General features: G+C 33.5%; 10 protein-coding genes, 2 long non-coding RNA genes, 1 other non-coding gene and 1 pseudogene across 39 annotated transcripts; 5 read left to right on the forward strand and 9 right to left on the reverse strand.

Moving 5' to 3' along the window:
- Positions 1-5,081: 5,081 nt before the first annotated feature.
- On the forward strand, positions 5,082-6,802 carry LOC102631221 (uclacyanin 1-like). The gene is made up of 3 exons (XM_006493344.4): positions 5,082-5,107; positions 5,406-5,625; positions 6,234-6,802. The coding sequence occupies exons 2-3, from the start codon at positions 5,439-5,441 to the stop codon at positions 6,713-6,715; spliced, it is 669 nt and encodes a 222-aa protein (XP_006493407.2). The 5' UTR covers positions 5,082-5,107; positions 5,406-5,438; the 3' UTR covers positions 6,716-6,802.
- A 7,236-nt stretch (positions 6,803-14,038) lies between these two features.
- LOC102606627 (tubulin-folding cofactor C) lies at positions 14,039-22,001 on the forward strand. Of its 21 annotated transcripts, none has more exons than XM_052437970.1 (9): positions 14,039-14,227; positions 17,122-17,389; positions 19,199-19,681; positions 19,808-19,940; positions 20,350-20,472; positions 20,549-20,606; positions 20,696-21,400; positions 21,502-21,639; positions 21,834-22,001. In XM_052437970.1, exons 5-9 carry the CDS (start codon positions 20,357-20,359, stop codon positions 21,990-21,992), a joined length of 1,176 nt encoding a protein of 391 aa, XP_052293930.1. In that variant the 5' UTR covers positions 14,039-14,227; positions 17,122-17,389; positions 19,199-19,681; positions 19,808-19,940; positions 20,350-20,356; the 3' UTR covers positions 21,993-22,001. The 21 variants fall into 21 exon arrangements, 19 of the variants coding, with proteins under 19 accessions (XP_052293930.1, XP_052293928.1, XP_052293929.1 ...); XM_052437968.1 differs by having other exon boundaries at positions 20,355-20,472; XM_052437969.1 differs by having other exon boundaries at positions 19,819-19,940; positions 20,355-20,472.
- Positions 22,000-24,839, forward strand: LOC127898572 (uncharacterized). The gene is made up of 8 exons (XM_052437982.1): positions 22,000-22,309; positions 22,431-22,624; positions 22,771-22,855; positions 23,021-23,113; positions 23,364-23,465; positions 23,565-23,702; positions 23,868-24,056; positions 24,168-24,839. The coding sequence occupies exons 1-8, from the start codon at positions 22,166-22,168 to the stop codon at positions 24,378-24,380; spliced, it is 1,158 nt and encodes a 385-aa protein (XP_052293942.1). The 5' UTR covers positions 22,000-22,165; the 3' UTR covers positions 24,381-24,839.
- Positions 24,840-24,987: 148 nt separating this feature from the next.
- LOC127900666 (protein FAR1-RELATED SEQUENCE 5-like) lies at positions 24,988-27,615 on the reverse strand. The gene has a single exon (XM_052435854.1). The coding sequence runs from the start codon at positions 27,613-27,615 to the stop codon at positions 24,988-24,990; it is 2,628 nt and encodes an 875-aa protein (XP_052291814.1).
- Positions 27,616-32,451: 4,836 nt separating this feature from the next.
- Positions 32,452-35,825, reverse strand: LOC127901266 (F-box/LRR-repeat protein At4g14103-like). The gene is made up of 4 exons (XM_052438247.1): positions 35,484-35,825; positions 33,943-34,918; positions 33,041-33,187; positions 32,452-32,957 (listed from the first exon to the last, which is right to left on the reverse strand). The coding sequence occupies exons 2-4, from the start codon at positions 34,894-34,896 to the stop codon at positions 32,661-32,663; spliced, it is 1,398 nt and encodes a 465-aa protein (XP_052294207.1). The 5' UTR covers positions 34,897-34,918; positions 35,484-35,825; the 3' UTR covers positions 32,452-32,660.
- Positions 35,826-48,173: 12,348 nt separating this feature from the next.
- LOC127901640 (small nucleolar RNA R71) lies at positions 48,174-48,277 on the forward strand. Its single transcript, XR_008053884.1, has one exon. It is a non-coding gene; the product is annotated as a small nucleolar RNA R71 (small nucleolar RNA).
- Positions 48,278-65,359: 17,082 nt separating this feature from the next.
- LOC102608353 (uncharacterized) lies at positions 65,360-67,300 on the reverse strand. The gene is made up of 2 exons (XR_003066255.2): positions 66,951-67,300; positions 65,360-65,620 (listed from the first exon to the last, which is right to left on the reverse strand). It is a non-coding gene; the product is annotated as an uncharacterized LOC102608353 (long non-coding RNA).
- Positions 67,301-69,484: 2,184 nt separating this feature from the next.
- LOC102607126 (uncharacterized) lies at positions 69,485-70,765 on the reverse strand. The gene has a single exon (XM_006493347.4). The coding sequence runs from the start codon at positions 70,472-70,474 to the stop codon at positions 69,635-69,637; it is 840 nt and encodes a 279-aa protein (XP_006493410.2). The 5' UTR covers positions 70,475-70,765; the 3' UTR covers positions 69,485-69,634.
- Positions 70,766-81,196: 10,431 nt separating this feature from the next.
- LOC102607418 (probable ADP-ribosylation factor GTPase-activating protein AGD15) lies at positions 81,197-85,762 on the reverse strand. Of its 2 annotated transcripts, XM_052436420.1 has the most exons (9): positions 85,343-85,762; positions 84,719-84,777; positions 84,560-84,598; positions 83,935-84,025; positions 83,137-83,191; positions 82,650-82,740; positions 82,361-82,565; positions 81,934-82,120; positions 81,197-81,552 (listed from the first exon to the last, which is right to left on the reverse strand). In XM_052436420.1, coding segments are annotated over exons 1-9 (786 nt in total). In that variant the 5' UTR covers positions 85,400-85,762; the 3' UTR covers positions 81,197-81,550. The 2 variants fall into 2 exon arrangements, with proteins under 2 accessions (XP_052292380.1, XP_006493411.2); XM_006493348.4 differs by lacking the exon at positions 84,560-84,598 and having other exon boundaries at positions 85,343-85,755.
- Positions 85,763-85,960: 198 nt separating this feature from the next.
- LOC127901449 (uncharacterized) lies at positions 85,961-89,282 on the reverse strand. The gene is made up of 2 exons (XR_008053597.1): positions 86,890-89,282; positions 85,961-86,454 (listed from the first exon to the last, which is right to left on the reverse strand). It is a non-coding gene; the product is annotated as an uncharacterized LOC127901449 (long non-coding RNA).
- Positions 89,283-103,741: 14,459 nt separating this feature from the next.
- Positions 103,742-105,111, reverse strand: LOC107174592 (uncharacterized; annotated as a pseudogene).
- Positions 105,112-107,840: 2,729 nt separating this feature from the next.
- On the forward strand, positions 107,841-111,464 carry LOC102608007 (F-box protein At5g49610-like). Of its 4 annotated transcripts, none has more exons than XM_052437556.1 (4): positions 107,841-108,136; positions 109,045-109,112; positions 109,636-109,749; positions 110,035-111,464. In XM_052437556.1, exons 3-4 carry the CDS (start codon positions 109,723-109,725, stop codon positions 111,178-111,180), a joined length of 1,173 nt encoding a protein of 390 aa, XP_052293516.1. In that variant the 5' UTR covers positions 107,841-108,136; positions 109,045-109,112; positions 109,636-109,722; the 3' UTR covers positions 111,181-111,464. The 4 variants fall into 4 exon arrangements, with proteins under 4 accessions (XP_052293516.1, XP_052293517.1, XP_052293518.1 ...); XM_052437557.1 differs by lacking the exon at positions 109,045-109,112 and adding an exon at positions 109,318-109,429 and having other exon boundaries at positions 107,842-108,136; XM_052437558.1 differs by lacking the exon at positions 109,045-109,112 and adding an exon at positions 109,340-109,429 and having other exon boundaries at positions 107,842-108,136.
- Positions 111,465-111,985: 521 nt separating this feature from the next.
- On the reverse strand, positions 111,986-117,237 carry LOC102608499 (E3 ubiquitin-protein ligase RING1). Of its 2 annotated transcripts, XR_003062734.2 has the most exons (3): positions 116,097-117,237; positions 113,476-113,570; positions 111,986-112,263 (listed from the first exon to the last, which is right to left on the reverse strand). XR_003062734.2 is itself a non-coding variant. In XM_006493352.4 (2 exons), exon 1 carries the CDS (start codon positions 117,157-117,159, stop codon positions 116,107-116,109), a length of 1,053 nt encoding a protein of 350 aa, XP_006493415.2. In that variant the 5' UTR covers positions 117,160-117,236; the 3' UTR covers positions 111,986-112,263; positions 116,097-116,106. The 2 variants fall into 2 exon arrangements, 1 of the variants encoding a protein (XP_006493415.2); XM_006493352.4 differs by lacking the exon at positions 113,476-113,570 and having other exon boundaries at positions 116,097-117,236.
- A 15,833-nt stretch (positions 117,238-133,070) lies between these two features.
- Positions 133,071-135,355, reverse strand: LOC102608786 (WAT1-related protein At1g43650-like). 2 transcript variants are annotated; one of them, XM_006493353.4, is made up of 6 exons: positions 135,146-135,355; positions 134,864-135,043; positions 133,903-134,158; positions 133,648-133,806; positions 133,411-133,562; positions 133,071-133,324 (listed from the first exon to the last, which is right to left on the reverse strand). In XM_006493353.4, the coding sequence occupies exons 1-6, from the start codon at positions 135,346-135,348 to the stop codon at positions 133,171-133,173; spliced, it is 1,104 nt and encodes a 367-aa protein (XP_006493416.2). In that variant the 5' UTR covers positions 135,349-135,355; the 3' UTR covers positions 133,071-133,170. The 2 variants fall into 2 exon arrangements, with proteins under 2 accessions (XP_006493416.2, XP_024949267.2); XM_025093499.2 differs by having other exon boundaries at positions 135,124-135,354.
- Positions 135,356-144,179: the final 8,824 nt, after the last annotated feature.

Here is a 144,179-nt window from a genome sequence, read left to right on the forward strand (position 1 = left end):
CTCTCTTTTTTTTTCACTCTTATATTTAAAATAAAATAAATAATATTTAATAAAATAAAATAAATAATATTATATTTATTTAAATAATATTTTTATATTATATTATAAATTACATTTATTAAAAAAATAATAATAAACATACTTATTTTAATAAATTTAATAAAATAAAATAAATAATATGATATTTATTTAAATAATATTAGTATGTTATTTTATAAATTAAATTTATTAAAATAATAATATTAAACATATTTAAATATAATATTATTATATTTAGTTAAAAATAATAATTTTCATTGATTCTAAGTTAAAATTACTTAAAAATAATATTATTATACTCATAGAGGATTAATAATATTACTATATTTTATCTTTATTTGAAAATATAATATTATTATCTTTATTTAATTAATAATAATAAATATTTTATTTTAAGAAAATATTATTTTTGTACTATATTATCAATGATAATATTTCATTTGTGTTGCTATTATTAATATTTTTTTATTTACATTATTCAAATTAAAATTAATAAAAAATTATGATTTACATAATTAAGAATATTATTAATTATTATTAATTTATAAATATAATAAAATAAATATTTTATTTTTCAAATATATTTTTTAGCAATTTTGTAATTAAAAATTATAATTCTTTAAATAAGGGTAAAATTATAATTTAAAATCATTTACTCTCAATCCTAGACAATTCCATACTTCCACTCCAATATAAGTAAACAGCCTATTCTCACTCTCATTCTACACTCCTAATCACAAGATTCTCACTCCAATCCAAAATGTAAACGATATCTTAATGTTTAAGAGTTAGTTTGGGATTGCGATACAATTGATGAAATAAGTTGTCTCTATTAAGTTAATAAAATAATAATACAGTTGATAAAATGAGTTACTTTAGTTGAGCTAATAAAATAAACTGCTTCTATTGTATTGATAAAATAAGTTGTCGAACCAAAAAATAAAAATAAATGTTTAGTAAAATATGTTGTTGTAATTGCTGTAAATTTAAAAAGTAAAGTATGTGTGTTTAGTAGATTTTATTATTAAAGTATTGTTTCGTTATATAATCATTAAAATTGACATAAGTTGCCTGTTATTTTCAAGTAAATTTAATAAATTTTGTAATTTTTTTTAACCCTCAAATGTAGATAAATTAAAAAATTAATTTAATTATACTGAGCATTATAATATGTTATATAAAATATGATAAAATTCATTGCCTAATCCATTAATCTAAATAAAAATAAAAAGTAATATGTAGTTGTGGTATATGATAGGGTTATGATTTTTACAATAAGGTTTATGAAAAAAAATGACATAATTTTTTTTTGTTAAAATGATAATGCCATAACAGGAATTTTAAAAATATGAGGTTCTAAAAAGCAACCGCCTACTTTTAAAAGATGGTAATGAAAAAAAAAATTATGAAATAAATATCTTTTAAACATTTTACCGAACAACATTATCATCAAAATTTATGAAATAAGTCGCTTTTAATATTTCAACCGCAATATCAGATAGAACCTAAGTGTTTAACATTTGTTTAGATATTTTTAATTGGATAAGTATAATATTGTTGGCTCAAATCTTAATGTTTAAATTTTCTATTTTTTACTTTTACTTTGATGAATAGTAATATTAACTCATAGGTCAACAAAATTCATGCTTGTAAATATGTTTGTTGAGATTTGAAGTCCAGTCTAGTGTTGAGTCCTACCTTAATATATTACAGTCAAAGAACAAAGCCGAAGCAAGGAAGTACCTACTAAGTTAACTAAGGAATTGTTGTCAATATAATTCCTTGAACATTAGTGGAGTTTAATGAAGGTTTCCCTTTTCTAACTAGAATTTGATATTTTTGAAGGATTTATTTCTAAAAAGATTAAAATTGTATATTACATTTCGTTTGATATATACAAACTTAAAAGATGTAAAGGTAAACTTAAACAAAAATTAAGGGCAAACGGGTGCAGATTTGCCTTGCGAACTAAGAAAACTCTATTGATCGCTAATTCTAAGTTAGAGCTTTCTCTTGCTTCTTTAAACAAAATTATTTAGTTTCTATTAATATATTTATAAAAGGTCAAAACTAGGGTTGGTAACGGATCGAAATAAAACATGTGTTCCAAATCCTATTTTGAACTTTAAATTGAAACAAAAATGTGACTCGATTTGGTTCTCGAATCCTAATTGGTATCCTAAAATATTTCGAATAACATAAGTTTTATATTGTACACTAGGGATGGCAATGAGGAGGGGAGGAGAGGGGACCAATCTCCCCGTATCCATCCCCGATATTTTGCGTATGTCCCCGTCCCCATCAGAATTACTTAAGAGAATCCGCATCCCCTCCCCGAATAATAATAGGGGATCCCCGAGGGTCCACGATCCCCGAATAACTAATACATTTTTTTTATTTTCGATTTGAGTTAATCATATGAAAATAAAAAATTCAAATAAAAGTACAGTTCGAAAAATATTTTACATTAATATCTATTACAAAAGTCACATACATTAAATTAGTAAGTAACGCAGCATGCAAGGGATACAAACTTTTTTTACAAACTATCATGAATAAATTAATAGTCTAATACAAAATTGTTACAAATAAAATCGAATTTAGATTCAAAATTAACTTTTTCTATAGTGGCATGGGCACTTTATAAATGTGGATTATTCCCTTTACAGCACAATAGTTAAGTTGGAGCAAATCAAGAGTAAATATTAGATTAAATTAGATTAGATATTAAAATTGTGATTCGCTGTAGGCAATTACAACATCTAAAAATAAATAAAAAATAGATTTAAGTTTAAAATATTTAATGAATATTAAAATTAAAACAAAATTTTTGGGCTAATAGAATCTATCCGGTCTTTTTAATGTCTTAAATAAAAATTTAGGACTTTAATTAGTTAATTAGGCCTAAAAGTTTGATAATATAAATATTTTGATATTTGTTATTTTTACCAATTTTTATAATTTTATAATTCAAAATTTATTATTTATTTACTAGTAATTTTAAAAAATTAAAATTAAAATGGGAAAATGGGTAGGGGATGGGGATTCCACCTCATCCCTGTCCCCTCCTCGAATAAGAAATTTGGTAAAAAAATTTCCTCGTCCTTTCCCTGAATAAGAAATTGGGTATGAAATTATCCTCATACCCTCTCCGAATGGGAAAAATCCCCGAGGGTACCCGTCCCTGTGGGGATTTTTGCCATCCCTATTGTACACTATAGATTCTGTCATAACTGACATGTCACACTCCTATAACCTATATGTGATATATATTACTTATAAATACGACGTGTTGTATAATTATAACCTACATATCATATATATTTTATTTATCAAACTGACATGTCATTCATTTATGAAGATTCATATTTTGAGTGTTATTTTAGATTTTGATGAGAATTTTTAAATGTCCTTAATCCCGTTCTAAATAGTTAATCAAGATAAATTTTGATCTCAATCCCTCACCTAAATAATAAATTCAAATAAAATTTTGTACTAAATCCCATTTCAAATAGATCGAGATTCCAAATCTTGATTGGAATTCGACAAATTCTGCCAACCGTTGCCAAAACTCACCATCCCTAATTAGTATTTTATTAATAATTTTGTGTCTCTAATTATTACTTAAAGATGCCTCCTCCAAATGAAATTGCTTACTCCCGTGAACGATATTTCAATTTCATATTATATTATTTAGTGTGTATTGTATTTTATTATAATTATTTATCGTTTTCAATATTTATAGATGCCCCCCGTTTTCACATCACCCCTCGGCTCTCACGCAGCAGCGACGATAGTATAGCTTACTATGTCAAAACGACATTGACTCTTCAGGAAACGACCGGACCTTCCAATAAAATTGTTTGGAGCTCAAATTTTGCCAAATTCTTTGCAGAATTGCATCGTCAAATTTCAAATATCCAACGGACATTCAAAAATGTGAATTAATATAATTTTGTCACACTAATTTATATTACTTCTTCAAAAAATAAATTCAAAAATTTACTCCCCTAATATTGGTAGAGATATGTAAAATGAGCTTATAATGCTCTAAATCATTTCATGCCTAATGAGAGGCCGCAAACTCAGTGACAATTAATATCATTTCTTGATAGCCAGCGGTTTATACAAATATATATCAGTCATTTTTTCAAGCAACTATATTATAAGATAATATACATACACAACTCAGCAATGTTTGATAAGTTTTATTGTTTTTTAGATATTTTTACTTTTTAGCTTTTGTGATTTTTGAATCTGTAATCGTGTGTAAATATGATTTTTTATATTTAATGTATCAAATCATGTACGTATTTTTCATATACATATATATATATATATATGATATATAGAAATTAGAAAATACTTTAATATGCTTTTGGAGGGTTTAAAGCTTTGCAAATTAAGATATTTATAATTTTAACTTAATTAGGATTTAGGATTTAAGATGCAAGTGTACTAATTTTACAATTATGTTTTCAGTTCTTCTCCATCTCTCTTCTATTTACAAAAATTTTAAAGTAAATGTCTCCATTAAAATCTTAAATTATATATGAGAATACAGTTGTGATTATAATTTCTTTGTTCCATAATTTAGGCATTGTCAAATAGTTAAATTTTGTTGACTTTCTGATGATGATGCTTGGACTATGAGATAAGCTACCTATTAATTTCATAATTTTTTTCTTCTTTTGTTAAGTAAAAAAAAAAAAATTTAAATACTAATTGGGATATAAAATTCACCACATCATGAAATTTTATTATTTAATTAATAAATTACAAAAAAGAATGATCTCCATGGGAGGGATCGAGCGACTGTGAGTATAGTAATATAGACCAGAGTCCGTTGAGAAACGTAAAGCGCACGCGCTGGGTAAGCGAGTCATGACTGCTGCATGCAGCCTCCACAGCAACCAACAAACAAACAAAACTAACCACCTGTGGCACTTTTCCCTCTCTCTCGCGCTCTCTCACTCACCTCTGCATAGTATATAAAGTGCAGTCACTCTGCTCCGCCTTCAACACCGTCTCATTTTGCTCGATTCTCTTCTACTTCACGCTGCTGCTGGTACTCTATCTCTCTCTCTAGAAACTTCCATTCTAATTATCACCGTCCAATCAAGCATTGATCATCATCGACATCCTTTTGTTCATGATCATCATGATTGACGATGATCATCAAATCAATTCGAGATCACTTGATCTACTGTTCTTATAATCGTTATTACTTTGTTAATTTCCAGCTCTGTTTATTTAGCATTATATATCGATACACAGAAACACAAGCACACATCTCATGCATGCTTAATGAACGCATGTACGTTGTTTTTGTGGAGGTTAATTAATTGTTACTCTTTTGGTTGCAGGGAAAATATATATATAACAAGAAGGAAAAACTAATGCAGACGACAACGATGATGCCTCGCTGGGCGGTGAAGGCGATCTTACTAACTGTGATAATCTCCATTCCGTTTTCCGGTGTTTCGGCGACTAACCACACCGTCGGTGGCTCCACCGGGTGGGATCTCTCTTCCAACATCCACGCTTGGTCTGCTACAGCCACCTTCCACGTTGGCGACACTCTCGGTATATACATTCATCTTCATGCACTTATTATGCACTGCTTTATACTTAATTACTAGTGTTTGGCTGCTAGGAATATATATATATATATATATATATAAGAAAATGACGGATTCCTTTTTTTATGATTAATTAGCTTAATTATCTCTATAATTAGCTTCAGTTACTGCTTTCATTTTGTATTTGATTGTTTGGCTGCCGGGAAAAAAAAAATATCAAAGAAAAATACGGATTCTTCTTTGTTGACGTTAAAGAACTTAATTAACTGTGTATGCAATGATCAAATTTCAGTTGACTTGTACTTAAAATTACTTAAAAAGCCCTGAGACGATGCCTCGTTCCTTCTTCTACTTGTTTGGCGGCCGCGAAATTGAAAGAAAACGAAGGAGTGATTTCTTTTCGTCCAATTTCGCAGCAGCCAAACGACAACGTTTCGAAAACTGAATTAGTGAAATAGTTGTAATTTTGAAATTGCGATCGAGGCATATTTGGTAATGAATAAACTAGTGCTTCTTTTACAGATTAGAGAGGGCATATTTGGATATGAATTAAATGGTTCTTAACGGAATTGGAGGATGTATTTTTTATTTTGTCGTGACTCGCGTGTGCAGTGTTCACATACACTCCGCTGCACGATGTTCTAGAGGTAAACCAACTGGAATATGCCACGTGCCACACGGTTAACCCAATCAGTGCCCACAATAGCGGCGACACCGTGGTGCCGTTGATTGAACCAGGTACCCGCTACTTCATCTGCGGGCGAAACGGCCACTGCGCCTCGGGCCTCAAGTTCCGCGTGGACGTCCTTCCTCAGCTCGATGCCAACGTCACCCGCCGCACCCCGAGATCACCCCATCGTTCTCCGCCTTCACCGCCACTGCGCCATCCCCCTCCTCCTCCTCCCCCGATAAACTCATCGTCGGATGGAAAAGAGCCAGACATTCCTTCTGATCCAGGCTTTGACTCTCCCGGACCTTGTGGGAACTCAGCTGTTGGCGATATGATCACCGATTGGTTCTCATATAGCTGGTGCGTCCCGCTGGCCACCACTCTGCTAGTCTCTCTTGACTTCCCAGGCTTTAGCTTTGCTTAGCGTTTGATGATGATATATGCTCATGACACCCATGGTAGTAAAACTTAATAATGTCTGCAAATAATAATTGGTGGATGTTCATTATCATGATCAATTTGTTATACGGTGATGATTTGCCTGTCGGTTTTCTGAAATGATTGTCAAATTTTGAATCTTAATTTGGTTATTTGATCGCTGTAATTGAGATTTGGGGCATTTTTTTTTTTTTTGAAAATAGCCACTTACTAATGAGAGATAATTATCGCAAGATAATAAAGCTGTAAGTTCAGCAGGAGCTTTGTTTATCTAAAAACAACAATTTGGCTTCACCAATGCTAAATTATATAACTTGTGAGTCATTAAATTACAAACTCAGGAACAAAGTTAATCACAACATTAGCAACATCCTTAGCCAACATTAGGAACATCCTTGGCTAGATCTTGAATCTCGTGAACTAGCCATCCAATCTCACTCCAGCTTGAAAGCTTGCTAGTAATTATGTTAATCACCTTTTGTGAATCCAATTCGATAATAAAAGGATAAATCCCTATTAATTTGGCCATCTTTAAACCTTCATAAATAGCAAATGCTTCAATAAATTCAACGTCATCCGGAAAGTGATGTCTTCAAGTTGCTGCAGCCATGACTCCTCCTTGAGAGTTCCTTATAGTTGCTCTTAAAACCAACCAATCCTCTATAGAGCTGGGCATCGGATCATATTTGGATAGTTTTGATTCAATTCGATCTGTACAAATTCATATCAGATTTGGATTTGCAATCAAATCTGATAGGATATGAATTGTGTGATTCGATCAGATTTGATTAGAATAAGATCGGATTCGGTTTGATCCAAATAATCCGATCGAATTCACACACAATTATTTACCATCACCTACCCGCCATCTAGAAACATTCTCTATAACTTCTCTCCCCCAGAGTAAACTCCTCCAAAAATACAAAAGGTTCGACCGCAATTACTTTTCATGAACTCCACTATCTAGCCTTGAGCACCCTAAATATTAATGATTTTGGACAATGAAGTAACCTCCAACATTGTTTACCCAGAAGTGCTTGATTAAAAGTTCCAATCTCATGAAAGCCTAACCCACAATCTTTTTTCGTCACACACATCTTCTCCAATCCATCCAGTGAATACTTCTTGCCTGCACATTAAATTCCCACCAAAATTTTGCAATGATTTTTTGAATATCATCACAAAGGATTGAAGGAAGCTTAGAAACACTCATGGCATAGGTTGGAATTGCCCGGGCCACAGCTTTGATCAAAACCTCTTTGTGCCCACTAGAAAACTTTCTCCTTCAAATAATGGAATGTCTCAACAACTCCAGCTTGTCACATTTTCAAATTAGGAACAAACCGAGAAAAGACTCTTCTTTACCTCCTTATTTGATAAACAAACATATATGTGGCTGCATTGCATCCAAGGTTAGGAACTAAGATGCTTTTGTTGAAGTAGCTTTGGGACAACTGAACGCTCTAAATCGGCAGCAAAACCAACTGAGTACATGGGCATTCGAAGATACATGCTCAGATTATGTTACAAAAACAAACACAGTGAGATAACAATTTAGACAGTAGCTAAACAACGAAAACCAACTACTGGAAACGTCAAATGAACACAGAGAGCAAAACAGAAGAGAAAGGAAATCGAAACAGAAAAATAAAATGGAACCCAAGGCCTACACAGGGCAGTATCCTTAAAATAGATTTACCACCTACTGGAGTGCTTTAGGTCTGCTGGTAACTGTTTCGCAGGATACAACGGGCACGAATTTCCGGCTAAGTACAGGTTGGAAATTCCGGCGAACCACAACAGTGAACTCGATCAGAGAAAACAGACGATGAAGAAGGAGGAAGAAAAAACAAGTGTGCTTTGTGCTGGTTTTTTTGAGTGTCTAAAAACAGAAGACGAGATGCTTTTTTATACTCATGTGAGGATGTAACAGCTGCTTTGTATTGAATTTCTGAATTCAATATGTTTTATTTAATTGTTATAACAACCAAATCAATTAAAAAAAACTTGAATTATATAACAGGTAAGAAATAATTAGAGATGGCAGAAAAACCCGCCCGGACCGGATGCATGGAAAAAGCTAGGGATGGCAATGGATTGGATTTGATCCAAGATCCACGTGATCCAAATCCGATTGGATTTGGATTGGTTTAAAATGGATTTGGATCGGATTTAGATATCAATGTGCGGATCTAAGACGGATCTGGATCTATCTTAATATCTAAATCCATATCCATATCCACTCATCTTTTAATTTTATTTTATTTTAAAAGTTTCTTAATAATTGTGGAATGATAATTATAATAAATTTTATTCATAGCATATTAGTAGTATTTACCATGCATTTAAACTCTTAAAACTTAAAGGTTAGTTTTGTAAATTTAAAGATCAGCTAGCCTCAAAGCATGTACATGTAATATTCAAATTGCAAGCCAAGTAATTTAACCTAGTAATTTATTTTATTACATTGGCCAAATAATTTTTAAGGAATATAGTTATTCATATATTTAGTCATAATAAAAATAATAAAGGATTGAATATAAATCATATTTAATTTATATGTCATTATCTAATGTTGTAGGAATGAGGGTAGGTGTATCGTGAATATTAGAATGATGAAGAAAACAATAGAATATTAAATTGATCTTACTCCTGCAATTACTTCTGAATGATATTTTATTATCTTTCTTATTTGCTGTTTTGGTGTAAAAGTATAAACTACAACATTTATTATATTTTTGAGAAAAATTATATAATTTATTTGTTATCAATACATTTTAGCCCTCAATTTTCAATCTAAAAATTATTACTGAATTTTAGAATTCATGACGGATCTAGAGCAGGTTTAGATTTTAATTTTTTTTCAGATTTGGAGCAAATATAGATATTTATTTATTTTTTGGATCTGGATATGGAGCGAAAAATATGGATTCATAACGGATCTGGAGCATATACGGATCTTGATTTTTATTATGGATTTGGATCTGGAGCAGAGTAGATCCAACCCATATCTGCCCCATTGCCATCCCTAGAAAAAGCGGATTCGGGTATTGATTTTCAATGCCCGGCTGTTTCCGGGCACGGGTCCGGTCACAGCACCAAGAACCCGGAACCCGAACCCATGCCCGCTTTTTTATTAAGTAAAAAAAAAAAGAGGAAAATATAAAAACGAAAATTGCATTTTCCTTTGCCCAATTTCCCCCAAACCCAACCGGCCAGCCAACCCTAAATCGCGAATTTGCGACAAGTCTCAGAAGTCAGAATCGGCACCTCCTCCCCTCGTCTCTCCACCAACAGCCACCACCCATCTTCACCGATGGCGATGCAGTGTTGACAGTTGACCGCGCCTCTCCCTCCACGAACCGCAAAGCACAGTCGTCAGTCCGTCACAGATCCCTTCACTGTTTGGTCAGCTTCTTAGCGGCAGCCACCGCGCGACGGCGTCCGCCACCATAGCTGGTCTCACACTCTCACTCCATGGTTTTGTCACCATATCAGCTGCAACCCCGCCATCACAGCCACGACCCACGAGGTAATTATTTTTTTGGCTGTTTTTTCAAAAAAAATGATGAAATTGCTTTCAATTTTTTTTTGCTTTCAATTGCTTTAAAAAAAATGAAGAAATTATTTTGGTGTATGATTTGCGTTTTAATTTTTGTGTGTTGTGAGAAAGGACGGTTTTTGCAAGTTGGGTTTGCAAGTGGGAAAAGGGCTTTTAATGAATCCTCATTTCAATATGTTTAATCAGTGAATTTCAAAGTTATCCAGTATCCATACGTTTCTGATTCTGTCCCATATATTATGGGAGTTTGATTTTGACCTCATTTGAATTCATCATCACTCAAATCCGGGTAGAGAAAACCCAGAAAAAAACCCGTGCTCGCATAGAAAAATTCCGGGCACGGTGCGGGTAGCCCCAAACCCAGACCCGACCCAGACTTTTGCCATCTCTAGAAATAATTGTTGAAGCTGTTACAAATCCTTTGAATTCAAAAGGTGCCAAGTTTGCATGGATGATTTTGGGCTACATTCGCGTACGCAGGACGTGCGGGTGCACACGAGTTCAACCAAATCGGTCTTGGATTTGCACCCCCCTGCGCGCGCGCGTGTGGAGAGAACCTTTATCCTTATAATTCTTACTCATGCATGGTTACGTGTTTATGTATAAACACTAATCCCTAGGCTTCTTTTTCCTATGTGGGATAAGACTCATTTTCTTTCAAATTTCCAACTTTAAAAGTGAACTTTGAGAGATAATTTCTCATTCACCCAAGTACTATTTTGAGAAAATAAGATTATACTTTTAAAGTATCAACAGAGTAGTATCCGAACCTCACAAGATTTTCCACTTTCGTTAAGTGAGACTCACTCAAAATATGCTCTCAAAATAGCATGATATGCTATTTTTTCAACATATTATTCATAAGTAGTAAATTATGGTTTCCTCTGGTGTTATGACAAAGCTAGACATTTACATTTGACTACAAACAAGATTTCAAACCTAATCAATTACCTAGACAAAAGGTTAAATGTATAATTTGAAAAGGGAGAATTTAAAATTGGCAAGATTGATGGAGCCCTAATTGCAGCACTCAATTTGATTGATCTGTCAGTGGTTGGCGTAGATTAGGATGTAGACGCAATCAGCAACAAGCAAATTCGTTATAGAGAGTGGGCGGAAGTTCACCATTTACAAAGATCCCAAAAGCATAATAACCCGCTGGGACTATTTAAACCCACCAATTTTCTCTTTATATTTTTTTTAGAATAAAAATTTTATTATCTAAATAATTTTTTAAAAATTACATCATTAATTATTTCTTTTTTTTTTTCATTTCAATTCACAAATTCTCATCAATCTCTCTTAAATATATTCTCTTAACTGCAAACAATTGATATTACAAATTAAGAGGAACAAAATTCACTATTTAAAATTGAATATCAAGAAATTTTTATCAGCCATGAAAGTTAATAAATATCAAGAAATTTATTTTTTCTAAATACAAAAATATATATATAGAAAGTATGATATGAGAGATCACTATCTATTAAGAAAGGTCAAAAAAATGAACTCAAAAGAGAGTGAAATTAAGTATATAGTTTACAGAATATGAGAGTAGAGAGAGAATATGCAATTATAAGATTAAAAAAAATTAGTAAAGGATAATTTTGAAATCTTTAAATTTCAAAATTTTAATAATGAATTTATATTTTAAAATCGGTGTAGAGGAGAATTTGATAGGATCAAATAGTCCCACCCAAACCCACCTTTCATTTCGATTTCAAGCTTCAGAAAATAAACTAGTGTTACGCTATTCGCATGCAATTTTATATTTTCTATAATTTAAATAAATCTCTAAAACTAAATCTGTTCCAGTGCTTTGATCTAACATATATATATGCCCAACAATGAATCTTGCTTTATTGTTTAATGTGTTGAATGTAACACAAGAACTAAAGAACAGGCCTGGGATTTTGGCTTCTTTTGATGGCTAATTAGCAACAAGATTGCCAGCGTCTATAATGAGACTGGGATGTTTTTGTTTTTGTTTTCTGTTGAATGTATTGATATAAATACGAAGCTTTGCTTCGTTCTAATACTGAGGACTCAATCACTGTTGCGTGTCATAGTGACATGCGGCGAAAGTTTAATCCTGAAACGTTGATCTTTTTCATTTACAATTTGGATAAGAAAATTTCAATTTAGTATTTATTTTTTAATGATGAACTTCTATTTAGGTCTTCTTCTTCTTCTTCTTTTTCTATTCTTCTTTCTTTTTTCTCTTCTTTTTTCTTCAATTATAAAAATAAACGACAGTTTACGATATGGGTATTTCATATTTGATTGATATCAATTTATTTTAAACATAAAATATTGAATATTAAAAATTTTCTAACTTTTTTTATTTTTTTTGCACAGGGGTCCTGGCACCTGCTTGTTCCTTAAAAGATCCACCCCTAATTTCAACAGATCGAGTTTCAAAAGAGGGCACGTGTTATTTGTGGGGAGTCATGATTCTAGGAGAAAATAGCTGAGAGGAATTCAACTTGATAATTCCTGACATGAAATTTCAACTAGAAAATAGCTCAGAGTAAAGCTTTTCCTTAGAAGCCTTGAACAACGACCTGTCAAACGGAGACGTTCATGAATATCTTAGGGAAGAAAAAATGAGTAACCCACAAGATGCGATGCGTGGGTGACTTCCAGGGCACCCTGTTCGTTTAGTGCCTAATACCATTTATTTTTTGCAATTTGTTTGATTGGCATATAACCCAAAGTTTCTCCGCTTGGGTTGGGAAAATGTATTATCTTCTATTTGATCAAATTGCTAGAACAGTCAGCATATCTTGGGCATCTTTGTTACCATTCCATTCCTTGACATGAATAATGTTTTCTATCTAATTTGAGGATAAAAATAAAACAGATATATGTATTCAGTCTCATCTTTTCTCCAAGCTGTCATGCTTGTAACATGCAACGAATCCAAATTCTTCACTGTTAATTCATTTGAACGATTGTGAAAACACATTAGAGAATTCCCAGTGAATTGGAGTCCTTTTCTTGTCAAATCTAAAGTGAAATCTGGTATGATTTGAATTTAGTTGGCATTTTATGGAATGAATTGGGGGACAAGATAATGAGACTTTGAAAAAAAAAAAACAAGGTAATGAAACTTTTTAAAAAGTAATAAAAAATAGAGCAGAAATCATTTATGAAATGAAATTCAACTTGGGTTTTGCCGCGAATGGTGAAATGTTGTTTGACATCTCAATGGAGAATTTTCAACAATTGACAAATATAATCCAGAAACAAATATGATTCTTCAGTGAAATCTTGAGATAAACCAAGAATATCTGTTAATAATTTTGTGCATTTTTTTAGGAATGGGATTTCAGCATTTCTAATTAATATGCAACTTTCTTATAAATTAATTACAAAAATATTAACAAATTGTGTGCTTAATTTTAACCTAATTTTTGCTCATATATTCATCATGCCCTTTACAATGTCAACAGTATAAAGTACATTAAGCCATTCTATTGTACATGACACACATGATATATTAATGGAATAATTTGAAGTTGAAAATTTAAGTTGAAATAGCCCACCCAAGTTTATGGTTAATGTATTGTAAAAAAAAAAGTTCATGCTTAATGTTAAGCTGTGGGGGGTCTTTGATAGAATCCTAATTTAAATGGATATGTTTTATATTTAAGAAAAATATGAGTACCTATCTAATATTTACCTTTATTCAACTGTTTTACCGTTGGATATATATATATATTTTTAAATTTGCAATGCCAATTAATTTATTACAAAAAAAAGAAAAGCCTTCCCACGACTGATGTTGAAATCCGAAACCTAAAATTTACGAAGTGCCCAAAATAGCTTTCACCATCACCACCGGACCGAGACAGACGGCCTCACCATCCACGCGCCGCCGCCGATTTTAATCCACCATCAGCTGCTTCCGGCGCTCTTTTGTTGTCATTTCCGGTAAGCCCTTTCTTGTTGCAACTTTTCCAGCTTTCATTTTTTTTTTTAAATTGTTGATTGTTTCTGTTTGAAATTTTCCAGCCACCGTATTCATGTTTATTGTTTATTATTTATGTAAAATGCACATAATGAAAATATCATTCAATTTTTTTTTTTCACTAATCTGATCGCACGTAAATTGAGAAGCATGAAACACTAGATAAAAATGAAGTAATGCACAAGGTAGATCCTGCTCATCAATTAGTTGTAGTGAGCAAATTCATTTCATTGCAGTCGTTGATGTCAAATATGGAAGGGGAAGAAACCCCACACCGGCAAATCCCCGACGAAACCTTACAGAAGAAACACCAGTCGATGATCCACCGACTCGCAGTTCGGCACCAAACTCGTTTAGAAACTCGCAAACCTGACTCACCTGACTCATCCTCCACCTCCGCTTTTCTCTCCCGCTTCAATGACTTTAAGAATTCCATCACCACCCAAATTGAATCTGCCGCTGATCCTTCTTGTCTCACTGATATCTCATCATCAATCTCGGACCTCGAAAAACTCGTTGCGGAGAATTCGTACTGTCTCCCCTCCTATGAAATCCGAGCCTCTCTCAAAACAATCTCTGATTTGAGACAGAATCTTGATACATTGACTGCCCATATTGTCCCCAAAAAGAAATTCTCATTTAAGAACAAACCCGTCAAAAAAGAAACCCACATTATTAACCAAGACACAGAATGTAATACTGTTTCGTTGCCAGAGTTAAAAAAGACGAGTCTCCCAGTTCGTGACTCGCCGGGTTTTAGAGACAAACAAAGCCAAGTACTAGTGAAGAACTTTAAGGGTTCAGAAATAGGTGAATTTACATTATCAGGACTTGACTCGTGTGAGGTGAAACTGGTTGGAAGTGTTAACGCATTGTTTATCAACCAATTGAAAAATTGTAAAGTTTATGTAGGACCAGTGATGGGTTCAATTTTGATTGAGGAAGTGGAGAATTGCCTGTTGGTTTTGGTATCGCATCAGATTCGGATTCATTTTGCAAAAAGGAGTGATTTTTATCTGAGGGTCAGGAGTCGGCCTATCATTGAGGATAGTAATGAAGTAAGATTTGCGCCTTATTGTTTGAAGTATAAGGGAATTGAAGCAGACTTGGAGGTTGCTGGGTTGAATGAGGAGACAGGGAACTGGGCTAATGTGGATGATTTTAAGTGGTTGAGAGCGGTTCAAAGTCCCAACTGGTCGGTTTTGCCCGAGGAGGAGAGGATTGGGACTGTTGATTTGGTGGATCTGGAATGTGGGAATGGCACAATTTAGGTAACTTAATGCTGTATTGGGATTTTTTTTTTTGGGATAATTTTTTTCATTTGTGTTAATGTTTCTTCTGAATGGAAATGGAAAGTATTGATGGATATTATTGTTATTGGTTTTTTTTTTAATAATGTTGTTATATATAAGCTTATTGGATGAAATATAATGGTTGTTTTTCCTCTGATTGGATTATGGAAATATGAGAATGAATATTTGACTTATGTTTGCACCTTACAGGTTTGGGCATTTTTTATTTTCTTTCGTCACTGCACCTGGCTCATGTTTTAACTTCACAAACTTATATAGTTTTTGCATGCGTATTCTGTTAAACTTAAAAGTTAAACTTCTTCTGGAGACTGAAGGACTTACATTAAACACAGCTGGCACAATTTGAGTGATTAGTACTGCTGATGTTGTAGCCAATTGTAATGCTTATCTAACTGAACTGCTCCTTTTTTTTTTTGGAGTTTTAGAGTTCTAGCTTCTCGCAAGAATATTGAAATTGTAGTTTTTCAATTTGAGTCCATACGGCTGCATGTATATGTAGTAAAGATTATACACTTGCAAAGTACTCTACATAAATGCTTTCTTCTCTCCCTATAAAAACAGTGTGAATGGTGAACAATTGGGTTTATTGCTGCTTGTCAGCTGAAAACTAAGGAAACAGTAACAGAAAAAGCGTCTTTTACTCATCCTTTTTTTTAAAATTTTTTTTGGCTAGAAATTTTAAAACTTAAAGAAGATAATAATCAGCTCAAATCATAGCAGTCATGACTCATCATTCCTCATGAGAATCAACCAAGTAGAATGACTATTTAGTATATTCCAAACTATCAACTGATAAAAAAAAATTGTCATAACAATTGTATCACAATTTATTTATTGAGATAAATATGATTAAGTTAGAAGAAATATTGTAAAGACCTCCAAAAATTCTGTTACAGTAGCCAGCATTGCCGACATTTTCAATGCTAAAGTATTTCTTGCATTGGGATATGTTTACCAAGACTTTTCTGGAGCTTGCAGCTTACACCATCTCTTAGCACGTCGAATTGAATTAGGTCTTCCCTTGCTCTGCATGACTTTTTATCAGTTATATTGATTTCCGAATCTTCATTTTTGGGCTATGATTTTGCATTCTTTTCTGTGTTGACAGCAATTGTTTACTGTGTGCTCTATTTTAGTTTATGAAACGTGTTTTGGTTGTAACTGTTGCCAATGCCTACTGTAAAGACAAACAGCTTCTGGATAAGAGAATTATTAGCAAGCGTTGTGTGAGCTTTATTTAGGTATATATTTTCATAACCTAAGTTATGCCTCAATAATAAATGGAAAGAAGGTAATCCCATTGATTTGCACTTATCCAATGGAGTTCATTGGCAATGTGATGGTAGAAGTCAACTTGTTGCTAGTATAAGATTCTTTGGGGAAGAAAGCAGAAGGGGACTTGAAAATAATTTGTCAATAATATCGGGTTATTAACGTTTGCTTGGCGACCTGTCAATTTAGTGATTGACCTATACAACGGAACTTTTTGTTTCTGACTTAACTAGTGGCAGTGAAGTCTGTGGTGGGGGTTGATGATGTTTCAGGAATGCTGCAGCAGCAAAGAGACAGGCATGTTGGCACCCACAGCAGTGTGATGACCTGCTTCCTATTCAATATACTGTGCAGTCATTTATCTTCCACTACAATGACCTGGGCCAAACCATTGTGTGAACAGTAGACAACTTCCAGTTTCTGCTTCCTCCGGTCACCATCGCTCGTAAAAGCCCTGTGGTCCTCCCTGAGGCACCCTAGTGGAAAACAAAGAGGCGGCTCCAACACAAATCACAGCAATTGGCCAGTTCTAGTACAAAGGTGAGTCTTCAGGATGCTGGTCATGGTATATTCCTTTGTCCTTCAAATTATTTGGTAAGTGTTGGCTGTGGTCCAAAACTTAATGAATGGTAAACAACATACCAACCGAATAGTTGGCAGTGATAAAGATTAGTAGTTTGGTATTATTGCTTCAGAGCATTTTGAGACACTGGTTGAATATGACAAATTCTATTTAGAAATGGAGATTTGATGAATCAAATTTGGCATTGGTCTGAAATCGTTGTTTTGAGTTTGCAGGGAAACGGTGAACTGAATTTAGTCTGTTGAGTGTTTTCTAGTTGTTTAGAGATTCGTCTTGTTGGCCTACTTATTTTTTGTTAGGTTATATGGTTTATACGATTTTGCAATTTTGTTTAATTTTTGCTTTCCTCTAGATTAAAAGGAATTTGCTTTTGTGAGTGTAGGGATTACAATTACAATGCTCGCCATCAATGTCGTGGTGGTGATTCCTAAACGGGATGTGTCGGTCTTATTTAATATTGAGGTGTTATAATTTAAAAAGTTATCGATCTCTTAAAAAAATTAATTATGAAATTAAGGTTAATAGTACGTAGTAAGTAAAAATTTTAAATAATAAATTTTATAAAATTAATAAACATATTATAAGTTTTTCATCATATAAGTGGTGAATCAAATTAATTTATAAACTAACTATAATTAGTGTTTATAAAATTTTGTAACTTTTCATCCTCAGCATTAAGGTAGCATTTACATTTTAGATTGGTGTGAGAATCCTAAGGACTGAGAATCCTAGGATTACGAGTGTAAAGTAGAAGCGGGAATATGTTGTTTACTTACACTAGGACGAGAGTATGGAATTGAAATTAGAATTTAATTTATGTGTTTACATTGTCTTGGATTGGAAGTAAATGGTTTCAAATTATATTTTTACTCTTATTTAAAGAATTATAATTTTTAATTACAAAATTAATAAAAATATATTTGAAAAATAAAATATTTATTTTATTATATTTGTAAATTAATAATAATTATTAATATTCTTAATTATGTAAATCACAATTTTTTATTAATTTTAATTTTAATTATGTAAATAAAAAAATATTAATAAAAGCAACACAAATGAAACATTATTATTAATAATATAATACAAAATTAATATTTTCTTAGAATAAATATTTATTATTATTAATTATTAATATTAAATTAATATAATATTATTAATATTAAATTAATATAATATTATTATTTTTAAATAAATATAATAATATTATAATTTCGATAATATATAATCATATTATTAATTCACTATGAGTATAATAATATTATTTTTAAGTAATTTGACTTAGAATCAATGTAAGTTATTATTTTTAACTAAATATAATAATATTTTATTTAAATATGTTTCATATTATTATTTTTAATAAATATAATTTATAAAATAAAATAAATATCATTTAAATAAATATAATATTATTTATTTTATTTTACTAAATATAAGGATAAAAAGGGAAGACAAGGGAGTAGATTCCCACTCCCACCTCCTCCATGAGAGTGAGAATCTCACTCCCCACTTCAAAATTAGATAGGGCAAGTGAAATGAGATTTATATTCTCCTTAAAATTTATAAGTAAACACTGAAATATGAGAAATTTACTCTCCTCACTCCTACTCCAAAAAATAAACACTACATAAATGAGATAGGCATGGGATTGAACCAACACCAATAACACAAGAAAGTTTTTTACTTTTATCATGTCATGTTTGAGTTGATTTGATGTTGAAGAGCCAAACTCATTTATCTTTTGATTTTTTGTTCTGTTTTTTCAGATCAGCTCATGTGACAAACATTTGGTAAATTGTTGGGGTCATCCTGTGGTGCCACAGTGACACGGTGCCACAGTTTTTTGTCTTTATTCTGTGAAGCCATTGGATGGTTACTCGTTCAATCCAACGGTTTAAATTAATTATTGGAGAAAGGCCGCGAGAACTGACAACCTTTGTAGCCGGTTTTGGGTGAGTGTAATACCATCTAATAGTGAGCGTGCATTTCAGGATCTTTGATCTACGACATACCGTTTCAGCGATTTCATTTGAAAATCAATCTGTAGACAAAAAGTGAACACACGAAATTGGTATTCCTGGATCGCAATTATTGGTGGAATATTAGCAAACGGTTGATGTGTACATGAATATGTCCGCGCAGTTGTAGGGAGGCGATGGTGAAATAAAAAAAAAAAATTCCCGGCATGTGCATTCGAAGGAATTTCTGATGCTGAAAGTGTGGGCATATCGAATGATCCAACGTAGTAGGTAATTCGATATAAACTTGCAATTTGTTTTAGTTGGAATATTTATAAAAGACGTTTTTAGGGTTAGTTGAATAGTTGGTGGAAGAGTTCAGTAAACGAGTGGTAATGGGGAAAATTTTCGATTAAGTATGTAAACAGGGGTCGTCAAAGAATGTGATGTTACTAGGGAGGACTGATTTGAGGAATCTCACTGCACTAATTGCCGGTTTGAAGGCACAAGAGGGACTTAAAAGTGTTCGACGATGAATTGAAATTTGTTAGTAAGTAAATATCTTTTGTAAGTATCAATTAGTTATATGGGTAATTGATGAGGACATACATTTATGGCATGTTCTTATAATGAAATTGTTAACTTTGTTTTATCTTCTGGTCACCAATAATGTATGGATGAGATGTTAGTGTTCAATTGTTAATTTGATTGTTGGAATCAATTAGCATGAATGTGTTTCTTAGAAAATCAAGAATGTTGATGGGCATTTAATGTGTGAAGCCCCTCGAAATGAGTCTATGAAAATGATTGATTAACATTGTAGACGGTGGCATGGTTGTTACAGATAAGTCTGTTTATAGACTGTGATCTTATTGTTGTGGTTTTACACATACCCTGTAATTAAATTCTGTAAAATCAGAATGGTGCAGTTCGTTAGAAGCACTCATTTATAATTTCAGTGCAGCAATGAAGGTAGGGGAGGTTCGCAAGCGAAAATGTAGGGACGTAAACAGCTTGAACGAAGATATGGAAGGCAATCGAACAATAGAACGTAATACCCATTATGGATTCATCAGCTATTTGTAAGTATGTTTACTATCCGAATAACTAAATTTTATCAATGACGAGTGGATTGGAAATGATTTGAGTTACTTTCAGTGGTGCAACTGTGCGTAAAATGAAGGCAACAGATGCAAACACCAGCATTACAAGAGAGGTGCGTTAAATGGAAATAAAATTTAGTGTACCGCAACACCTTTTTAATTGGCAATAAGGTGTATGTCTGTGTGTTTCTATTAACTGCAGGTTCGAAGGGAAATTGCGACGTCATTTAAAAATTTACCACCAAAGATGAAATGGAAGTACAAAGTCCGAGTCGAACAAGCAGTCAAAGGGGAAGCAACTAACACATATTTTACACGATGTGCACCAGACAGATTGGCAGCAGCTGTTACAAATCTATCTGATGAACAAAGAGCAGCTGTATGTGAAATGGGTATGGGGAGCGTGCTTGAGTTGAATAGTGGTAGGCTGAAAAGGAAGCTTTGTGGTTGGTTGGTAGATAGGATTGATGTATGTAGGCGCGTTGTAGTTTTGAATGGTAATGAGGTAGAGCTCAGTGCTAATAGCTTTGGTCATGTCATGGGATTAATAGATGGGGGCATGCCTTTAAGATTACAGGGTGACATCAAAGAAGTTGAATCATATGTAAAGATGTTCAGTGCATCATCTACAGGAATCAACATCAAGAAATTGGCAGAAATGTTGAGTAATTCGACGGCAGCCGATGATAGGTTCAAAGTCACATTTATGTTGTTTACTCTATATACTGTTCTATGTCCCCCTGGTGGAGTACACATAAGTTGTAATTTCTTATTTTCTTTGAAAGATGTGAACTGTATCCAGAAGAGGAATTGGGCCACATTTTGTTTTCATAAATTTCTTGAAGGCATTACTAGGTACAAGGAAGAGAAATTGGCATACATAGGCGGCTGTCTTTTGTACTTAGAGGTGATATCGCATCTTGGAATGATATAGTGTCAATATTTTCCTTCACTTTGTTCAGTTGAGTAACTGACTATAATTTGCATTGTTGTTTTTGTTTATTCCAGATGCTTTATTTTAATTCTATAGTGTATGGAAAAGTACAAAGAGACAGGTCTATGTGTCCCCTGGCCTTGTGGAACGTAGATGAGATAAAGCGGTTGATGAAATGGATAGAGAATAAAGGTGGTTATAGTAGCGATGAGGTAATCTGAAAAAGGAATTGTAAATTTGTGGGATTCTATGAAAGCAAATAATATGCTTACAATGAAAAACGTGCGATCCATGAATACTGCTTTTCAATATGTCCTTGCTTTACATTTATTGTAGTTGGATGTTACATATATATTTGGTTCAGCACTTTACTTATAACTTCGTACTTGTAAAATTGTTTTACTAGATACGAGTCTGTGCTGCATCTGTAATAAAGGCGAACTCAAGGTCAGATGGATGCAGTATGGCTGTGGAAGAAGATTTTAGAGACTCGGATGTTAGACAGATGACAACAGCCCCGGGAATGACGAAAATAAAGTCAGTTAGTAATTGGATAAGGCAGTAGTGATATCAAGTAGGCCATCAGGATATGTTGAAAATTTAAAGACGGATGGATCGTGCCGCAGTAACCATGGCAATAACGATAAGGGGAAGGACTGGAGTGATGCAACCAAAGGAGAGGGAGTTTGCACCAACTGTGAGAGTAAGCAATTGTACAAAAGTGCAGCAAGTGGCAGTATGTACCAGAATAATGAAATCAAGGAAAAAGATGTTTGTGAAGATGCACAACATATGGATTTAATTGATGTAGCAGATTTTGTCATGGAGACTCAGACGTCCCCACCATGCAGTGAAAGCTTGCATAGTAACATAAGGATTGAGGTTATCTGTAACTAATAAAAGTTAAATCTGAAATTTGCATCTTCTTTTAGTTGTTTTTGGTTAACCGAATGTAATTTATGTTTTATAATTTTGTAATTATTATGAGGAAAATATGTTGCAGGAGCCTGCTGTGGTGCAGAAGTGTTCAGAACCGAATAAAAAGACTGGGAATGTAGTCCATCCAAAGTCACCACTTAATCAGATAGGTGCTGGCAGAGCACGTTATCGGGTTGGACCATATGTGATGCAAAGACCTTTGAGTACTGATGACGAGATGTTGATTAACTTCTGCATGGATGAAAATTTGAATAAGGGGTAACGTATTACTTATGTCGTTGAATTAGTACTGGCATTCATATAAAAAGTTACTTGATTGTGTTTGAGCTTCGAATAAACGGACTTAATTGTAGGAAATCAATAATTATGGCAAAAATGTCTGCATGATAGATTTTCCGTTGCAGGGAAATAGTTTTTAAGACGAACTTCAATTGCATCAGCAGACATGATATTATGTCTCTCTCTCCTAGAAGTACAATCAATGTGAAGGTACAACCACCTTCTGTCAAGTGCTGTACTTGTATGAATAATACATACACATTTTATAATGATTGCTCTTGGAATTTAATGGGGCTTGACGTTTTTGTTATTTGTTTATATGTTGAATGAAGTGAATACCCCTTACATGCAAGTGTTAATACTCGTACTTTTCAGATTGTTTCTGCTGTCTCAGAATTGTTATCTGCGAATGCGAGTGTAAACGTGGGAAACAGTAATTTCAGCCTTTTTCTGCCAGCGTATTCTGCTGTAAGGACTTTGTGTTATATTGCAATATTAAAATTTTATCCCCTAAGGGACAGTTTAACATAAAATTTCGTGTGTTCATTCAATATGGTGCATCTGTTTACTATGCATGTAAGTTGAGATATTGTTCTTGTAATTACATTTAACTAGAGCATTACAAATATTTGTTATTCAAGTTTGGCAACCCACTATTTCCATTGCCTATAATTTTAGTTTCGGCTGTGATAGCGTTGATGTTCTATAAACTGTACAGTTGCACGATAACATCAGTGGGGACCCCACAGACCTTACTTTTGGTATTAAACAATTTATCAGTGGTGATTTATACCTGGCGAATATTGGTTCGTGTAAGCAAGTAAGCATTTTTTACTTAAGCAATCAGCAAACCTCGTTTTTAGTTAATTTTGATGTTATCTGTCAGTTTATTTCACCCTGGTATTGCAATCATCAATAGATTTTTGTCCCGGTGAACCATGGTTTTACACACTGGTACTTATTGGTTGTATTAATATACGAAATGCGGGTGGAGATATGGGATCCACTGCCCACTGCAATGAAGTCACAAATGTTCGTTGTTGAATGCAAACGAGCGGTGAGTTACCAATGTAGATGCCAATCGAGTGTACTTTGTTGCCAAAAAAAATTACTTATAAACGAACCATTGTTGTTGTAAATAATCCTCCTTTGTTTTAAAAGGAAGTGTCAAATATTACTATTGTTATTACTGCAATCTATCGATTGACGGATGTTCCTGCAGTTACAATTCATTGAGATGGCGTTGCAACATTGTGGCTCAAATTGTTTATCGGGAAGGTTAAACATGAGCGAGTTCGTAATCCAGCTTTGTACCAGGCAGGCCAGTATACGTAACGAATCTGATTGTGCACTATATGTTATGTTGATGATGGAGAGACATAAAATGTGGTCATGCCTTTCGGAGGCAGAGGTGCGTAACATTTTTAACTGTTCAATGCTATAACCCAGGCCGTTAATATTAATTATGTATCCATTCAATTTTTGCTGCCTTGTACTTAGTGTGTTTGTTCATTTCATTCAGATAAAGTTTGATTCAGATAGTGAGAGGGCACGCATTCTGATAGATCTCGTGACATACAGTTTCAACTGTTTGAAGGACAATGTTCGTTTGAAGGCTGAGAAGCATCGATCGCGTGTTGACGATGAAGCCCATTCAATTTATGAAGCGATTGAAAAGAAGCGCGTACGACAGCTTCGGTGTGCGAGCCAAATGGGGCATGGTCGCTGCCATTAGCTGCATTTGATTTGACGTTCTATTGTATAAGTGCATCCATGCTTTCCGAAAAGAAAAAATTACTGGGTTTGACAGTTGCAGTTCATCATTCCAAAAAGCACAATCAACCACTGACAATTGTGAGTGATAAACAACTTATGTTTTGTTGCTGGCATATAACAATAAAGTTTCCATCGTGGATGCCGCAGTGTCTCACTACTGAACTTAATCATTTATGAGTTTACATTGCCGTCAATTTTTAATTTGTCAAGACGGCTGTTCCTGGAGTATTATATCAGTACATGCTGTTAGCTGAAATAACATCTTCTCTGAATTCTGCATATTATATGATACTGATACTTTGGCCTGGCCAAGTTACTGAAATATTCATTTTATGTTGTAGTCCTGAGGAAGATGCTTTATGTAGTAATTGAACTCAACGAGGGATTGAATGAAGTTACGCAAGTTGTGCTTATTTAAGCTTGGCATAGGTATAAAAATTGTTTCTCAACTGCCTCTTAAATATTCTTTTTTTTTGTTGCAAAATTAACGGATACAGTGGGAGCAAAAAAATAGTTGTATTAAATCCCCAACCTCTAGATCTTTTTGGAGTAGCGCCAATATTCTTTTACAGATTCCAAATGTGGGCGTAGTTAGTTGGTGTAGAAGATGAGGTTGCAATGCAGTTGGATACACTTGCAAAGGCACTTGTGTTTAGAGTTGGGTCGGTTGATTGACTTGCTGTACTGGCTGAAAATTGCTGGAACCATGACTCTGATGTAGGAGAAAATTGTCTACCATTTTCTCCTATTTGCTGCCGCGACATAACGTTAAGGTATCGTGTGGGTTGTTGCGGCGCCTGGTTTGTGTCTGCTGCGTCTGTCGCATTTGGTCCCATTACATTACTACCACAAAAAAATTGCATGCAATGGCTTGAACAGTCATCCAGCTGCTGTCTTGTCCCTCCTCGTTTTTTGCACTTTCTAACATTGTGCCCTCGCTGACCACATCTGCTACATTTTCGTTGTTGTGGTTGTCCCATCTTCGTTTTTTTAACTAAACCTTTGGTAAGAACAACTTCCGGATCTTGTACTACTGTGTCTCTCCTCGCTAAAGGTTGCCTTGCTGGTTCTTCGGTGTGAGACATTGCCTGCAACTTCAAAGTCAACTGGTGAATATCTGTAATTGCCACATTGTATGCGGCCAAACTTGATCCAGCGAATCTTAGCAAACTTCGACATGCTGCATATATTTGGCCAATACGAGCCAACTCCGTCATGTAATGTGATTTATTACAACTTATATCGGACGAAGTGTGAGCTTTTATCTTTGCAGCTTTACTCCATCGAGAAAGAATCATCGAACTTGGAATTTCTGTCATATTCTGAGCCTTGCACACAACAAATGAATGCGAGCATGGAATTCCAATTGTCTCAAGCAACTTGCAGGTGCAGGATAAGGTTTTGCTGGTCTCATTAATCACTACTTTCACCTCTTTTCCAACCGATCCAAACCGCCTAACCCTGTACGTTGTTGACATTATATCCCGGTCACACATTTCTGCAGTTAACAACGCTTCCTTGTCGATTTCTTCTCGTACGAGGCGAAACATGGCCCTTGTGAACTTTTCAGCTGCTTGCTGCTCATACATCTTTAAATGTGTAACCAAAACAGGACGTCCATCAGAACTGTTAAAGTCATCCTTCCCCTCTGCTTCCCTTTGTCGATCCATTAGTCGGTCCATCTGTTTAACAAATTCTATCAATCGGAGCCTTCTATTCACGTAATGGTTTAGATACGCATTCATTCCTTCTGACCTTTGAGTGCTTCGCATTCCCCCAAAAAACTTTCCACGCAAATAAGCCTCAGCCCACATATGTCTATCTTCAAACATCTTAACAACCCATTCATTTGCGGCAACATTATGGTTATCCACCATCAATTTCCATTTTCGGTCAAATTCTTCTTTTGTGTAAGCGTTCATCATGCAGCGGCGGAATTCCGTTGTAAATTCAGGGTTTTGAATATTTGTTTGAGCATTTCGGACCAAATGCCAGCAACACAACCTGTGTGAAGCTTCTGGAAATGTCTTGCTTATTGCATTTCGCATTGCTTTGTCCCCGTCGGTTACAACTGTCCTCGGATGCTTGTTGTTCATTGCTGTCATCAATGTCTCTAACAACCATGTGTACGTGTGTTCTGTCTCATCTGACAACAGAGCAAACCCGAATACAATTGTTCGCCGATGGTGATTTATCCCCAAAATAACCACGAGAGGCTTCCGATATGCATTGGTCTTGTAAGTTGCATCGAATGCAATAACATCACCAAATAATGCATAATCTGCGCATGATCCGCCATCGCACCAAAACAAGTCCCCAAGTCGATTGGAACTAGTGATTGTGAAGTCATAAAAGAATGACGGATCCGAGCTTTTTCTTCCATCGAGATATGATAGGCATGTCTCAGCGTCTGATTCTTTCAACGATGCATGCCTCGTGGCAGCCAGCCTATTTTCAACATCCCTCCTATTATACCCAACCTTGTCGTAACCTCCTGATCTGTCAACCATAAACTCGTGAATTTGAGATGGCTTCACGCCCACTTTATGTAATGATAAAGCTGCTGACAAGTCGGGACCCGTCACTCCTCTGTGAGACCTAATGTGGTGCACTAGCTGAGGCGGTGTTAAGTTGTGATTGTGGACTCGTTGAAGAAAACTACACGCCCATCGGCCAGTATCTTCATTGTAAATAACTCGAAATTGTGCTCTACATCCCGTCCTTGTAACAGCCTTGGCTTCTCGCCCTCTGCATCTGTTTTCCATGTGCTTTGCAGCCCTGAATCCCTGTCGGCTGCAAACCCACGTTCTGCCAGTGATATTCCCCTTCACATTTCTGCGTTTATTGTGTTTCCGAATGCCGAAGCCAACTGTCCTTGCATATTCTTGGTAGCATATGCCAGCCTCCTCTTCACTTGCGAATTCTTTTGCTAACATTTCCGGAAGCGCACTCTCAGCCTCACTACAATCTTCAGTACACTGCTGTTGTTGAGTATCGTTCTCCAACTGACCACTTCCTCCACGGTTGTCGCCTTCGATGTTCAACTGCGGTTCAGCCACCATTCCTGCCCCTTCATTGTCTGTCTCCACTTCATTGTGAGCTGATGCATCTGAGCTGCGTTCATCGTCGGAAGTTACATTAATCTGGTACTGCATATCATCTCCGTCATACAATCCTTCGTCTGAATCAGTCATTGTGGTCATAGGTTCACCATCAGATAACGTCAAATTTCAGGTGGTTGAGATATTTTCTTCCTCTGTTAAAATATGTTTTGTCCGCAAGTTTATTCTTCTGCTTTCAGTACCTTCTACGAAACTTCTTTCAATAGGGTAGGCGGCACAAAGAAGCTTCAAGTTGGTGTCTTTTCCCGCGTGCAAGGATTTTTAAAACGCGAGGGAGCCCTTCACTTATCGCAGCCCAGCAGTTCAGCCCCGTCCCTTGGCCACTAAGACACGTGATATCATTCCCGAAGAAAATAATAAACTGGGTTATTTTTATAAACTTCCCCTGAGGTTTGAGGATGTTGCTAGTAGATGGGGAAACTTATTTTAATTTTAAAAGACCCCGTACCATAATTTATCTGGGGTTTTTATTTTTATTGACTAACTGTTCACTTTGATAAGACAATATTACCCGTAATAATAATTTATAGACTGACACAACTAAAGTACAAGGGCTGAAGCTTATGATGCGTAAATCACTGACTTTATTAACATTTTCGTCCTTTACAAGTACAAATATTCACAATTTTATAAGTAAATAAAACAATTATGTTCACCATGATCAAGTTTTTTATCTTTCCTTACAATATTAAAAAAAAAATTACATATGTGCAAATTTATCAAAATTATGCTAGTATTTTTCTAATAAATTTTCTGGTTTTTCTCAGTCAATTCGCTGTGATTTTGTGTATGACGCTTGCCGGAAAACGGTAACGAAACATTTTGAATGGGTAATGACGGGGATTGATAGTAAAAGTTTGTATTTCTTAAATTTTTTTACATTTGACAACTCACTAATTCATGTGGGGTCTGCCTACCGTGCAACAGTTACAGGGTACCACGGAATTTTGTCTTTTTCCAACAATTACACTACACTACCCTATATTTATAAGAAAACTGAATAGATACTATAAGTTATAAATTTAGGGTAGTATAGGTCCTTTTCTCTGGATAAAATTATAAAATGACTTTTGAAATTTTTTTTAACTGTTATTATTATTATTTATTAATGTCATTATTATTATTATAATATTATTATTATTAAAATTTATTATTTTAATTGTTATAATTGCTTTATCAGTTATCATTATTATTATTTATTAATTTTATTACCGTCACTATTTTTAAAATATATTAAATTTATTACTGAATTATTATTGAATTATTATTTTATTAATATTAATAAATTTATTAATCTTATTATTCTAATTATTATATTTATATTAATGTTGTCGTCGTCGTCGTCATCATCATTAAACTTTATAATTTTTTTTTGTTTTGACTATTAAATAATACCACTGTCATTATTATTATTTTGCCTTAATTAAGCATTACATATATTTTAATTATTTTTTTTTATTTTTATTAATTATAATAAAAATAAAAAAAATAAATTATACTATAATATTATTTTATTATATCATATTATATTTATGTAAAAATAATTATGCAAATAATAATTTAATATAATTAATAATAAATTTAAATAATTTTAGTTTAATTTTAGTACAAAATTAATGCAGTACAGGATAATACCAATTACCAAATGTTGTATAATTTTATTATAATTATTATAATATACTGCTAATGTAATATAATATAATATAATACATGTGCATTACATAATATAATATAATATAACATAATATAGTGTGCCAAACGGACCTTTAACTTTTTTATTGATGATGGTCTAGAGGGATGTAGAGAAAGTAAAAATAATCGTGGTAGATCTTTTACAATGGTTGATTAGCTATCATCACAAAGTTTAGGCTAATACAATAAAAATTAACCAACTACCCTATATTTGAAAGAGCATTTGGAAATCAATAAATTTACTATTCAATTATTTTTAATCAAGAATAAATAATAAATTATCATTACAACAAGATTCACAAGCTCAAATATCTTAAAAAAATGATAATTCTCAACAAATATGAAGCTCAAATGCTTTTGAAATATTCTTAAAAAAATAAACTAACTTCCTTTTATGTTATTCTTTATTTATCTTTCTATAACTTTGTTGGGCTATATATATATTGATATTTTATAGGTCAATTAACATATTGTATGTATAAATAAACTAACATGTCAACTAATGCTAAAAACAAAAATGTAATAAAAGAGTAAAGTTTTGTAATATTAAAATAATAAAATTTTACAACCTAAGACTTTTTACATGTTTCTTATTTTGAAATTTCACCTTTTTATTTTATAATTTTCTAAAGTATCAAGGTTAATAACCTATATTCTTAAAACATATTCAATTTATTTATTTTACATTAAATATATATTATTTATCAAAAAATATTATTTACATTTATCAAATTTTCATATGTTTAAAAATTGTATGTGATATTACATTATTATATTTACACCATCAATTATTTTTATGATCAAATTAAGTCAATTGATCAAACTTTAAAAAATTTAAAACAACAGAAATTATGTAAGTAAATATTTAAAAACTTTTAACTTTTATGATTTTGTAATAAACAGTAGGGACTTAAGTGTTAATAGCCAATTGAACACATCCTGGCCGTTGAACACTTTAACCGTTGATCCATTGGCTGAGTTGAAAAAAGACAAAAAAATGGGATACCGTGCAACTGTTGCACGTTAGGCGGACCCATTCATGTGTAGGTCTATTTCAAATATGTTTTTGTTTATAGAGGTTGTTGGAAAATGCTCATGATGCATGTTGAATGGGTAATGATGGGGATGGGCAGTAAAAGTTGCTTGTGTTATTTGAGCTTCCAAAATCCATTAAGGTAGCGTTTACTTTTTGAATTGGATTGGGAATCATGAGGAGTGGGAATCCTAGGATTTGGAGTGTGGAGTGGGAGTGGGAGTAGGTTGTTTACTTACACTAGAATGGGAGTATGGAATAGATATCAGAATCCAATTTATGTGTTTATTTTGTCTTGGATTGGGAGTAAATAGTTTTAAATATCTTATAAATCCTTATTTAAAGAATTATAGTTTTTAATTACAAAACTAATAAAAAAATATATTTAATGAATAATATTTATTTTATTATATTTGTAAATTTATTATAATTATTAATATTCTTAATTATGAACAATAAATTATTAATTTTAATTTTAATATAAAATGAAACCTTATTTTATTTTATTTAATATAATTATATTAAATTTATTATTATATAAAATAATAATATAATATTATTTAGTACAAAATTAATATTTTCTTAGAATAAACTATTTATTATTATTAATATTAAATAAATATAGTACTATTATTTTTAAAATAAATATCATAATATTATATTTATTAATTCTCTATTAATATAATAATATGGATCCAGCTATGGTGCCACAGTTGTATGGTACCACAGCTGGATCCAACCATTGGATCTAGCTCTGGTGACAACTGTGGGCTAGATCCAATGGTTGGATCCATCTGTGGTACCATACAACAGTGGTACCACAAATTTGTCCTAATAATATTATTTAAAAATAATTTTAACTTAGAATCAATGCAAATTATTATTTAGTTAAATATAATATTATTATTTAAATAAATATTATTTTATTTTATTTTATTAATTATAAAATATTAAATTAAATTAAATTAAATTAAAAGTGAAAGGTAAAAAGGGGAGAGGTGGGAGTGGATTCCCACTCCCACCTCCCCCAATGGGAGTCCCACTCCCACTCCCCACTCCAAAAATGAGTGGGGCCCACGGAGTGGGATTCCCAATCCGTGGCCATTTTAAGGAAGTAAACGCTGGAGTGGGAGGAATCCACACTCCTCACTCCCACTCCAGCAAGTAAACACAGCCTAAGAGTAAAGGGGAAGAAGAAATGCAAATTGTGTGTGTGTGTGCCGCTTGTGAGCCTTAAATTAATGTGCTAACCAATGGTTATATTGGGAATTTATATATATATATATATATTAAGTTTTAAATTTACTTTTTTTAAGATGTTAAAGACATATCATAACTTGATCCTGGTTAAAATATTTGTTTTAATTACTTATGAAATTAAAAATATTTGGAATTGTAAAGGGGGAAAATGTCAAAAAAATATAGGCAGTTCCCCTTACGCATCATACGTTTCAGCCCTTGTACTTTAGTTGTGTCAGTCGCTAAATTATTATCAACATGGGTAATATTGTCTTTTCAAAGTCAACAGTTAGTCAATAAATTTTTTAACTTATGGTACGGGACCGTTTACAGATAAAATAATGTGAACCCATGTACTTGCAACAACCTCCAACCTCAGGGGAGATTTTTAAAAATTACCCTTAATAAACTGTAGCATTTTAGGGTGACCCTTAAAATGTAGGGTAGTGTTGTGTAATTGTATAAAACAGAAAAAATTCAGTGGTGCCGTTAATCTGTTACACGGTAGGCGGACCCTTGTCATGTGCCCTAATATGAGGACTAACTTCAAGTGGTGCATTACTAATCCAAGGCGTGACATTAATACTTGCTTGCCACTTATTATTTGATGGCATTTGCTATAATGTGTACTTGGTAACGGATGTTTAATGCTTCATCAACATTTTCCACGTTGTAACACCACCCATTTTTTGTTTCATCTACGCTTGTGCATTCCTGAGTTGGAACTCCTTTTATTCCTTATAAAACCACAACTATTCATGGACACTCCAAAATTTTTACGTGAGTCACATACAACGTTTAACACTTAGTTACTGTTACGGTTTGAGGTTGTCAATAAGTAATATTACATTTTCGTTACAGCAGCGATTACCAAACGGGCAGGTCGCATAACTGGCTTTCTGTTTCAGCTATCATCAATCATTCAGGTGCATCAACAAAGGATATGGGTCATTACATAATATAAATCAGTCTGCCCAAGGGAACTCAAGGAAAGCAGTTGCAAATGTGTTTGATCGCAGTTACAAAAGCACATAAATATATCACAGAAAACTCATCCAATGGAAATATTACACATTAATTCCAGCTCCAATGGAAGTCCCGCAGCATATCGAAATCCAATGACATAAATCGGCCCCAATAACACCAAACACATCTAGTTGAGTGTTTCCCTAGTGACCCGAATGTTAACAGTAGGAGACTGTATTCGAAAGTTGAGAATTTTACGGCAGAGTGTTTGCAATCTGGCGCCTTGAACACTTCCGTGGCAGTGGTATCTGAACTTGTCCAACACTTTACTATGCCACAGGAAGTACTCCACCAGGCGTACGTCATCTTTTCCGTCAGTAAATGCTTTCATCTTTATTTTTGTCACGCGTTCACTCAAGCAATGGGGCACATTCTCTGTCTCCAGCCAGCCAAGTGCGTGGTCGTTTACGTCGAACCAATCTCCCTGATCAGTTAAAACAGGCAAACCCATGGTTAACATATTGAACCCAGTTCCTGATGACTGCACATGACTGTTGTCTTACTGACCTTTGTTAATATACAGGTACGCAAGTTGTAGGTGGCAGTGAGGATGGTATGCAGACCTTTCCAGCCACTTCGTCGAACCTCAACATCCAAAGAGGTGAGGTTGTCAAACCGACTCAGGGACTGCCTTTCGCATGCCCGCTTAAGTGCCTGCGGTGTAATTGGTTATTAGACAAACAACAACAATAACAACGTACTGTCACTTTCAAGTAACAAATAATTAACCAACTTGAGCCCTTTTGTTGAAATGCAAAATTTGGCCCGATTGTCCAAGGCTTGCTGACATTCCTTAACAGTTCAAGCAAAACAATAGATGTCCGTCGGATGATCAATACAAAATCCTAACAGTCATAACAGATGAAAAAATTGTATATCAATCTCTGTCTACCTATCTCTCTGCAGCGCCGCTCTGTCAAAATAATACTATGTACAAATCACATTCGGATAAATTTATGACAATAGATGTCGTCATTCATCATCCATATGTAACCTACGTTAACAATCTATAAATCATGTCACCTCACCAAGTTCAAACAGCACACAAACCTTTATATCATCTTTTTGTGGTAATTGTTTTGCTACCCTGCAAGGACTCAACCACCACCATTGTTTTTTGTTGGTGAAATTTAGGATCATGTTTCTGACATTCGCAATTTGACAGTGGAAATAATGACATTTTAAACTACTATATAATCCATTTACATGCAATTACTTACTTGCCCAGTTTAAATGTCAAACCAAACTTAAACTAAACTTTATACTAATTGCATGTGTGCGATCACGTTGTTACATTGATACAATATGTCACATTGCAAATGTTACCCCTTATATGGTAGTTTACAACCTCAAATTACCCGGTGCTGTAGATGAATAATTAGATGCTGGTATAGTATGAGAATGCGTACCAGAAGAACGCCACCGGAAAGGATCAGACAAGCTGTTGTTGCGACACCCTCGATGAGGTTGCGAGCACGTTGTGGATCAACTGTATCCGATTCCCAATGTTGAAGATCTAAAGTTGCTTGCTGGATGGATTGCATCTCATGAACCTCGTATTCCATCAACATGTTATCAACAATACGGATTAGTTGGAGATTTGGCGCCATAATGACAGCACGATGGTGGTATGACATCCCTCGCAACGAGGCGAAGAGAACCACAAACGTCAGTGTGTTAAGAGTTGTCGACTGAATGATGAAGTTCGCTGGAGGATCATCTGGTTGTATCAAAACTGTCAGACTGAGTTCCGTCAGTGAAGGGCAACTACAAAACAGCTTCTCTATGACTCGGTTTTCAGGATGGGTAATATATATTTGAAGAATCTTCAGTTGGGGAAAACACACACCATCCGGAGGATCTGCAAAGCGAAATGCAGTGTGTAGTCGAAGAACTTCAAGCGTCATCGAGCTGTAAACACAACCGGGCAACTGCATGGGTGCGTATTGGATAATATCGATTTCCATCTCCCGAACATTCCGCATTATTGCCTGAGATACCCACAAAGGAAACCGATCCCTACGTATAGCGTTGACACTCCGAAGCGAGAACGTATGTATTGATACGGGGTCCGTTCCAGCCATCACTGATTCTATGAAGTTGTTAAATTCATCCACCAGGTCAGGATTGTCGGCAGCAGCCCCCATGGGACCCCCATCGTCGAAGCAGAGGTTGCGAACTGAGGTCCATGCATGCCTCCATCTTTGCGAAAGACTTGAAGTGGCCACTGCATCTTCAAGTGGCAGAAAAGTTAGGATATTGGACAGCACAGAATCAGGCAATGCACTGATCCTGTCTTCGGGTACTTTTTTTAGCACTCTTCCCCGTCTGATCCGCGGAACCGAACCAGTTGATCTCCTCATCCTGAAGGCAACTCACCCTGGCCTGTGGGACCATTAAATACATTTAAATTCATAATAATTTGCTACAAAAATCAAACCATTTACACAGACGTTATTTAGATGTACAATGCAGGTTGTTAAAATAACAGTTGCACACACATGGTCATAGTTAACATTTATAAATAATTTAAAGGTTTAATTAAGCAGTTACAGTATGAATTGCATTCAAGCATAGATTGAGAACAAATGGAATTTTTATTGACTCGGCCTGAAAATTATATAATCTATTGAGGTCGTTGATTAATCAATTACAATCAGGTGTAGAGAGAAAAAGTAATACAGCCAAAAGTCCAGACATTGCACCAATTAGGTAATCCTTTTAGTATTATTCCCCAACTTAAAACGATATATCCTAAAACCTTATCCTTTGTAAGCATCGCGATGAATTTCCCTAACATATATCCAACACAAGCATTCAGTCTTTAGGTTCAGACTGATTAACAAAGATCCACCATTGCTAACTTATCGTCGTGAAAATAAAACAAATATGGCACATTCGCGAATGAACCAAACAATTCACCGAAAGGATAGAAAGTAAAGATCCTTACCTAAGAAGCAATCGTCCCAGCAGCGGAATTTCCTGGTTGGGTGTCTAGTGGATTTGCAGGAGTGTTGTCGATTTGTTAAGTTGCAAAGGGAAAGTCGTCGTGTCCTGTAATCAAGTCCACCACGTCCTTCTGTTGATGTCAAAGTAGAAGGGTTCAGCTGTGTAACGTAATGTTAGGGGCAACAATGGGGAAGAAAAACACAAAAAAAAGTTATGCATTTGTACTGGGAACTGTCGTCGTTATGTAGTGAGTTAATGCTTCTTTTGTTTGGTGGTTATGTTATTGGCCACTGGGCTGTACATTCCCGGGATGTGTGACTATATTGATCATTGTCAGTCTCGAGATTACGGCTTCAGTTCAATCCGTTATGAATCCTTGTGCCGTTGTGGCAACTGGCAACTGCCATGTGAAATTGAAATATTTGCTTCAGACAATTACTCGGTGCTTGAAACAATAATATTGTGGGCCCATTGTTTAGGTCAGTCGGTTTCTCACTTCCCTTGTCTTTCTGGATTTAGCACGTTTGGATGGTCTTTCAGTTCAACCTTTTTCATTGCCTCATTTGTCTCTTGTAGTGCTTGTCAACTTTAGATCCTTCCATACTCGGCCGGACACACAAATATCATTTTTTAGATTGCCTGGGGCCATGGAAGTATGATGACTTCGTTCGGCATGTGCGCAATGTGACTACAAGTTTTTCCATTTTCTAATTATGTCCTTTTATGGTTAATATTATTTAACCATAAGCTTAATATTATATTTGTTCTTTTGTAATTAAATAATAAATAAAAATAAATAAACATAATCAGTAGTTAGGCATAAAAATTGAGCCCATTTTTTAGATTTTTTATTTTTGTTATTTAATATTATTTACACATACAGTTATTATTTAAACTATTGCTTTCATCAAACTAAATAATGCAAAATAATAAAAAAATCATTAGTAACAAGTGTTAACAAATAAAATGATAATTTTAATTTACCCATAGGCTTACAATTATAAATTAGCTTATTTGAAAACTAAATAAAATTAAATGTTAATAGTGTGTTACATATTATAATATATATATATATATATATTTTTTAAATAAAAAACCTCATTTTATTTTAATTTAGTCATGTAGGTGCAATGGCCAAGTCCGAATGTTCATATTTGACATTTTTTTTGCTGCGAGTTTATACGTGTTAATATATATGCGCATTAATATTTATATTAAACTCTATGTTTCTCTTTGTACATATTTATTGATATATAAATTTTATATGTTTCTCTTTGTACATTTGTCCCTGCTTTTTTAATCTTGATCTGAAGGTATTATTATGACGATTCTATTTAACTTTAGTTTCGTTCGTGTGTTTTTTTTTTTATTTATACATTATACCCAATTACTTATTAACTACTTGTCCTTCAGAGGACATTTGCGGACAGACAAAAGAAGCAAAGGAATTTCGAGAACTTCATGTGCATTGAGATAAGCGAATCTAGGGACGAAAGAATTATGCACATGACCTTCTTAATGCAAGTATGAACTTGGTGAAAATTGAGAAACTTTTTTATGTTATTATTATTTAACTCTTTGAACATGGTTTCTAATAATTCGCACATGTGCTTTTGATCAAGTGATCTTTTGTTTTTATAGATCTTTAACATTTTATTTATACTTCTTCTTTCAAGACTTCTGATTTGATTTATTTTATTTTTGCAGCATACTTCTTTATGTTATTCTGAGGACACTACACAATAGAGCTTCAACTTAAGAAGAGTTTAGATGAAGTTGTTGACATTTTGTTTATTTTGTATTGTAAAAAATAATTTATATGTAATACTATAATGTTATTCAATGACTGAAGTGGAATTATTTTCATTATATGTTACCTGTTTTGTAGTTTGTAATTTATGCATTTGTTTGAGAGCTTCGAAATTAATTAAAAAATATATTATGTTACAAAATTTAAATTACTTACAAAAACCTAATTCACAACATGCATCTGCAATTTTTTAAAAAATATGTAATAAAATAGTAGAAGACAACATTTACAGCTTGTGGTTAAAAACTTTTCAGCAACATGCAAATAACTCATGTCTAAAACTGTTTTCGTATGAATGGCTCCACCAATTACCTAACCATGGAATACTACGATACTTTTGATAGTCATATTATGATTAAGGTGCATGATACGATTATATATAGCAAAAGCCACGCGTCCCGAAAGACAAATCGATGCACGCATTGAACAATTGACAAATTTGTAAGTGGACCAATGTACTTAACGCAAATAACGTGATTTTTAACGCAACACAAGAACTTGTTCTAATCACTTCAAAAACGATAGTGGCAACATCCAAGGGATATCTTGTACGTATGCTTCATTGGTCGACCAAAAAAAGGCAACAATACAGTACAAAATATATAAGTCCACATTTTCCCTATGTTCACATATCCTACCAACCAAAGAGGCACACCCCAAATGAAGTTGATTAATGTAACGCTTCCCTATGAACATCGCTTGATGAACTCAAGTGGCGTGTTGTGCAAATTTTAATGTACTCGCAAGCGCACGAATCTGTTGTAGTGTAGATCAATGGTGACGAGTGTCGATCCCACGAGGAGGTGGATTTTAATTATATATAAAATTAATTTTGTAAATGGGTGGTTGGAATTATGGTGGAAATGATTTGAAATATGCTAAAACTTAAATTAAAATAGAGAGAATAAATTCTAAAATTGGTATTGAAATGGTGAGAATAAATTGAAGAGAATTCTATTGAAATGACGTACTTGGGTATCTGGATCCGTATCAACATGCATCATGGGCTAAATATTCCTTATTAATGCCAATTAAATCATGAGGGGGGAATCCACACCTCATGAACCACGCTCTAATCAATATGGTGCTAAGGGCTTATCGTGCCAAATAATAATAACCTTATACTAGAGAGCCGGTGTAACCAAGGCGGTATCTAGACAAGACTATTATTATTTGTCGACAAGAAGTCAAAACATCCACAAAAATTAGAGGGGAAGAGAAAATAAATTTACCAAATTAAGCCCATGACACATGTTGAGACTTCACCTTCAACCCAAGCTTGAAAGAAAATTAGCCACTCATAATTGAACTAGGGGCAAAATGGGAATTTATTAAAATACGAAGAAAATACAAGATGGAGAAGGAATTACAGAAAATGAATCCCAAAAATAGATTCAGAGATATCAAATTAGGGGGGGCGGCCCCCTTTTTATAGATACATGGAGTAAATCATGGCCATCGGATTAAAAACAGTTTGGACGCTCAGGATTGCGCCACGTCATCAGTCAACAGTCTACGGTTTGACCACGCGGATGAACAGTAACACGGTTTGACCCGACTTTGAACAGTAACGCGGTTTGACCCGGATGAACAGTAACGCGGTTTGGTTGAAAATAATCCTGTGTGATGCATGCACCGTACGCGAGATTTTTCGTCCACTGATATGCTGCCACGTCACCATCAACAGTACATAAGAATTTTAGTCCAACAGGATCGTGACACCTCATCAGTCAATGCCACATCATCGGTCAATGCCACGTCATCATCCGTCTATGTGAACAGTGTCGTGAACAGTAACATATACAGTACCGTACACGTGAATAGTACCGTACATGTGAATAGTGCTATTTTTCCTTTTATGCTCCTCCTAAGGTTTTCGACCGTCCTGAGTTCAAAAGTGATGTCCGTTTTGCCGTCTGATCTTTCCTTTATTGTGAAATGACTATAATGCCCCTAAAATACATAAAATACTTAATTAAAATAAAACACATGTAATTAAATCACAAGAAGGTTAAATATATAAAAGTAAGGGTTGTTAGTAAGACTTAAAATGTAAAATGACGGTTTTCTCCTTTATAAATATGCATTTTCTAATACTCAACACACCCCCCAACCAGCTTATTGCTAGTCCCTAGCAAATAAAGCGAAAACAAAATTCAAATTCAAAATAATTTTTTTTTTTGTTTTAATAGAAACACTCGTATTTATTCCATCAGATTAATGATAACACTCAAATAAAAGTATAAGCATTATCTCCAGTCTAAAGCAACATCACACCCACATCAACCATCCACATGAATTAGCCCAGTAGACTTTGTTTTAGCTACTCTCAAGAATGACATGTCAAACCCCAAAATCTCACTGGAAGTAGTGACACTCTCACAAATAAATTAATCCCAATAAAAATAGTCACTCCAATGAATGGTAATTGAGAGAGAAAATAATAAAGAAGTGATATCACATGCTCTCACCAAGATGAAATAAATATGCCCTCAGCTTAGAAATAATACGATCTCAAGTCAAATAAAATGTTAGTCAACCCACTTTATTTATCTTTTTTTTTTTTTTAATTATGCATCACTACATCTTTTTAGCCCATATAACTAGCTTCTACTTCAAACTATAGTTCCCTAAAATCAAGAAGGACTTTTATTAGGATGAAACGTAGGCTAGGGACATGGCTAACAAAGAAGGAAAATAAGGAAAACAAAGTGTATGTTTGAGAAAAATGCAGAGAAATTTTTTTTTTTTTTTTGGAAGTTGCAAGGTGGATTTCACCTATTTTTATTCTTTTGAAACAACAACTTTTGTTTTTGTTTTTTTTTTTTGTTTTTTTTTGTTTTTTTTTTTGGCATAACTTCACTGAACAACATAATTATTTACATTTTCTCAAACATAAATAGGTGATGGAACTTATAAGACATCGGGTAATACTCCAAATCGGAGTGGGTCAAGATGATAAGTTGACAAAGAAAATGTTTTTTTTTTTTAAAGGCTCAAAAGGGTTAACTATGGATATTTAATAAAAGGGATGGTTAGAAAGGCTCAAACGGATCAAAGATGGCCTTTCCATCGTCTTTTAGGGCTCTGAATAACCTTCCATATCTACTAGTTAGATGGGCCTCCAAATGTAGCAACACACTCTTTTTTCTTTTTCTTTTTTCTTTTTTTTTTTATTTTACAATTTTTTTTTTTTAGGGTTAACTCAAAAGTAATTTAGAGATCGTGTATAAAATAATAAACTGCTAAGCTGTATAAAGAGTGGGCAAAAGGGTTATTCTCCAAGAAAAATAATAGGCTCAAAAACTCACTTGGTACTTATTATGACATGTTCATTCCTTCAAGCAACTCATATATGTCTCCGACATCAACATGTAGAGTAGCAAACATAATGTAACATCACTTAAGACCAAAGATAATACAAATACTAAAATTTAAAATTAATCATGTCACCCAATGTTAAAACAAATCACACAAATTTTTTTTTTTTTTAAACAACATTCTACCCCCCAACCTATTCTAAACATGAAAGGAAAATATGCATGCAGAAATGTGAAAATGATGCATAAAAACTAATTAGAAAAGTTACACGTAAAATGATAGAAAACGAAAATGATTTTTTTTTTTTAAAGAAGATGCGTTTCTAGAGGAACTACACTCCATATTCAGCCATCTTCGACTCAAAAGTTGGAAAATGTATATTTATAGAGGAGAAATTAAAAAGAAGAAAAATAAACATAAACACATAATAAAGAAAAAGAAAATGTCTGATTTTTTTTTTATTTTTATAAACGATGAAGATGCGTTTCTAGAGTCACTACACTCCATATTCAGCCATCTTCAACACAAAAAGTTAGCAACAGTTAGTTTCTACAACAAAAATTAGTAAAAACTTAACCAAAATTCTACAATTGTCGACTATTCCCTCCCCCCAACCAGAACGAAACATTGTCCTCAATGTTTGAAAGGAAAGAAGTAGAGTTTAGAAGACATCACCTGGGTGGTGCAACATAGAAGAAAATATTTATAGGCGGAGAGTTAAATCTAATTTGTACTTCTTACTGCTGCTACTGTTACCATCATTATTTGGACGCTCCAACACGAAGGTCCAGGGGTCTGGCTCCGGTCTATAAGCTTGTAACAGATCAAGTAGCTCATTAGCAGTGTGAGCACAAATAAAAAGTTTTTTCACATTAGCGGGAATGAAATAGTTTTTTATTGCATGGTTAAGAAATGCGATAAAGCCATCATAAAAGTTATTGACATTTAACAAACCGATGGGTTTCTGGTGAATGTGTAGATGGGCCCAAGATGCTAGTGTCATAAGTGCCTCTAGTGTTGCAAGATCTCCTGGAAGGAAAATAAATGCATCAGCATGATTAAGCATTTCAGTTATTCTTTCTTGCATACCTGAGACGACTAACTCTTCTCCAGTTGATGAGTCAGACGAACTGCCCAAAGGTTTTAAGACTCTTGGGATAATGCCTAACACTTGACTTCCTCTGATAAAAGCTGCTTCTGAGACCATTTTTGATAACCCTCGATTACCTCCTCCATACACCAAGTGTAATTTTCTCGCTGCTACGCTTCGACCAAGATCTATTGCTGCCTCAACGAACTCTTTATGTTTGCCATATGTAAATCCAGAAAGCACACAAATGTTCTTGAATTGTCTATTGGGAGTAGCTGCCATTGGAATATTTCTCAAAAACAATTTGTGAGTGTTTGACAAAAGAAATCACATTTAAGAGTCTTGGTGATAGTGGGTCACAGCTGTGAATGAGGTAACATGTTAGTGTCAAATAACGCATGAAGCACATGGCTCGCGAGTCAAAAAGAAAACAGTAAAAAGGAAAAAGCAAACAGTAATAAAATTATTAAAGACAATAATGCAAACAATAAGACAATAGTGAAATAAAATAACAATAAAGTAAAAGGATATTTACAGGTAGTTGCGACTGTGGCTCACATCTTCCTCTGGTTTTACGTCCAGAAACGGCTTGAACGCCCTCTATGGGTCGAGGATAGGCTTCCTATCCAGTTTTCTTATAAACTGGCAAACAGGGTCGTTTATAGTCAGATTCCCGAGACTATATCGTGCATGCTCTTTCTGGAATAATGGCCATAACTAGAGAATCGCTCCTTGCACATATCCACTCGGATGCGTTTCAAGAGACAAAAGGATATCATCCAATGACTCCTTATTCAAGCCATCCCTAATGAATTGAATCTTATCTTCCCTGTTATCAGACACCATTCCTAAAGAACATGGGTTTTTATTGCAACTCATTCTGGCACACTTATGACAAGCAACAGAAATTCTTCGAGCTCGTCGTTTTCTTGCATAATTTCCTTTACCACAACCAGGCATGTATGCAATAAATTTTGGAGGTAACTCACCTGCCGATCGTACTTTAGCCTCGATTAACCAACGGATGTCAGCAGGTATGTTATTCCTCATGAGTAATCGCATGCGTTCGGACCGAGCTTTATAGATCGTAAGGAGGGCATTCTGAGGAAGTGAAGGGAATCGCTTGTGAAGCTTCGCTAGAATCTCGTTTCTGTCCATACCTTCGCCTCAGAATATCAGTTATTATGGGAAACTGAAGTAACCGACTTGATTGTCACGGAGTACCGTTATCCGCCACTTCACCGGGGTAACAAACTAAAGCACACAAACAGAAAAACAAATTAAAACACACAAAGAAAATTAAAATCGTCCTTTTATTGAATTTACCTCAAGCTCCAACTGGATGTCGTAAACACTTCTCTCAATGTCTCTGAGTTGGCTTTCTAAACCCTCAACATAGGCTACTAACTCTGGTGGTTGTAGAGTCCAAATGCGTTGTGTTTTACAAAATTGAATCTGTCTTTTGAGATGAGTTTTGACACGTTGAAGTGGTTTAAAAATGTTCAGGAGGAACGGTCTAAGTATGAGACTCATGATTAAAAATGATAAGAGAAAACTTAATGGTAAAATAAACACACTTATGCAAAAACAATTTCAATTAGCAAAAGAATAATAATAAAAAGAAGGAAAGAAAAATCAAATCAACGAAAAGAAAAAAAAATCAATTCAAATTTGGTGGGTCACTCAAATTTATTTCGGTGTCTTCTTCATGTGGTTGGTACTCTAGATATGGCTTTAATCTTTGACCATTAACTTTAAACGTGACACCGTTCTTTGGGTCCTTAATTTCAATTGCCCCATGTGGAAAAACAGTATGAACAATAAATGGGCCAGACCATCGAGAGCGTAACTTACCTGGGAATAGGTGCAAGCGAGAATTGAATAAAAGCACTTTCTGACCTGGGGTGAAAGATTTTCTCATAATTTGCTTGTCATGGAAGACTTTCATTCGTTGCTTGTAAATCTTGGCATTTTCGTATGCATCATTGCGAATTTCTTCAAGTTCTGCCAGTTGTAATCTTCTTTCTGAGTTGGCTTGCTGCATGTCAAAATTGAATTTCTTGATGGCCCAATACGCACGATGCTCGAGTTCCACAGGTAGGTGGCAAGCTTTTCCATACACTAGCCTGTAGGGTGACATCCCAATCGGGGTCTTGAAAGCCGTTCTATATGCCCATAAGGCATCATCAAGTCTTAATGACCAATCTTTTCTGTCCGGCCTCACCGTTTTTTCTAATATGTGCTTTATTTCTCGATTGGAGATCTCAACTTGGCCACTGGTTTGCGGATGATACGGGGTCGCCACTTTGTGTGTGATTGAATACTTTGTCAAAAGAGCTTTGAATGCTTTGTTACAAAAGTGGGCACCACCATCACTGATTATTGCTCGAGGGAATCCAAAGCGTGAGACAATGTTGTTTTTCAAAAATCCTATCACCACCTTGTGATCATTGGTTCTACATGGAATTGCTTCTACCCATTTTGAGACGTAGTCAACACCAACCAATATGTATTGATGGCCAAAAGAAGGGGGAAAGGGTCCCATGAAGTCGATACCCCATACGTCAAAAATCTCAACCACTAAAATTGGATTTAGTGGCATCATGTTCCTTCGTGTAATGCTCCCCATTCGTTGACACCTATCACATGAAGAACAAAAAGTGTAAGCGTCTCGAAATAGTGTTGGCCAATAGAAACCACATTGTAAAACTTTAGTCGCTGTTTTCTTAGCACTGAAATGGCCTCCACAAGCTTGTTCATGGCAGAATGAAAGGATATTCTGAATTTCATTTTCTGGGACACATCGTCTAACAATTTGGTCTGCACAATACTTGAACAAATATGGGTCATCCCAAAAGAAATTCTTTATCTCTGCAAAGAATTTAGCCTTATCTTGCTTGGTCCAATGCTCTGGAAGTTTACCTGTAACAAGATAATTAACTATATCAGCATACCAAGGTAATACTTCCACACTCATTAATTGTTCATCTGGAAATGACTCATTTAATGGTAATTGTTCTATTATTGTGTCAAAATGGAGACGAGAGAGATGGTCCGCCACAACATTTTCTGACCCTTTCTTATCTTTGAATTCCAAGTCAAATTCCTGCAAAAGTAACACCCAACGAATTAGTCTAGCTTTTGCATCTTTCTTTGTGAGAAGATATTTAAGAGCAGCATGATCTGTGAACACAATTATTTTACAACCAATGAGATAAGATCGAAATTTTTCTAATGCAAACACTACTGCTAGCATTTCTTTTTCAGTAGTTGAATAGTTCAACTGTGCATCATTTAATGTCATACTAGCATAGTAAATAACATGGGGAATTCGATCAACTCTTTGTCCTAATACTGCTCCTACTGCATAATCAGATGCATCACACATGAGCTCAAATGGTAATTTCCAGTTCGGGGCCTGAATGATGGGTGATGATGTCAACAATTGTTTTAATTTTTCAAACGCCATGAGACATGAATCATTAAAGATAAAAGGTACATCCTTAGCAAGTAAATTGCATAAGGGTCTAGAAACTTTGCTAAAATCTTTAATGAAACGTCTATAGAAACCAGCATGCCCAAGGAAAGATCTTACTTCTCTGACTGTTTTGGGTGGAGGAAGATTAGAAATGAGATCCACCTTGGCTTTGTCAACCTCAATACCTTTGCTCGAAATGATGTGACCGAGAACAATACCTTGTTTTACCATAAAATGGCATTTCTCCCAATTTAAGACCAAGTTCTTCTCGATACATCTCTGCAGAACTAGTGTTAGATGATGTAAACATTGATCAAACGAGTCACCAAAGACAGAAAAATCATCCATAAAGACTTCAAGAAATCGTTCAACCATATCAGAAAAAATGCTTAGCATGCATCGTTGAAATGTAGCAGGTGCATTACATAATCCAAATGGCATTCTTCTATATGCAAATGTGCCAAAAGGGCAAGTGAAAGTAGTTTTCTCTTGATCTTTTGGTGCTATGGGAATCTGATTATATCCTGAGTAACCATCTAGAAAGCAATAAAATTCATGGCCTGCTAATCTATCAAGCATTTGATCGATAAATGGTAAAGGAAAATGATCTTTACGTGTGACAGAATTCAACTTCCTATAATCAATGCATACACGCCATCCTGTAGTTACTCTAGTGGGTATCAATTCATTATCAGCATTGGTAACTACTGTGACTCCTGACTTTTTGGGGACAACTTGCACAGGACTAACCCATGAACTATCAGAAATTGGGTAAATGATACCTGCGTCTAATAGCTTAAGGACTTCTGTTCTAACAACTTCTTTCATATTAGGATTTAACCGACGTTGCATTTCCCTAGTAGATTTAGCATTTTCATCAAGGTGAATGTAATGCATGCAGTCTACTGGGTTTATACCTTTTATGTCCGCTATGGTCCATCCTAATGCTCCTTTGTGCTTTTTTAAAACATCCAACAACTTACCTTTTTGTTCGTCATTGAGGGATGATGAGATGATTACCGGTAGAGTACTTTCTTCTCCCAAAAACGCATATTCCAAAGTGTTGGGCAATGGTTTGAGCTCGAGTTTCGGTGGTGATTCTGATGATGGGATGAGTTTCTTCTCTGATGGTGCTAGTTGTTCAACTTTTGACTTCCATTTATTAGTGTCCATAGATGGTGCTGAGTCAAGCAGGGCATTGACCTCATCAACCGATCTGTCAATATCAAAATCAAAACCAAAGTGAGTTAAGCATGTCTGTAAAGGATCATCACTAAGGTTTGAAAGAAAAGTGTCATCAACTAATGCTTCAATTAAATCCACATCAACAATTCCATCATCTGCACTGTGAGGTTGTTTGGCAATGTTGAAGATGTTCAGCTCCATAGTCATGTTGCCGAAAGACAATTGCATATTTCCAGTCCTGCATTGAATGTGAGCATCCGCAGTTGCCAAGAAAGGTCGGCCTAGAATAATGGGGATGTGCTTCCTTGAATCCTGTATTGGTTGAGTGTCAATTACAATGAAATCAACAGGAAAATAAAACTTGTCTACCTGGATAAGCACGTCCTCCACAATACCACGAGGTATTTTTGTAGACCGATCTGCAAGTTGTAACACCACTGGAGTTGGGTGTAATTCTCCCAATCCAAGTTTCACAAATACTGAATAAGGCAACAGATTTACACTAGCTCCTAAATCCAACAAAGCATTCTCAATTGTGTGGTTCCCTATACTACATGAGATAGTGGGGGAGCCTGGGTCTTTGCATTTTAAAGGAATTTTATGTTGGAGTATAGAACTAACGTTTTCTGTTAAAAATGTCTTCTTTTGAACATGCATGTTTCTCTTTTTAGTACACAAATCTTTAAGAAACTTGGCATAAGATGGAACTTGCTTTATAGCATCAAGTAAAGGGATGTTAACACTTACCTGTTTGAAGATTTCGAGAATCTCACCTGTAGATTTTCCCTTTTTTCCTTTCGCTAACCTCTGAGGAAATGGAGCTTTGGGAACGTATTCTCGTGGGTTGGCTTCTTCTCTCTCCTCCGGTGGTGAGTCCTCAACGTTCACAGGTACAATTTGATTTTCCTTTGTCACCGGCATCTCTACTTTGTTGTCGATTTCTTTTCCTTTTCGCAAGGTCATTATTGCTTTGACCTCTCCATGCTGCTGTGGTGAACTGGTACTCGCTTCATGCACTCCTTTAGGATTAGGCACTGGTTGACTTGGAAATTTTCCTTTCTCAACAGTCATTGCCAAGGTCTGAACTGAAGAAGCGAGTTGTCCCACCATCTTCTCCAGGCTTGAAACTGATTGAGCTTGTGAGTTGAAGCCTGCTCTCAACTCATTTCGTAGTCCATCAATGGTGCGGTTCTGTTGCTCAATCGTGGAGTGAGTAAGATTCTTGAGATTCTGGAATGAATCCTCCCATGGTCTGGGTTGAGAGTAATTCTGGTTTTGATTGTATGGTCTAAATGGGGGCTGAGAGGCTTGAGAATTTTGAGCAATTTGTTGCATTGGTGGAGCTGGAGCTGCTGGTCCATTCTGTTGGAATCCTTGAGACCATGAAAAATTGGGGTGGTCTCTCCATCCAGGGTTATATGTGTTGGAGTATGGGTTGTAATTCGATGGTTTTCTCATTACACCTATGGCATTGGCTTGATCTGAGTATGAGTCATGGTCATGTGCCTCTGTTGATTTAGCAGTCGATAGCGATGCTATTTGTCGAGAGAGACCTTCAATTATCGCTTTGACTTCTTTGATTTCTGAATTTGATTCGCCAATTTGAACCTCATTCACTCCTTTAATTCTTCTAGTATTCCTGAGTGATCGACTCCGTTGTTGGGAATTATCCGCTTGTCGCTGGAAAAATTCCCAAATCTCTGATGCACTTTTTGACATTAGCTCTCCTCCACTTGTTGCCATTAGCCATTCTTGCACATTTGGTAGTAATCCCTCCAAAAAGTATTGGCATTGGTGCCATTTCTCGTATCCATGATGTGGACACTTCAAGAGTAGCCCATTGAATCGCTCCCATGTTTCGAAAAACTGCTCGTCCTCTCTTTGGGTAAACTCCGAGATTTCCCTGCGAATAGCATTGGTTTTATGCACTGGGAAATATTTATTCAAAAATTTTGTTACCATTTGTTCCCATGATGAAATGCTATTAGCAGGCAATGTATTAAGCCATGAACGAGCTCTATCCTTTAAAGAAAATGGGAATAATCTGAGTTTAACATCATCGTCTGAAAAATTCTCATATTTAAATGTTTGACAAATAGCATGAAAATCATTCAAATGATTATATGGGTCCTCATTTTCTAAGCCATAGAATGTGGGGAGACAATTTAGCACACTAGGTTTTAGTTCAAAGCTCCTAGCAGCTACATTTGGGTATCTTATGCATGATGTGCTCAAATTAGCTAAGGGACTAAAATAGTCCTTAAATGGCCTCTCCTGTGGTGCTTGTAAATCCATTCCAAATTTATTTTTAATGTGCTTTTGTGTGCGAATTGTTTTCTCAAGTTCAAGGTCTATAGGTTCAAGATTAGGTAATAATGACCTACGACCATGCATGCAAAATAAATAAAATGAAAATGAAGATGGAACAAAATAAATACAAATAAAATAAAGAAGAGAGAGAAATTACAATACTAACCTTATTGCGCTATTACAACCTTTCTATAAAAATACACAAAAATAAATACGTGAAAAAAAAATTAAATTAATAAAATAAACAAAAATTACAAAGAAAAAATAAATAAATTGAAAATTAAATTACAGAATTTTAAAGAAGAGAAAAAGAAAAGAAATACTAACCTTTATATGTAGATTCACTTTTTTTTTCTTTTTCTTTTTTTTTAATAATTAAAAAAAATACAAGAAAACAAATAAAAGAAATTATTCACAAAAATTAATTCTATGAATTAAAATTACTTACCTCCCCGGCAACGGCGCCAAAAACTTGTTGTGCAAATTTTAATGTACTCGCAAGCGCACGAATCTGTTGTAGTGTAGATCAATGGTGACGAGTGTCGATCCCACGAGGAGGTGGATTTTAATTATATATAAAATTAATTTTGTAAATGGGTGGTTGGAATTATGGTGGAAATGATTTGAAATATGCTAAAACTTAAATTAAAATAGAGAGAATAAATTCTAAAATTGGTATTGAAATGGTGAGAATAAATTGAAGAGAATTCTATTGAAATGACGTACTTGGGTATCTGGATCCGTATCAACATGCATCATGGGCTAAATATTCCTTATTAATGCCAATTAAATCATGAGGGGGGAATCCACACCTCATGAACCACGCTCTAATCAATATGGTGCTAAGGGCTTATCGTGCCAAATAATAATAACCTTATACTAGAGAGCCGGTGTAACCAAGGCGGTATCTAGACAAGACTATTATTATTTGTCGACAAGAAGTCAAAACATCCACAAAAATTAGAGGGGAAGAGAAAATAAATTTACCAAATTAAGCCCATGACACATGTTGAGACTTCACCTTCAACCCAAGCTTGAAAGAAAATTAGCCACTCATAATTGAACTAGGGGCAAAATGGGAATTTATTAAAATACGAAGAAAATACAAGATGGAGAAGGAATTACAGAAAATGAATCCCAAAAATAGATTCAGAGATATCAAATTAGGGGGGGCGGCCCCCTTTTTATAGATACATGGAGTAAATCATGGCCATCGGATTAAAAACAGTTTGGACGCTCAGGATTGCGCCACGTCATCAGTCAACAGTCTACGGTTTGACCACGCGGATGAACAGTAACACGGTTTGACCCGACTTTGAACAGTAACGCGGTTTGACCCGGATGAACAGTAACGCGGTTTGGTTGAAAATAATCCTGTGTGATGCATGCACCGTACGCGAGATTTTTCGTCCACTGATATGCTGCCACGTCACCATCAACAGTACATAAGAATTTTAGTCCAACAGGATCGTGACACCTCATCAGTCAATGCCACATCATCGGTCAATGCCACGTCATCATCCGTCTATGTGAACAGTGTCGTGAACAGTAACATATACAGTACCGTACACGTGAATAGTACCGTACATGTGAATAGTGCTATTTTTCCTTTTATGCTCCTCCTAAGGTTTTCGACCGTCCTGAGTTCAAAAGTGATGTCCGTTTTGCCGTCTGATCTTTCCTTTATTGTGAAATGACTATAATGCCCCTAAAATACATAAAATACTTAATTAAAATAAAACACATGTAATTAAATCACAAGAAGGTTAAATATATAAAAGTAAGGGTTGTTAGTAAGACTTAAAATGTAAAATGACGGTTTTCTCCTTTATAAATATGCATTTTCTAATACTCAACATGGCGCATTGGGTAGTTCCATCAGCAGTCTCCACCGTAGTTCCAACGCCGTTAGATTGGGATCCATGGCACTGATCGCCTCCCTGCTAGATGTCAACAGCGTTTATACAGACAAAAAAGAAAAGATCAATGCCACTATACATGTTAAAAAATGATGAATTGATTACCCCAACACGTGGGTAAAAAAAACCTATGCAAAAGTACGATAATAACGACAGCCAATTAATTCAAAGCTTTGCAATCACAGAACTGCTTCGAAGAAATTTTTTACCGTGGCCGGAGTTGGATTTACTAGCTTGCATGTGCGCTTCCCATGTCCGTCGGCCTTGCACACCGTACACCTGTACCTTCGCTTCACGCCCACAACTTCGGCACGTGGTATAATGGGTTGTACAGCCGTGGTTGCTGCAGGGTTTTGGTCAGAATGGCCCACCGCATCCCTGACCACCGGGACATCCTCTCTAGTATGGCACAACTTTGAGGGGGGCCCAAGTGTTGGAGGGTGAGCAGTGTTAACGGAAAACCGAACTACAACATGGAGACTGCAGCATCCCTTTATGATGGACAAGCGGATAATGTTTTTCAACGCATCGTCTGTGTTGACGTCCACCATCCGACCATCCCACGGGAGAACGACTTTAGGATGGAAATAATGAACCGCAGGAGACTCTCTAGTCTGCAGCACGAGAGCTGCAATATTGCACAATCTGAGAAGAGTGTAGTGCATGGGCCTGATGGATTTAATCATCATTGCTGACCCCATGTACTCCAAGACAAAGGTGAATGGTGGAGGCGTTGTTGCCGTTACCGTCGCCATTTATTGGGGAAACTGAGATGTAGGTGCGAACTAAAAAAAATGACGATCAACTGCGATGTTCGTACTATGTGGTTATGCTAAGGTCATTCGTCAATGGTCGCAATATACACCTTCGTTGATAGTAATACGCATTACAGATAAAAAATTCATCCAACTATTTTGAATTTAGGGGGAATTCTTAACCAACGTAATATCGTCACTTCACTGATGTAAGTAATCCATAAATATATGGGTATTTTATAAGGCCAGTGAGACATAAGAAGGTAATTGTTTCTGTTGTTTCGTTTAAAAATTCCAACCTTCAATTAACTCCCGCCTTTGAAAGAGGCTGGTTATAGGCGACAAAAAACCTTCCTACTGTTTAGATAGCTTGCCGTTGAAGATTTTGCACTGACAAACTGACAGTGACAACTACTATACTGTCTGCAGTGCTTTGATGGTGACTCACGATAACGAAGCTTCCTGTTTGGTGAAATGCGCTGAATGTTATTAATTGCCAATATTCACAGCAGTTGCATTCTGTCAAGGATATATTTTCCAGTCAGTGTCTTCTTGATGAACGAACATGAGGCGGCGGGTTGTTTCCTGTGGATGGCCATGCATTTATGTAGTGGCCGCCGCTGATCGAGGCCGTCTGTCGCACCGATGAAAGGACACGACACGAAGAACATCGCTTCACCCACGTGGCCACGTTGTCACAGAGGATGGCCGTGTTGTTAGCCTTTTTTAGTTCACTTTTGGAGTGCATTGAATCGAATTGACTAGCTAAGTGATAACCTGTAAGCTACTGACTGCAGCATCAGCCGTTGGATATGGTTGGATGTGGAGTGACAAACAAAACTATCAAATGGGATGGTGGGATGAGGGGAGACGTTTGTTACGGAATCTGTACCATAGACAGGTCCACAATAATTATATGTTCGTGCCTCTTTCTTCGATACCCCCAACACGTGGTATGACTTAAGGCCACGACTACAATGGTTCAGGTGCATTAATAGATCAGGTGAATAAAAAATAATAAAAAAATTTACACCGTTCGATGCAAATTCAAAGTAAATCAATGGTTAGATAATCGAAAAAGAAGAAGCAGACAACGGGAGAGAAGTTAAGCGTGGGCCTTATCTAACAAGGGTTGTCAGATTGTTTTACCAATTACCACCGTTAGCTCTGTTTGTGACGGCACCACTGTAGCAAACCGTGGCAGAACAGTAACACTGGTGATGTTAATTTATTATTGTTTTATAAAATATAAATGTAATTAGCTTTTAATATTAATGAGTTTAGGAAATACACATAAATCCAATGACATAATTTATTCCCAAATTAATAATAACATTGGGCACTTATTAATATCTTGTATGATTTGTCAATTTGAAAAAAAAAATCCACAAATATCGATAGTTATCCATATCCATATTAAGCAGCTAAAATTGGATATGGATGAATGTGGATATTATGGATAATTCTAAATATTTACCATCTTTAACTCAAAATAGATTTGTGATTACAATTCCAGTCACAAATTAATCCCAATTACAATTATTATTATGATTTCAATTTCAATTACAATTGCAATTCCACTAAGACACAATTATAAGTTTAACTTCAATTCCAACTACAATTACAATTCCCATTACCATTACAATTTCAATTAAATCATAATTATAACCATTGACTAATTAGATTGATGTACATAAACCATGTTAATATTATTTTAATTTTAATATTAATATTGCGTTTGAAATAAATATGTTATGTATTTATATTATTTCTTTAATAATATTCATATAAAAACACTATAATTAACATTTAGGTAGGTAATCTACCATCTTAACTCTTAGGAAAAGTTTCATTTATCATCCTTTTGGGGCCAAAACTACCCACCTAGTTTTTTTTACGAAAAAATTTCATTTCTAATGATGATAGATTGTTGTTACCATCATCGTCATCATGCAGACTCTTGTGTCGCGGCTACCAACTTATTCATAATTTTCATCTCAATATTAAGTATGAAAGATTTGGGACATTGCATTTTGGAACTTACGATATACAATTTTTAAGCATTTTTTTAAAATTTATTTAAAATCTAAATAGATCTGGCCAAATTCCCATTTCAGGCCATTAATTTTTCTTTTAAGCATACCTCACGATCCTTCTAAAAGAGACATTAAAATAAATGTAACCATATTTGAAATAAAACATGATGGCTATAATATAGTAATTATGGAGAGCTTGGTTTGAATCTAAACAACTACATTTAATCTTTTTAGAATATATTTTATCAATTTTTGCAAGATTATGTTATATTACAATATTGAACAAAGTTTCCACTAATCTAAAGTCATGGGTCCTCCATTTTATTGTTCATGACCTTCCCCTAATGACTTTGAGTCTATAAAGAGGTCTTATAATTCAAAACATATTTATCTCCGTTGATTTCAATTCAGTTGCCATCCATTGAAAAAAATGTATCACTTGGAAAAAAACAACCGTACATTGGAATTAGGATTATATTAGTGTAAAGAGTAATTTTCTTTTATTTAATGACTTAATTGACTAATTTCAATCAGTTAAGTTGGGCTGTACATTTGTTTGTTCAACTTGATGAAAATTTTCATTCATTATTAAGTTATTAAGCTAATTTTTTTACCTAATATCATATATGGATATTTTATAAAATATCCATATCTTTAATTAATTTTTATTTATCTCTACATAAATCAAATTTAATATATAACATTATTACCTATTTCTATAACTTGTGATAATATATTTTTATTTTTATCTTTTTATTTTTTTAATTAAAATGATTGAGCTTCGTAATTTTTAAGAATTTTTTTATAAAAACATCATAAATTATAATAAAATTAATTAACATATACTAATGTATAATATTAAAGGGTTGTATTCTACTGAATATAATTTAGATTACAGTACTTGTGACATGCAGCATATAATCTGTCACATTATTGAGCAACAGTTGTGAAAATAAGAGAGTAACTAGAGAACTAGTGACATGGTGTACGCAACTTGGAACACAAACACAGAAACAAGGGCAATTGTAAATTCAACCGGAATAACCGGTTACTTTGCAATGCTTATTGCACACATGTCAGAATTTAATTGACTTTATGTCATGCCATAATGAACCATGCATACACAGGGTGCATAGTTGGAAGACCCATGACTTAAATCCACACGTTCAAAAGTTATCACGGCATTTACATCCACAGCCAACAGTTCAAACTGGTTTATGGGAAGTAATCTCTCAATTGGGAAGCTTCCTGTGGCCTTGCACACATCAGGTTCATTGACTACAGCAGTGGAAAACGAGAAGGGTATTGACGGAATATCGAATTTATTTGAATTGTTTGTGATGAGACAGAAGCATTTGCTTATTAGCTAAAGTGACCGTTAATATCTTCCCGTTGTGCACCATTACGTGGAAATGTCCCAGCAATGAATGGGAGTTTAAATACCGCCTTCTATCGTCTTGCATCTATGAGGGTGCACAATATTCTTCCAAGAAAACCATTTTTCGCATGTCTTCGTCTACCAATAGCACCAATAAAATGAGTAACAACCAGGACGGTGGAGATCGTCGTAGGTGGATTACGTTGAAAAATCGATATTGCAACTGTTATGATGGTCGGCGAGCTGTAATACGGATTTCTGAATCGTCAAAGAACCCACAACGGCTTTTATTTTGCTGCGACACCTGCAAGTTTTTTCATTGGTGGACCCCGGATAACGATGAATGGCACAGTCTTCGTGAGTATGTGCAGGAAAGGACAGGAGCCTACCGTCTCAGTCGCTTACATGTAGTGGCCTGCTTTGTTGGGATCATTATCGCGAATATACTGGCAAGAGCGTTGGTTGTGCTATACTTATGGTGGTTTTCGGTGAGGACCTCGGCCGATCCAGGAGTGCCGAGGCAGTGGTTTTAGTTTCAGCATGGGTAGCAGTATGGTGGGTGTTAAAGTATAAATAGTTTCCATGTATATGTTTAAATTTAGAGCTAATCCGGCAATAAACACGTGTGACCAGTAAATTTGCATTGTGTTTTTTAAGGTATATAGTCATTGTTTTTGTGCATCGTGGCCTGAAAGTGGGGCTACAGTGTTTGTTTTATGCACGTTAGGCACAAATCATGCTGATCGTCGTGTTTGATATGATTCGTAAGGGGATTGTTAGGGCTAAGAAAAATGAAATATTTGACCTCCCTGTAAAATATTGTTAGTAGCTCCCATGCACTATATCGTTGAAGGCATCTATTTTAGTGCGCATTAAGGTGTTGAATGTGTTGAGAAACATACACTGTTAATTCAAGTCAGTTCCCCTTAGTTAGGATAGAACGAAGCATGGTTGCAAACTGAAATTGTGGCCGAAAAAGACGTCATTTTATTAATCCACAAGGTGACAACGTTCTGGGCGGAGGGTGATATTTGTAAAAACCAAGCTGACAAAACAGGAAAACGCTATTGATGCAAGTCTGCAACACCAACAGCTCATTTTTTGACAATCTAGATGCTACCCCTTATATGCGATTACGAGGACAAAAAAAATTATGATAAGACCTTCGCTACCATTAACGAGAAAAGGAAAATGAGTTCGCTATGTGAGCATTTTTCAAATAAGTGGCAGCATCTAGAAATGTGCATCTTCAGTGTGGACGTTAATGGTAGCGCATGCGATTGTACACCAACCGTGCCAGGCCGAACATGATGGACGCCTCGTTGGCCTCGATGTGAAAAGTGAAATTTGAAAGAAAGCCGTCCCAAGTGAGAAACACATCAACGAACGACGACGTAAACAGCACTTGGCACGTCCGCGATTCAAGATTGACCGCTATGTGGAAGTTCATGATCGGGTGAGAAATCTGTTCCACCTTGAGGAAAGCCATGGTAAAAAACAATGTCATTTTACAGCAAAACAAAAAATAAAATTTGAATAACAAGAAAAAAAAATCAACACTTCCTAATTGGATGTGGCCTGGAGTTTGGAAGCGGCAAATCGCGACAACATTGCCGCAATTCAGCCCTTTTAAACTGAAACAACTACCGCCGGATAACAGATATCCGTATCGAAGATGCAAGCTATAAATGACCCACAAAAGAGGAATGAGGTACTGATTTAGAAAGCGATAATGGAGGTGCTGGGATGAGAAAGGACTGTTTGTACACCCAAATGAAGCTGCGTCCCTCAAAAGATACATTTTTGTGAACTATAATTAATCGTGGACCATTATCAAACCGTGGTGCGACTGATAGTATAACCTTCATAGTTTAAACCGAAGCTTCACCATAAGTACAATACCATGGGGGGAACTGAAATAATATGGTAATAGTCCTCATTAACAAAGTTGAACCATGGAGATGTATATTAAGTATATAACAAACGTTCAAAAGTTGTATGCTCAAGTGAACAGGTTGTACAAGTTTGGAAGAGGGTCACGTGGACGATTGGGGGGACGTTAACGCAGGTCAGAGAAGTGGACCGGCCATGGGATCATAATATCAACATTGAAACATTTTACCATATTTCCCAATACATTGATCACAGTTCTAAAAAAACTAAGCATCAAAGCAGGAAAGCATCGAACTGAAAAGATCATGTGCATAGAGAGAAGCGCCGAACCTGTGAATGCTCCTGTTAGTTGGAGTCCCGACCGGAGACGCGACGTGCTGTTGACAGCAACAACTCCGGGAAGATGACTTCGAACTAACAGAAGGAAAAGTGAGGCGAACTTGTCAAAAGCAATGACAATCTTGTCACTGACTAAAATTATATGTGGACGATAACCAGCAAGTGCTAGCATCTTAGGCCGTGTTTGGACGTGTGCAAAAAGAGGGAGATACTTTTGTGTAAATTTTAATTAATAGTAAACACAACCGTACATAAATACCATAATTTATCAACCGGGCAAAGCTTACCTTACATATAATGTAACAAACAACCAATGAATATAGGCCATTGCTTTTGATATTCCTTAAATCCAATGGAAAAAAATTTTTTAACATAAAACAAAATACAGGTGAAAGATATATTTATCAAAAATTTTAATTTTATAATCATATATTTACTTATTTTTTCAAATACGTCCTCGTTGATTTTTTAGAATTAAATGATTTTTTCATTAATCTTTTTTACATATATTTTTAAACTTTATAAATTTTTTTCAATATTTTCATAAAGATTTATATGCTTATTATATTCATAAAGATCCGCAAACTTTGAATATATTTTTGCGCTTACATTTTTTATTTCTTGTCTCTCTTGAGACATAAACTATAATTTTCTTCTAACACACACACACACATTCAATCTATTTTCGTTGTTAAATACATATCATCAATGCCATCACACAGATTTTGTAATCTATATTTAGTATCATGAATTATAATAGACATTATATGTAATAAATATCTTATAAATCTAATGAATTCTTAAAAAGATGGTACAATGAATAAATTACCAAAGCCTCTAATAAAATGATTCCAATTCTTTGATCGTATCAATGATTCAAACATGTGGAGAAATAATCAATTAAATTGAATGTTACTATATTTATTAAATAAATTAGAAAATCTAAATTTTTCTATAAATGATATAGAAATGGTAAACAAAATATTAGGAATTAATAATTTCAATGAAGGAATATAAAATAAAATAAAAAGTTAAGAGATCAAGTGCTCAAGTAAGTAAAGAATGTAATAAAGATAAACAATTCATAAAAGACTTCAACATTAAAAATCATGATATATTAAACCAAGAGATTATTAATTTAATGAATCAAAATTCAATAGATATAAAATTTAACAAGTTATAGATTCAATTAAATAAATTAGATAAAATTGTTGAGCAGTTTCATAGTAACTGTGCTAGTTGTGCTTATTGAAGAACTTCATAAAAACTTGAAATATTGCAGCTTGGGTGCAAACAACCTGGAGTATAAACAATCTGGGATATAATGTAAAACATTAAAACTTATTGACTTTTTTAATAATTATTAATCTTTTCAAAGGGTTTAAGAATTTATAACTGTAACATACAACTAATGTAACATAAGCTTTGCCTATCAACCATATTAAACATCCATGGAAATGTATTGAATGTTATTTGTAATAGTTAATTAGTTGTAGACGATGCGTGCATGAGTGGAAGCAATAATCAGGAAATGCATACTACAAAATAATGGCCAACGTATTGGGAATCACATGAAATTGGCGCTCGGAATGGGAATTGTACACATGTTATATGCGAAATTTTCATTTGTATGCTGTGCAATAACAATAACAGTCGTCAAGGAAAGCAGTAGTAGTGGAGAAAACATAACACAGAGAATAAACCATGATGGCTATAACATAATGTGTCCAACTTTTAGTGTTTAATTGTTTAATTTTATGGTCACTAATTTTATGTTGTCGCGAATTTAATAATTTGTGTCATTTAATTTATGGGGGCACATGCACATAATTGTAGTAGTGAACATTATCATTATAAGAGACTTAGGTATGGTGGAACATTGCTTCCATGGGATGGAGTTGCACCTACCCATCGGATCAAGCTATAGTTAGAGATCTACTGGCTAGGTAGCTGGATCTAGCCATTGGATCCAGTTCTAGTGACTATTGTGGAAATTATGCACATGGCTGGATCCAGTAGTGGTATGATACCAGTGTGCTACCATAGTTTTCCCGGTAAAGATGTAATAATTAGAATAGTTTGAAAGGAATATTTTTTTTTCCAATTATATGATGTAGGTCCCCCACATCTTATATTTGTATGTAAACATAGGACAAAACGATAACATCACTTCAAGCAGCCAGTTTCATAGATTGATATTTCCAATTTTTCTTTTAAGTCGACCTTATATTCGCAGAGGTAATACACATAATTACGAATCTAATTTTTGTGATCATAGTATAAATAAGTACCCGCAAAGAAATATGTCTTGTACAGTAAAATTACTGTTATAAATAACATACAAATTTGTCACTTCATTATAGGTATAACATAGTACACTCAATTTATTTCGCCCAAACTTATTGAATTATAGTGATACATTCTTAACTGTTGCAGAATAAAGTAATTTCATTCTTCAACAAAATGTTTATTTTTAATTGAATGTAATGTAATATCTATTTCCAATATGAATCTCATGTAATAGCTGAATTTAAATAACAATTTACCATGAAATATTTTATTTATCACAAGTTTCTCTATTACTTGTCATCGTATCATTAAAATAACTAGGCAACATTATATTATTTATTAATACCATACCAAAATAGTTATGGTGGTTTGATGAGTAAATTGTAAGGTTTGTTTACTTTTCTTGATTTGTTTAATTCAAGCACTGCTTTCTTTCTAATTATTTAACTATCCAATGTCATGCTATCTAAAGTCTATATGTGTTCAAATGAGGGGAATCAAGACCTCTCAACAAATTTCGAATATACAAGATTGAAACAGCACTATGTCAAATACTAATGTTCATTTTATCTTGGAACAATATGAAGAAGTTGTACAATTTATTAGGAATTGAACATAGTTGTGGAACGAATTGTAAAGCATAATCTGGGAATAGTAAGGAGATTGTTGTGACCAATACAACATAAAACAAATCAAATACTAAGTAAAATGCTGTTACAAAATCCTTACGTCCACTGTTAACTTGGAATTCACGTGATATTCCCCTAAGTGTATTGATGGTAACATATGTTGCACGGCTTATAAAACCCCCGAAGTTCACAAATTACACTGCATAGGCGCGAGACTGGGGCCTGACATTATGTATTATTGATACGGGCCGGGATAAACGTGCATGTGACAATTACGTCGTTGGTCCTTGAAGATTAGGATATTTACTGACAAAGTGATATCATGGTTTCCACCCACTAGTAGGGATTAGTTGGTTAGAACAGGGGAGCTATTTGCCATGATGGTAGGTTTTTTCCGAACGCGAGGGAGTGTTGGTAAAAATCTGGGAAAAAGGATAGCTCATCGAAGCTTCGTAGCAGACAAATGCGCCGGCCAAGTACAGTTTCCCACGCAACCACTGACAATGAAAGGAAAAAAATTGCAAACTTCCGGCATTTTAATTTATTTTTGTGGCAATCGTTGCTTTGGAAGGTTAATCCATAAAAAAAAGCTGAAATGATGGACAACATTTGCGCAGGAGAGGAAATTTCTTCCCCAAAATGCCATCATAGGGAGTTTCATAAATCTGTGCATGAACAGGATCCTGTAAATACTACATGTGAAACCCATATATCGATTCGAAGGAATAACTGAGGAGTGGGAGCCAACAACGCCACAAAGAAGGAGAGTATGCTGAATACATCTTCACAGAGTGACACCAGGTAAACATCAAAATTATATCGTGCTCATGTTTTTTCATGACAAGTCTGTCTCACTTATGTTCATTCCGCTGGGCAATGAAATTGCATGTGACGGAAATGTAATAATCACTTTAAAACTGTTGTATGGGTAGTTTATTGTAGCACGAATCAGGTTTGCAATCGTACGGTAGACGCATGTTTACGTTACAAATAATTGTTACGTTAGCTATTACTTACAACTTCTCTGTTGAACAGCAATGTGCATTTGGTTTAAATTTGTCATATTAACCTTGCATTTAAAATGTATATTTGGCCACACCATTGATTACTTGGGAAGATGGCCAGTTATGTGCATTATTTGAAGAAATTATCCCGCATTTCACAGTTTAGGCCGTCTTGGAAGATCATCAGCATATCAATTTTTTCATTTGCTCATGCTTGTGGTGATTTAATAAACAAATAAACCAAATTCAAAGCTAGTCATGGAAGAGGATAAGCAGTCTGTTGTCAAAGGTATAAAAGAGCCAAAGAAGCGCAGGCTTATTAGTTCTACGAATCACGCTGGCCTCTCCAACTGTTCGCCAGAATATGTTCGTTCCCGTAGCTCAACAAATAGACGAACGGCTATATTGGATACTGACACGGCGAAATTGCAAAAGGCATTACAGTTTAAGAATGAAAAAAATAAAAGAAAAGTGTCCAAGGAGCTATTTCCCAGTACAAAAGGCAAGGGCGAACTGGTAGATCAACAATGCCGGGTGCTTCGCAAGGGTAACCCAAGTTGCACGGAACATCTAAAAGGGAATAAACAAACCCCTGTGTTTCTTAAAACACGTTGGCCAACAGGGTGGTACTCGGATGATGAACGAGACACGTTGGCAGACGTAAACGATGATCAACAACAATTAGAAGGATACTCGTCAGAAAAAGAGAAGGACAATTTGTACGGATTGGTAGAAAACCAATTGGATGAATATGTGGGTGACTGGTTCATATTTGATGACAGTGTACATCGTAGACTAGTATTATATCACGGCCAGCGATTTAAAGATGTGACCCAGTTTAGGAATGCTATTCAAGTGTATGCAATTCGTGAACAGTTCAAGTTGTGCATTATGGAAAACCGATCTCACATTGTCAGTTGCGAGTGTTCTGATCTTTCTTGCGACTGGCAGGTTACAGCAATCAGAGATGTCCGTGGTAAGGGTTTTGTTATAACACAATTCTCACCAAAACACAATTGCCCTCGACTTGACCACGCATTTCACCCTGCATCAAAGTGGATTTCAGCAATGTTTCTTCATCGATGGAAAGAACAGCCAAGTATCAGCACAACAGAGGTCAGAAATGAGATTGAATCCATGTATGGGATTAAATGCCCTGAGTGGAAGGTGTTTTGTGCAGCAAACAGAGCAAAACAGATATTGGGCCTGGATTATGACGATGGTTATGCAATGCTGCATCAGTTCAAGGAAGAAATGGAAAGGATCGATAGGGACAACATCGTGCTTGTGGAAACTGAGACCCATGAATCACGAGAAGAAGAAAGGTTCAAGAGGGTGTTTGTATGCTGTGCACGTACATCCTATGCATTCAAGGTGCATTGCCGAGGTATCCTAGCTGTTGATGGTTGGGAAATTAACAATCCGTGCAACAGTGTCATGCTGGTGGCAGCTGGACTTGATGGAAATAATGGGATCTTACCAGTTGCCTTCTGCGAAGTTCAGGTCGAAGACTTGGATTCTTGGGTTTATTTTTTAAAGAATATCAACAGCGCGCTGCGTTTGGAGAATGGCAAAGGTCTATGCATATTGGGTGATGGAGACAACGGTGTTTAATACGCTGTTGAAGAATTCCTTCCTAGAGCTGTGTACCGACAGTGCTGCCACAGGATTTTCAACGAAATGGTCCGGAGATTCCCCACAGCACCTGTACAGCACTTGTTCTGGTCTGCTTGCCGCACCACGAGTGCTACAAGGTTCTATAACTATATGGAATTGATATCTCTTGGAAGTCAAGAATGCCATGACTGGTTGAAGAATTCAAATTGGGAAAGGTGGGCACTATTTTGTATGCCTCATTGGGTTAAGTGTACCTGTGTGACATTAACGATTACTGAGAAACTTCGCACTTCCTTTGACCACTATTTGGAGATGAGCATTACTAGAAGATTTACGGCCATTGCACGCTCAACGGCTGAAATTTTCGAACGCAGAAGGATGGTTGTCTGGAAATGGTATAGGGAGAAAGTAACGCCCACAGTTCAGGATATCATTCACGACCGTTGTAGTGATGGTCGGCGCTTCATCGTACGTAAGCAGACTGGCACATTATTGGAACTGACTGATAGTTGTTCATCATGTTATGAGCTAAACATGGATGCGATGTCATGTAGTTGCGGATTATGGCAGATCTCAGGAATTCCATGTGCTCATGCTTGTAGGGGAATCAAATATATGAGGCGCAAGATTGAAGACTATGTGGACAGCATGATGTCTGTACAAAATTATATGTCCACCTATGCGCCAGGCATGATGCAATTACCTCAAGAATATGCTTGGAAGTGGGACGCAGGTCACACCTTGCTTCCACCCATCAGTTTGCCTCTCAAACCAATTTCGGCCAAAGGCACCGATGACTTGACATCCAACAAACATTTACTACACGTGGCTGATCAGTACCTCACGCCTACACGTAACCTTCAGGTGCATCTTTTCCTTACACAACTTCTATGTATATTTGCACTACACATCCTTAAACACGGGTACTTTTTGCGAAAACTTATATTAACTCCTTCACTACAGTGGACACAGGATATGAATTCGAGCAACTCTTCTGAACATACCAGCCTCCTTAGGCTCATATCCACCACCAGCTCTGATACTATTAGTAAGGATTCGCTGTGATTTTTACCATATTTTGCAACAAACTCATAAGTCATTCACAATTCCTTAGTGTCCATTCTTATGACAACTGCTCTTAACTCACTAAATTATTTTTACCTCAACATTCTACCAAATTCACAACTACCATATGTATATAATGTGCTTAATTGCAACTAAACTATTTTCTGTTCCGCTGGTGCTTCTTTTATCTATGCCTATGCAAATATTGTGACAGTGACAGAACCAATGCTGCTCCTGACATAAGCAACTTTTCATATTCGCATACTGCAATGTATCTGTTGCTATTACTGCCATCTTTAACTAATGACCAAGAGCTTCAACCATGTGAGGGTGAAATAAAACTTTTGCACATTCGATTGACACCATCCTTGTTGGATGGTAGTGGTATCCAATTACTGTTATAAATGTGTCGAATATGATTGTGCCATGCTGAGAATGACGTCAATGTGAACTTTATAATTGCGTTGTTTCTTAATGACTATTACTGCCTATTACTTAATTTTTTTTTTCCTTGGTTGTTTCAACTGGGAGCCCAACACTTAAAATTTGTGCTCTATAAAAATCGTTGCACACCAGTGCAATTTCTTTTCCTTTAAATATATAAATTGTTTCTCTACAAAAGTTTCCATATTTTCACACAATATGGTCAATTTGTTGTGCTGCAGGCCTCTGATAACGGTTTCAATTGGATGGAGGACTTGCACTTCAACTTTTGGCCCGCAGACCACCATTTTTGGAGAATGGCGCCAATGGGGTTTTATATATGTATTGGTTTGTGGTGGGATGGGGCATGTTTTGTATTTGGCTTCTGGAAAGATGGTTACTGGTACATAAAAACTTTAACTCTCATATAACCAACTTTTGATATCCACCACAACCAACGTTTTTTGTTTGTGATTGCCGGTTAATTAACTACGACCAGTTTAATCTGCATCTATTGCCTGTATGCTTTTGCACACTTTGTTTGTTTGCTTCCCTCTAATAACCGTAATGTCTCAACTTTTGATGCCGTTGCGTGTTCTAAAACATCTAAAATGTCAGCACTATAGCCATTATTCTCTTCTTACTACCGCTGCCTATAAAATAAATCCCGATTTTGCATTGTCCATCTCCATAATTCCTCCAACCCTTAGAATGGTTGCGCCAATATTCAGAACTGATTGCCGTTTTTCTTCCCTTACAAACTTTCTCTCTACCCCTATTGAGGACCACCCACACAAATCTGTAGTTCGGAGACAACCATTTCCTATTATCTACACAATTGTCCTGAATAATTATAACTGTCATTAAATCGCCTCCTCTATCAATTTCCACGGTTCTAACATAGTAGGATCCCAGTGATTACGTTCATATTCTTTTCATATGTAATCCTCTCCAGCTTTTATAATTCATACTCATTGTATGTGCTTCACCCAACACCGTCGTCGCTCTTGCTTTGCAAATTCAACGTCAACTGTTGGAGAAGAGTAATAGGCACTGGGGACATACCCATTCGGTGGAGCATATTATGCTTCCATTCAGTGAACCTCGTCCACGACCTTAACATAACCCAAACACAATCTTGTGAAAATCCCCCAAACCGTCCCACTCTGGAACAATTTCAGTCGGGGTAGTTTAGTTATATCCCCGCCAATCACCGAATTGCTCGGTAATTAAAATGCTGACCTGATACCCTCTAACTTTTGGAATAAATAAATATATATATTATGCATATTTAGGTACCTAATCAACCCAATTTCGATGCCACCAACAAATAGGATACGGGAAAAAAAAAATAACTATAACGATAGATCATCCAATTTTACGACTCAGTTGTGGTGGCCAAATGTTACCATCCTCCAAATATCTCAATAGAACAGCAAATACATCAAACATGCTTATTACAGTTTTACAAGGCCAAAAAAAACATTTCTAGGCCTTCAACACCCCCTTGCATTGCCTTCTCCAGAACCATTACGAAACTTCCAATACCTTGTCAGCAACCATCACCAGTGATTACAGACGCTCATTCTTCTAAATCCTAACACAACATAAACAAACAAAATACAAACATGTTTAACCATTGTAAACGTAATAACTAACTTATATAACAATAAAAATTTACACTATATAACTATACAGCCTCCACATCTGTTTCAATCTATGATTCCTCGTCCACAATCTTCACTTCTGCTGTACAGGTAGATGCCACAGGTATTAAATAAATACTAATGAGACCACAATTAAGTCAGTAGTACTTGCGTTTAACAAATGAAGATTTTTATATTACAGTGTAAACCATATACCTCCACAACGAGCACACATCCACTATTCAACTTTCACTACACATCATAGCCTCAACATGCCTTGGTGAATACACTACTTATTGGACTCAATGAATTTAAATAATGTTGGTATCAATAACACCTCCACTAATCAATACATAAACCATTAACTCACTTTACTATCTTTTACTAACCAAAGCTCCAATGCAGTAGTCCGCGTGTATATACCCATAAACAAATGAATGTCCACCATCAATTTCTGTTTCTTCATCGATTATAAAGGCATCCTACAGAAATTTCGAACTATTCACTTTTCTAACTTTTCCATGCAATCTCTTTCATAACTTTAAATTTATGCATAACTTTAAATTTATGCAAGTCTTTTCATCTTAAAGCCGATAAATGTATTATGCGTAGCAAACAAAGACAATTATATTATACATATACTTAAAGTGAATGACCAACCAAAGCACACGCCTCACTAACAAAGTGGTTACAGATCGAACCACCAATATTATGTCATTTTTTCCATTTGTGACTCTGTATGTATGTAATTAACCATTATTTTTATGCACCCACTGTCGATATTTACTAATATACAATAAATAAACTACATCTACACAAAGTATGAGCCACCGAAAATCAAAAGCATCCATTGAAACTATGTTTCTTTCCTTAACCATTAACCCATAAATAAGGTTTAACATGTCAATGATTACCCCACTGCTCAAACCCCTTTACTGTATTTATTTCAAACCCCTTTACTATATTTATTTCAACCTGAGCAAACCCAGCCATTCACCTCTTCGCAACCTAGGCATTTCGAAAACCCCATCTTCGAAATCCACTACAAAAACGCATTCACAAACATGAAGCCTACCTATGCATGCCAAACGACTCTTCCAGTGCCTGCAAAAATGCCAGATTCATAATACCAACAAGGCCATCTTCAATAATACAGACATCAATACAATATAATTTCAGAAATCGGCAACAACATCTAACTTACGGAAAAATCAAAATCACGACCACCAAAAAACACACATTCATTTACGATTTAAGGAAAGAATCTTTACCCTTCCTTACCTAACGAAATTTCCTGTTATTCCCCTCTCTCGCAAATGTCAGATTTGAGATTCAAATTTGTTTCACATCCTATTCTCGTATTTTTGTTTCCATCGACTTCGAGACCTTCATTAGACAACCGATTTAAACGGTTGTTGTTAGTACCTGCGTCCGCTCTCCATACTTTTATTTAAACCGTTGGATTGAGCATACTTATATCCAACGGCTTAACAGAATAAAGACAAACCACAGTGGCACGGTGCCACTGTGGCACCGCAGGGAAGTCCAAATTGTTGATATTTCAGTTTTTCTTCCATCAGATTTTAAATTCATTGTTGAGGCACCAAACTGACTCTCTTTTCTAGATTTAATATCCCAACCAGCTGATTGGAATGATTAAAATTTGGTGAGTGGCAGACAAAAAAAAACGCTTTCAATTAGGCCAATTTAATGCAAAATTCTCTTTCCTTTTCAAAATTACTAAAAGCTAATTTTAATTTTCATTGGCAAAAAGGAAGGGCCAAACAGATCATACCATGGGCCAAATGTGGGATCAGCAACACCCCAGCCATAACAACAACAATAAAGTGATATTATTATCATGATTAATGTCGTATTAATAACATTAACATGATTAGATGTTGGAGATATAAAGTTTTATGATTTTAATCATTCAAATTCTGCTTACAACAGAGTAAACATCGGTTTAAATTCTGGTATTATTTATTAAAAAAATGATAAATTTAAAGCCTAAGAAAATGCAGTCTTGGGTTTTGATTCCCTTGCTGAGTGCCGGGCCGAAGACTATAAAGAGAATCCAAGCAAAAGCTGTCAGCAAAAGCACTTTTCTTTACTGTAAAATTTGACATCTTTTTTTTTTTCCCCTTCCTGAAAGACACAAACACGTATTGTGAAAAAAAAAGAAACCCCATTCTGCTTTTGCTTCTGCTTCTGCTTATGGAATGGTTTATCTTGAATTGAAAATGAGAGTGATAAAAACCAAAAGCAGGGATTTGGGATCCAGCTTTTTGGTGAACCAAACAGAGAAATGGCAGGGTCCCTATCTTACAACACCTACCGTAAAAAGAAAAGGAGCTTCTTCAATTATGATTCCATTTCATCTTCCAAACGACAAAACAAAACACATTCAAAACAAGACAAAACATAAAATAGAAAATATAAATAGATATTAACAAAGATTGTAATGTCCTTTATAAAATAGAAAGATTCTTCCATTGAAAACATAATGCTGTGACTTCTAATAATGCTGTGACTTCTACACCAATGGGCCTTTGATTTAGTGGGAGAGGCTTTTTCACTTACATTAGTAGGAGAAAAGTTTGAGCCTTCATAAAAATATTATAGGAGTTAATTTTAATTTTTTTTTCTCATAAAATATAAGTGGAGTGGACACTCCATGAATATCAGATAAAGTTTAAAGAATCTAGACAATACTTTAGAAGACATTCAATTTGCACGGCATGAGAAAATCGCAGTTGTATAATATGTTTATAAATATTAATTGTAATCTCTAAAATAATATCAGTAACAGTCATGTATAACAATATTTTAAAAAAAAAAGAATAGAGTGACTTATAGACAAGTCGATGTGTCGTCAAAATATGTCTAAAATTTTCATTTTTATTTCCTTTACTCGTTGAAAATTTTATAGGTGAAATCAATTGGATCTATTAATTTTTATATTACAATATCTTTTATTTAAGAATTTTATTGTCAAAATAATTATTAATAAAAATTACTTAATTAATCCTTTTCTCTCTTACTCTTTTCAATTTCACAAATTCTCATCAATTTATTTAAATATATTCTTTTCGCCGCAAACAATTGATATCACTTATTAAGAAGAACAAAACTTACTATTTAAAAATGAATATCAATAAATTTTTATCAATCATGAAAGTTAATGAGTGTCAAGAAATTAATTTTTGCTAAACATACAAGCTAATAAGTATTAAAAAAATCTTATATTATAGAGATCATATATATTAAGAAAGACCCAAAAAAGAATTTAAAAAATAGTTAAATTCAGTGTATAGTTTGTAGGATGTGAGAGTGGTAAAAGAATATATAATTGTAAAATAGAGAAAAAGAAAAAGAGATTAGTAGAGAATAATTTTGAGATTTTTAAATTTTAAATTTTTAATAATAAATTTATTTTAAAAAATAGGTGTGGAGAAAATTTTGATGGGTTCAAGCAATTCCACCTAATTTTATATTATCAATACACAAACGAAAGTACACAAACCCATCTAATAGAGTGAAATAAAGAGTTCTCTAATCTCTAGGGTTTCTCATTCCAATTGTGAAATCTCCCTACTATTTATTTATTTTGAATTAACCCTCTTTGTTACCATTGAATTGTAACATTCAAAATTTGAATATGTTTTTACAAATAGAAGATTATTGGGACATAAATAATAAGAAATAGAAAACCTAGTTGAAAAAGGATATTACAAAAAAAAAGAAATTGCCATTACCATTCAAACATTTACACAGTAAAGGCATTAACAGCATAAGGCGGCAATAGAACTCACTCATAATAACAAACAGATATAGATAGATGGATGGATGGCATTTTAGAAATTTACCTTAAAAACCAAAACAAAAGCAAAAATATTAAAATATTACACCAACTACTAACTAATTAATCTAATTAAACGCCTCGCTTAATCATTTCCAGTCCACTAAACACGCTGATCGGATTCCAGCCTCTGAAGTCTCATCTCATTGTTAAATTTCTTGATGAAAGCTTCAACTCGCCGATTCAACTCATCTTGACTCATCGATTTCTCCCTCCTCAACGACGTTCTGTCACTGAACGTCTCAGATTTCCTCAGCTCACGTTTCGCCCAAGCCGTCGGATCATTCTCATCGTTATCACTACCACCGGCGTCCGCGGCGGCGGCGGCAGCCGGAGAGGGTGCATCCCACGTGTCACTCTTCTTCAGCTGTGGCTCCGCTCGTTTCCCTTGGCCTTCCGTTATCAGCTTCCATGTTTCCTCAAGACTGCCGTCATTTTCGTCCTCTGTTTCCGTTTGATTCTCGGGAAAATCCTCCCCTTTTGAAGCTGTTTCTTGAGATGGAAATGTTCGTTTTTCGGTAACCGAAGTGGGTCTTTCTTCTTTTGCTTCGTCTTCAACGATCATGGCCAGTGCGGTGTTTTTCTTGATGCCAATATGTTGCTGCTGCTGAGTTTTGTATGTTTTGTTCATTGGTTTGGTTATGGTGTGAGCGTGAGTTTCATCAGATGGGTCGTTTTGGATGCGGAAGGTGGAAGAAGCGGCGATGGTGATGATGATGAAGTTGACTATGATGTAAATGTACGGCGGCGACAGCCAGAACCTCAAAGAAATGAAGAGGCTAGGGATTGTCGATACCGTGGAACAAATGTACGGGATTATTGCCACCTTAAACAGCATGAAAGTTGAAACAAACCCGGCTGACAAAAATAACAACTTTGCTGCCCGCGTTACTGTCTCTAATCTGCTTGATTTTGGGTCGAAATTTTGAAAAAGATCCCCCATTTTTCAATTTTCACACACAATAAAGAAGAAAAAAGAAAGGTAGCTAGATTTTTTCTGTTTTTCAACAAGGGAAAAAATAAGAAAAGAACATTAAAAGGATTTTTCAGGCTTTGATGGTCATTAAAATGAGACCCAGGAAGCCATTGAAGCTAAAAAAAGAAGAAGCCATGTACTTATATATGCTGCTTTGCTTTACAAAATCTGACTGGCATCAGGGAAAAAAAAAAGTGCCATTTGTTGGTACAGAGAGACAGAGGAGAGTAGGGGGGCAGATGCAGAGGCAGAGGCAGAGTTGAAGGACCATTGAATGGGCAAGCGAGGTTTCAATTTATGTAACGAGGGACGATTAAAGTTCTTGCAACTTTCCTGCCGTCTGATGAAATCTTGACCGTCTGATGCTACAATAATGGTTATAATGATCTTGAAAGTGTTGGAGAGATAAGTTTGTACAGATTAATGTACGCTAAATAAAATCACATTTAAAATGGTTTTTGATTTTATTCTATTACAGATTACTTTTATTAAATAAATAAATGAAGGTACATTAAGTGAGTGAGTGAGTGAGTGACTTCACTATTTTGCACTAACGCCGCTGTGTTATCCTCCGCGGCGCTTGTCCTCATCATTTGTAATTGAAAAGCTGATTTAAGATTTTAGAATAGTGCCTTTTGGAAAAAAATATATATATATCAACGGCCGTTTGAGATTTCTTTTTTGAAGATTTAAAATTAATTTTTTAAAAAATTAAAAGTTAATTTTAATATTTTATAATTTTAAAAAAATATATTTTTAGTAAAATCACTTCATAGTAGATTCCGAAAAGTAGATATCTATGCTTTTTAAATTTTAATTTTAAGAATTAATTTTATACTTAATATAGTCCTTGCATATATTATAAAATTTTAAAATTATCCTCATTAATTACAAAATAAGATCATTAATTTTAAGGAGATTATAATCATTATCAATTATATTGAGAGAAATAAAATAAAAAATTAATAATATAAAAATATTTATTTTCAGTTATTATATATACAAAATAAAAATTATTTTATATATACATATTTACAAATGTGTAAATAAATTTTATTCAATATTATATTAATTTCAGTCATTAATATTCTTACGGTAATTTAATTGTAACATTTACTAAACATATATGACTGCTTTTAAAACTTATAATATTTCTAAAAGTAAATTTTACAGACATTTAACTAATTTTCTTCGTAACTGATTATTTCCATAGCAAAGGCGATATAGTATTATTAAACTGGCACATAGCTTTTGATTTGTCTTTTTAAGCCTTTTATAGTCAAAATAGGTTTAAACAAAACAAAAATTTCCTATTACATCTATTAGGCTAAAACCTTCTTCACCAATTACATGCATTTTTTAAATCTATCAGGTACAAGTGTTAAATTTTCATTTGATATGACTACAATGCGATATGCTAACTTAAATTATCATCCTTAAATCTTATAACAATATCTTAGAAAATTATCTAATTATTTAAGTTAGCATATTTACTCTGAAAAAAAAGCATCTTCTTCTAGGATAATCATGGTCATAGTTTAACTTTTTTAAAACTATATTTTGGCTAATTTATAAAATTAAATAGAAATATACTAAATAGTTTTTAGTCAAATAAGTAAATTTTGGACGTGAGATAAATAATTTCCAACAAATACCATAAACCAATTTTTTAAAGAAAAATAAACACGTTTATAGAAAGAAATAATTTACTTAATCGTCAGAAGAATAGAAAGGGAGATTAAACGCTTAAAGTGACAAGTGCAAAACTATTATTGTTTTATTTTAACCATATCCTCAAGCAAGGCCGATACTCAAAAGAAACGGAAATAATGGCAGCGTTTGGTGAAGCTCTTTTTCCCAAAATTTAAGCAAGAGAATATTTTATTTTATTTATTTATTTATTTATTTATGGCCATTATTTATTATTATTTGTCGTTTGTCTGACCCCAGGAAACAGCTACGCTATGCTACCAAGCTTCTGTTGCTCAATAGTCAATACAATGGCTTATTAAAAAAAAAGATCGGCCTCACCATTGTATGTAGAAAGTTGCGAGCAAATCAGGAATCCAGAAAATGACATTTATTCATTTTTGTTTGAACGTTTATTGAGATTAATTATTACTTACAGCTAATATATATCGTCTACAAGCTTCTACCATGCAAAAAAAATAACCCATGTCTCTTTCTTGAATCATCCCTACAATGAATTCTTAGGTTATAGGAGTTAGGCGTGTTTGATGATAAGGGGGATAGTGTGGCCGGCACTAGCATTCATGTATTATTTGACCACTGTACTCTTGTTATCATATCATATCAACTTGCAATAAGAACAGGGACTTGCAACACAGCTAGCAGCCACGAACTTTATTTATCACATGGTTAATTAATTTTTACCTTCATTAGAAATGTTTAGACTAATCTTAATTACTATTGCTAAGCTAAGATTCTTACTTACTTATCAAATTAAACTTTTGGGTCAAATAATTTTCTCTTATATGATATGAGAATTAACATCTCAAGTTGGTTCAAACTTACTACAATTAATGTTAGTTGATGTTATAAACAAGCTTTTAAGCTATCATAATTCATACAATTAAAACCCTATTGATTAAGTATTAACGAACGACCCCGAGTCTTCAAAAACATAAAAAAATAAAAGCAAATTTTAAGTACGAGAAATTCTCGCAGCAGCATGCTGTGATTGTCCTTTCTGTCAAAGTCACAAGTCTTTTGTCATTCAAAATCAGAGTCGAATCATTTTGCTTGTTCTAGGGTTTAAAAGACAAACTCAAGCCAGTGAGGCACAGCATTTCTCTCGGACTCTGCCAGGGGCCCCTTCCCCTTTCCCCCACGTTCGCTTTCCGAAGGCATTTACCAATAAACCATTCGTTGCTCCACGGGATCAAGTGAAGGTATTTTCACGGTCTTTGAATTTTCTTCTTAAGTTATTGTAGAAGAATTATGTTTTAAATTTATTTTAGCCACTGAAATAATATAATTGTTTAACATCCTAATTTTATTAGCAAAATTTAAAAAAAAAACCAACACAGCTGTAACATTCCAATTTGAATTTAGTGTTATAAATAGGAAGATGGCCTGTTTTTTCTATTGAAATTAATATATAACACTTATCTCTTAATATTTTTACAATAGTTAACAACCCATCTGACAACATAATTTTATAGTATTGTCTTTATTTTAAATATATTTTTTTCTTACTTTTATTATTAATTAAATAAATTATATTAAAAAATTTCAATAAAAATTTAAATAATAAAAGTAAAAAAATATAAGTTTTGGTGAGAATAAAAAATTAATAATAATAATAATAATATTTTTCTTATATTTTTTGTTATTTTTAAATATATTTTCTTTTAATAAATATATATTTTATATTTTCAACATAAAATATTAAGTAAATGACTCATTTACTCTTCTTTTTCTTTAAATATTTTATGTTAGGAAGTTATCTCTATTATGAAAACTGTATGAATTATATTATATATATATATATATATATATATATATATATATATATATATATATATATATATATATATATATATATATATATATATATATGTATGTATGTATGTATATGTATATATATGTGTGTGTGTGTATTTCAATAAGGAGAAATGGGTAATCTCTATACAAATATTACAAAATTTTCATTCTGCATCACACACCTAATGTCTAATACAACACATGCATTATTTTATTTTATTTTCAAACACCATGAAAGATTACGAGTACACAGTACATGTACAGTATCACGAACAAAAAGAAAAGGGTTAAATCAATTAATCAATCACGAAATCAAAAGAAAAAAAAAATCCAGAGAGCACGTAGATACGGACACAAAGAGAAGTCAGTTTCATAGGGTAGAAGCCAAGCTAAGCCTAGAGCTATAATACTACATGCAAATTAAGCTAGTGTATGCATGTTTTCTGGCAGCAGAAACAGAAAATGTTGCTGCCACTGGCTAGTAGCCAAAGTGGCGGTGATAATGGTGGGGTGCCACCAGTCGGCGCCTTGCCCTTGCCCTTTTTTGCTCATCTTTTCTTTTTTTATTTTCCCGGAAAGTTTTTTTTAACACTCGGTTGCTTATTCAGGAAATGTCACATTGAAATTTTGAAACTTCTCCGATCCAATCAGTCAAGTGTCATTTTTATTGGTCCCAATCAGTAGGGCACGGTCTCCATTTCCAGCACTAAGCATGCTCGGTGTTTGTGATCATTTGATGGACGGTTCATGCTTTGCTGCTAAGCCAAGCTAGTTGCATTTTTCCACCCCCCGTATAATTTCAATCATACCAAAACACTTTTACATCTAGTGTCATTTCTTCAATAAGTTTTTAATTTTTGTTGATAAGGACATATTTAAGGCTAGAGTTGAGAGGTTGTATCGATGAATTTGCAGCAAAACCGTGAACAACTTTTGAGAATTATTGTATTAAAAAAAAAGATAAATTTCATTCTTTTTAATTCATGATCACAAGTCTCAATTTGATACAAGTACTTAAAAGTATAAAAATAAAATAATATAATTAACGTAATTCAAGAATAATGATTGATTAGTAAAGATTGAGTCGGTGAATTTTTATATTGATCAACAATCAATCTATCTTAATCAATAATTAAGATAGAAACAATCAATCATCTGATTTATTATTTTATTTCCATTAATACTGTTTAATTTTTATCATGTTATTAGATATTTGGAGGAAAAGGGAAAAAAAATCTAATAACAATCTTTTACATTTTTTTTCGCCTTATGTCTTGTTGTTTTAATTTTCTACTTTAATTAGCAGCTAATTGATTGTCTCTGTAGTAAATAATTATGAGAAAGTACAATGCTTTTGTTTCAAAGTCTTGGATCCAAAACAGAACATCAAAATCTCCCTTATGTGGTCAGTCTTATTCTTAAAATAAACCCACTTATTTATTTTATATACTGATTTTGTTCTCATTAGTGAATCTTTATTCTTCTTCTTTTGACTAATAAATTTCCCACTTAGGACGACAGATCGTGGTGTTGCTTGTAGAATTTTAAGCCAAGAAACTTATTTAATTAAAGAACAAATTCAATTCAACTCAGCGAAGGGATTAGGTGCATAAAAAAATTATGACACTTCTGTTGATATTCTTCCATTTTTTTTAAAAAATAATATTCTTTTATTTAAACAACGATGGTTCATTTTTCAAATCAATTATTGCTATGGAAACTTCCATTCCCTAGTGTATATTTTACTTATATACATTCTTTATACATCCTTGTCTTGTAATTCAAACACATTGTTTTGTTAATTGTTAGCATTTTCGAAAAGTTTGCTATATGTTATGTTTATTATAGTGTGAAGGGGCGACCACGGTGGGTTTTGGAAATTTGTGTCCATGAAACCCTAATAAAAATTAAAGGATAACATAAAAAAATAAACAAAAGATAATGTAAAAGAGGATTAGTTACAACTTGACCTTAATTTAATTTTGAAGTTCATTTAGAGGGAATCAAATGAGCAAAAGCTTCGGTCTTCATCTCAATAAAACATGAGATGCGGACAATGCTATTAAGAAATCAAAATGAACTTTCCCTCCCAATGAATTATGTGTACCAATCAAAGTGTGTGCACATGACTTTGTCTTGTTAATTGATTAATTGATTAATTATAAAGACACCTTTGATTTTGTTATGATTGATAACTACATGTATGATTGATTGATATTTTTCTAAATATCAATCCAACGTATGTTTGATCACCTCACTGCAAAATTTTATTTACTTTTCCAGGAAAATAAAGTCCATAGATTTAAGGATCAATTTTCCTCAAACCAGTCTTAATGAGGTTGAGAAATATTTAATCTCAATTTCAATTATTTCACAACGTATTATTTTTTAACTTCTCTAATTTCATAATGTGAGAATTATTATTATTTTTTTTTATTATTTATAACAAATTTTAGAGGTTTTTATCATTTTATTGGGATGTCAGATTCAAGTGTCGTGATTTTATTTTTTTTATTTTAGTCATTATTTTAATTTAGCCTCCAAATAAAATAATATTCTTCAATTGACCTTTAAAATAATATGAAAACTTCAATTTACTCCTATTTATGGTGAAGAACATAAAGAAGAAGAAAAGGTCATCAATGCACTCTCCATTTAGGGATGACAATTTTTTTTGATGGGATGAGATTCTGCGGGATCCCATTCCATTTGGGACGTAATTAGGACATATTTTTGTCCCATAAAAAAATTTAGGGATGTGAGTGAGATATTTTTTTATTTCAATTACATATGCAGGACGAGAGTGGGATTGACAAATTATGTCCCATCCCGTCTCATTGCCGATTAAAAATGAAAATTTTACCAATTGGGATGGGATCTTGCGCTTTTGGGATGAGATTGGGATATATTTTTGTCCCAAAAAAAATATAAGGACGGAACTGGATCATTTTTTCATTCCATTTGCATATACGGGACATGACTGAGATTGATAAATCATATCCCATCCTGTCCCATTGCCAACCCTATCTCCATTTGCTATCATCTTCTGAACAAATAAGGAGATAAATGAAAATATTCATATTTTTAATAGGGTAAATTAAAGATTATCAGTATATTTGGGGATGAATTCAAGTTTACCTAATAAAAATAACTTGGGTTTGCTTTCATCTTGAGACTAACCATGAATGAGTTAATACTTGGTATTCTTTAACGGAAAGCATGAAAGCTAAAAGTTAAGGGAATGAAATTATATCTAAAAGAATCGAGGAGAGGAAGAAGGAAAGTGGAAGAAAAATTAACCAAAAAAAAAAAGTTGAGGTGTCATCTCAAGTAGATATTAATAATAGCAGCATTATTGACTTATTGTGAATTTGCTTCTACCTTTGGAGGCAAATGGGTCAAGCCCATTAAAACTGGACAAATCAACAAACATTCACTCAATTCAGCATCTTCATCAATGGGCCTTTCGTCCAGTGGGAGAACTCTTGCACTTAGAATAATAAGTGTAAGGGTTCGAGCCTCCATAAAAGTATTTATGGGGTTTAGTTACAATCATTCCTCAATTATCAAATAATTGAGTGGAGCCAGTCTATTCCTCACGAAAATGTGAGTAGAGTGGACAACCCTCGAATATTTGAGAGAGTTTGAAGAATTTGGGCAGCGCTTCAGAGGAGTATACACCACGAAGAAGGTCCCAATTGTAGAATCTGTTTGTAAATATTAATTGTAATACCTACAGTCCTGTATAACAGTATTCAAAAAAAAAATTCAGCATCTTCTTAGAAATTAGTAAAAAAAAAAAAGACATATATTAATACAATATACAAATTTATCTAGAGCCCTATGATGAGGTGTCCTAAAAATTAAATAACCAGTGTGATGAGAAATGTACTCTTAATTAAAATTTATTCTGGCAAAAGTATTTTTTCATCGAGTCACTAACACCCGTTGTCTTATTTTTTAAGTTTAGAGTTCGAGGTTTTTTTTTAAAAAATATACAAGTAGATTTAGTCCATCCTGAATGTAAATATTTAGATTGTTTTATAATGGAGCTAACGAAAAAAGATTTAGCATAATTCGATTGGAAATAATTGTATATTAATTGTAATGTAATTAAGAAAAAAAAACAACTCTTTTTACTCAAACTTTTGTTGATAAGATATGAACTATGTAGACTTCACTTTATAGTCTACAAAGAGTTGGATATTTAAAAACTAATCAGTGATTTGCAATGATAGCTAGTTTGATAGTGCAATTTTATAGTGGAATTAAAGGAATAGATTCTATGATGGAGCCCGTACCAAAAGGAAAGTAAGGGAGCTACCTACAAGTGACTTCTTTAAAGAGCTATGCATAAGCGTCCAAATTTTATTGGATTTATGTTTGGTCCTTTTCAGTTTTTATTTTTTATTTTTAATTAGTCGTTGCATTATAATCTATGAATTGAAAACACATTGTTCAGTTGGTGCTTGGTCGGCACTTAAGAAATTTTAAATAAAAAGAGATGGGAAGAATGGTGCCAAAGCAAAGCACAAATTTTAAAAAAATGAATAAAAAAGGAGAGAATCCCTATGAATTTGGCATTATAAACAAGAGGAAAAAGGTTAGGTACAACTTGTATTTGGTCTTGGTCATCATCTTAATTAATTAATTTATTTTGATATGATCATAATTATTTATGTATAAATCAATAAAGCATAGCAATGGGTATCATTATTTTTAAATCAAGTATGCATTCTTCATTTTATGTGCACATGCATTGCTGGGTTGGTGATCAATTGGAGAGTTTAGGCCCTAGTACTTGCGATGGGTACGGTTTGATTTGGGCTATCTACTGGAGATTTAAACTCAAACACCTCCTAGTGAAGCCGCCAAGTGGCTTTTATAGCTTCTTTATTTGTCTAATCATCTCAGTTACAATCTTTAAAAATAATAATAATAATAAGTTAAAATTATATTTGGACTTTGTTCACACGTTTTCCAATTTCTCAAGATTCAAATTTTTAACTTAATTGAAAAGTAAAAGTGTAATATTTTTATACAACTAATCAATTTATAGTTCATAGGCTTATAACTCAATTTGTACAGAAGAGTTTCTACAATTATTTGCAACTATATCATTAATTTTTTTAGAAATTCGATTATAGGAGGCAATTAAGGCTCGTTTGAAATTACTTTTGGGAGGTTTAAAACTAATTTTGAAAAGTTGAATTTAATCTTGATATTTAGTAAGAAATTTTAGAAATCACTTTTGATAAAGTTACCCATTCTGTTGCAAAATAAAAAAAAGCAGTGAATGAGTAGTTTTTAAAATTTGATTTTGAGCATCAGTTTTATATATAATATAATTTCATATACATTCTCATATATATTATAAAAATCTAAATTTATCTTTATTAATTTAGAAATAAATTCATTAACTTCAAGATATTATTATTACTACTAGTTATATTGAGATAACAAAATAAAAAATAAAATTAATAATATAAGATATTTATTTTAGTTATCAATTATTATATATTCAAAATATAAAAAAATATTTTCTATACATATTTATAAATGTGCTAATAAATTTTATTGACATTATGTACAATTCAATTATATATATTCTTAATGTAGTTTAACAATAAGATTTACCAAAACACACACGAATACTTTTAAAACTCATGGTATTTTAAAAAAATGAATTTTACTAAATATTTAACTTATTTTTTTCCACAACTAATTATTTTTACAGTACAACTAATAACAATTATCGTAAAGGTACAATATTACTAAATTTGGCACCAAGTGGCACCAAAAAGCAACTTACATATAAAGAAGAAAGCAGATGGAATGGGAAAAACACTTTTTGTGGTTTTATAGCTGACTATTTTGAAAGAAATTGATCTTTATAAAATTTCTTAAAATCTCGATTAGTAATGTTTTATTATGTTATTCATTTGTTAAATCACGTTAAATGATAAAATAATCTAATGAGCGATAGTTCGTTCCAAATGGGTGTCATTTATGTTGAAGATCAACATTAAAAAATATAAAACCAAAAGTAAAAACAAAGCGCTCTTAAATTATAAAAGAGGACAAAATTTTTATCTTTTTATTTTTTCCTTTTTTATAGTGATAAAGTAGGGAACAACAACATTTTAGCAGAGAAGAGGTTGAGTAAAGTGGATTTTTAATTTTCTATTATGAATATAAAGTATTAAAATGCAAAAATAATATTTCCTATGCTATATGCATTGGCATGGGCTTATAAATTTTGGGAGTAGTTCGATTAGAGGTACCAAAAAAGGAAAATCATATTGGAATGGAATGGGAAAGCCGTTTTTGTGGTTTTAATGGCTGGCTATCTTGAAAGTGACATCCATCAAATTCAAAAGCGTGAGTATTTTGTTCAACTCTTTATCTTTTAAAAATTATTACCTTAATAGTAATGTTGCTAAATGTGATACTCATTTGATTGTTTCACGTAAATGATACAATAATGTGATAAGTGATGTTACATTTCAAATGGGTATTGGGTGTCAAATTACCTAAGATGTTGATTTAGCTATAACTCAAAGTCTGATAACTTATTTCTCTGGTAAGAAATTTATGACTGATTTATCTGGCATCACTTGATATGATATCAAGTTAATTTTTTCATATTATAGACAAAGAACCAACTCATTTGTACATATATTATCCCTTCATCAAGTTTATTATGTACTTCTAAATTTTATGGATTAGACCAAAGTCATTTACCATACATGATTACAACCTGGTCATGGTTTGAGCTCAAACTTGTAAAGATCTTTCGTTATGTATTTAAAAACAGAACTGCTTTACTTCTTGTTAGAAGATTCAACCCAAATCACTTGATATTTTAAAATAAAATGTCTAAATTCATTCCAGGAGTAAGAAATATTAGTAGGGACTTGGTACTTGGATCTAAGCAAAATCCAACTTGCTCAAAATGGTCGTTTTATAATTTAAATGAAGAAGAAATAAAAATGATTTTAAAAACTTGACTTTAATACCATGTTGAGCAAATGGCCTTCCAATGATATTTATGTTAAATGGAAACCAAATTCATAATTTTGAAGTGTGTATTCATCATTTATGTCTAAACCCAACAGAAAAGAAAAAAAAAAAACCAACAGGAATATATGCAAGCACTCTGCTTCAACAATAAATCCATGCAGGCACCCAAAAATAAAATTTAAATTTTACTCAACAGTGCAAGCTATATATATGACTGATGTGCTCAACAAAGAATGATGATCTTGTATGATAGAAATGTATAAAAGTAAAAGAAAAATGTTTTTTTCTTAAATATTGTTCCATGGTGGGGATTGGGGATTTCTCCTTTGCTTTATACTTCAAAATCAAGAACTCTTAGACCAAAATTTCACTGATTCAAGAGCTTTCCATGATGTTTAAGGATATGAAAAATGTCACCAATCTTTGTTGATTTGTACTTGCAGTCCACTTCAATCTGTGAAATCGTGACTTCTATTCCAACTTCTTGTTGAATGAATGTATCCATTCAATTGTTCCTGCAAGGTCAGATTCCATTTGAAATTCAGAAACACCACATATCATGAAAAATGCCGTACCCTTTATGGCCAGTTACCTAATTAAATGGTGCCTAAAGTTCAGAATTTTAACTCCGAAGCTGAATATTGTATCGTATAAGAAGATTGAACCCATATTTTAGTCAATAATTAAAAGAATCCGATACCATGGTCCGAGCTAATGGTGATTTGGACAAGAATGCCATTGTCACTACTTACATTCAAGGTGATTTTTCATTTTATCAGTATAAACTACCATGCAAATTTTATGGAACTTGAATTGGATAACGGCAATGTTCTCCTGTTTTCATTTAAAAAAAAAAAATCAAATGAAGCATGTGTAGTATGAAGTTTGTGTCTTACAGTCAAAAGTTGCCCAACGCGAAGGAGGTGCAATAGTATGTTCTTGTTGCACATTGTTGACATAAAGCAAAGTGTAAAGGTCAGTAGTCCCATTTTTATTGTTGGTGGGTACTTGTACTTCTGCCACCGATGGTGGAACCCTGGGTGGAATTGGAGCAGCAGCCTTCTCATTCATATCAAGAGAACCCTGCATAGAGAATGTTCATCAAGTTAACAAAGCAGCAATGTTCATAAAAGGATACAAAACATATAAGCAATACATTGAGGGAATATCCAATCATGATGAGCAGCTTCCTAGCACTTTGTCCTCGACTGACTTGTGACAACGATGTAAAGAAGTTTCTTCACATACCATGATGAAACATCCAGCAATTGCTTCATTAGTGAAAAAATATAAACTATTGGCAAGCAGAACCATTGTCATTACCCCACGAGACCTTCCAACTGTTGGAGGAGGAGCTATTTGAGCAATATGTTTTGTAAGAATTTCTTCCTCGAGAGAGAGTGTCCTTGTTTTTCTTGGAATACCTCTTTTGAGACCTTCTAGAAACTTGCTAACGTTGTTGTTGATTTGAACGGCTTTTGTAGTTGGTTGTGTTGCTCCCTTTTGAACCCATTTTCTCTCCTCATACCTATAAATTAACCCACAAAATATCAATCAGAAGAAGATGATCATACCCAATCCTATCTTCAAGTTCATATGGTAGATAATTTACTTGGTACGGATAAATTTCTCGATCCTACTCCTGTCAAAATTTGGTGGCAGTTCTGCTTCCCAGAACTTGTTCGACTTCTCATTACCCATAGCTATCAACAAATGAGCAATTTGAAAATAAGATTACCATGCAACAACTCGTTAAATGGCCAACACACTTAAAGAAATACTTTCAAATACGAGTAGGCAATGTTCAGTCAAAATTTTCAAATAGCAAGCATCTTTCTTGGATCAGAAGGTAAAAACCAATCCAACAGTATCTATGCAATTCTTTAAAATATGATCTCCTATGTAGATAACTATTAGTCGTTAGATGCATGAAACCATGCATATATTGGCAGATAACTGATATGGTTTGCTGCATTTATTCTGGAGAATCTGCCATTTCTTAAAATATACTCTTGTATGGATCAGAGGAGTTTGATCATGTTGTGTAATAAGTTCTTTGTATTTTCACTCACATTAAATCACTAGCAAAATATTCTTACACTGCATAAAAGCAACCTGCTCTGGGAGCCACGTATCCAAAGTAGTAGACCGGACCTATTTCCAAAATCACAAAATCAGTATTAGTGATAACAGGAAAGAGAGTATTGAACCCAATGGAGTTGTAACTCAAACTGGTGGCATATCAAGGAACAAATGGAAAAATTTTGTGAGTATATTGAATTAAAAAAACATATAAAACCCACAACTCCATTTTTTTTGTACCTAATTTACATTTGCTGAATGAAGCAAATCATGCGAAGAGGACCAAGAGTTACATAAGCAAATAAGAAACAGGGCTGACAGAGGAACTTTTGATAAACAAGTATTCTTATGTGTTTAGTTCATTGTTTGAAATCCTTTTTCCGGTTACAACAAAGTAAAGTTTTACAGCCTAAAGTACAAAGATATTGGCATACAGCCTGTACTTTGCTGAAAACAGCAGGGAGCTGGAAAAATTGAATACATAATAGATTGTGAAGTGCAATGAATATTTTAAATCCATCTCATCATGGATCAACGATAGACAATATTTCAGGAAAGTGGCCAAAAAGTTGGAAGTCAAAACTAATTATATAGGAACTCCATTTTCGATAACCAAGAATCAAGTCTGTGCAGAGCTTACTCCTACACATAGTGGATATGAACCTAATGTTTCTATCATGTTCAGTTTAATCCAATGAAACTAATAAAAGTTTGATGACAATGTTCTCAAGATGATAATTGAAGGCAATGCTAGAAGTATTTACTAAATTTGATGCTATGCAAAAATAAAATAAACACCAGTACACACGGTATACCTTTGAAATATGCACTCCAAGACTCCGATGGATTCCTGAACACTGCATGCATATAAATATTCCGAGGTTCACACTTGCCCACCGTGGTGCCCTGAAATGAATACATTTCTATGATAAAACACTACAATATCAGATTATTTCTTCTTTTAACCGAGTATCTAACTGCTCAGAACAACAAATTTAAAACTCAAACCAAAACTTCCAACTGTAAGTGTATACTTGCACTGTAAAAATGAAGAGCACAGTGTTAATTAAGAGATAGGTAAGAAAATGATATTTTCATGCCAACAAAAATAACTTTGGATCTAACGATCTTGGTATAACGTGGAGTGAGAAATTTTGAGCAGTGCTCTGTACAAGTATTTTCCTTTTTCTCACTAGGGCTCCTCTTGTACTACCACATATACATAACAGAGTCAGAACAGCTGAGATGTGATATTTAGCATCAAGGTGAATAGACTTAGTTAACAGGGCAATTGTAATCCCAAACAAAGAGTGACAAAACAACATTGCAGATCCAACAATTAAACGTTATTAGCTGAATTGATACAAGATATTGACCGGAAAGCAATTAAACATTTCTCAGATGTTCACCCCCAGTCTTATGTTTCAGAGAAATACTAACTTGTTTAAGACTATACTATGTATAAGAGACAACAAAAGTCTGCAAATCCATCATAACATAAACATCAGAAATTAAGTACCCCCAAAGATAATACAGATTAGCAACGGAGAAACTGTAATATTATTGGAAATATCAGAAGAGGGTTTCTGAAATGCATACTTGCTCCCACAATCCGCACATTCCCTGTTTTCTGGTAGCTTAAGAAGTCCCTCTAAAATCTGCATAAAACAGTGACCAAACAAGGATTAGTATAGCTTAACTCCTCTTAGTACTCCCCCTTATGTTCCCTTTTCCCCTTTAATAGGTAGTTATAACCAAGTTAAGAATATGTGCGGAAAGCCACAGTTCAACGGCACACGGGGTATCAAATATTGTCCAGTTTCTATCTCATCTTGCAATATTTATAGACCGATAATGGCTGATATCATAGCAAATGCTATAGGGTATCTAAATATTGGATGAATCATCAAACCAATATACATTTGCATAACTTTTAGTTAACTGCATAATGCAAAAATTTAAGCTTATTTTTCAAGCCCCTTTTAAAATATTTTGAGGTGTTTCCCGAATATTGCAATTTTTCATATGGTTGTACAAGCAGCACTTGCAATCAAAAGGACTTTTCATGCCATATATGAGTTATGGGGTTTCAGCAAAACCAAAATCAATTGCAAAGATTTATTCTTAATTAATCAATGGAAATTGCATTTGGGTTCACAGCAAATATCTAAAACAATTAAAAAAGAAAAAAAAAATTCAGCAAAGACTACGATTGAATCAGACCTTGGAATGCTTGGCATCGAGCTCTTTGGAAACGGAGGCCTTGCCGTTGCCGTTCATCTTAGCCGCCGATGCCCAAGCTTCCAATTTGAAATGAAAAATAAAAAATGAAAATAAAAATTAAGAAAAAAATCTGAAATTGATAATCAGATGGAAACAGGAGGAGGGTCGCAACTCTCTCTGTCTATTTGTAGTTTTATGTGGCGGAACTGATTCAAAGGAAATGAGAAAAAAAAATTTTTAAAAATAAAAAAACCGTTAAAAAATAAAGCTAAAATTAGGCGGGGTATTTATTTTGTTTTGTATGTATTTATATTCCTCTCAGGTCACGCGACACCTCATCAACTTACCCTCTTTCTTTTTGTTTGTTATTAGTTATTGTTGTTATATTCTGGCGGGAAATTCCAACTGAATGCTTCAATCTTACCATAGTTTTTATTTTTATAAATTTTAAATTAGTCCTTATATTTTAATTATCCTCTTAATTTTCAGAATTGAATAGCAAGTAACCTCTTTTTTGTTAAAAAAAAAATAAAGAGAAAAATAAGAATTAGTTGATATTTTTTTTGATTTTCTTAATAAAAATAGGAGGTAAATTAATATTTTAAAAAATAAGAGAAGTAATTAAAAGATAGTCAATTTTTTTTTAATTACATGAGACTATTGCTCAAATTACATCAGATTACATGAGATTAGTACACTGATATTTATAATAAGATAATTGTTGGGACTAATTTATAAATCTTATATAATACAGCCCAAATTTTTACACCCTCTCTAAAATTCGAGGGATGTCCACTCACATTTCTAAATGGAGAAAACTGCCTTCACTCAAATTGAAAAAGGAAAATAAACCCCCACAATTTGTTGCAGGAGCTAGAACCCATGACCTCACAATTGTGAGGTATGAGTTCTAACCACTAAGATAAAGCCTAGTGGTTCAAAGATAGTCAATTTATGAGAGAATAATTCGAAATTAATCCTTTATTTTTATATAATCCGCTGCCTGCCAGAGTGCCAGTCATTTCTTCCACCTTTTCTGCATTCAAATCTCATCATTGCACCAACTGATTTGGGGAGGTGGAGGAGGAGGAGGAGGAGGAGGAGGACAATTTCTGTCAGTGACGACAAGTTCTTGAGGATATTAATAATTAATTTCAACATATACATGTCTGTAAAACTGTAAATTCTTTCTTAAATGCCACTACTTAAATTATCTTGGGAGCATATGCACATGAATGGGAAGGCCATCATCGTGACAACATATGAATGATGATTTGATTAGGGCACGAGATTACATCTATTCCATGATTCGACAAGCATAAGCCTGTGAATATAAGCCGGGGGCCAAATCTAGCTATATCTGAAACTAGAAACTAACATATATGATACACTTGCAGAGAAAAATAAGACATTGAGATGGAAGCAGATCTGCATAACATTCTTCGATTGAAAAAAAAAAAAAAATTCCTGCCAAAGTTCAGTTTATTGTCAATAAACAAAGGCGATGACAGAGACAATATCAGTGAGAAGATGCAGGCATTATTTACCCATCTGTTTGTCAGATTTAGGCTTTGGCAATGTTGGTGGAGTCAGAAGCCATCTCCAGGAATCGGCATGCTGTAAAATTGGAAAATCATTAGTTGCCTGCTCCATGAAGCAGGCAGGCATTCGTGATTGTTAAAAAGTTTTCAAGTGGTATAAAAAGATTTATTCCTTCAAAAGCTTATTCTGGATCTAAACATCTGTGGATAAACTCAAAAAAGTATTCATGAATCACAACTCCTGAATTATATAATTCCAAATCGAATACTCAAGTAACCCACAAGTAATGACCACTCAGATCTTCAAAAGTCATCTGGAAGTTGCACGACTGTAACAAGTGTCAAATACCAACAGAAGTATGGAGAAAGAAAGTGAATATGCCAAATCAGAGTTCGTGCACCCATCATGATGGAACCATGCTTTTTGCTGCCAAATGCATTATCAATAAGCCATTTAATTATATAACAAGGCAATCCCTAAGTTACGTCAAACGTAACTTACAACCAGCCAATTTCATGCATTGGAGTGAAATCCAATGGTTGAGAAACTGAATTAGGGTCTAAGTTATATAAATGAATTTTAGCAAGACTCGTATAACAAAAGCAACCGAGAAACTTATTTCCATAACCGAATATACTCTGACTTATTTCAGAATCAAAGTGATGTTTGGCACATCAATAACACAAGCAGATCAAATCAATCTATCATGATAAAACAGGTCTCCCAAACAAATTGATTTTCGAAAAAAAATTATCATCATACACATGTATTGTTAATGACTTAGAAGGAAAAACAAGGTGAAGCCGAGTAATAAAACAAAGGCCAAAAACATCATCAATAGCAAGATGGGATTTGATTCAAGTTGAGGCACATAAAGAGGGAGAGGGAAATTTCAACCAATGTAGAGACATGATTGATTGCTCGCAATTTTGAACAAAATGGCCTCGGACTATACCCTCTCTCAATCCACATGAATTGAAGGTTATGTTCACTTAGAATAAACATTTGTAAGTGTAGTATGAAGAACAACAAAAATACATCTTGAATATATAACCTCAGCCAAACAATTAAGCATTAGTCATAAGAAGCAATCTCTGCCATTCAGCTCATGTACATGTGATTACTAACAGTAAACCATAGGCCACCATTACGTACAATTTCCCACAGAATAGAAGCAAAGTCATTTACACATTTGTCTTGCTCTGCTGTTTTATTATTCTTCCCCTGGAATGAAAGAGGAAAATCACCTTCATCTTGTGCTTAATTAGCCTCCAATTTGAATCAAATCACTTGTGCTTACTACATAATGCATTGCCATTAAAGAAATTCACGCCAACAACCTAGGCTAAAATACCATCTGAATAATCCCAACTACTGGAAAATAATTATCAGACTAAAAATACACTTGCCACTATGATTTCAAAGAGTACAAATAAATATATCAATAGGAAGACAACAAGCAGTTCCCAAACTGCAATTTTACAAAACACTCATGTGCTTCATGGATATTGCATAATTTTAGCCACAAAAACTAAAATAAAAGCCAAAACTTCCTCACGAGATCCGTGATTGAAAAAAAAAAAAAGAATGATACTTAAATTAAATGGAAACAACCAATCAAAGCTTATAGTCGATAACAGTGTGAAAGAAAGTGTCTGATTTTTTTTATTTTTTTTAAAATAATGATAACAGAATAAGCTCATTTCCCCAATTTCATTGAAGCTATCTGACAAGTAACAAACAGCTAATCACTTAAATTAAGACAACAAATAACCAATTATGCAAACGTAAAAGCTGATAATAAAAGCCCAATTTTCAAGTTCAGCTAAATAATCACTACTTATAAATAGCTAAAATTTTAAAAATAAAATTAATAAATTAAAAAAAACTACTTGAGGGCAGCTTCTTGAGGGGTTTTTGCGACGATAGAGAGGGCGTGCAATCCGGAGTTGAGTTCATCGGATAAAACCTGATAGACCATTCTGTGGCGGTTGACGAGGTTCTTCCCTTCGAATTTCGGCGACACGATCTTCAAGTCGAAATGAGTTTCCCCGGAATTCGAATCCTTCACGGCGGCGTGGCCGGCGTGCTTGTGCGACACGTCGTCGATTTCTAGTACGGTCGCTTCTAACGCCGATCTCAACTTCGTTTCCATTCTCATTGCCCTCGCTATCACTGCGTTCGCTCCTCGCGAAGTCATTTCGATGCTGATTCTGATTCCCAAACCCTGAATTACAAATTTGGGTGAGACTTGATGAAGAACTTGAGAGTGACTAATAAATAAACAATAAAACCAACCAATTCTTAGCTTGAAATTTTATCCACCCGACGTCGTTTCGATGAAGGTTGGAAAACAAAATTAAAACTAAAAATTTAGAAAACGATGAGAAAGAAAAAGGGGCCCCCCGGGGGGGGGGGGGGAGTAAATTTTGGAAACATATATAAATTAACCTTTTTTTAAAGAATTTTTTAATTTGGTGGAGCTATTTACACTTTAAAAATTACTCTAAAATACTCTAATTTTAATAAAATTTTTATTACAAAATACCTATCACATGAATTAGTATTAAGGATAACTTATTATAAGTCAATATTACATAATTACTTTGAACACCCATACAGCAAACTCATTATTCAATGTATGTAATTCTTATACTTTAAACCTTAAAACTTTTATTTCTAACATCTTAATCAATATTTATTTTTTCATAAATAAATGCTCTCATTATTTATGAAATATATCTTATTATTATTATTCTCATTGCTAGTTATTTTTGGTGAAAAATCCAATATTCAAGCTAAATAAACAAAAAAAAAAGTTGATAACCGTATTTTTGTTAAATAATTTGTTTACAACTTGACTTACTTATATTGTTGTAATTTTTTTTTTAAATTTCTTAAAACTAGGTGTATTGAATAGCTTTATTGGTATTCGATGTAAATAAAGTTAATTAATTTAAACAATTTGATTAAGCATCTTTTTGGAATTTTAAAAAGTGTATAAAGAAACACTTAATTTTTTAAAATTAGTAATAGACTATTGAAAGCAATTTTTATTTTTTAGAGTGTAAATAGTATCATCTATAGTGAAATTACTATTTATCACTTACTATTCTATTATTTTCATAATACACATGCAAAAAACTTAAACATTAGGGTAAATTGGTCATTTGCTAGTATTTGCTCTTGACAATAAAAAATATACACTTCTTATTAGAAAAAAATGTTTGAAAAATGTGCTTGTAGCAATTTATTTGAAAAGCAAATATGAATTTAAGGTTGAAATAATTTTGAAAATTTTTTATTTTTATTTTATATCATTTTATTTTAAATAAAAATTAAAAAGATTAGAATAAATAAAATAAGAATAAGAAATAGATCAGAATAAATAAAATAAGAATAAGAAATAGATCAAAATTAAAAAATAATAAAATTTCTCTTTTTATTTGATATTTTGTAATTTTAATTTTAATTTTATGTAATTTATAAGAAATATTAATAAAATATATTTGGAAATAAGGATAATAAATATCACATTTTGTAAAAGGTGGAGCCAACTTATATGCCTCACTAGGGGTGGGCATGGTCCGGTCCGGTTCGGTTCGGATCAAAATTAAGCAGAACCGATTTAAATCGGTTATTTTATAAAAAGAACCAAATAAGAACCGAACTCAATAAAAACCGAACATAAACGGATCTTTGCGGATCGGTTCGGTTTTGGGCCTATTGGGCCTATTTTGAATTTCTAAATTTTTAGCCCATTAAGCCTTATGAATGTAATAATTTTTTTCAACAATTAATTTATCATAATTTCATTACAAATATTAACAATAAATACAAAGTATTCAAAACACATTTTATCACTAATTTATGAAATTATAACATATATATATATATATACCCATAATCGTGTGTGTGTATGTCTATTTTAGTTATCTTATGCAACCAATTAAAATTTAACACGTGTCTATTTAAATAAAATTCTAAGAATAATCCACTTTTTTTGTTCGGTTTTTCGGTTCAACTGAGTAAACCGAATACAGAACCTGCATTTCGATTTTTTTTACAAACCATATATTTCAGTTATTTTTTAAAATTAAAACAGGTTCGAACGGTATGGTTTGGATCGGTTCGGTTCGGTTTTCTCTAGTGTAGGTTTTTTTGCCCACCCCCATGCCTCACAACATTTTCAGCATGTTCCAAAAGAGAATGAGTCAAGAGTCCACTAATAATAACAAAACAACCTATATTCCTTTGAACTCGAACGTGGCCGATTGCAGCAGTTGGTTCTTAATTTTCTCTTTGACTATGAGCATGTTGAGGTACCTGCGGAGAAATTCTAGAAGATTTAGATATATTATATCAGTTATATAATAAATAAATCATATTATGATATATGTATATTTATTTAAAAAAAAACTACCACATTGTTATATTAAATTTAAATACGTATGTCATAGATGTTTTGATTGGTTGTATTATTTTTAATGTGTTCTAGAATTCCTTCGTACAATGGACTGTTTTACTATTGCAGTTTGTACCATGTACAATATCCAACCATTTAAGAAAGATGGGGTCAAAATAGACATGCCCGAACAACAAGAGATTTTAGAGTACTTCTAATATACTACACATTAACACACACTTAATATATGTATGACATGTGTGCATAAATTAAATATAACTATCAATTACATTTTTTTTTATAAATGTACACATATCATGAATGAATTGAGTGTTGTATAGTAGATTCCTTTATGATAAGATGTAATGGTGTAAATAGTAAAAGAAAATTCCCTTGGTGCCTATAAAAATGACTCCTTAATAGTGTGTTGGATCATCAAGTCTTGGAGTTTTGAGTTGTAGTAAGGAGTCATTAGGTGAAATCTTGTACTCTCTTTTGTGTAATAAAATCATCCTCTATATTTTCTTTTCTTTATTTTGGTATCAGAGCCAGTACTTCCAAAAGGAGTTTCCAAAACCCTTTTATAATAATGTATGCTTTGTGGTTGCCATTAAAACAGATCTTGCACATCAGAAACATTATAGAAGATTAGAAAGCTTGTATTATCAAAACTAGGTTATTTGGTCAAGAGATACATAGAAAATATTTCTTTGAGAGGTGTGGCACCTTGTTATTAGGCCAAGGAGAGCCGTGTTTGTTTTGAGATTATAACTAGCAAAAGAAGTCCACTGTATATCCTGCTGGATATTAAGACCTGGTGTTAAGGTGGTCGAGGACTATGGACAACCATAATATAACCAAGTCTAAGGTACAAACCTCTTGTATGGAGGCTTATACTTCTTCTTCTCTAAAAATAATTCTCCTATTGTAAATATCCACTTTGAAACCCAAGAAGAAACAAACCAAAAAGCCATCCAACCTTTTAGATTAGATCCTCTAAATCCTTACAAATTCTATGATGTTAATACCCTGATTTCTTCCATAAAGTCTGTTGTTCCTTTTCATCAACCAAAACTCAAGTCTGTGTATAAGTCCTCTGAAGTTGCCGTACAGTCTATTTCTTCCAGCTCTAAAGAAACCTATCTTCCTATTCTCTCCCTACAAGATATCAAGAGATATAGGAATGAAAGATATAAGAGATTGCATTTAGGTGTAATCAGACTTGGAATCCAACCTTTATTTCTTAGGGGCAAAAATGTCACTTGTTTTCTCGCCATTCTTGATATAAGATGGCAAACTTTTGAAAAGGCTTTGACCTCAGCAGTTGAAGTGGGACTCAACCAGAGGTATATAGTTGTCCAGGTAGAACCAAACTTCACCCTAGACCTACACAAACCAACTCTTCCAGAAACCATAAAAATTTTAATCCAAATAAATGAACTATCCATGAAGCCGGATGAATAAGCTTGTGCAGTACACCATACCATGACCTACAAAGTCCAAACCCACATGTTTTCCACGAGCCATAACAACCTTTCTATCACTAAATTTGCTATTGGAGAAGGAAGAATCATTCAATCTAAAACCTTCAAACAAAACCAATTGAGCTTTCCACTACAATGGATAAATGAATATGAGCAGAACAACAAGCCCTTACGAGTCCATGAAGTTAAAAGGTAGATATGCTAAAAGATGACACAATCTCAATTTCGTTTCCTAAGGAAACTAGGCCAGTGTATCCATGTGAAAGATGCAAGATTGAAGGAAGGCATCTGATGTCTTGCTTTCACATGTTGCGAAGATCATGTTCAACCAAATTTATTGGTGTAATCAATGTTCTAGAAATTGGAGAAGACTTTCTTAGAAGAGTATCTGATGATTATACTGTAGTCAAATGGATAATCTAGAAGACAGATCCGACAGAATTCAGACACATAGAAAAGGCTATTAATTGGAGCAAAATCAATGCTTTAGAACAAAATAAAGCATTGGAAGAAATTATTGCTCAGCAACAATAACTTGCAGTCCAAATGCAGGAGTTACAAAAGCAGATCAAGAAAACCCGAAAAGCTTAGATATTTACGAGCAAGCAATTGTTAGAAAAGCATGAACAACCCCGAAGAATAACAATGTTTGCAAGAACATGAGCAGATAATGATGAAGAAAGAATGAGGACTTTGCGATACTTCCAGGAGTACTATAAAAACAACAAAAGGAAATTTCTTAAACAAATGATAAGCCTTTCAAACCAGCTCATGTATAGGATGAAAGCTCCAATGGTAACACCCTCAAAGCATTCTAGAGAAGCTATGAAATGCCACCAGTAAAACCATGGCTAGTTGTAGCTACATGATGGGAAATTAAAGATTCAGATAGTTTATTTAGCTGAACAATCGAATCCTCCCATTCCTCCATAAGACCAATCATAATATAAGGAAGACCATATTTCCTTGCTAATCCAACACATGTGGACACAAGGAGGAGATTCACCCAGCCATTTGCATTTGAAACAGGCCAATATTCAGGAGTAGCTTCATCAGCAGACCCTGAAGAAAGACAGCCTTAGTAAGAACAGCCAGAGGGCATGCAAGATGAATAAGACTAAGAATGGGAAACATGAGTGCAAATCTCACATGCTCCTATGGACAAAACTTTTTGGATATTGATAGTATCAAGCTTAAGGATAGATTTCCTTACATTGAACAAATGATGGCTTGGTAAGAAGGAGAATGCCAAAGAGCACCACAACTATCCAGATGAGCTGCCATGCAGAGATTAATAGCAGGCTTTATTGGATCATTAAGAAGATGATGGTCCAAAATTCTAACACTAGCTCAAAGAGAACATATGCTGAGTCAAAATGATCCTTGTGTTACTGTCCTTGATAATCTTACACTAGATTTCATGGGTTACAGACTAAGAGAAGTACAACTGACAGAAAAACAATTCTTCCGAAACAAGTGTTGTGATGTCCGATAACTTAAAGAGTACTGCATGGAGCAAGAAAGACTATACTTTTTTTTTCCTAAAACCCACAGACACAATTCATCAAAAGTTTGTTCTCAACATGCCTGGACCTGTAGCAGAAATACTTGAAGCCAAGTTCAAAGCCGAACGAATTACTAATTGAACAAACTTTAGCCTGGCACATTTGTATTAGATAGTTACAAAACTGATCTAGAATCATTGCAGGAGCCAAGACCTCAGAAAGCACATGAAGCACATAAAGAAAACTTCTCTATCCAAATATTGCAATGACAAACCCAACAAATTTGTTTGCCATGACTCAGGCAACTCATGTTCTTGTTCGAGAAAATTCCAGAACAACAAAAAGAAGGCTTGGAAACCATACAAAAGTAAGAAGCACTGCTTTGTGAAAGACGGAAGTTCCAGAAAAAGTCATACATGTGTTTCATTTGTGGAAAAAAGAGACATTATGCAAAGCAATGTATATCCAAGAAGTGGATCCTGACCAAACTACTGTAGTTGATTGAAAATCCAGAATTTGATAATAATTACTACACGTGGTCTGACAATCCTGAACAAGCATTACTTGCAATTGACTTGCAATCTCAAGAATCCAATACAACAATTGATTTAGATGAGTCAGAAGAATCTTTAGATGATGAACAAGTCCTTACGTTATTTGAAGAATAGCCTATTGATCTCACAATGCAGTCTGCACCAATATTCAAACCATATGTCAAGGCCATCCTCCAATTATCAAACAGTAAACAGATTGCTTTCACTGAATTAATTGATACCAGAGCTATCTCTTCAATTATACATGGTAACTGCTTACCCACATGGTATCATGTGGCAACACAAGTTAATTTTACAGCAGCAAGTGGTGATCAATTTTACAGTCATAAGTCTATTAAACCTATCAAACTTTTACCTTTTGGTAAACGGACATAGTTTCTTCACTTATGACTCCTTAGCAGAAGATCTACCACTTGGAACAGACTTCATCAACTTCATTGCTCCATTTATATTCTATCCAAAAAGATTTGGGTATACAATCACCAGTCCTGTTGATTAAAAGCCCCATTCTTTCACGATCCCATGGGTTGAGCAACAATCCATTTTTGGGAGCGGTGATAAGAGAAAAATCCAAAAATCTCAAGTCCAAAAATTTGAAATCTAGCACAAAAAACTTTTACAGTGCTATGCAGACGTTGCAAACAAGTCTAGTATACAGAAAAGTACTTTGTCTCACTCCTATATAAAGAAGAGTGGATTATGCCACATCAGACAACTTTTCATCTGGGAATACCTCATGATGAAGAACTATACAAGTAAGAAATCCAATCACTTTTGGACCTTAAGCTCATTAGGCCATCTAACTCTCATTGGGCCAGCCCAACATTTTATGTGAACAAGCATTCAGAGCAAGTCTGTGACAAGAAAAGATTAGTAATTGACTACATGAAATTGAATGATTACCTACAGGACATTAGGTATCTTATACCTAGAAGAACTCATCTTTTGTAAATGATAGCATCTGCTTAAGTCTATTCAAAGTTCGATATAAAGTCAAGATTTTGGCAGATTGAGATCAAAGATGAAGATAAGCATAAAACAATATTTATAGTATTACATGGACACTATAAATGGAATGTAATGCCTTTTGAACTAAAGAATACTCCATCAGAATTCCAGCATAGAATGGATGAAGAATACAAGATATATCAAAATTTTGTCTGGTATACATTGATTATGCTCGAATCTTCAATAACAGTGAGGAGAAGCATGCCCAACATCTTTCAAGGTTCAAAGAACTGACATACAAGCATGACTTCATATTATCTAAATCTAAAATGAAGATTAGACTTGATGAGATTGATTTTTTGGGACTTCATATCAAGAATTTTTTTGGGACTTCACATCAAGAATGGACACATCATCCCACAGCCACACATTGTAGAAAAACATCCCAAATTTCAGATGAGTTGTCAAGTAGAAAGCATATCTAGCAATTTTTAGGTATTATCAACTATACAACTGATCATATCCAGAATCTTTCAAAGCCTTTACTGTGGTCGGCAGAAGCAACAAATGCAGTAAAGGAACTAAAGCAAAAATGCCAGTTGTTGTGCAAATTTTAATGTACTCGCAAGCGCACGAATCTATTGTAGTGTAGATCAATGGTGACGAGTGTCGATCCCACGAGGAGGTGGATTTTAATTATATGTAGAATTAATTTTGTAAATGGGTGGTTGGAATTGTGGTGGAAGTGATTTAAATTATTCTAAAATTGGAATTGAAATGGCGATAATAAATTCTAAAATTTGACTTGCAATGGCGAGAATAGACTGAAGATAATTCTATTGAAATGACGTACTTGGGTATTCGGATCCGCATCAACATGCATCATGGGCTAAATATTCCTTATTAATGCCAATTAAATCATGAGGGGGGAATCCACACCTCATGAACCACGCTCTAATCAATATGGTGCTAAGGGCTTATCGTGCCAAATAATAATAATCTTATACTAGAGGGCCGGTGAAACCAAGGCGGTACTAGACAAGATTAGTATTATTTGTCGACGAGAAGTCAAAACATCCACAAAAACTAGAGGGGAAGAGAAAATAAATTTACCAAATTAAGCTCATGACACATGTTGAGACTTCACCTTCAACCCAAGCTTGAAAGAAAATTAGCCACTCATAATTGAACTAGGGGCAAAATAGGAATTTATTAAAATACGAAGAAAATACAAGATGGAGAGGGAATTACAGAAAACAGAGTCCAAAAATGGATTCAGAGATATCAAATTAGGGGGGGGAGGCCCCCTTTTTATAGATACATGGAGTAAATCATGGCCATCGGATTAAAAACAGTTTGGACGCTCAGGATTGCGCCACGTCATCAGTCAACAGTCCACGGTTTGACCACGCGGATGAACAGTAACACGGTTTGACCCGACTTTGAACAGTAACGCGGTTTGACCCGGATGAACAGTAACGCGGTTTGGTTGAAAATAATCCTGTGTGATGCATGCACCGTACGCGAGATTTTTCGTCCACTAATATGCTGCCACGTCACCATCAACAGTACATAAGAATTTTAGTCCAACAGGATCGTGACACCTCATCAGTCAATGCCACATCATCGGTCAATGCCACGTCATCATCCGTCTATGTGAACAGTGTCGTGAACAGTAACGTATACAGTACCGTACGCGTGAATAGTACCGTACATGTGAATAGTGCCATTTTTCCTTTTATGCTCCTCCTAAGGTTTTTGACCGTCCTGAGTTCAAAAGTGATGTCCGTTTTGCCGTCTGATTTCTCCTTTATTGTGAAATGACTATAATGCCCCTAAAATACATAAAATACTTAATTAAAATAAAACACATGTAATTAAATCACAAGAAGGTTAAATACATAAAAGTAAGGGTTGTTAGTAAGACTTGAAATGTAAAATGACGGTTTTCTCCTTTATAAATATGCATTTTCTAACACTCAACACCAGTCACTTCTATTATTAAAAATACATGATAATGGACACCTCATTCTGCAAATAGATGCTAGTGATCATTATTGAAGTACGATATGATTGAAGAATCCAATGGAAACAGAAGAGTCTGTGGCTATAAATCGAGACAGTTCAGTGAAGCTCAACATCATTATCCATCATCAAAGAAAGAAGTGCTAGCAATAATCAAAGGAATAAAAAAGTTCCAATTCTTCAGTTTTTTATTTTAACCCTATGACATCAAAGGAATAGGAAAGGGCCGTATAAACCTATTTTTATCTCACTCTTTTTGTGATCGAAACATATCACAAGTATCTCCAAGGATTACTCAGAAGAAAAGAAGAAGAAATCCCATATCCTCAACTAGCATGATAGTTTGAGTCTCTTACAAGATTCAAGTTCGAGGTGAAATGTATCAAACGAGAATCCAACATAGTTGCAAATTTTCTTTCAAGAGCAATCATGGCAATCTCACCAACATGGTGTACCCAGTCCCTAAAGAAACCTTTGGAATGGTATGATATGCTAGTTGCAGTAAAGTCACCTTCACTAGAGTCAAGTAAAAGGTTACTGCCAAATTGGTTCGAAACGTAATTTTTCTACAACCCTTTTGAAATAGTTGAGAAGCTTCCTCTAGAGATTAAAGAGCTAATATTTAGCAAGGTCAGAAATCATCTAACTTATCTGGCAAGTTCTGATGATACAAAATGAAGAGTTTAGGCGTTAATAAATTGTATTGAAATGAAACCAGCAAGGAAAATGGGAGAAAAGTTTTTGCACTTCTAGCTATTCAATCCACATCAAAATATAGATAAAATGAATAAGTTTGTCTTCCAAATTTGTACTTCCATAATGTTATTGATGAAGATACAAATTGGAGAAATTTTGTGATTTGTGTGCTATGCCACAAACATATTATGCTTTCTGGTTGCTAATCAATATGTATCCCATGGCTATCATGTTTCATCTTCATGTCAATCACAAGAGCCGAATGTACAATTATGGAAGATGGTTTGACAGACTCTTTGCCCTAGTCTTTGAAGATCTTCTCACATTGAAACTAATCAATGGTTATCAAATATCTCAAACTGTTATACTCAAAGTAAAGCTAAGAGATATTTCGGGATAAGATAAACGACCTCTAGTCTAAATGGTGTGATGTGCTCATAATTTATCTATTATTTTAATACTTCCATAACTTAATTTTATATTAAATTATCTTTTATTATATTAATTTTTATCTTAATTTCCATATTTTGTTACTGTAGGAATATTGGGAATATTCAAACGAAAGGAAGCTTAAAGATGAAACAAATTAACGCTTAATGGAAATAATTGCGGATTGTGAAAGAAAAGAGGAAAGAATAATCCTTAAAGGAGAATTATTAGATTTATTACCAAATAATTTTATAGATTTATTGGATATTTGTACAAGTCAAGTGAATGATTACATAAAGCATTGGCATTTGATTTAAGTGGGCTTCACGTGCATGGGCTTAAAAAGTCAGCTAGGTTTGTTTTGTTTTAAATCCTTTTGATTTAAGGATTTGGGGGCTGAGCAATAATATAAAAAGGAGCAGAAGCAAAATCGAGAGATGGCAGTCGCAAAAATTGGGTGAAGCCAAGGAAAAAAAGAAGAAGAAAGGAAACAGCAGCGGCACCAATTAGAAAAAAAAAATCAAGAGCAGCAAGAGCAATTTGGAGGAGGAAGAAGACACCGAGATTAATTCTTGAGTTTTTCTTTCTCTCTTTTCTATTGTCTTTCTTGAATGTTTCCTACAATATTTATGAATTCTCTTAATATTCCTATGAACTAATTTGTTTTGTTAGGGCTACAATGTAGCCTAACTATGAAGATTTAATTCCATAAATATGTGTTATTTTTAGTTTATTATTCCATGGTTGAGTGTTCAGTATTGTGCTTAATGCTTTTAAATATCTGGCCAATATTTGAATGATTTGAGGATACAAATGAGACTAAGAAGAGATTTATGTATTTTTACTTTGTGTAATGGATACCATGAATTGAACGAAAGATAGAGATGTGTCAACGTGATTCATACAGTTTTTCTAAGAATTTTCATAGAGCTCAATGAATCTTTGTACATTTAAATTCACATAGAGATATAATGGGTTAATATGTGAAGATATTTTTGATATTACTCGACAGAGGATATTGAATAGATTAGGGAAATTCACTGTGAATATGAGTAATAAACTTTAATAGCATAGATGGAGGATTATATTGGATTGGTTATGGTGAAATCAGATGTCCTAGTGTCTTATTCTCTTGGTGATTTCTATTACTGCATGCACCTCATCTTTATTTTATTTTTAGTTATTTTATTTTATTTAATTTTTAATCTAAATTCACTTATTCGTTTATTCAAATAAATTAGGGTTAGAATAATTTCGGTAGCTAATAGGATATACAATCTCTGTGGGACGATACTCTAATCTTTATTATATTACTTGTGCCGACTAGTACATTTGCTAATTTACAGAATATGGTGGACCATGATCATACCAGAGATGATCACCATACAATGTGGAATGAATGTTTACATGCACGATAAGCATTGGGAGAAGTCTATAACATACAGCCATTATACAATACTCATAGCACTCTTTCACTTAACAATGTGACGACACCAAATCTTTTTTATAAAGAAGAAATAAGAAATGGTGTGCCTCACGAAGACGAAGGGTATAAACTTGAAATGACGGAGCTATACCATGAATGGCTTAGGAACCATGGAAGAGAAGCAGAAATAACACCTCCACGGATCCCACAACCACCAGAAGAAGACCCATCATGTTGGGCACAACCTGGAGAAGAATGGCCAAATATGGATCTGCTGCAACTAGAGATAATGGATAAAGAAGACCTTATCGAACAACAACTAGCTCGATGGGAAGAATAGCATCTACACCATGCTTGGTCTACTAATGGAAGCAGTACTAGCTGAGTGTAAGCATAATGGAACTATTAAACTATATGATTTAATAATTTATGTGTGTGTTTATATAATTATTCTTACGTGTAGGCACCTATATATTTTTAATACAGGCATGTTGTTAAGTTGTGCAGTCTAATAATATTAAAATCTGACTTTACTAAAACCCATGGCTTAAAAGCGCATCTACGTTAAAAAGAATGAGGGTATCCACATTAAAGAAAGGCCACACACACACACACACACACACACACACACACACACACATTTTCAATTTAGGATTTTGAATTTTTAAAGTCCGAGAAAGTCTCTCAGCTTTGTGTTTTCTCTTTTTCAATCTACTTTAGTCCATGCAATTTTTATTACAAAACTTGAAAATTGTAGCAAGTTTGACATGTATAAACTTGATTTTTGCTGGGTATGCACAAATATTCATAGCAGTGCAAGTTGAAATTAGCATTTTATGTTTCTTTTATGTTGCTTACACCAAGTGTTTCATTTGCTTTTGTTGCCCTCCACTGATACAAATTGTTTTGAGTTCACTTTCTTTAGAGCATCAGATTTAGAAACTAAGCATTAGTTTATCAATTGATGCTACTTAGACAATGTAAAGCCATGTTATAATGAATTTTATTTAATATTTTCTGCACCCGAATAGAGGCCCAAAACAGCAGAATTTCGGGACGAACAACTGACCATTGACGACTTACAACTTTGAGGTAAACGCCTGCATTTGTCTTTCTGTCAGCTTCGAAACCATACAGTATGGACCAGAACCGACACCTACAACAAAAGTTGTATCCCCAAAAAAATACCATAAGCATCCTACAGAAAATTTAATTGGATTTGTGGCGGTAGCTTTGTTGGCTCTGTTATGTATCCCTGAAAAAATACGATATAAGCGATGCCGCCACCACTACGATAAATTCTCTCTCTCACTCGTACTTGATCAATTTTTTGTATCATTTTTTTTGTCAAATAATTCAAAACAGAAAATTTCAATTCTCTAATCTAAGATAATTCTTGGAATTATTGTGGTAGAAATGGTTAAATTTAAATTCTGCTCTATCGGTTTGATTGATCGATACATAATCGTGGACGGATCCATATAATGACCGGAAGGTGCTAAGGCACCCCCTAGTCTTTTAAAAAAATCTTCAAATACACTCTAATGTATAACACTCTTTTTGCTTGATTTAAGAAAAATTTCCTTCTACAATTTTGAAGCTAAAAAAAGAAAAAAAAGAAAAAAAATAACTAATTAAGATATTGTATTTGTTCCTAACAAAGCAAATTGTAAAAGCTTGCTAATTAAACAATGATTATGTCTCTGTTTGATTTATTGTTTGAGTCGGTTCTAATGTGCTAGGATTTTGTATTGATTTTTCTATTTTCTTTAATATGTTTTGGCTTCATTTAGACATTTACCAACCTAAAATTTGATATGCTGGATTACAATTGTTCTGATTTCATTTCATGATAGCAAAAAAATCAACTAACATGTTTATTTTGGTTTGTTGCATAATATTTGATCTGATTTTTTTTATTGTAGAAACTAAATGCCTATTCAAACCTGTTATATTGTTTTCAAAGAATGAAAGTTAGGCATACATTATTCTTGGCTTGAATGCTAAAAGCAAGTAAATGGTTTCGAAAATCTTATAAATCTTTATTGAATGTTGAAATAGGATACAATGGGTACAAGAAAATGCATGAAAAATTACTAAAGAGGTCTAATTAATACATTAGAAACTACAAAATCTATTGTGGACATATGCAACAATTGAAGTGCTTGCATGCGACAAAGTTGTGCAGACTAATAAGGTAAAAAATGATTGTAGTATTTTGTTTATCTTATCCATTGTATGTTGTATTTTAAGAATAATGATTGCAGTATGTATTTTGTAAAAATACAGAAATTGTACCCCTCATTATGTACAAAGTGCGATGTTTAATGAAATTAATGTTATTTTGATTGTGATTTGTGCTAAGTTATGTATTCTTTATTTAGTATTACAACTATGTTTGTAATCACCAGACTAACAAAAATTATCAAAAAAATCCAACAATAGTAAAATGTTTATGTTATCAAAAACATTATATTCATTTATCATTAATCCATCATTTCAATTTTTCATTTTAAGCCAAATCTAACAAAAAGATGGAGAAAAAAGCTTAACAAAAAGATGGAGAAAAAAGCTAAACAAAATGCAAGTCAAACATACTACAATTGTTATCTTCATTACGTTGTTGATGTAGTAATTATTGTAAATTTCCATTTTCATATCCTTCATAGGTTATTGAAGGAGAAGAATAATACAACTGCAAAGCATATAATGAGGCTAGCCGTTATAATACCCAATAATAAACATCATATTATATTTTTAAAATATTAACATAGAAGTATACATTTGTAAATTTTTGATTTTAAGATGATAACTTACTGTATGCCAATTATAAATAAGCGGCTGAAAAGAAATTTTTGATCATTCATGATGATATTTGGAATGAAAACTAGAATGATTGTAATAGTCTAAATAAGTGATGCCAAACAACAATAAAATTAAAAAAAAAACTTTTGAGATTAAATAAAAACTTACGACTGCTCAATAAACTACACCACAAATGCGATTAATAATTACAACAATTATCTTGAGGTTTATATGTGATAGCTTTTAGGGCATCTCCAATGCTTCATACCATTTTGGTGTAACACCACACCAAAAATGTACATTTTTCATACTAAATTACTATTTCATCTCCAACCCATTTACATCAAATTTTACACCAAAAAGAATATTCTTCTTTTTATTCTTTTAATTCTCAAGAATTAATTCAATTAACACAATAAATATTGCTATTAATATAGATAATTAAGTAATAAGTAATTTTATATCGATTAACAAAAAAATATAGAAAATTATTAAATTTGCATTTAATTAACTAAATTAGTACATTATGAAAATTAAACATTACATTAATATAGAAAAATACAATAACAATAATAATACTCTAGGTATTCGAATTACTAAATTCATCCCATAAATGATCAATTAGTGCATTTCGGAGTGTAATGTGAGCCTCTTTATCCTTGATTTGTTTGTGTCGAGCAAGAAATTCTTGAACTCTAGTATTCTCATATACCCTAATATCAACGGTTGCTATTGGCGCTTGCATCCAATCATTAATTGTTGCATTAACATCACGTTCATCTTCGATTATCATATTGTGCATAATAATGCAAGCAGTCATTATATCATGTAACACATGTTTGTTCCAAAAACGTGATGGTCAAACAACAATTGCAAAACGTGATTGAAGGACTTCAAATGCACGCGCTACATCTTTCCGACATGCTTCTTGTTTCATGGCAAATAATTTCTTTTTAGGACCACGTGGATCATGGATAGTTTGTACAAGAGTAGACCATTTTAGGTAGATACCATCAGCTAAATAATAACTCATATTATATTCGTTGCCTTTAATGACATAATGAGCAGGAGGAGCAATACCTGAAGCGAGGTTGGCAAAAAGATGGGATGCCTCCAACACATTAATGTCATTATTTGAATTAGGCAAACCAAAATGTGCATGCCATATCCAAAGATTATAATCAGCTATAGCCTCCAGAATAATAGTTAGGGTTCCACTACGACCAGCATATTGTCCGGCCCAAGCTGTTGGACAATTTTTCCACTTCCAGTGCATGCAATCTAGGCTGCCTAACATTCTTGGAAAACCACGCTCTTTACCAACATGGAGTAGCCTAGCGACGTCATTAGCGTTAGATGATCTAAGATATTGCTCTGCAAAAACTTCCACAATTGCACGACAGAATCTCTTCAAACTTTCAATTGTTGTAGACTCTCCAATTTTAATATACTCATCAGTAGCATCTGCTGGAATGCCATATACCAACATTCAAAATACGACAGTGATTTTTGAAGACCTGATAACCCAAGTCTGCCGACACCACTCCTTCGCTGCATAAAGTAGTTGTCATGACCTTGCACGACATTAGTAATACGACTGAATAAATTTTGAGACATTCTGAATCGACGACGAAACATTGAATCATTTAAACGTGGGTTCTTTGAGAAGTAGTCGTTGAACAAATTACGATCAGTCATTTCACGATCGCGGTTGATTGTTATATAACCAGTAACTGAGCCACCATGGATCACTTTGTTGTTTAGTTGATTGAGATAGTGAACCATGCAAATATTGTTGTTCGTAGTCATACTAATTATCGCTTCTTCATGTGCATTGATCGCCTCAATATCATTTATTAGGTTTACATCATCATCATTTTCACCATCAGAATTTGAAGAATATGAAGAATATGATAAGTGCTGAGATGAACTTCCAATATTAAAATTCATTTTCAAAGATATGTAAATTGAATGAATTTTAGTACACATAAGTATATCTTTTTTATAATAGATTTACTTTTACCCAATCTTATCATATCTACACATAATTCAAAATTTAAAAATAAGGATTCTCTTATATTCAATACCAACCGTTGGATGGATTTCACTTATTTTCATCCATTAGATTTACTTTTACCTAATATTATCATATCTACACATAATCATATTCAATACCAACCGTTGGATGGATTTCACTTATTTTCATCCATTAGATTTACTTTTACCCAATCTTATCATATTTACACATAATTCAAAATTTAAAGATAAGGATTCTCTCATATTCAATATCAACCGTTGGATGGATTTCACTTATTTTCATCCATTAGATTTACTTTTACCCAATCTTATCATATCTACACATAATCATATTCAATACCAACCGTTGGATGGATTTCACTTATTTTCATCCATTAGATTTACTTTTACCCAATCTTATCATATTTACACATAATTCAAAATTTAAAAATAAGGATTCTCTCATATTCAATATCAACCGTTGGATGTATTTCACTTATTTTCATCCATTAGATTTACTTTTACCCAATCTTATCATATCTACACATAATTCAAAATTTAAAGATAAGGATTCTCTCATATTCAATACCAACCGTTGGATGGATTTCACTTATTTTCATCCGTTGGATGGATTTGACTTATTTTCATCCGCTGGATGGATTTCACTTATTTTCATCCATTAGATATGTTTTTTTTTTTAATCTATAAATACCATTGTAAACTTCACTTCACTCAAACATATCTCTTCAACCATTTATTCTATAAAGTGGCTCCAACTCCAAAAAGTACTTCATACACCCATAAAGAAGATATACACTTATGTCATATATATTTTGATATTTCCCAAAACCCCATTGTTGGTATAAATCAATCTTGAGATGCATTTTGGTCTCGAGTTGAAATTGAATACAATAATTCTAAACGGAGTTCACCACTCAAGTTCGACCAAGAAGATCTTTGCAAAAACGAATGCAAAGTATTCTAGCTGCAATTGGCAAACTGAGGGGATGCGTTCGAAAAATTGAAAATCAAAATCAAAGCGTTGGTTCCGAACAAGATATTGTAAGTTTATATTACATCTTTACTGTTTTTATCTTACACTTTTTTATCTATAACATTTTAATTACATTATTTTGTAGCTAAATCGAAGGTGATACTGGCACAAGATAACAAATATAATAAAGGGTTCAAATTTGATCATGTATGGCCTATCCTTAAAGATATTGAAAGATTTGGAGATGATTATAGCATTGCAACACCATACTTTCAAAGGCAAAGTAGCGAATTTGTGTCATCACAATTAGATTCTCCTACTCTGGAGTCTCCAACATCAGCATCTCCTGGTCTATCATCATTTTCACTAAATATAAATGATGAGCATGTTGACGATTGTTCTACTCAACGACCCATTGGAGTAAAGAAGGCAAAAGGAAAAAGGAAAGTTGAAGATCAAAATTCACTAGTTATTGATACTATTAAAAAAGACAATCGACGACTTTATGACATTCTCAAAAAATGCAGTGAAGATAGGCAACAAAATTATCAAATTCAAATGATACGAGCCCAAAATGAGAAAAAAAAAATTGGAGATGGTCACATATGGTGAAGAAAACAAAATTTTACTTAAAGATTTAAATTCGTCAAGTGATCCGAGCTTACGTCAATATTTTCAAAATGAACAAATTAAGATTTTACAGAGAAGATCTCAGCAAGGCCAAGCATCTCAAAATACTTCCAATAATATTGACCAATATTTTGATGATATTTGGAGGATCTAATAAGGATCTCTCAGATTATTAAATAATTGTTCTAATTTATGCTAGTAGTAATAGCTTTTTTAATTTGTGTTAATTTAATTTTGTATTTTTAATTTTGTAATATGTAATCTAGTAATTAATGTTATTGGCATTTTATTTTTATTATTAATTTTTGTGTTGAATTTTTTTATTTAAAATATTAGTATAATATTCAAAAATTAAAAAATGAAATAAAAATAATAATAATAATAACTTAAAATATTATATAAAATAGAACATACATGTAAATAAGAAAAAATAATAAGGATATTTGAGATTTTTTTTTCCTTACACTAAATGAATAGTGTTGCACCATATTTGGTGTAATACTATTCATAACACCATTTTGATGTTGGTTTTGGTGTTACAATAAAAAAATATTTTACACTAAAAATAACGTAAAAATAATTTGGTGTTAATTTTAGTGTGACATTGGAGATAGCCTTAGAGTGAGACGTTACCATTGCGAATATTCTCACGACTTACACATCACAAATTACACATGGGTGAGAGTCCATAAGAAAAATTTATCATTATTATACACATCATCCATTCCCATTTAGTCGTGCGTCACTATATCATTGTCACAGTCTTACATTATTTACCATTTTTTAGTTTTTTTTTTTGGGTCAAATTTTAAGCGATAAGTTACCGATGCATTAAAATTTATAAAAAGTATAATATTCCTCTCATTACACTGACTTTTTATTTTTATTTTACTCATTAAATTATATTGTATCCACATGAGCTTGCAGAGGCAAATTTGTGAACGAAATATTATTGTAGCTAAAGAATTATCCCAAACTTATCAGTATATTATTATGATTAACAATTCGAACAAAAATAAGTGAATGTCTCTTTGATTGGGACCCATAACCCAAAGGAAGCTTAGAAACCGTTTGATCAAAATATCATTAAACCAAAAACACCAAATTACGGTGAACTGAAAGGACACCAAAACAGAACCCATTTCTAATTATCTGATCGGTTTAGTACAGTGGGCGAGTCTCTTGTCCCATTTTGTGTCTGCAGGAAGTCACAGTCATTGTTTGGCATGCAAGAAAATTGAAACGCCACCTTACAAAAGAGCATTTTGCTTCAGTGAAAGAAAGTGAAAGCACTTGTGAGCTCTGCTTTTGCATTTGCTTTTGAAGGTTTCCTGGGTAAGCAAAAGTTGTCATCCTTTATATTTTTTATTTTTTTACTGTTTGATTGATTTTTTTTTATCCCATTATACCTCCAATTTTTTTTTCTTTTTTTTTTCTTGTGTGTGTTCTTTTGTTTGTTTGATGGTGTTGTCCATTAAAGGTTAAAACTTTGTTTGGAGGGCCTGAAAAGTTGAGAGAAAAGAAAGAACGGAATTTTTTTACTATTTTAGGCAAATGTTCCTGGTAGTTGATATATGGGTTTATCTTTTTATTTGTTCACTGAGAGATTCAAGCTTTGAGGTCTCATTGCATGTTTTTTTTCAGCTCTGTTTGGTTATTCGGAAAGAAAAAAAAATGATTATAAGAAATACTGCTATAGAGAGTGAAAAAAATGAAACTAGAAGAGTTAGCTTTTGGGTTCCTCTGTTTTCTGCATAATTTTTTAATCATGGGTTTGGAGGACAAACTTCTCTCTTTTTTTTTTTTTTCTTTTTCCCGGGTATCTCTCGAATAAAAGACATTGTTTTTAGTGCGGTCACACATTAATGCAACTTTTAATCACTATTATATTGCTTTGTTGAACTGATGAAAAAGTTTTTGTTTATTGTTCAAGGGATTGAAAATCTGCAGTTTTGAATGATGATTCTCCATTTAATGCATGTGAAATTCTGCATTTCTAACTTCTATTATATTTTTTTGGAGTGAGTTATTCGCATTTTACAAAATGTATACTTCTGGGCATGTGCATTCGTAACTCTTATGTAGAATTCAAGCAATTCAGAACATACGGACGTTCATGTTTGAGAAAATGTAAATAAGCATATACCCCGCTCTAATTCATTTTATACTTAAATACACTTGTAGTTTGTGTTAGTTTATGTATTTATTTTGATCGTTTCTTCTGTAATGCATTTTTATCACAGAAACAATGCATTGATATCGTGGAATGGCAATGAACCTTATAATTTGTTTCTTAATCTAAACATTTCAGGTTTGACCATGCATTTAAGTTTGCTTGTGAATGCTGTTATGCAAAGTGGCTCTTACTATGTTAATAAATTTTCACTGGTGATATCCTAAACAAACAGCTAACCCAGAAATTTTCTTAATTGATAAGATATAGAAGAGTTAAATTTGAAATCCCTTCTTTCTAACAGCTTCCCTTCATATTTTCTTGGCATTGAACAATTTTTCAGTGCTGATTGTTGGTTTTTCCAGTTCATTCAGGAGACAAAAAGAGAATTGAAAGGTGTTCAGCCTTAGAGTTTTGGTTAGCGTTATCGCTTTTGTTAGCTTCCAGGACACCCAGTAATTAAGTTATACAGCTTACATATCATTTGTTGTCCTTTGATTTCACTTTTCTTTTTACCCTATTAAATTAATCAGATGCAAAAATCAATGCGAATTGGAATGGAGGTTCTGATTGATGAGATTCTATAATTTTGCTAGCTTTTGGTTTACGATATTTCTGAGGGAGCTTTTTTATTGCTTCTGTGTTTATAACTTCATTGCAGTCATATTATGAAGTTTATCGAGAAGAGAAGAAGCATCCCAAAGCCGGGGCATTAATAGAAAATTTGTTAAAAGGGGTTTATGCATGTATGGAATTGGAAAGAAAAAAGCGCAAGGTAAACAAATTTTAGTCATGGATTACTAGTCTAATCCTCATCACTTATTCCATTTATCATGCTACAATTAATTAATGCAAACACATTAATTTAGCAGAGAACTTTGTAGTTTAACAGTAACATTAAATCAGAACAATTAACAATATGCAGGGAAAAATTATGTTTATTATAGGAGATTATTTTACATGATTAGGAGCTCAGAATTTGTTATCTTTCTTGCTTTTGTTTCCAAACACGTAACAGGTTCTGAATTTTTGTATTCAACGTGTTCTTTTTGTATTTCAGGAAATTGAAAATTTTGGGTTGCTGGACGATGATGTTTTCTTTGATGTGCTCTCCCGGTTGCCAGCAAAATGCTTGCTTAGATTAAAGTCTGTTTGTAAAGGCTGGTGCCGACTTATATCAGACCGCATTTTCATCAAGGTTCAGTCACAAACGTTAGAACCCATAGTAGGTTTTCTCATCCAACAGAGGTTCCAGTGGTGCTCGGATGATATCAAAATTATCACACACATTCCTGTTGCATTGGGAAGTGCTGCACTGCAACAGTCAGTCTTTAGCTTCTTACCAGACGATGTTGTGGTGTTGTCTTCATGTAATGGGCTGGTTTGTTGTCGCAGTTGCTTCCCTTTTAGCGATCCAGCCATCTATGTGTGCAACCCAGTGAACAAAGATTGGATCAAGCTAAAGTGGACCAAACCTGATAAAGAAGACAGCGTTGTTCTAGTGTTTGACCCATGTCAGGATATGGTAGACTGTTCAACTAATTTCAAACTGGTCAGAGTGCGGCAATTTGAGACTGCATCAGAAGATTTATACTTTTCATTTGACATATACTGTTCTAGTACTGGAGCCTGGAGGGTATCTCAAGAGATTTGTTATTGCAGTGACAAGTTACTCAAGAACAAAGGCATTTATGTTGGAGGGATCTTACATTGGTTGACCGATGGTGATGAAATCCTCACGTTCAATGTAGAAAATGAGCTATCTTGGTTGATTTCAGTTCCGGTTTCTGCTGCACAGATCGAGAGCGATTATCAATCATGTATCGGGGAATCTGATGGTCAACTGTATTATGTGATGATCTCTGAAAATGGACTTCAATTCTGGTTTCTAGAGGATTACTTTGAATTTAAATGGAATCTCAAGTACTCGAAAACTCTAGAGGTGCTGGAAGAAGAACATCCAAATTTCCTCTGCAATTTACATGAGAGAGTGAGACGGCGACCTACTATTGACTCAAACCCATGGATGGATCCCTTGGCCTTTAGAGATGGAATTTTATTGATTAGGGTGTGTGCCAAGATCTTCCTATATCATGTTGAGACAAACAAAATGAATGAAGTTTGCTATGTTTCTGGTTTGGGCACTTACTCCTCGTATCTTCCTACCGTGTTGCCATATTCTCTGAGCTTGGTTCGTTTAACATAAGGTATCAAACATGGGTTTCGGTTTTTGATTTTCCAGTGCTCCAGTATCTGCACCTTTCTACCTTTTTTGGTATTTTTCCATATGGAGGTCTCTATAGTATAACAGCTACGTGGCGTATATAGGACTTTGATGTGTTTGTGCTTGATTTTGCTGGGTTTGCTCGGGCTTGCGTGATGTAGCTATGAAATATACGAGCAGCTTTTGAGGAATTCTTTTTGTAACCCAAGCAGCATTTTAAGACTTACTTCAATACATATGAACTATAGCTTAGTTTTTTCATCTTATTCGCTTGAATAATTGATTTACTAGTAGTTGTGCCTTTAACTTGTCTTGGGCATCCATTGGAAGTAATTGCCTTGGTTTCCAGCTCATTTGCTAGGGAGTTCAAAAGCAATTACTTGTCCTTGCGAGTAAACCTTGGCTCCAGTCAACAGGCTTCAACTTCGATTAGAGCACGTTTTAACCATAACTAATCATCAGACTTAGAACTCTAATAACAACATTTAGTTAATTGTTACTTCAATGGAACACAACAATCTTTAGTATGAGTGTTACATGATTATATGCATTTTTATTGGAAAAAGAAGAGGAAAAAATAATAATGCTCATGGTATTGTAATAATTAAAGATCTTTTGTAACAAAAATACACTTGGTTTTAACAAAAAATCTGAAATCAATAATAACCGAATCTTTTACCCCATATTGTTACTATCTGCTGAGATTTCCCAAATGCAAACACAGAATTCAATTCTTTTGATCACCGCAAAAGTGAAAACACTTCGCAGCGCAACAAGCATAAGCAACTTCAAAATAAACGAAAATGTAAATTGAATATTTCAAGAGTATAAATTGGTCCCAGGGTGATAATTTCTTTTTTCCTTTTTTTACAAATATGCAAGCAAATGATGCACATCAAACTTGTCAGGACATGTTGAGCTGTAAAAAATTTTTAATACTAACATCAAAATGCACATTTACCTATTGATTATTATCCGAATAGTAAAACTGCACTTGTAAACTAATCAATAATAACACCTCTTTTATGGCACCCACAGTTGCTGTATACGAATCGCCTTTCATCCCTGCCAAAACCAAAAAACCGAATGACTTTCTCTACTCAAAGTTCACAAATAGTTATCAGGATTTTTGTTGTATATCACACACCAAGCCACATAAATTTAGCACAACAGCAGATTTAATGAGAAAAATTGTCCATACAAGAGACTCTCATAAAAGAACAGAACATACCAAATATTTTGCATATACCCCCAGGGTATAGATCAACATCAATTGAGCAAAAAATACATGAACCCAGAAGCCCAGATTTACCACTACTGAAATCTTACTCCACATTGTAAGAGGATACACAAAGTTGAACATGGGAAAAGGAAAAATTGAAAGAGTTGGATTCATAATGCATGCACACTTGTGCGCACACACAAAAAGTTGAAAACAAGTCCATATGAGAAAGTGATTCTCCCAACAAAGAAAACAAGCCTGAGTATACCATGCATTCAGAAATCATCTATCTCTATTAGGGACACCCAGTTTAGACAATGTACTGTTGAGTTTCTCTTCTAATTGAGCAAAAGAATTGCTATCTGGCTCAAAAAATCAGGTTTCCTCCTAAGAATACTAGCATACTAGATCATATAATGAAAATCTCATATACCAGTTGCGGATCATATAAAATATGTTCATATATACCTAAGAAGAAGAAGATGTGTTCATGTACTGTGCTTCATTGTGTAGAAATTATTAATGGTAGAGCTTGAAGAGAAAATGGAAGTGCTTGGAAGCAGTAGAGTTTCTGGGTTGAGAGGTTAAATGTGAACCTAGTTTGCATACAATATTGATCACCTCAAAATAGCAAAGTGAATCCTCCACACTTTCTCATCACTTTTTCCGTCAACTAGACTAATTGATGGAATACAAGCTACAATATAGATAAATCTGTAAATGTTAAGGACATCAAACCTTGCAGCAAACTTTATTTCCATTCCTTTTCTCTAATTTATATTAATCATTCCAATTAAAGTAATGTTTAACACAAAGCCAAGAAATACAAAATCATAACCAATCAATCTCAAAATAGAATACCGGCAGATAAGTTCACACCAAGCAAAGCTCTGAAACACAGGATCAATCCAATTGCAAAAATTGTGTGGGAACAAAATAAAAGTAAATAAAAGTGCCTCGGCTGTCATCTGAACAAATGAAAAGTAAATAGAAGTGCCACAGAGGCTATCGGAAAAGAAATGTTAAATTTCTGAGAGAAAAATAAAAGAAAATACTTCTGTTCGATAGTGGAGAGGCCTTTACAATAAGCACTCTGTACAAATGCCGCACAGGTGATGAGACCCATTCCAGAGTTCTTCAGGGTTCACTACTAATTTCCCAAGAAGAGAAATTACTTAACCATGGTACTACTTAATGAAATTAACAAAGTACAGCATTTTCCAATAGGGTAGTACTGTAGTGAAAATGATGACAATAATACCAGAAACATGCAATGGTAAAATTTCGACAATCTTTGCAATTAGGATGAGGAACATATGAATTTTTTTATTAGTGACATTTGAATTGAACCTTAGTTCTCATAGAAAATGGCAAAACTTCGCAAGGATTACTAATTGAGAAATTAATTATATTTTGCTGAATTCTCCAAATCTCTGCCTCTACATTTTACATCTGCCATTCCTCTTGCCTACCTAGTGTTCGGAAGTTGATGTATCCTTATTTTCTATTTCACTCAAGGGAGAAGATGAGAGCAAGCATTCACGAGAATGGCATTAGTTTCATAGACGGTGACAATTAGCTATTCAGCAAGGTTTTATGCAAAACTGGATCATTGTCAAATCATAGAAAAGGTTTCATGGCTGTGCAATAAACTATTCGTGGTGGATAAGTCTACCACTTTGAGAGCAATTATAGAAGTTTTGAGAAGCCATGACAACCATGGCTTTTAAATAGTCATAGTCAAGCTCAGCATGACCAATAGAAAGTGTCAATTTGAGGAGATTGATTAATGTCTTCAACAATTTGAATCATGGATAAAGGGTGAAAGGTCCCTTGAACATTGTCGTCGATGTGAAGTAGAAGGAAGAAGCCCTCTAAATATCACTGGAAGCTATATGGGATAATAAAGAATGTTAAATATGCAATTCTGCAACCTAGCAATGTCTAATTGTGCGTGGGTATTTAATTTACAATAGGAACTTATGAGCGTAAAGTGGAACCCTACTTGTGGGAGCAGTGATGTTTATTGAAAAAGAGGGAATGAGGGTCACGAATACGTAAGCAAAGTTTTGTGGATGGCGATAAAATAATTTTGAGCCACAGGGGATGGTGGATTTTACAACAAAGTTACATACAACCCTTCCTTAACCTGATAGCAACTTCAATTACATGGTTAGTTTCATTTCAAGCAGAAGATAAAATGCTAGTTCTGTCTCAAGAATGTTAAACAGAAACATGTGCTACACACACACACACAAAAAAAAAAGAAGCAAGTTGAACCCATGCATCAAAAGGCATATGTACAGCTCCAAAAGGATACAATTTAGCACCAATCATCAGTAAGAGTCCCGAATCTTGGATGAAGAGGTTTGCCAATGGAAAAGAGAATAATTTTACCCAATGATCTTAAATAAAAAACAATAAAAGCATTCACTAAGTCATGCCCAATCATTGAATTAACTCAAGAATGATTCTTTTACTATCCAATATATTAGATGGATAGTAACTCCTAGTCGCATGTTACAAAAATTGATTGATGCATGTTCTCTAAGTTTTGGGCACCAATGAAAGGATCTCTAATTTCATCCAGAAATTAAAAGCTAAGCAAGCCAAATGCCAAACAGCAGATCACATCCTATGCCACAGTATAGAAACTAACTTTTGTTTTGTGGTTAATTACCAAAACCCAACCAGATACCATACTAAGGAACCCATAAAATAAAATTACAAATTTTACAAGGAGCGGTAAAAGGTGAATTTTCACTTAAAAAGGAGATCCAAAAAAAAAAAAAAGAAGAAGCAAAGAGTTAAAGCACTCAACTTCTTTGCTTACTATCATTTAAGGTTTGCTGCCTAATTTGCCAGAGGTTTACAACAACAGCAAACTGTTTATCTTTGATCCAATATAACACTAAGCTGGAAAACACCAAGACAAACAAATTTACTATCCTCAGACAGAATACAACTGCCCCAAGCATTCGTAATTAGGTGCATCCAATTAAACCTCCCTCACTACGATGGCATAAGTCCCTAAACTTCAACCACCAAATCTTCCCTAGTAAGATATTATTAGTCACTCAAATTTTGTATGTGGAAAAAATTAAATTAGACTGAACTCATGTAATCTCATAACCAAGCCATCTTCAACTTAAAATCCATCCATTAGAATGGGCCACTATAAATACACAATGCACAATGCAATCACAATCACCAAAGAGTCTCCCGTACAAAACTCTACTCTTCACACTGGCAACTTGGCCTTAGTCCTAAAAAAAAATCATCTTATTGACTCCACAACCACCAAAAACTAGCAGAGAGGAAAACCCTTATTGTAAGAAACCAAACAAAAGAAAGGCAATCGCAAAAAGATTCAATTATCCCTAGAAAATAGAAAATGAATTCGCCAGAAATATGAACAATGCCATGAAAATTGGGCAAGGCATATATTGCAAGTTCATACTTGCACAAACAAAATCAAAATAACTACAACCGCAATGTCACTCACTACCCACCTTCCAGGATATGAACTATAGATTGCATAACACAATTACCCAGAACAATTAACCATAATTACAAACAGAAAAAGAAAAAATAGACAGGTATTCTTTCTAACAATCAAAATAAAATCTAAAACCAATAATGAAAGTAGCAAGTTCTAAGGTTACAATTGCAATACCAATGCCTTCTTAATCAAGATCTTCTTGTCTGGGCTCTGATCCCCTGTTTCCTGAGGTGGAATCTCCATCATTGGTGCCGCCACTCCCACTGCCACTGTTTCCACTAGTCTCCGCACGAGAGGCGAATGCATTGAAAGGCCACGGCAATGAGATTCTAAGCCTACGTTCCACGGTCCTCGGAGTCTCAGCATTCCCTCCACTCTCACCATCATTACCACCCGACCCACCACCACCAAAACCAAACCCCAGATTGAAACTCTGATTCATACTATTGTTATTATTACTATTATTATCCCCATTCCCATTCCGCCTTTGTTCATAATCAGGATCATCAGTTGGCAATTCATAACGACAAACAGGACAGGAATTATGCAATTCAAGCCAAGGCATAATACAATCCGGATGATATATATGCTTACAAGGCATCTGTCTAGCTTCTTCATTCAATTCAAAGCTATCCTTACACACAGCACACTGAGAAGAATCCGAACTCATCATTGCCTCGTTGATCTTGATACTCGGGAGGGCCTCTATGGCAGATTTCGAAGCCGGCGGTGTCCCGTACCGGTTCGGATCATTCTCAGCCAGCTGTTGGATCAACTGCTCGAGGCCCGGACCGATGAAGTAGTCTCCAAGATTCGCCGGGAGACGAAACGCAGCCCCGGCGCCACCGGCCGCCGGGTCGACGTTGGAGTTGTTCTCGACGACGAATTGGATGCTGGCGCCGTTCGCTCTTAGGTTTTGAAGATAGTTTTGAAGGAAGACGAAAGGATTGAATTCGGAGGGGTCAGTGAAGGAGCGGGTAGGGCCCATGCCTAAGAGGGTTGAGAGATCGTCTAATAAAAAGGCGTCCATCGGATTGGGGTTAGGGTTAACGCTAGGATTAGGGGTTTCGAGTTCTTCGATGAAGCCACCATTGCAAGAGGGGCACACGAGATCGGAAGACGGGGACGGAGTAACCCTGACCGTACGATTGCACTGGTGGCAGAAGTACATCTGCGGTTCTTGTTGTGGTGGTGCTGCGGCGGCCGCGCCTCCGAAGTTTCCGCCGGAGAAAGACATGTGAACGAAACAAAAGGGGGAAGTGATTTATGTTTTTTTAATTATTTTCTTATTATTGTGAGAGAAGGAAAGAAAGTGCGTGGAATTTGTTCAAGAATTTATATACTAGGTGATCAGGACATTTTAGTCATTTTATACTGTTATTAAACAAATAAGGCAGTTACGTGTAAATGTTGAAGCGATTAAATTAATAATACATTGCCGACTATGACTGTAACTGTGACTGTAACTAGTAAGTCAGTGCAGACTTTGTTGTCCCTACTCCAAGTCTTTGTTGAAGGTCCTACTCGTGGGGCGGAGGGAGGGCAATGGGCCGGGTTCGGGACAAGATTCTTGATTTCTCAATCTGAACTGAACTGGAAGCAATTTCGAACCTAATTCGGAGATATCCAAAAATTTTTAATTGAGAAGTAATTCGGAGATATCTTTGATAATTCCTAAGTGGGAGTGGGCGTGTTCAGAGTTCAATCTAATCCGCTTAATTCGTCTGATCTATAAAAATTTGATCTGTAAATTGATAGATTGAATTGGATTAAAAATTTAAAAATTCGCAATCGGTGGATTGGTTATTGATCTACTTCTGTAAACCCATCAAAATCTATAAATTAACAAAAAATTAAAAATTAAAAAGTATTTATTTACTTAAAAAATAAAACTTGTAAATATAACATTAATACTTACTAGTAGATAAATAAGTTAAAATATAGTTACATTAACACTATATTATATCTTATCCGATAATATATAAAATAAAAAATAATTAAAAAACAAATATATCTTTCTAAACAGTTAATTTTCATGTACTAATCTAAACAAATGATATCTTTTTCTTTTTAGTGTGTTATATTCTGAAACTTTAAATGTATTTTCTAACTTTATTTAAAAAATTAATTAATTTAAATCTTATTTAATTTTAAATTTGATCGGTAGTAAAATTATTTTATTTAGTTATTTTGTGGATTGTACAAAATTAAAAATTTTTAGTCTCCAAACTAATCCATAAAATAGTGGATTGAATATGGATTGAGTCAAATTCTCATCTAATCCGTAGACATATGTATTTGATTTGGATTTGGATTGAATTTCACTAATCCGTTGATTGAATTTGATTGGATTGAAAATTTATAATTCGTAAAATCGTAGATCAGATATGGATTGATGTCCAATCCACAAAATCCGATCCGTAAACATCCCTAATTAAAATAGGAATTCGGTCTCTATTTTCAATTTTGAAGCTTTTGAAGGTCTATACCCGATCTGAATTGATTGGGGGCCTAGGGATATGGGGCCTAAAGGGATTGTTACATCCTTTGGTAAGGAAACCGATGTCCCAAAGCAAAGAATTAAATTGACCATTCGGTTCAGTTTTTAAAATTTAATAAATTGACCGATTAATATGAAAAATTAAAAATTAGAAAATATTAAAGAAATTACTGTTTAAAAATTAAAAAAGCAAACTAAATAAATTTAGTTTAGTTCGGATTATTAAAACTATAAAAATCGATATTTCAGTTCAATTTGGATCTGAATCGAAGTGATCCAAACCTTTGGCCACCTCTAATTTATAGGTTTCTTAATAGCTTAATGATTTAGAGTTGCAGGAATTCGATTTCTTCTTTAAAAAGAAAATTAGAGTAGTCTCTTTTTTAATATAAGGGTAGTAATTTAGGCTGCTTAATAGTAGATCGATTTCGGTTAGTGTCGCCGTCTTGATAGTTGATGATATTAAATAATAGGGAAATTTACACCAATAACCATAAAATTTTATGCTTTTTCCATCTTAACCCCCCAAACTAATTTCTATCAACATTAGCCATAAAAAAACCTTTCAAACCAAAATACCCCTCTCACATCTCTCCCCCAACAATCTCTCTTTCACTCATCTCTTCCAAACCGAAGAAACACCCATAGTCCGCGGCAACATCAGCCCTCGTCAGCGGCGGCTCCATCCATTATCGGCGTCCGATCTACCATCTACGGCCTTCAACAAAACCAAGGTTAGCCATTTTATTTATATTTCATTAATTTAAAATGAAATTTTAGAATAATAGTGGTTGTAGTTTGAGAATTATGGTGGTGGTGCTTGAGGTGGTTGTTGTTGTTTTGGGAGTGTGTTGTGATTGTATTGTTTTGGGTTGAATGGTGTTGCCCACCAAGGGAACCGCTGTCCAGCGAAGGGCGCTAGCTTGCGCCCGTCACTGGGCAGCAGCGCGGGCGCGCGCGCTTGCTGTGATGTCGCACCAAATTACAGTGGGTTTAATTTTTTTTTTCCGTCAAGTCAATTTCTTTTATTTTTGTTGTAAATGCAATGTAATAATGTTATAAATTTTACAGATACATGGCGAAATCAGAATCATCAGAAATTGAACTAGGCAGGATGTATTTTCGTTATGTCGATCACTTTTCGGGTCGAATTTCAAGCATGTGTAATTTATCTTCGATCGTAAAAGCCATCGTGCAAAAATTAACAAAGCGGCAGTTGAATCTGTTCAAGAAGGATATATATGGGCATTTCTTGGAGTGTCGAAACTTTCCATTTAGTGGGGTAATTTTGCACAATCTTTTACTGAGGCAAGTGGCCCATGAAGAAGACAGCCGTGAGGATCAGTTATGGTTTCAAATTGATGAGCATTTGATTCGCTTGTCAATTGTAGAATGGTGCCTGGTTATTGGACTTTTCTATGGTGTTGATACCGAACTAAGAAATAACAAAACGGTGTATAGACTACGGAATATGTATTTTGGTGGTGTGCATCGCAAGATCAATCTTAAGGAATTTGATGTATTATTTGAGAAGTTAAAATTCGAGGCAATGGACGATATTGACGCATTAAAGATTGCGCTCTTTTATTTTGCGGACAGAGTTCTAAATGCATGAAAAAATCACTGTCAAATCAATTTCTCATGGCTTAACGAAGTAGATGATATAGAGTACTTCCGAAAGCGTTCATGGGGTCGTTTGTCGTGGGAAATGATATACGAGAGTCTTGACAATGTACTGTACGGGAAAGACGAGAAATTTAAGACTACTCGGTTGGAAAACCCAGATCATAACATTGAAAAGTACAATCTTTACGGCTTTACGTCCGGGGTTCAGGTGCGTTGTTTTTTTGTTTATTAATAAGTTTTATAGTATTAAATACTTTAAGAACGACTCTCCTTATGGCAGTGTATTGATCAGAGATAATCACCAACTCAGGTCTATCATTAATCTCTCCGTGTAACTTCATCATAAACCATTCCCAAGCATCATTGTTTTCTGAATCCACGACCCCAATGGCTAACGGATACAATTGATTGTTACCATCAAGACATGTTGCTACGAACATGCTTCCACGATATAACCCATTGAGATGAGTACCATCTACAGCAATAACAGGCCGAATGTACTGCATAAAACCCTTGATGAAAGATTCAAGTGGTACAAAGTAGTACAAGAAATTACCATCTCCATCCCGCTTGAGGTGAGTTACTGTACCCTCATTCGCTTTAGTTAGTACGTGAGAGTATTTAGGGAGCAAGTTGTATGTCTCTGCAGGGTTGCCTCGAACTATTTCAAGACCAACTTCTGCAGCCCGATATGTCTGCTGGTATGTTAACTGAACACCGTATTCCTATTGCATATCTGCTCTTATGTCATTCGGAGTATAAATCCTTTTGTCTTGAATATATTTATCTGCGATAATATAACTGACAACCCGGCTCCTTACTTGATGACGTCCATCAACCAATACCTCATTATGACAAGTGTGTACATTGTCAATTCTCTGCACCACCTAAGGAATATTTTGCTTGTTCGAACTTCTAGTTGCTCGAATATGCCATTTACATGATTCCGAACAACAGTGAGCCTCGAAACGTGTCGTTGTAGACCGTGTAATCTTGAAATCAAACTTATCCCTAAAGGAAACCTTATGTAATTGTAATATAAACTCATTCTTCTCAGCAAATAGCTTACCTACACTGATATCATCTGAGTCACAACTGCTAAGAAAGCTTGGAGTAACCATGTTCGAAGGCAAAATTGGAGCAATACTTATGAGGGGGTCAATCCTCCTTCTCAATCGAACCATTGGAGGAATAGGTCCATTGCCTCTGTTATTCACATGAGTATTATCTTCACACTCATCCTCATATTGAAACGACAGAATATTCGAAGGACCGGCTCCTCCAACATCACCATCATTATTGAAATGAGTGCCCCACATACTATTAGAAGGTTCTGCACAAACATTATCCCCCTCTATCTCATCATGAAGATCATCATTGTCCCGGAAATCATTATTGTGATACGGAGAATACCGTTGCTCCAACGACGTCGTTATTGAAAATATCACTTCTCCAACATCCTGTAACGTAATGCCGTTGTTATCAATGTTATCATAATTGTCGTGGATTGGAGAGTAATATTGTTGCAGCAACATTGTCCTTGGCAACACCTCTTCTTCATTATCAGGGCTAGACATATTTACTCTAAAGAAAGTTTCTGTATCGACATATGGCTCAATATCTTCGCTCGGAACTCAAGGTGATGTGGTAACGAATATAGGAATGCATCTAAAATTGGCTACATTGGATGCCATATGCAACACAATCCTCACCATTTCATCATCAAATATATCCATGTGCAGTACACATATACGATATAATGTGTTACTAGACCTCAAAGTTGTCTTCATTGTGATACTATATTCATTAGGATTTATTTGTAACACCTCGTATACTCTTGCCAAAAACTGATCGAATAGACAATTTTTTCCAACAAAAAGAGCTCTATTTTTACCATTCACATACTCCATATGACCATCCTCTAACGTCTCCCACCAACCATCATAACACAATTCAAGTACAACTGAATCCATTAAGCCTGAAATTATAAAAAAAAAAAATTATTTGAGCACTATCAAATTAATAGTCAATTGCAATGAATCAGCCTCTTGGTACGACAGGCGCCTGTCACACCAAAAGGCACATTCACCCACGACTCGGAGCAAGCAACCACACTGAAACTCTCGCGCAAGTTCAGAAAATAACTCATACCACTAAGTGATGCCGATTAGTGTTGGATCCAGATAGATTATGATCGGATTTCACCTTTATTGTTCGCCGTCAGCGTTTATCATTGCCTTTTGCCGTCGCCGGTGATAATTCAAGAGTGGAAAGCTGCGTTTGGTTTGATGAAAGGGGAGAAAAAAAGTTGCTTTTGGTTTGTAAACAAGAGTAATTTGGGGAGAAAAGCGTGTGTTTAGCTAATGTTGATAGAAAAAAGTTTAGAGGGTTAATTATGAAAGTAGTAAAAGTTTTATGGTTACTTTTGTAAATTTCCCTAAATAATACCTATTTAATATTGTATAATGGAGTGAGAAAACAATGCATCGAGTGTACCAATATATTATATAAGATTTTTCATTACATTTTTCAAGTTTGTGATTATATATATAAAATGTTATGTTCTTTTCTAAATTTTTTTACTACTTTTTTTTAGAAACTTGAGAAATATAATAAGGCATTGAGAAAAGAGAAACAACATTGAATTCCTAAATTATAAAGGAAATATGACATAATTGGTTGACATTACAGAGTTAATCAGATTGAGCTTTAGGTAACTATTAGGAAATATGTCTTCTTTTTCAATGAAGATTTGTAAATCCTAAATTAGGATATATCTTAGCCTTTTTCTTATTTAGGAGGATTCTAATTTAAGGAATAATTAATTTTCCTTTTGATATTTAACTTATTTAAGAAAAAATATAAATTAGTATAAGAAAAAAATAATTCTCTTATAAGAAATAATCGTTGTATCTAAGGAGGATGGATTTACTTGTTTATATAACATAACAGAACAATCAATTTCTCTACAAATAAACAGTATCTGATGTAAGAAAAACGATAGGTCTACTGAGAGATTGGACGTTATCGAGGTTTTGAGTGTGAGAAAAATATTAGAGTGATTGTAATAATTTTGCAGATAGTGGATTTTTCTCTCTTCGTCTTTGGCGACCATGGTTTTTCTCCGATATAAGAGTTTTTTTACATAAATTCTTGTGTTATGTGATTGATTTTATTCTCTATCTATTTTCTATTTATTGTTTGTTTGATATTTTTACTTGTGAGATCTTGGGTGAGATTAAAATTTCCTAACAGTAGCATTTGTTTTTTTTTTTATGTAAAATCTAAATGAGTCTGAATGTTATTAAAATCTGTAGGGTCTGAATGCATATGTCAGAATCATTTATTTATTTATTTATTTTTTGACATCTTAGTGTAAACGGTAAATTGTTTGTTTTTATAAACTTAGAACATCGTAAATCTTATATTTTTACATTTATGACCTTGAAAATGTTATATATACTTGAAGTCTAAATAGGTATATATTTATATGATTTTCTAGTATAATAGTTTTTATACGTTATAAATACTTATAAGGTAAGCATTTGATATATAATTTATGAAAAATAATTTTGAAAATGTTATTTTTTAAAATTTAGCATATTTATACATAAAAAAAATTGTTATCTAATAATAATAAATGACTATTTTTAAAATTCAAATTGAATGTATGTTAAGTAGTTGATGCCAAGTAATATTTGAAATCAATGAAAATTCTAATACGATATCTAATAACTAGGTAAGAAATAAATATATTTAATGAAGGTACTTGTGAGTAAAAACATTGATTTTTTATTCAAACATTTTATCATTCAGATAAAATTTAAGAAATTTTACTTTTTTCATTCAGATAAAAATGTCTTAAAATAAGACTTTAAATACAAAAAAAAGTTAAAATACCAAAACATCTTAAATTAAGCGAAATTAAGATTTCAGACATAAAAATAAACAAATTCTTAGCATCACTTAACTAGTGATAACTTTCAAATTTAGTAAAATAAAAGAACAAAAAAATTGGTGAATTATTTGGGTTATTGTTGATTTTACGTTAGAATTATTTTAAATTATTTATCATTAACAACTATTTGTATTTCAAATAGGCTAAATTAAAATTGTGTATAAAATGTGAGCCCAATACAAGCTCGTTTAGACTCTCAATCTACGTTCGCCCCATACTTTTACGTCATGTCATATGGGACCTCGACCTAATATTTGTATCATACCTAGGGATGGCAATGGGCACCGCCTGCAGCGGGTTTGCCATTACCAAATCCAAACCCGCACAAAATTTAAATTACCAAACCCACTCGCAACCTGCAGTGGGTTTTTATTTTTTTAAAAAAAAACCACCTGCAGCGGGTTTTAACAATTACCAAACCCGCAATGGTACCCAGCGGATTTTTTGCGGGATTTCGTATTTAAAATCACAAATATTTGATATATAAATTTATAATAATAACCTCAAATTTCATATAACATACTCAATTTTATATTTAAACAATGTAAATGAAAATTTAAAATTTCAACATCAATCCAACACAAATTCTCAAATTTAAGTATAAATTACACAAATCCATTTAAAAAACACAAACTAGTATTTAAAAATAATAATTACATTTCATATTATCATTTAAAAATAATGAATATCTGAGAGAAGATATTCATTTCATTCACCACCATAAGCACCCATCCAACACAATGCTTATAATAATAATTAAGATTAATATTAATATTTTCAAATATTAATTCGAAGGGAAATGCCTTTAGTTTTCTTTAGGTTATGACTTTAGAATGGGAGATGAGCCACATACACAAATACACAACTTTGAACATTTGGCTATTTGGTAATTTGAATAATGACATTATTTTCTTTATACATTTTTAGATTAAAATTAAATTAAAAATATTTGGAAAAAATATTGTGGGTTTGGTGGATATCTATGCGGGTATCCACTGGATATAAGGTTAATACCAAACTCATCCGCATTCATGTGCGGGTTTTAGTTTATAATACTAAACCCACCCGCAACGGGTAAAATTACCAGCAGCGGGCGGGTTTTGGCGGGTGGATTTGGGCGGGTTTGCGGGTACAATTGACATCCCTAATCATACCTTACTGAGAGAAAAGTCTCTTATGAGTGGAGTGGCATTTCAATGTTCCAATAATACACTCAGTCTGGTTCCTTCAGGTTCAAGCAATTATTTGTCGCTTGGCTGAACAACTTCTGGACTAGGCAATGGGTCGGCTTGGGCTCAAATTGGGCCAAGCATTCACTTGATCCTATGAGTAAAATGAACAGCCCTAATTTTTCAAAAAGCCCGACCTTTATCGAGTTGGGGTCGGACTTTATCTGAGCCCGACCATAATTATTTTTAGTTTTTTTCTTAATTTTTAAACTTTTTTAAAATAGGAATCTAATTCTTCATTCTTGATTAATAATAATATCATTATTGTTCTATTTTTATGTTGAAATTGGTTGTAAGGAATTTAATAAATTTTTATTTTTATTTCGCTATAACAACAATACAACATGTAACGATTTAACCAAATTAACAATTAAATAAGTCAAATACAAAATAGTAAAATAGTATGAAATAGAAACAAATATTAGTGGAGTGAGTTGTAACCACGTGTATGACATAGGTGTTTTAACTTTAAGTGTTATAATTTTTTAATTTTAAAAGTGATCAATGGTTGGGTCTGGGCTTTTTGGTAAGGCCCTAACCCTGACCTGAATGTAATTTGACTTTATTTTTTGAGTCTTAATCCAACATTTAGCCCATTAAGTTTGGGGCCAAAACCCTTAAAATTAGGGTGGGCTTAAATAGGTTAAGGGTAGGATTGTATCCTTGTCCCATCCCTATCTAGACCTATTTCAATTTCTTCTCTATAATAATAAAAAAAAAACTACTGAGATTGCTAGTTTTAGACTTATAGGGACTATAAAATTGTATATTTTAGTGACAAACTAATAAGAAGATGATAGTAAAAAATATTGTAACAGAGCATCCTAGAATTTTCTACCAAGTCTTGTCACTTCTTTCACACATGAACCAAATAAGAGATGACAATGCCCAAGTCCAAGAATTATTAGGGATGGCAAAACTCCAAGTTCAGGTATGACAATGCCCGAACCTAATCTGAATATTATATATGTATTTTTTAAAATTTTTAAAATTTTATAATTTTTATTTATTTTAGTAAAATTGGACATAAAAATATTAATTTTAAATATTTAAAATTTTACATATATGTAATAGATGGACCAAATAAATATAATTATTTAAAATAATATATTATATATTTTATTTAATAAAATTCAAGTTTTGGCTTGGACCCCAGACTTATCAAGTGACTTCTGTGATTGGCCTTGCCTCATTCCCGGGCATTGCTGGGTCTGGTCAGGGTCGAGGCCGGGTTGTATTTTTGACACCCTAATTATTATAACTAAATATCTAGTCAATTTGACGAGTAAAAGGATTTGAGTTAACATGCATAGCTGCCTTTGTGGTTCTTGGCCCATAGCATCATTTTCATCTAGCTTGGTTAAGGAAGATTGCCACAAGGAAAAGCATGTGAACACAAATGTAAGTGCCAAAAAGTAATTATATTCACTTACAGTGGCCGACCTAGAAACTTAAATTAGTTCAAAAAAATTTATTTAATTTGGGTTTTTTTTAATGTTCATTTGAATATATTTTATGTCTCATAAACTCAAATTTCATTACTTTCTTTTAAATTCTAAATAATAATAGTAATAAATTATTTATTTTAAATGCGTGAAAGTATCATTTTTCTAAGTAGTTTCTACAAAATATTTTAAAAAATAATGTGGCTATGAGATTTGAACCAAGACTTTAAAACCATCAAATAACAATCTTACCATTAAACTATAAGTCTTTTGTTATATGAATAAGTTTTCAAATTTTTTTATTTAACTATTTCAGAAGGGATTTGTGACACATTTAAAAGAAAAATTAATGGCTCGGAAGGGGCTGAAGTCTCTCCTAGGCCTTAGTTGAGTCCGCCCATGGTCACTTACACCGCACAATGCATCCATTAAAATTTGTTGATATATAGTTTACATTGGTCTAAGATTAAAGATCAATATAAACCATGGTTAATATTGATTCAAAATTAAGAAATTGAAAATAGATATGGTTTATTTTAACTTGATAACGGATAGAAAATCAATATCCATTAATTGATTTATATGATAGACCAAGAAATATTGGTAAGTAACAACACGTGACTACTAACAAAACCACGTGTTTAGAACTTAAATATAGATGAAAATTGCTACAAAATCTAATAACTAAAATTAAGCAATAGGAAAGAATGGTGAGGATTCAAATCTGAAATAAAGTTTCCCACCAATCCCTCATCTATTGGTCTAAAAAACGAGCCAAAATAATCGAGAAACGATCTTTTTGGCTAATTTTCATAACAGAGTCAAAAGACACTCATATCAAAGCAATTCTTAATCTCTAAACACAAACTTTAGCGTCCGAGCGCCTTTTACAGTTATACACTCTATTTAATTCATCAAAATTTATAAGAATCATAGGATACATCCAGATTTTTAAGGTAATCAGGTATAATTTTTTGTTACTCCATTATCGAATCATCATTAATCATATTAATGAAGGATTTTAAGAACCTTCAACATGAAACAAGAAACATTAGACTAATAAATTGGAAAAGAAAAGAAAATCTACATCTAATATCCTATAGTAGTGGTCTATACATAGAGTTCCACAATCCTTTTTCAGGTGAAGTGCTTCAACCAATGCGTTAAACTGCATGATTTAGAGCAACAAGCAGCGATATATTGTTATATGGGACTACTCATCAAGTAATTTGGTAATCTCAATATTTGCTAGTCAAGAAACCATTATAATTAATGAATGTTGGAAAGCTACTCAAATCAAGCAAGCAAAAACACAAGCTTACTTAGCAGTTTTTACAAGAGCAGCGTTCATAAGCTTGGGTTGCCGCATCCTTTTAGGCCATATTCGGTTGCAATAAAGGAGGGTGAGGAGAGGAGAAGAAAAAGTGGAGAGTTTAATTTCTTTTGTTTAGTTTGGCATAGAATTAACTGAGGAAAAGAATTTAATAATTTTTTGTCTAGACAATTTTATCCTTTGTGTTAGATTCTTAATATTTATTATTAAGTTAATTAAAAAACCACAAATATGTTTAACTATTAAAAAACTAGCCTCCAAGTTAATATTTCATTCTCAATATCCTAGCTATATTTCTATGCTTTTACCAAAAGTACTTTTTACCTATAATTGTCAAAAGTACTTTTACCAATCATTGTCAAAAATACTTTTACCAATTATTATCCAACTGCTTTTATCAAAATCACTTTTTTTCTTTTTTTCTTTTTAATAAGAAACAATAATGTTATTTCAAAATATACCCCACAATATTACTAAAAAAATAGCTCATAATATTATAAAAAAATTAAATTTCAAAAAGATTATTAAATTTCCAATGCTCAAATGAAATAACAAGAACATAGCCCATAATATTACTAAAAAAAATAAAGCACTATTTGCTAGTGATATTCATGTTTCTAAACATTAATAAATTATAGCATGAGTTAAATTTCACCATTAAGGAAAAGCCTAACCCATGTTTCTCTATCCTCACTATAAAGACAATAAAAAACATTGAGCACTGCGCTATCACGTGTGATTTTAGTGTGGCTCTAAGTCATTCACCATTGTAAGACCATTAATCTTGTCTAACTTATCTCTAAATCCTACTTATTTGTCATTGACTTCTAGTCCCATAGCTCGACTCACAATACTAAAAGATTCTTTCATTTATGCAATGATAAGAGTTGTTAGCTCTTTAAGTTCTTCAAGGTTTTCAGAATCTTCATTTTTCTCCTTCTATTTGATGAGCTATTTGAAGTTTTTGGATGTGCCCATGGAGCATGTGAGAAAGACACACTACCATCTACATCATCCCTAACATCCTTAACATTCAAATTCTCTCATCGAGCTTTATTGTTTATTTTTATTCTCTTAATTTCCTCCACAACATCTGTAGGAGCTTCTTCATTTTTTTTTTCTATTGTATGGTCTTTATCATAAATCATACATAAGTCCTCATAATATGGGAATACTTTATTCCTGAAGTTTGTTGCCTCTTCATGACTCTATAAATATTAAAAATGATCAATTTCATATATATAAAAATTAAATGACCAATGTAAATATTAAACCTGCGACCAAAGCTAACATAATCATTAGTTGTTCTATAATTCTAAGTTGAGAGATCGAAGCTGAGACTGATAGAATGAAGTTGAAAGTGTGAGATCGAAGCCGAGACTGAGAGATTGAAGCTATAAGGAAGATGATGAGACACAACTAATTTTGTATGCTCAAAAGCTATCACTAGTGCTCTTTATCACCAGTGAAAGCTACCGAAAGTTGATAAAGAGAGGATCCGCCAATTTTGAGTGAGAAGGTGTGGTGTTACAAGAGCATTATGACCTTTTCCATTTAGATTTATTTAGGAATAAAATTGAGAAATTAAAATTAAAGAAAGTAAAATAGGGAAGCATGACCTTTAAGTTGTATGGAATCCAAATTTCCTTACTCATCTAGAAGAAACCCAAATTCCACAAATAATAAAAATTGGGTTGGAAAGGAATTTGATTTCTAATTCACTTTTGGCAAATAAACAAAGGAAATTACAGAGGAGACAGAAAATCTCTCCTCTCTTACTTTAATTCCACGCAACCAAACATGGCACAAAAGTAGGGGTCGTTCACCTTGACAACAACATCGGTAGCACGAGCAACCTTTAACTGGTGACGACAACCTCTGCAAATGGCGCGACTTGTGGCAGCGATGGACAATAGCGTAAAACGGCTGAAATAAAGGGGATGATGATGGCAGGAACACATGGGTTGTGGTGTGTGTTGTTCAGTGTGTGTAAGAGAGGAGATAAACATCTTTTTTTTGTATATTATTAAAAAAATTCATCAATTCTTTTTTCCATTAGCCATCAACTTTTGAATAAAAATGGGATAAATTGAAGTTTTCACACTTTTAGAGATAGGTAAATTAAAGATTGCAATTCTATTTAGAGGAGAATTGAATTTATCCCATTTTAATTTCTAAAACTTTAAATTTCTAAACTGAACTTTTCAGTTTAGTTCTGAGCCAAACAAAAAACAAAACCAAATGGTTCACATGTTGCCAACGATTGTTTAGTTTGATTGCAAGATGAATATGAGGGGGAAAATTTCCGCCTACAAAAGAGTTTCAAAAAATGTAAATGCACACCCACCAATTTCGACATGTCATCAAATCACGCTAATCTGTCAAATTTTGTCATTACCATTACATAGTTTGAATGAAATAAGAGGGTGATTTGATGACACGTGGAAACTTGTGGGTGTGCGTTTAAGAGTAATGATATAGCCACAAACTCTTGTACAAACTTATTTTGTACAAACTGATGTGCCATGATAACATTGATTGAATTAAATATCACTTGGCCCACATGATTTATTTTTATTATTTTATATTTTCATTCAACCAATGAATTAATGCCACGTCAGTTTGTACAAAATAAATTTGTACAAGAGTTTGTGGCTGTATCATTACTCGTGCGTTTAATTGTTATCAAAACTCATGGGTATAGTCGGAAAATTACTCTTTTGTTTGGGTGGGCTATTTGAACCCACCAAAATACTCATTAAATTTAATATTTAATAATTTTTTTATTACTAAAATATCCACATAGAAAGTTACTATGATTTACAAGATTATATAATTAAATAAAATAAAAAATAACGGCTTTTCTCTCTTATTCTTCATTATTCAATGTACTTTATTCATGGTTTCTAAATTTTTTTTACCCACAAATTCAATTTGTTTTTCCTCATTTACACTTTCATTAATATAATTAATGAAGTTTAAACAAATTTTTAATACATTTGGATAAAAGCTTATTGCTGTTAAGACTCCTAGTGACTTCCATCATCTACTTTCATTATTTCCAATTTCTTTGAGTTAGATACTAAATTCTCTACCTAGTTGGTAAGCTTTTACCTATATCAGAAAATGAAAAAAAAAACTCATACAAAGAACTATTGCAACGACTTGAATTTATTATTTATTGTAAATGTATATGTAATTTATTATCGGTTGTTTATTTAAAATTTTAAATGATATTGTTCCGAACATATAAAATATCAAGGAAAAAACTACTAAAAATTAAAAATAAAAAGTTTAAGAATTTGGGATAAAATAATGAAGAAGAAACGAATGAGGAAATGGAGAAACAATGTGAAATGAAAATGATAAGATAAATTATGATAATTTAGCTTAATAAGAGTTTGTAGGTATTAACATGGGTTTGTAATTGTAAAGTAAAAATGTATATTTTAAATTTTAGAAATGTGTCTATAAAGTAAATGGATTTCTTGAGTAATTTAATGGGTTCAAATAACTTATGACCCAACCCTTGTTGTTTTTATTTGATTTTTTTTTTTAATTTAATGAAAGATTTGACCAATATGCTCTTCTCTTTAATGGTGAAATTTAGCTGTTGGATTTGATTTAATGACATGTTCAAATTTGTAGTGTGTATAGACATTTGTTGAAACTAATGGGCATAGGCAAAACTTAACCCAATATAAGGTGAGTGACTTGCCATAATTTTTTAAATGGTCTTGTTACCTTACGTAATAAGGTCACAAACATAAGTAAATAACAACCGTTTGATAATAAAAAGTAAAAGTAATAAAATTTGTGGGGATCTAGAAATGCCAACAAGTATATTATATTTGTTACCATATTACGTGAGGTAACAAGAGCCTTTTTTGGAGAAAGAAATAATTTACTTTCTTCACTATAACATATCAAAAATTAAATAATGATTGGTTAAAAAAAGAATAACAAATGAAATTGGGTGCGTTTGATATTGTCTTTAAATTAGTATTTTCTAAACTTATTTTATTGAAGGAAAATGATGTTTTTGATGAGATGATTTTGAAATTAAAAAAGCTTTTGATAGACTATTATCCTAACATTTTATGAAAATGAAAATAGTGCAAATGCTTTTGGTCATTTGTTTCAAAATACAGAGAATTTAAATAAATTTTCATTAATTTTACAGAATTTGAAACTAATAAATATAATATTGTACATTTATTTATTTTAGTTAAAATGGATTTGTTAAAATAGATTTATTTTTTCTCTTAATAATGGCAATTTTTCTAATAATTAATATAAAAGAGAAAATTTATAATAATTTTTCAAGAATGTTAAATTTTTAAGGGATTAATAAAATTCATTAGAATTGAGAAATATTTATAAAAAAGGCCTCACACAACTAAAAATTGCCATTATTAAGAGTAAGTTGCTAATTAAAAAACAGCTCAGTATTTAATAAATTGTATTGCTTTGATTGCTTGAATTTGAAAAGTATAGTATATATGTTTGATAAGTTTTATAATGAAAATACTAGTTTATTATATAAATACTAAAAAAGATATAAATTTAAATCGTCTTTTATTTGTATATTAGAGTTTACAGAAAAGCAAGATATAATTATTCTTTTCTTAAAATATTAAAGTTATAATAAAAATTTTAAAAGGGTGTGGTGGCTTATTTAATAAGTTGCTTATAATAACAATCCTCTACCTATTTTTAAAAGTAATTGTCAAAATTGAGAAACTTATAAAATAACTTATAAAAAAATTTATCAAATACTATTTTTGTCAAAATTTATGAAATAAACTGCTTAAAGCATTTTAACTGCAATCTCAAACAGGGCCTTTGTCCTAATAACATTAGTAGTCCCGCTTGAAATGAAAATTGAAGAATATCAAAAACCTGATTTTCACTTTTGTGAACTAAAAGTGAAAGATAAGAATATCTCATTTTCTTACAAAAAGAAAGCAACACAAAAATTGATGCTGCCAAGTGCGTTTTTCACATTCCTATTAAAAAAAAAAACTAAAAAAAGAAGTTGAAAAACAATACCAAACTCACCAACTTCTGCAACCATTCTCATTCATCTTATTATTTCTCATATAATCTAATCATCTATACATTAATGTGTACAGAGTGTGGACGTAAAGGCCAAGTTTATTTAGTGGAAGTGGAAATCTCTAAGATTTTATCGTCAGCAGTAGTCTTCATATTTCCGTCCTTGTGTTCATCATCAGCAGCAAGGCTATCTTTTCTTTTGCCCCAAAGTACACAATAAAGCCCCGCAACAATGAAAAATGCCCCTATCAAACTGCAAATTAATTGCTAATTATATGACACAAAATTAATTAAGCATCATTAATTTCTGTACATGCATGTTATTTCTGAAAAGCTGACCTGCTCAAGTGAAGTCTCTCTGCAAAAGCAATAATGGAGAATAGAGCCACAATAACGAGCTGTACTGGAATGAACATTGCTGTAAAAACTGGCCCTTTAACGCTAATGCACCATGTTTGTAGGTAATAGACTAACGCTGAGTTGAGTACACCCTAAAATTAAATCAAGCAAAATTATTAGTTTAGTTGTTAGAAAACGATTAATTAATGTTGTATTTTTAGAGCCAAGCTAACTCACGCAGTACATGACCGTAAGAAATTGTACGTTCCAATCCAACTTCCATATGGTAGGGTTTCTTCCAAAGAATAAAGCAAGGAAAGAAGTTTGCAACGACGCGAAGAAGCAAATCAAAGTATTCATTGATAAAGGAGCTGGGTATTCTTTGAAGACCTTAGCCTGTGAGAAATTCAATTAAAACCGAGTCAAGATTCTCTCTTGATCTGAAACTAGAGATCGAAGAAATAAGTATTCACTTACGATACGTATGTATACCTGAAGGATTAGCCAGGAACTCAGCGCAATGTGACTGGTGAGAATAAGAGCAGAACCTTTGATCCAATTTTCTTTACCATGATGCCTCAAGTGATCGGCATTGTTATTATAGATGTTTATGAGGGGCTTTTCCACAACGCTTTTGAATAGGTATCCACTTCTCCATAAGGTGAATAATAGTGACCCACCAACGCAAATAATTGTACCTAACACTTTTGCTCTACCTCTACCACTTGTAATCTTCACTTTCTCCATCCTGCAGGTCGAAGATGCTTGAATTTGTAAGCATTCGTATTAAATATACTAATGTATATGTTTGTGTACGTATTACATTCAAGGGTGGAACTATAGGTATAGGACGAGGCCTTCCCAAAGTCAAAAACAAATTTTAGGAAAAATAAAGGATTACGGAATTTAATTTTTACAAACTCTACCCGTGGCTTATGTTAGGTCCGTCATTTTTATATATTTCTTGTTATTAGCTATTAAGACTAAAAGATTGGTCCGTCATTTTTAGTTATTATCTGCTACGATTAAAGTAGCTATAACAGTCCGGGCACACAATCCACCACAGTTTTATTGTTAAATTTTGTAACTTAAAACACATCTACTTAGTTAGGAGAGCCAATGATTTATAAAACAGTCTATGAACTCGCTCGCTAGTGATGTGGAATATTATAGTTGCCATTAATTCTCTATATTTTATCCTAAATTTATAATTTTTTTATTATATAATACACATTGAACCAAAATTTCGGTTAAAAAAAAATTATCTGACAGAATGTTGGCAAAACAACTATAAAATAGGTTTGTTTATCGTGTAAATTGAAAAATATCTATTAAAATGGTGAAACAAGTCTGTTTTAAAATTATTTTTGTAAGCATTCGATCAGGCTCCAGTTTCTTTAACATTTTTGTATCCAATATTTCAAATTATTTAGAGAAGAAAATTTATTAATACCCCAGAAGAAACGCCAGGAGAAACGTGAAACTGGGAACAACGTTACCCAAAGCAGTGGCTACTGTTGGAGAGACATAGTCCATACCAATGTAATACACGTTAATATGAATGGTCGCACCAAGTAATGCAAGCACAAAAATCTTTGCCATCACCGCAAATGAGGGCTTCGGGCGTTGTTTCCTGCTTTGCAAATACAATATTATTAGATTTCAAGACATTATTAATATTGGTCAGTAAAATCAAAGACTCAATAAACTTACAAGAGTAATGAGCATTGCTAACCTTTCGAGCACATAAGCAAAGGGGCCTAACAAAAGCATAGCAATCACATGCCGGTAAACTACAAAGACTAATTGATTGAGTCCCCTTTCGAGGGCAATTTTCATGAGGATGTTTGATCCAGCAAAAGCAAATTGATTAAATATTATTGCCATATAAGGAATATAGGCTTTCATGTTCATTTTGCACTTGATGTTGCAGTTCATAAGGAGAGTTTCATGCTTCTGTTGTTTATATAAAGGATTCGAGGATCAATCTCAACCACTTCTTAATGTATTCGCATACCTTTTATTTTTTTAGTTTATTTTAAAAAAAATTAATGGATCACACATCTTATTACTAACCTAGTGGAATTCATAATCATTCCACCTGCATTATTACTTAATGGAACAGCCCATGAATGACAATTGCGTAAGATGCCAAGTCTAAAAAGCAACTATTGAGAAACAATGGTCGTCGTGTCTCTTTCTTCCCCTTGTTCCATAATCTTTTATTACTAAATTTTGATAGCACATTTCCACTCAAACTAACCTACATTATTAGGCAAAAAGCTTCCATTTAAAAATAAATAGCTGCAGCTAATTACTTAAATAATTGATATATTTTAAAATTATCTAAAAGGTTCATGTTGTGTATCTATTTTCATTCAATCTAATTCATTACTTTTTACTTAATTTTAACTATTGTATATTTGTGTTGCAAAAAAAAAAAATTGTATATTTGACTTGTTAGAAGTAGCTCCTAAGGGTCTGATCAAGTAGTTTTATTTAGTTAGTTGAGTTTGAATTTTAAAAGAAGTAAGAATTAAAAATTGATTTGTACTTTATCAATCTTTTAATTTTTTTCTTTTCAAGAAAACAATATATATATATAAAAACCAACTTTAGAAGTAGTAATATGTACCCTAGCTACTACCTTTTAAGTAACATTAAAAAGCATAAAAGTTAATTGAATAATTTTGAGTAACTTTAAAAAATATAAAGATTAATTGAATAACTGACTTGTAGTTGGAGTAAAGGAGTATTTTTCAAAAAATCAGTAAGCACTATCACTTGCAAGTCATTAACTCCAACTCTGTTGAATATGATGCATGCACATTTCACCACTCATCACTAGTCAAGCGCAGCCCCTTAGTCCCTCATCCAACAAATCAAAATCAGCCATGCTTAATGTTTTAAAGTAAGAAATAGTAAAGATTCATGTATGGCCATGCTCCTGCCTCGAAGTCTTGCTTGGCACCAATCATATTGAATCCAAGGAGGCCGAATAAATGAGGAAACTGAGAATTTCTACCATTTTGTTCAATAATACTAATTATATAGGCAGGCTTTTTTCATTTTGTAATCATATGTAAGAGAGATTGTAACATTTTTAATTTTTTGGTTTGACATTCTGGAAGAAAATGGTTTGCCGTTTCTGGAGAAAACGATTTGCCGTTTCTGGAGAAAACGGCTAACCATTTAATTCCAGAGAGTATGTTTTCTGTTCTAGAGAAAACGACTAACCGTTTGGAGAAAACGGCTAACCGTTTGAAGAAAACAGCTAACCGTTTGGAGAAAATGGCTAACCGTTTATTTCCAGAGAGCGTGTTTTTTCGTCAACTGGAAAACCGATTAGCAAGCTTGAAAATTTCAATTGTGAATCGATACAAATTCAAACCAAAAGAGTGTCTTTGAAGAAGTACCATTTCTAATGGTTGTATTTTTTCAAATAAACATCTTCTTCATTAAATAGTTAGACACACAATTAGATAATTATCAGATTTTACAGGTTTCATATATGTTCTGAAAATACAATCTTATTTGCTAGAGATTGTATTCAGGATTTGATATATCTTGGGGGTAATTTGCCATTAAAACTCTATAGCAAACTAAGATTAGTGAGGGCAAATAAAACCTTAAAGGAAAGTGTGCAAACACGTCTCAAATCCTAAGAATTTTTCTTTACTCTTTGCCTCCATATTCAAAAATTCACCAACATCATATGCCACAAATTAATTCAGTGGATTTCCAACCTGTGAGGACAAATGTGATTAATTATAAAAGCTCGTAGTGTAAATAAAACAATAGTATAATAAATAGTTTTAATTTAATTTGATGGATGTAAATATCAAAATTACTAGTTTTTATAAAAGAATAAAGCAGAATTTGTTATTCAGATCAATTTTGTCTTAATTAATTCCAATCTAGAACTATTTCGTCTATAGTGGAAAAAACCAAAAAAAAAAAAAAAAAGCCATCTCGGTAAAAGATAATAATGCTTTTAGTTCATACCCAAAAAAATAATAATAATAATTTGGTTAAGAGGATGGTCATCTATAAATTTAGATCATATTTAGTATTAAGGTATTACAGTTTTAAATGGTAATTATTATGAAAATAATTGTAACCATGAAATAAAAATTACTAGTGTATAGTAACCATGATTTTTTAATAATAATTTTAACAAAAATAGTAAAAATCTACTAAATTTTTCACCATAAAAATGGTTGATCAAATCAACTTAACTTTCAAACTTTAATACTAAAAATTTTTAAATTATAGCCAATCAACCTCAATACCAAATAAGACGTTAGTCTTGACTAAGTTAGATTTTGTTCTAGAATGGGAACATGAAAAAAATTATTTGTAAAATAAAATCAATACACCAAGAAGCATGGCAAAACAACCATGAAAAACACCATTGAATCCTCGGAAAGCCCGGGGGGGGGGGGGGGTAGATTTTACCATCACATGTATTTGTAGTTGTAGAGAACTTGTATTGCTCGTTAGCCTTGAATCCAGCAAGGTGGATACTTGAAAAAGGTATTTTGATACCCAAGTTAGTGTTTGATAAAATTTAAAGAAAGAACAAAGATGAATAAGAGGGGCTTTCTTTGTCTAGAGTGAACAATGATTTTTTGGCGAATAGACCCCTTTCTCATAGAGGTGGTCTCTAATGATAGGTGACATAGATTTACAATTTTACTTGGAGCTTTCTTTCTAATGATACGTATCACCTATCATTATTGTGTACGTGGATATGAATTTGATCATAGGAAAAGAAACCTAGTTATTCCGTGCCTACGTATTTCCTTACTCTCATGACTTTGGGCATAGTTTCCTTAGACCATGGAATTTAGAATCAGAAAGAGTTTCCCCCCTCTTGTCATTATCATTAGCTCCTGGGAAATTTTATCTTGGGTGTTATTTCCCCGGAATAGATTAGATATCATTTCCTCCAAAATAGTTTCTTTTCTTATGAACACGTAGTATAATTTGGTGCCTTTAAAGTATGGCACCTACAATATGAAAGGTCGATATTATATATCTATTTCTATTTATTGAAATCTATCTTCATTGTTTAAAATATAAATAAATAAACAAATAAACAAAACTAGAAAGAAAGCGCTTAAAGAAGTACTTTCTTTTTTGCTTCAAATCTTGTTATTGAATAAATGAATTTACAAGAGTGTTATCAATCTTATAGGGAGAGATTAGGGTGAGAAGTTATCCATAATCAATATGGAATAAATTAAAAAATAAATATGTAATTATCTATTCTATAGAGATGGAGATTATTTATACCACCCATATATAAAATCTAGAAACCCTAACTAAAGTGGTAAGACCACTTAAAATCTTAAATTCATACAAGCCCCAACATTTTTACTCCAATTGGCATACTCTCATTAGATTATTAGTAAAACTATTTATTGTTCTATTCAACCATCCATAAGTGAATGCCTCTTCAATATGAATGACACATGACGAGACATGATTCCCTATAAAATTGGGTACCTACAATCTCGAAGGAACCAACTTAACTTTAATTATATAAATCCTTCCTCACATCAATTTGTTAATAGAGTGAACCAAAGTAATAAAAAATAAATTGCGCAATAAAATATACCATATTTGGCAATTTTAACTTGTGTAAGATTATGGTTATAAATTTTGGCTTCAATAAGGTATGTGGCAGGCAATTGAGATGTATCGGTGGGGTAGTTGGGGTACACAGTAAGGATAGCTGGGGTACACCCATATCACAAGAAGTGGGTGTACTGGCAGGATAGCTGAGGTGTACATATGTCATAGAAACTAGATTCGACATTGCAGGTTTTAATCTATGTGGCACATAGCGGTTAAATAACTGCTGCAAAAGTTGTTTAAGCTTTGTGACATGATTGGGACTAGAGCTAGCAAAACATGTCGTCATGTCGTGTTCTTGTCGTGTCAGCTTCGTGTCGTGTTAAATTTATGTTGACTTAAACACAATCCATTTAATAATCATGTCAAAATATTGAGACCCAAACCCGGCACAGAAATAAACAAGTTATCCAATAACCCGTTTAATATATATATATAAAACAAACGTTACACACACACCCACATATACACACGTCCTAAAATATTATACATTTACACTATTAAAGTTTTTAATTATATATATGTAAATAATACTATATATCAATATCATAAAATAAACATGTGTTCTAATATTTTACACAATTACACTATTCAAGTTCTAAATCTATACAAAATTTTATAAAATAAAACATTGTGTATGTATTTACCCTTAAAAAAAATAAAAAGAGAGAATCATGTCCAATATTTGAATTTTAATGACAAGAACTTGAAAATTGATTTAAAAAAGAAAATATAATCTTGTCATTGGTCGGGTAAATGGGTCAAGAACTTTAACCTAACTCGACACGGAAAAGAAATCATGTCGACTAGACCCGATCTATTTAATAATCGTATCAAATTTGACGACTCATACCCATTTATTTGTGTTGTGTTGGTGTTGGGTAATCGAGTCATGTCAAATTTTGTCAGTTCTAATTAGGCCTACCCATCATGATTGGGTAACAACCTATAAGGCAAAAAGGTTGGATAACTAACCATGATGATAGGTAACCATTGTGATTTTATTTGGGTGCTTAAATCATTGAAAGAGTTACTACAAAAAGTGTGGCCAGGAGGCTGAAAGGGCTAAGGCAGCCAAAGGGGTAGTTAGAAGGCAGCCAAAGGGGTAGTTAGAAGGCAGCCAAAGAGGCAACCAAGGAGGTAGCCAAAGGGGGAGCCAAAGAGGCAAGACAAAAGGGCAGCTGTTGGTAAATTTTTACTCAATTGCTATTGATGCCAATGTGCAAGTGTACACAACAAGTAATAAAGTAATGAATATTCTAAATCGTCTGCACAAGGACTGATGTTGCTAGAAATGCTACAACAATCACAATAGTGCAATCTACCTTTATTTCAAGATGAACCTAATTCAAGTTGATTACTACTGAAACTAACAATTGTAAGAAAATAAAACAAACACTTACAGTAATGACATATATTAGATAAATTGCGTAAAAGAATCGAATAATAATGAAGTAGTTGAATGATCAAACTCTCTTTACGGGTTGACTGATTTTCATCAAATTAACACCAGTTGCTACAACAATTCCTACAGCACTAGGCAGAATTATTTTGCATCCTCAGTTGTCGCGTGTTGGACTTCTCATACCCTTAAGTATCTTAACAATGACCAGTTGCTATTCTACCTAAGGTATGGCATTATGAACATCTACTCTCTCTACCCTACAAGGTGAATTCATATATCTAGTTCTTCACAAATCTTAACTTCAAGTATAGTCCTTTTGGAATTCAAGAAAACTTAATTCAGAAAACTTAAGTTAAGATCAAATATTACTCTAATAATATCCACTAAGACAGACCATTTTGCAGCTCTATCTTAACTTGAACCATTAAATGGGTGGTACCGAAATAACGATCATAATAATAGCTACGAAAGTAAAATGTCATAACAATCGTATAACAACTCATAAGAACAGTCAAAAACCCATTTAGATTGTTTGTCACTCAACTACAATCAAATTTAGTTCATACATTTAAAAAGAAAAACAAACAACAAAATATTTGTCATGAAATACATCGATTCAATCGAAGAGTAAGGAATAGAACAAGTAGAGAACGACAAAGATTGAATCCAAATAACTCTGCTAGATTCTTCACTGATGCATATTTGGTTCCCTTGAATTCTGATTGTTTTCTTCTTTTCTTCTCCATTTTTTCAATGTTAATTCCTTGCCGCCGTTTTATGTGATGCGCGCCCCTTTTTATAATTGCAAACTAGGGTAAACCAAAGCCTAGGGCGCGCATGAGTCAGATTAGGAAACTGCAGATCGCAATTCTATAGATATCCCGCACTAAGTTTTTTCTATCGTTGTTCTAGGATTGCTAGAGCAATGGTTGCTCCAGCAACGGTTATAACACTGCACTACTCCAGATTTTGTTTCAATTCTTTTGTGGCCATATTCTTCCTCCTTTTTGCCAGCCTACGGCATCAACATCCCTTTCATGAATTATAAGTTTCTGGAAACCTACAATTATGCACATGATTTGAGCACGAATTACTTTAAATCAAGCAAAACTTATTAAGATTAAATTAAAATGAATGTTTATGCAAAACATAATAAAAATGCAATAAAACACATCATTTACTCTCTAAATGATCTTAATTTAAGTCTAGAATTGCTATAATCACTCACATTTCATAGAGTTATCAGCAGCTAAAGAGACAAGCCAAATGGGTAACCAGGAGGAAGCCAAAGGGGCAACCAAGAGTCGAAGGGTAGACTAAGGTGCAATTGTGGACCAAAATTATTGGGGTTTGGGAAATACTTAAGATAACTATGTGAATAGTTTTTAGGTAGAGGGAGAAACTATAGGCTTGATAATCTCTAAGAATTAGTGTATTACCTTTGTAAAATCCTTAGTGATTAATAAACTTGGCCATGTGTGGATTTGTCCTTAAGGATATAGGCCCAATGTAAGTCTCCTGTGTTATTCTCTTTACTCTCTTTATGTTTTTATTGTTTGTTGTTGTGCGAAACGTTTTTGGTAGTTCTTTGTTTATTCCACAATCAAGTTGACTTAGGGTATCCAAGTTGTGATAAAGAACTACTAAGATACACAAGGAGTTGTTTTAGCCAATTAGTTTGGCTTCAATCCTAACAACTTATTTTAATGTTAATTAACCCTAAGTCCTAAACAACTACGATAAAATGGCAAACATGTATATTTTTAAATACTGTTATTAGTCTATTAGATTGAAGAAAAGAGAAAAGTTAATTTAAATAGAGACAATGAGAAAAATGAAAATGAAGAAGTTGCATTGTTAATTTTTATGGGTGCAATGGAAAAAGAAAATAATTAGGATACATGAACAAACATAAAATTAAATTTTAAGGGTATCTTTGAAACTGTGGGTGTTGGGTCCACGTCCTTCTTGATTCTTCAAGAGGGACTACTCTAATTATTATATTTTTCTTCTCTCATTATATTGCTCTCTAGATCTCTTCGTGAATTATCCGCTAATGCTTGGAGCACTTTGCTTTCATAGTCCTCAATTATTAAATTTGGATCAAACTAAACTTACCTTAAGCATGGCTTTAGAACTGACCTTGACTATTTAAATTTTTACTAATTTAGTAGTATGGGAGGTGAGAATGTTAGAAATTGGTGAGTGAAGTAGGGCCACAACTAAAATAAAATTAGAAAAAAATAAAGAACAAGCACAAAAGAAAATTAGCCTACGTCCACGGGTGAAGACAGAAATAAAATATTTTACTGTACTAGGAAAATTACAACTTCTCTCTAATAATATAAAAGAACAATTATACTCTCTCTATAATTAGGAAAAACTATTCTCACTTCCCGAAACTCTAACTATACCTAACACTCTCAATTTAAGAGCAATTATATTTGCTTTCAAACTCTTAGCTCTCTCAAAAAAAAGGAAAAGAACCAGGGAAATGGGGATGATTAAAATGAAGGGGTGGGCCCTTCTATTTATAGCCAAAATTGGCTATTATTTTAATTTTTTTTATGTTGGTGGTTGTCAAAGGTGTGTTCCACTATTTCTCTCTTCTTTTTCTTTCATCTTTCTTTTTCTTTCTTCTTTCTTTTTCTTTCTTCTTCAAACATTTACAGCTTCTAGAGCTTCAAAACGAGCTATTTCTATAAGACTTTTCCTGACATTCTCCCACTTAGAGATTTGACTGAGAAATAATTAATCTCCACACCATCCTTTCTATTTCGCCATTGTCATGTTGGTTATGTTTCTGATAGGCCACAAGAGGATCTACTATATACAAACTTGTCAGCATTGATTGGCTTGGTTAAAACATCTGCTAAGTTCTCCTTAGTATGGATTTTCTACAAATCTATACTTCCGTCTTCCAATACTTCTTGAACAAAGTGGTACTAAACCCCTATGTGCTTTATCCTACAATGAAATGCTAGATTCCTTACAATGTGCAAGGCGCTCTAACTATCACAAAACACAGGAATTTTCTCTAGTTTATGCCCGAGCTCCTCTAATAATCTTTGTATCCAAATAACTTTCTTGCAAGCTTATGTAGCTGCCATGTATTCTGTTTCTATTGTAGATAAAGTCACAACAGTCGACAGTTGCAAAACCCAGCTTATAGCTCCTCCTGCAAGTGTAAACATATAGCCAGTAATAGATTTCCTTTTATCAAGGTCTCTTGCAAAATCTAAATCCATATAATCCTTAACAGTAATCATGATCCTCTGTAACATAATGCAACATCTGAGGTTCCTCTTATATATCTCATAATCATCTTCACAACTTTCCAATGTTCTCTACCAGGATTCGCCATGTATCAACTAACTGCTTCAAGAGCTTGTGGAATGTCTGGTCTAGTACATGTCATAGCGAACATCAAACTTCCCACTGTTGATGCCTACAGTACTCGAGACATCTACTTCCTCTCTATTTCATTGATATGACACATACTTGAGGATAACTTGAAATTAACAAGAAGTGGAATAAAAATTAGCTTACAATCTTGTATGTTGAAGCATTGTAAGATTTTCTTCAAGCAGTTCTTCTAAGAAAGCTAAATCTTCCTGTTATCTCTGTGTCGGTAAATTTGCATCCCTAGAATCTTGTTTGCTAGTCTCAAGTCCTTCATTTCAAACTCCCTAGCCAACTGTACCTTTAATTCTTGGACTCGATT

The sequence above is a fragment of the Citrus sinensis genome, chromosome 3 (assembly GCF_022201045.2).
Source record: "Citrus sinensis cultivar Valencia sweet orange chromosome 3, DVS_A1.0, whole genome shotgun sequence".
NCBI lineage: Eukaryota > Viridiplantae > Streptophyta > Magnoliopsida > Sapindales > Rutaceae > Citrus > Citrus sinensis.

Coding starts and splice junctions, on each gene's coding strand:
- LOC127898572 (XM_052437982.1), top strand. CDS start 22,166: ATGTACCAGAATAATGAAATCAAGGAAAAAGATGTTTGTGAAGATGCA. Junction 22,310..22,430: donor ATAGTAACATAAGGATTGAG/GTTATCTGTAAC, acceptor AATATGTTGCAG/GAGCCTGCTGTGGTGCAGAA. Junction 22,856..23,020: donor GAAGTACAATCAATGTGAAG/GTACAACCACCT, acceptor CGTACTTTTCAG/ATTGTTTCTGCTGTCTCAGA.
- LOC102607126 (XM_006493347.4), bottom strand. CDS start 70,474: ATGGGGGATCTTTTTCAAAATTTCGACCCAAAATCAAGCAGATTAGAG.
- LOC102631221 (XM_006493344.4), top strand. CDS start 5,439: ATGCAGACGACAACGATGATGCCTCGCTGGGCGGTGAAGGCGATCTTA. Junction 5,626..6,233: donor CCACGTTGGCGACACTCTCG/GTATATACATTC, acceptor TCGCGTGTGCAG/TGTTCACATACACTCCGCTG.
- LOC102608786 (XM_006493353.4), bottom strand. CDS start 135,348: ATGAACTGCAACATCAAGTGCAAAATGAACATGAAAGCCTATATTCCT. Junction 134,159..134,863: donor CTCCTGGCGTTTCTTCTGGG/GTATTAATAAAT, acceptor TTCGACCTGCAG/GATGGAGAAAGTGAAGATTA. Junction 133,807..133,902: donor GTTCCTGGCTAATCCTTCAG/GTATACATACGT, acceptor AATTTCTCACAG/GCTAAGGTCTTCAAAGAATA.
- LOC102606627 (XM_052437964.1), top strand. CDS start 19,641: ATGCTGAAAGTGTGGGCATATCGAATGATCCAACGTAGTAG. Junction 20,473..20,548: donor TATGGATTCATCAGCTATTT/GTAAGTATGTTT, acceptor AGTTACTTTCAG/TGGTGCAACTGTGCGTAAAA. Junction 20,607..20,695: donor ACACCAGCATTACAAGAGAG/GTGCGTTAAATG, acceptor TATTAACTGCAG/GTTCGAAGGGAAATTGCGAC.
- LOC102608499 (XM_006493352.4), bottom strand. CDS start 117,159: ATGTCTTTCTCCGGCGGAAACTTCGGAGGCGCGGCCGCCGCAGCACCA.
- LOC102607418 (XM_052436420.1), bottom strand. CDS start 85,399: ATGAACGGCAACGGCAAGGCCTCCGTTTCCAAAGAGCTCGATGCCAAG. Junction 84,599..84,718: donor TGTGCGGATTGTGGGAGCAA/GTATGCATTTCA, acceptor ATGGATTTGCAG/ACTTTTGTTGTCTCTTATAC. Junction 84,026..84,559: donor CATAGTATAGTCTTAAACAA/GTTAGTATTTCT, acceptor TATTCATTTCAG/GGCACCACGGTGGGCAAGTG.
- LOC127901266 (XM_052438247.1), bottom strand. CDS start 34,896: ATGAGGAGATCAACTGGTTCGGTTCCGCGGATCAGACGGGGAAGAGTG. Junction 33,188..33,942: donor TTTCCGGTGGCGTTCTTCTG/GTACGCATTCTC, acceptor ATTACACCGCAG/GCACTTAAGCGGGCATGCGA. Junction 32,958..33,040: donor GTACCTGTATATTAACAAAG/GTCAGTAAGACA, acceptor TTAACTGATCAG/GGAGATTGGTTCGACGTAAA.
- LOC127900666 (XM_052435854.1), bottom strand. CDS start 27,615: ATGACTGATTCAGACGAAGGATTGTATGACGGAGATGATATGCAGTAC.
- LOC102608007 (XM_052437556.1), top strand. CDS start 109,723: ATGGAATTGGAAAGAAAAAAGCGCAAG. Junction 109,750..110,034: donor TGGAAAGAAAAAAGCGCAAG/GTAAACAAATTT, acceptor TTTGTATTTCAG/GAAATTGAAAATTTTGGGTT.